The sequence below is a fragment of the Canis aureus genome, chromosome 1, assembly GCF_053574225.1.
Source record: "Canis aureus isolate CA01 chromosome 1, VMU_Caureus_v.1.0, whole genome shotgun sequence".
Lineage (NCBI taxonomy): Eukaryota > Metazoa > Chordata > Mammalia > Carnivora > Canidae > Canis > Canis aureus.
The window spans coordinates 66,483,063-66,614,710 of NC_135611.1; the positions used below are offsets into that span (position 1 = coordinate 66,483,063).

A 131,648-nucleotide genomic window follows, 5' to 3' on the forward strand; every position below is an offset into this window, starting at 1 on the left:
GGAATTACTTTGCTCCCAAAGGCAATGCCATGTGACCCTCGTGGAATTTGCTGCCAATCTCTTCTGGCACCATCGTTGGGTGCATGTGTTTGACAATCCTGTACTATTTAGTGTAAGAGACCCTTCCTGCACCAACAGGGTGAGTAGGAGTTCATCAGAACAGTGCCTAAAGCAACTCACAGTCTAGTGATAATGTAATTCCATGAAGATAATACTCTTTTTTCTTTTTTATAATAAATTTATTTTTTATTGGTGTTCAATTTGCCAACATACAGAATAACACCCAGTGCTCATCCCATCAAGTGCCCCCCTCAGTGCCCGTCACCCATTCACCCCCAACCCCCGCCCTCCTCCCTCTCCACCACCCCTAGGAAGATAATACTCTTGAGAATTCTATCAGATGAGCCTTGTATTATATGATCTTCACACATTTTCAGGTAGGAACATGAACAATTTCCAAACCTGCGTGATTTCTAGGAATTATTCTTCTCCTCCTTCATGGTGGTGCTTTATGTGATCCTCAGGGAGTTTTCAAAACCTCTTCCTTATTATATGTAGATGACTTTTCAGCTAAAGACTCAAAAGAAAAAAAAAAAGACTCAAAAGATTCCTCTAAAAATCTCTGGAACTCTTTCTGTGCAGTTCTTTCCTCTCCAGTAATCTCAATAGCAAATTTTAGCCAACTTAGCCTCCCTAAATTTTGACTTTTTACTCTTCAACTTAGTAAGACTCTTGGGTTCTGTTTGGGTTCCTATAACTTTACTGTGGCATGAAAACTCTCTCCAAGCTACTAGAAAATATTAGGGCACATACTATTTAGTTGTCTTCTCTCAGGAGTCACAATTCTGTGCTGTTTGTTATCCATTATCTGACAACTTTTACTTCCTTTTTTTTTTTTTTGACAACTTTTACTTCTTACATGTTCTCTTTTTAAAATTGTTTAAGGCAATGGATGTGGGTAAAATCTGACCCCTATTAGATTCATCTTGACTGGAAGGGAAAGTTCTCATCTAAAATTTTAAAGTGTATTTTTAAACAAATAATTATGTGCTCAAAAATGGAAAAAAATGTTTGTTTATGTATACAATGGAATATTACTCAGCCATTAGAAATGACAAATACCCACCATTTGCTTCAACGTGGATGGAACTGGAGGGTATTATGCCGAGTGAAGTAAGTCAATTGGAGAAGGACAAACAGTGTATGTTCTCATTCATTTGGGGAATATAAATAATAGTGAAAGGGAATATAAGGGAAGGGAGAAGAAATGTGTGGGAAATATCAGAAAGGGAGACAGAACATAAAGACTCCTAACTCTGGGAAACGAACTAGGGGTGGTGGAAGGGGAGGAGGGCGGGGGTTGGGTGTGAGTATTTTTCAAATAGAAGTAGAAGCTAAATTCCCCTTTAAAAATTCTGAGAATTTATAGATGTGCGAAAGACTTTGTTTTTAAAGATTTACTTTGAAACCCTGGAGACTGTTGATTTTCACCAAGATGTATGTTATTCTTTGGCAAGTTTCCTATTTTTTCTCAATGCTGTCTCTCAGATCTCTTGCCATCATATATCTCTAGATTAAAATAAACTCCTATCTGATCTTTCTGGCTCCACTCTCAACCTCGTGTTGGATCTCTTGCCCATCAATGCAGAATAGATTTTTCCTTACAACTCTCTTCATCATAATATCCCACTCAAACTTGAAAGATATTTTTCTAATGCTTACATAATTAAATAAAAACTTTCAAGATTTGGACTACTTTATAAACTAAACCACAGAACAAATGTTATTTATTAATAGAATTATGCTCTGCCTAAATTTAAAAAGCCCTAACTTATTTCCATTAACAATGTGAGTCACAGAGTCAATGGTATTAAACTGCAATATGTTTAGCTTCCCTCCCAACTTTTTTTTTTTTTTTTTTAGTTTATTTGCCAGGATTTGAATGCTGCTTGAGGGATAATTCTCTTCATTTCTTGATCTAACATTTATTGAATGTTCACTATTTTCCAAGTGCTATGATATATATGTTAGATATATAGATGACAGTTATTATAAGCTTATATATAATATAGTGATTATGCTTTACATATGATAATCATATAATGACATAATACTTAATTTTAATACAATCTTATGAAGTAAGATTCCACACCTATTTTCATTTAACAGTTGAGGAAATATTCAATTAGAGAGATACACAGTGATTGTATCACAGATATGAGATGTATATATGATCTTTCTGTTTCCAGAATAGAAAGATCTTAACAATTATATATAAATGAGCAATGTATGATGCAATATTCTATTTGTTGAGGGAATCCTGAAATAACAAATTACAATTCAAGCAAAAAAATTATAAGAAAAAAGTAATATATGATAATAAAGTATAAAAGCCACAATGGTTATTTAACAATCATGTAATGTTAGAGGCTCCTGGGTGGCTCAGTTGGTTAAGTGTCTACGTTCAGCTCAGGTCATGATCCCGGGCTCCTGGGATTAAGCCTGCTTCTCCCTCTCCCTCTGCCACTTCCCCTGCTTGTACACTCTTTCACTGTCAAATAAATAAAATCTTTAAAAAAAAAAAAAGTCATGTAACTCTACATACCATTGCAAGCTCTTATATATCACACCACTTTTTTAAACCTATTTAACTACCATTTGAATAAATACCATTTGAATAAATACCATTAAGAATATAGCACAAAATATTTAAGAAAAATTTTCAGAGGCATAAAAGGAGTAAATAAATGTGCCATGTATTCTCAGTTCATTATGGTCAATTAGATGAAAAACTAAACCAAATATTCTCTTTAATAAGATTATACATAATAGCTATCTGTTGACTAAATTCTACAGCAGTTGCATGGTCTCTCCAAGCATACTTCTACATAGGAAGATTTTCAAGCATACTTATACAGAAAAATTTTGCACAAGCAAAATTTCAGTAAATTTTCTTAAAAGCTGCAGAAGAAAAAAGGACAATGCTACAAATGTAGACTAAGAAAATTATATACAAAACATATACCTCTCCTTTAAAAAGTTCTCCACTGAGAAATCAAGTCTTAACTGCTTTTATAAAATTTAAGTACAAAACAATGACAAGAAAATGAGGGGGTGAATCCAAGAGATTAGAATAAAATAACAAATGAAAAATAAGAAAGCTATAGAAGAAAAGAATCAATGAGGCCAAAAGTTGGAACTTTCATCTCAGTTAAAAGAAATTAATGTTAGAAGGGCAGCGCAGAAGAAAGGGAGGAGCTGGTATAAACGGCTTCCCTTGAACTATCGTGAAAATCCTGGATAAGGGACGCCAGGGTGGCTCAGCAGTTGAGCGCCTGCCTTCGGCCCAGGGCGTGATCCTGGAGTTCCAGGATCGAGTCCCTCATAGGGCTCCCTGCATGGAGCCTGCTTCTCTCTCTGCCTGTGTCTCTGCCTCTCTGTGTGTCTCTCATAAATAAATAAATAAAATATTTTTAAAAAGAAAAAAAGAAAATCCTGGATGATATCTTTTTTTTTCCCTCATTTGGATGAAATTGTTTTTAAATGGCATAGTACAACTCTTAGCTTGAAAGAAAAGCAAGAAAACTCTAGGAGCCATAAACATAGAAATCAAGCAATTAATAGAGAGGGGAAGGTGAAGCTGATGTCCTGGCCTACAGAGCAGTCAGTCAGAACCACGTGTAGGTGCTGGGCCTCCCAGGCAAGCAGGCAGATTGAGGTGGGACCAAGACTCTACATAATGGAAAGTGTTAACATGCTTCTCTCAGAAACTGGTAGTTAAAGCATAGTAATTGACAGTTAATATTTAAAAATATTTTTAAAGCAATGAACAACAAATTAATAATTTAGAGGTCAGGGAATGCACATTCCTTTCAAGCTCAAAGAAGATTTTCAGAGGTGGATCAGGTTCTGGACCGCAAAGTATTCTCCATAAATGCCAAACAATCAATAACATATGCCACATTCCATAACTACTCTGCTACTAGGATGAAATAACAAACCAATAATTTACAGCCTAATAAATAAATCAATCCAAATTATTGTAACAAATATCTGGACATTTAAAAGAGGTCCACAATTCTAGGTAAGTCATGAGCCAAAGAAGAAATCCTAATAGAGTTTATTATGAAACATTAAGTCATGAATTATAACTAAAACCCCAATAGAATAAGGCTTGTGCAATAGAATTAAAGGTTTCTAGAGGAAAATGTGTAGTCTTAAAATGCAAATATTACAAAAACTAAGAATTAATGAGCTAATCAACCAAGAACTTAGAAAAATAATAACAGGAGGGACACGTGGGTGGCTCAGTGGGTTGAGCGTCTGCCTTCAGCTTGGGTCATAATCCCAGGGTCCTGGGATCAAGCCCCACATTGGGCTCCCTGCTCCTTGGGAAGTTTTCTTCTCCCTCTACCTCTCCTCCCTGCTTGTAACCAAAAATATTTTCTTGAAAAGGACTAATAAAATAGAAAAATATGTAACAAGATTGATGGGAGAGACAGAGGGAGAGGGAAAGAGGCAGAGGAAGATGGGAAGAGAAAGAGTGTTGAGTTAAAGCAGCTCTCTCTGGGGTGCGAGTATGCTCCCATTTCTGACATTTCTGATTTCCAAAGGTAAATATCACCACTTTTGCTGATTTTAATCTACCAAAACGATGTCACGGTACACAGATTGGGAAGAGATGCACAGAGTTGGCTCTCAGCGGCCAGTACAAGCCAGCTCTACGGTACCACTGGGGAGAAGTCACAAACAGATAATATTAGAGCTGCAAAAGAGTACACAGTGCAGTAGAAATTTAAAACATTATAAGAGAATATCTTGAATAATTCTGTGAACATAAGTGAAAACATGGGAGAACTAGACAATTTCTCAGAGAACTATATGTTACCAAATAGACCGAAAAGCAAACTAGACTAGAACTACATCATTAAGACAGTGAATTAATAGTTTAAAAGTTATCAATTATTTAAGAACACAAAACAATCAACTTGGCTCTTCAGGTTTTATAAGTGAGATTTATAAAGCAATGGTTCTTAAAATCCAGCCCTCAGACCAAAAGTGTCAGCAACGTCCGAGAATGTGTCAGAAATGCCGATTCTCAAGCTCTCCTTCATACTTCCTAAATTAGAGATTCTACGTTTGATATCACTGAATCCGTGCAGTGATGTGCGCTGAAGTTTGAGAATGATTGTTTCAAGGAAAAGCCCAACCTAAAGTTACACAAACTATTTTAGAGGCTAGAAAAAGAAGAAATTCCCCTATGAGGCCATTATAGCCTTCTGTTCAGAATCAGACATAAATACTGTAAGAAACATTATAGGCTGATGTCACGTGGAATATAAGTAAACCTTTGAGCTAAGGTGTTAATTTGCAATGGAATCCAAAAATGCCTGTGTGTGTTTGCCTCGTCGGTGTGGGCCATGACTAAGTCGGGAATATCCCAGGAACCAAAAGATGTTTTTATAAATGGAAATCAATTACTAAATTTGCCACAGTAAAAAAGGAGAAAAGCCATGTGATGATTTCTATAGGTACAGAAGGTAATTTGGGTAGGTTTAAATATCCACTTGTGACAATATTTCACTATTACTATTAACTGTTTGCCAACTAGACATAGAAAAGTTTTAACCTAATCAAAACTATCTTTAAACATTTAAAACCAATAATACTCTGATAAAATTCTAGATCTATTCCTTTTAAATTAGGAACTACACAAAGATACCTGCTATTACCACCTCTCTTCAGCATTGTACTGGGGGGTCCCCGTCTGTGTAGTGAAAAATAAAAGAAATAAAAGGTTATCAACCAGAAAGAAAGCTCATTCTTTCTTGGTGATTCTATTGTGAATACAAAAATTCAAGACACTTTACAGACAAGTTAATAAAGTTCAAGAAGATTGTTCAATATGAGATCACCATCTGCTTACATACAAGCATTAACAGGATTCCTCTGCAATAACCTTTGATGCACAATAACTTTAAAATTTTTAAGTCACTTAGGAATAAATCTAACAAACTTAGCAAAATATACGACCCTAGTTATTTAGTGATATAAACACGAAATAGATGGAGAGTATAGAGTGTTTGTGAAAAGGATGACTCAATATCTTAAAGATGTTATTTCTTCCCAAGTTAGGGTTGCCAGATTTAACAAACAAAAAAATAGAGAATACTCAATTAAACTTCAATTTCAAATAAATGATGAATAACTCTTTTATAGAACTATCTCCCAAATATTGTATGGGACATATTTATGTTAAAAAATTATTGCATGGATACCTCTATCTACCTATCTATCTAAACATATACACATATATAGGCATTTACTTACTTATATTTATATAATTTATTATTTATCTGAACTTCAAATTTAACTGGGCATCTTGTATTTTACTGGGCAACCCTACACTAAATTAATCTAATGAATCAGTATTATCCAATATAATCTCAACAGGATTTTTCGTGGAATTTAGAAATAATCCTAAAATACATATGGAAGAGAAAAGCATGTAACATAGCAACATGAAAATGGCTTTTCCAAGAATAATGGGTAAGGAAAATCTGCACTCCTCCTGGGTCTCTCCTTTACTCTCACATGACGACTACCACACTAACAACACTCTGACACCAGCTGTGGGGGCAATTCTGTGACAGCAGCTGGGTGACCTACAATTTAACTTAATTCTGACAGTATCTACCTGGAGAAAGCATTAGATCCTTCAGGCTAGGGCTGTGTCTCAAGATGTACTTCAGGCCAATCAGCTATGACCCGGAGGTTCCCATGTGTTAGAAGGTGGAGGGGAAACAGTCAAGTATCCCCCAGACTGAAAAGGCACTTTGAGACCAGAAACGAAGCAGGCCACTCCCTACAAGGTGACTTGCTTACTGACAGCGAGGAGTGGGGAGAGAATGATGCGTGGCGGCTGCATAGTTTTTCCCTGCAAAAGTCGGGACGTAGTCCACAGATGTTATAGAGTGAGGGGCCACGCAGAAGGATGTTGTAGTGAGATCAAAGGGTTTGCACACACCTAAGGGGGGGTGCATGCATCTGACCAACAGCTACTCTTCAGTTAGATCTTGCAGCACCACCTGTGAGTCAGGAAGGGCAAGACCATGTTATCCCTAACAGACTCCTGGGAGGCCAAGACAAGTCTCCCTCCACTCCCATCCTGGCCTTGGTGGGCATTTCTGAAGTATGTATATTAATCTCCAGGGGCCCAGAACAAATAGCCCCAAGGGATGTCACTGAGCAAACATGAACAAGGTGGAGAGCCAAAGATGGAGTCAGTCATTGTCAGCACTCCTACACCATTATACCCTCCTCAGGTTCAATTAATTTGCTAGAACAGCTCACAGAACTCAGGAAAACAGTCTACTTACTGTTGACCAGTTTGTTATAAAAGGATATGATAAAGAATGAGCACCCAGAGGGAAGAGATGCATAGGGAAAGTCATGTGGGAGGGGGCACAGAGAGTCCGTGCCCTCTCGGGGCATACCACCTTCCCAACACTTCCATGTGTTCAGGGACCTGGAAGCTCCCCGAACCTGATAGTTTTGGGATTCTTAAGAAGGCTCCATCATGTAGGCGAGATCATAATTTACTCAATTTCCAGCTCCTTCCTCCCTTCCTGAAGGATAGGGGACTGGGCCAAAAGCTCCAAGCTTCTCCTCATGTCTTGATCTTTCTGGTGACCATTCCCCATCCTGGAGCCCATAGAGAGTCACCCCATTAGAATAAAAAACACCACTGTCACCAAGGAAATTCCAAGGGATTTAGGAAGTCTGTCAGACACAGGGGTTTAAACATCAAATATTAGAACAAAAGACGTTCCTAGTGTTCTTGTCACCTCGGGAATTATAGGGATTTTAGGAGCATTGTACAGGAACCAGGGCCAGAGACCTATATATATCTTTTTTCTATCGATTCACAGGGAGGTTTTTGCCTTAGACCTGGATGATTAAAGAGACATTTTTAAGAAGACTAATACAAAGCAAGGGAATGCCTTCCTCAAAGACTAGCTCAGAAACCTCAGCCCTGGTTACACCTGCATTGGCCTATTCACTCCTGCCAGGTGGCGACAAGAGGGAAAGGCACACCTCCACATCACAGTCCTTGCTTTCATCTGTTTTCTTCTCTTCCCATCAGGGACTCAAAGAGTGCTTTTGATTTGTGGCAATAAAAAGCAAAAAATGAAAGTATGAGAATTTGAAAATGAGTCATGACAGTCATTTGACCTTAATAACCATATTCCAGGCATGATCTGATCTTAGCCCCGGCCTGCGAATAGGTCCAGCGTCTAAGAGAAAAGTAGACCAGATGGGAGGACGGTGTCTGTAAGATCAGTCTGGAATCCTCCTCGTAGATAGATGCAGCTGAGGAACAGGAAATCTGGAGAAAAATCATACTTACATAAAAATGCAGTCATGAGTAGAACTTGTGTCAGTCGGGATTCTTTTAGGAGCAAGAAACAAAAATCAACCCAACCTAACAAGCACAGAGGAATATGTTGGAGGACTGGAGGATATGGGACATCTTTACACAATCTCAGAGTCAGTCTTGGAAAAGCAAGGAGCCAAAGCATCTATGGGGAAAATGGAAAGGAATAAGTCACAGCCAGATGGGATTGATCAGCTCCAATTGCTTTTTCCACCTTTCTTCACATTCCATGTGAGCTTCAAATTCCAAGGAGAGAGAAGCATCTGATTGGTATAACTTGGGCCACATGCAGATCCCCTGGCCGGGGGAAATGGGGACATCTTGATTGATAGTTCCTTGGTTGTATCCAATAGTGAAGAAGTAGTTTTCCCCCCGAAAGTTCAGGGGACCATTTCAAAAGAAGAGGAAATGGATTTTTGGCAGCCACAAACAACAGATGTCCACTGCACGACCAAATAACACAGGTTTTGGGAAATGTACCAACGTAACACAATCACATTGTGATTATCAGTTGAACCTTGGAGCAAGACTCTGATTTTTTATACATGACAGGAAAGATTTTCTCAAGATGAGTTATTCCAGGAAAAGGTTACTACTCGGGCAGAAAAAGGAGTAGGGTTGGAGGTATTATGCTGACACCAGGGTGTTATTCTAGAACTACTCCTGCTTACGGTGGCTGCTGGGAATTCGGTTTGTTGTGGGAGGTGCAGCCAGCAACAACCATGAGGAAAGATAAGCCACGTTCTTGAGCTTCAGTACCCAGGACAGCAGTTGAGCGTCCTCCCAGGTCAAGGCAGGCACCTCCGGAGGGAGTGGCGGGGAACTGATGCGCGCCAAGGACAAAGCAGAACAAAATGAAACAAAGCAAAACCCAAAAAACCTCCCTCCCTGATAACAAAACAAAACAGTGCAGTTACTTGGGCTGCATGAGAGTTTTCTCTGGCTGAGGTGAGGATGGGGTTTCTTCAGTGGTGATGGGTAGACGGTCCGTGGCCAGCGGAGAAGCACTCGAATCATCAGCGGCGGCAGCAGCAGCAGCAGCCCGGAGATGAGCATGCAGAGGGCATGATCTGCTGCCTGCGGAGTAAGCACGTGCACCTGCACCCCTCGGGAGGACCGTGGGATCACTCTCGCGTCATGAGGTAGCCCACAAAGACAAAGAAGAGAAGAGAAACACGTATGTGTGTAATCTGTGAATGGGCACACATATGCACCTGTGTGTGTATAATGAACATAATGTCCATTTCACGTAGGAAATAGTTGATACTTGTATTTCCAACAGTTTTTCGTCTCCCACTTACAATATTTTGGCTGTACAGAAGCTTTCCGTCCTGGTGGTCCCCAATATTGTCCTCTCCTCTGCAGTGCTTTCCATTTCTTTCATGGTTGGGAGGTGCATGTCTACAAAGGACAGTATTATGTCAGTCATTCACGTTAAAAGATGTTGGCGTGGGCAGTGGGCTGTCAGTGGGTGCTCCTCGGGGTAGGCCCCGTGCTCCGTGTGGTCCCTGCTGTAACCAGGACCCTCCCCCCCGCAAACGGTGAGCAGCTTCCAGCCTGAAGGGCCACACTCCAAAGAGGACAGAGGAGCGCTTCGGCTAGTCCCTCTCTGCTCACCACCAGATGTTCTGCTAGTCAATAAATAAATGGTAGAAAAGGCTTCGTGTTGGTGAGATGGATTCTTGTTGGTGGAACTAAATGACATGGGGTAAAATTTTCAGAGATGCCTTCTGCTCTTGCTCGAACAGTACCCCAGAATCGAGGGACCCCTGAGTCCTATTTGCCCAGGGGTGGCACCAAGATTTGATCTCTGGTGAAGTGTTTTGCCTACTACTGATAATTTGATAAATGGTTGCACGTGCAGAGGAATTTGTTCTGAAAATGGCTTTCTTTATAACCTGATAGGGGTGTGGGGAAGTCGTTAATCCTCACCCACTTCCGGCTCTTGGAGACTACTATTAATTAACAAAACAGCTCAAGAGTTGCCCCAAATAAGATTGGCTCAGGCCAATTCATAAGAACCAGTTCAACATTCACCGGTGTTTTCTTCTCATTTATTTCGTGATTTTATCTTTTATATCTAACTCTTGATCCATCTGGAGGTTTTAATTTCAAATGCCTACAGGACTGGAGCCATTCATATAAATGCATGAGACAAGCTGGCATAGAACAGGAGGTAGGAAGAATCGTGCCAAACTGCAGAGCACCAGGGGGCCACCACTCCTCTATTCACGCCAACTGTGGCCATCTGGGGATGAGCGTCCAGTATTGCTATATTTTCTGATTTACTTTTTCTTCACAGTTTTCTGAAACATTTGTATTTTGTCTAAAATTTCTCTGATTTTTAGAATACCAGGCAACAAACAGTATATATTTGTGGCCCAGCTACGGTACAAGGGTGGCCAGTCTGTAACATTTGCTTTACCGTATAAGAGGTGGATGCGACATACTTTTTCCCTCCAAACAGGCAATTTCCCCCCAAAATGTTGAAAACATAGCCTTTAGTTTTAAATTCATCTTCTTCCTTTATCAAGTACTGTACACTTGTATACCAGCAGCTATTATTTCCCACACGCTTGGATAAATTTGAGAATAACTTCTCCATCTCCAACAACATTTAGATTTTGACTTGGAATTTTTTTTAAAAGACTTCATTTATTTATTCATGAGAGACACAGAGAGAGAGAGAGAGAGAGAGAGGCAGAGACACAGACAGAGGGAGAAGCAGGCTCCATGCAGGGAGCCCCATGTGGGACTCAATCCCAGGTCTCCAGGTTCACGCCCTGGGCCAAAGGCGGCGCTAAACCATTGAGTCATCTGGGCTGCCCTTGACTTGGAATTTTTTTTTTCCTTGACTTGGATTTTCGATCGCATATTAAGTCCTTAATACTTCGGATAATTTTTAAAACAAAAAACCACAATTTTTAAAACAACATTAATTTTTAACACAGTAAATAATTAATGTTATTGAAGTCTTATTTAAATTTTTGTATATTTGTTTTATTTCTAAGTATTTGAGTTAAGTTTTTTTTTCTAGTTATAAGAATCTTAAAGTTTATTCTTTTAGGTGTTCTAAATATATATATTCAAATATATAATTGAATAATTGGTCACTTTCTGAGCTAGCAAACATTTTATGTAACATGCAGAGTTTTTATTTGTTGAAAGCTTGCAAGGGCTCAACAGTAAAACTGTCATGCCTTGGAGCTGTTTATTTTTTAAAGGTTTTATTTATTTTAGAGAGAGAGAGAGAGAGAGAGAGAGCATGACACAGCGGATAAGGGCAGAGGGAAAGAGAGAAGCAGATTCCCCACTGAGCAGGGACCCGGCCACGGGGCTTGAATCCAAGACCCTGGGAATCACAACCTGAGTTGAAGGCAGCCACTAAACCAACTGAGCCACCCAGGTGACCCTGGAACTATTTTTTGAAGTAATTCCATTATTGGATATATGTCTTGTGATTCTAGTTATTTTTATTTTCCTAAAAAAAATATTTTATTTACTTATCAAAAGTTTTCTATGGAGCTATTTTTGCTCTTTTAGTAAAGTGATTTTTATTCAGATAATTCATAACACCAAGTTTTCATAACACCAAGTGGAGAATAAATAACATTTATTGATGCCAACGATGTGCCTCTGTTCTATGAGCACTGGGGAGTAGACATTCAAGGCCCCGCTTTTCAAGAAACTTAGATTCTCAGAAGCAAAGACAGATAATAAACCAAGAAATAATGTTTTACAATATCAAGTAATGAAAAATACTCTGGTGAGATTAAGAGTGTGGTATGAGGGGACTCCAGGTGGCTCAGTTGGTTAAGTGGCCATTCTTGGTTTGGGCTCAGGTCGGGATCTTGAGGTCATGAAATCGAGCCCCACCTTGGTCTCTGAGCTCCACAGGCCCAGAATCTGCTTGGGGTTCTCTCTCTCCCTCTGCCTCTTCTCTTGCTCTCTCAAATAAATAAATATATCTTTTTTTTTTTTAAGTGATGTGATAGGAAGTGACAGGCTGAGGAATGTGGAGGAATTATGAGTAGTCAAGAAAAAAGAAGAAACCACCTCTCTGAGGAAGTGACATTGAAGACATCGTTGACAAAATGTCAATATTGATTTCCTAAATCCTAGCTATTTTGAGGAAAATGTGATAATGCAAAACATATTTGCTGCCTGTGTGACTGCAAACTTAGGGTGTACTGTTTAAGTTTCAGTTTTATCAAAATAATAATCAAGCTTTAAAACAACAAATGATTCTGTCAAAAAAAAATGAAATAGAGCACTTATCTGTCAATACTCCGTGAGTGGTCATGTCATCCAACAAAACAGGCATGGATTTGGGAGATAATAGATAATACTGTCAATATAAGACATCTAAAAATCAATACATATGCATCATATGTTCATACATCGAGTTAGGAAAGGCACGCTTGACTGTGAAATTCTGACTCATTGACTGTTTTGTGTTGTATTATTTTCCAGGAATACAATTGTCAGAATTCGGCTGTAACTTCTGGGGCTGCAGTAGGAACACTGAGAACTAGTCAAAGAGACAGCAAGGATTGCCACAGTAGGTAAAGGAAAGACGCAAGTAAAAGCTACGAATCAGCTCTTGGGAAAAAAAAATCTTTGAGATGGAAAAATTTGCATTTCAAAACTTCCCCTTGGCTTTATTTATATTCATCTGCTAGCTATAATGACCAGTGCATTTCTGAATCTGGTTTCTCCTGTTTCCAGACGTACGAGATTTGCATCCACACAACTGATAACAACGCTTATCAGATGGTTGCTGGCACACAGGCAGAAATCTAGCTTAGAGGCGGTACATGAAATTGCCCAGAGCCAGTGTTCTCAAACTTTTTGGTCCTAGAAAATGATAGAAGACTCAAAATTAACTGCTATTTATATATGTTCATTAGAAAGTAAAACTGACAACTATCTAAAATATTAACCCCTTTAAAAATAAGAACCCCATTGGGGTGCCTGGGCGGCTCAGTCAATTAAGCATCCAACCCTTGATTTCAGTTCTGGGCATGATGACTGAGCTCTGCATCACACTGAGCTCCGCACTCGGCAGGAAGTAAGCCTCTCTCTCTCTCTCTTTCTCAGCCTCTCCCTGCACTCATGCTCTCTAGAATTAAAAAAAAAATGTTCAAAAATTAACCCCATTAAGTATAAACATAGTACCTAAATATTTTCTGGGAAAAAAAAAAAACACACACACCCTGTATTTTCCAAGAAAAAGCTTACTTAGTGAGAAGAATGGCATTATCTTATGTTTTGTAAATGTCTTTCAGCCTGGCTTAATCGATATAGTCAAATTCTAATATCTCCTTCTACATTCAGTCTGTTGGTACATCACACAACATGTAACCTCTGGAAAACGTCACTATACAAAGGGGCAGAGGGGAAGGTGACTGAGTGAACCAGGGAGCTAGTGTCTTAGTATTAATATCAAAATAATTTTCACCCCTGGAACCCTCTGAGATCTCAAGGACGCCCCCACCCCACCCCCAGGGAATAGAAAACACTTTGAAAATCATTGCCCTAAACTAGCTACATCAGTGGTTTTCAACAAACTTTTCACTGTAACACATCATAATCTCATGTGTGTTTTCATGGATGTCTTCGGATATTCACTAAACAAAATGAGTATTTTCATTATTAAGCAAAACAAATAGCATCAAACAACTTGGGGTGCTGGGAGGATAGTAGGGGGAAGTGAGGGTGCCCAGAGAGATACCTAGTATTCACATATACTTTATGTGCTTGTGGAAAATAGAAAGTGGGTTAGGAATACTCAGCACATCCTAGCAGTCTATGACAACTCCTTTATCTTTGCTTCAAGGAAGCAAAATAGAATATGCCAGTGACAGTAACGTTATTACAGAGATACCTTGAATCAGATAGGCTCTGATTTATTTCTTTAAATCACTTGAAAGTTTGAGCATTTTAACAAATACTGGAAACCAATCACTCTTTTTTTAAGCTTATTTATTTATTTATTTGAGAGAGGGAGAGGGCACAAGTGGGAGGGGCAGGAGAGGGAGAGAGAATGGGAAGCAGGCTCCACGATGTGGGGCTCAATCTCACCACCCTGAGATCCCGCCCAAGAGTCGGATGCTCAACCAACTGCACCACCCAGGCGCCCTGGAAACAAATCACTTTTAAAACACTTTGGACAGTGTTGAAAGGTGCTGAACTGTCTGTATTATTTATACGTAGAAACTGCCCAATATCTTCCAGGTGGCTGGTGGAAATGGGGTGCATACTATTTCATATGGCCAGTTCTCCTCTTTATATGCGTTTGCTGACAAATAACAAGCTTTTATTCATTTATATGTTATTTGGGATATAAATAAATGTGCACATATTCATTCATTCTTTCAACGTGTATTTATAGTTTCTCGGATATGTCAGGTACTATTTTTGGCAGTCAGAATAGAAAAGAGAACACAAATTCCTGTCCTGGAGAAATTTATGTTCTAGTGTGGAGAGACACACAATAAAGAAAAATACACCAACTAAATCATACCTTACTTTGTGATAAGCTTTAGAGAAAAAGAAGTAAAAGGAGGGGAATAAGAAATACTGGGACTAGGGGATGCCAGGATTTAAAATAGGGGGGCAAGAAGAGGACTGCCTCAAAGCATGGCTCTTGGGAACAGTCAGAGGAAGGAAACCATGATGGGGGAGGGTGTTCTAAGCACAGAAAACAGCAACTGCAAAGACTGAGGTTGAGAGCTTCTGTAGAGTCTTGTTGGATCACAAAGCTGAGCGAGCAGTTTGTGAGGCTAGGGAGACAATGAGGGGAGAGTCCTAGAGCCACGGTTAAGGACTTTGATTTTTACTTTGTTTTGGGGAGGCCGTGGGAGACTCTGAACAGAGGAGAAGTACGATCCGACCGTCTTTTAATACGTTTGCTTTGGCCTCTGTGTTGAGAACAGACTCAAAGGGAAAGCGAAGCAAAGACAGAAGCAAGAAAACTAGTCCCTGGGCTATCGCAATACTCCAAATAAAAGATGATGTGGGTTGTAGCAGAAGGGGTAGGTAGCCGTTTTCTGAATGTGTTTTGAAGAAAAAACCAACAGATTATTTGCAAAGCAGATAGGGGACATAGGAGAAAGAGGGATTAAAGATGAGTTGGGATACGGAAAGATGCAGCTTTTCACTGAAATGATTTAAGATTATAGGTGTGGCTGAAAGACCATCTGAAGCCTGAAAGGGCATTGTAGTGAGACTCTTGTTGATTAATTCCTTTCTTGTGTGCAGACACACAGATAGGGTATTGGTTACAATATGTGTGTATTTACAGAAACTGTTCAAAATATACACCCAGAGCCACAGAAGAATCCTGAATGACTTCTCCTAAATTAAAAGTCTTTATGGATCAGCAAACTTACTTGTGTTCTGATCCCCATCTTACCTTGAATAAGAAAGTCTCTAACATCGTTAGAGCTATTTCTTGGGTCGATAAAATAAGCATTGGATTCGGTGAGCTCTTACAGTCCCTGCCTGGGTTCAGATCCGTTTGTGTAAAATGGGAATGACCATAGTACCTGCCTCACTATTTATTGGGAGCTGATATGTGCACGACGCCGTTCATTGTATTATATCTTTTTTTTCAGGATTTTATTTTTTTAATAAATTTATTTTTTATTGGTGTTCAATTTGCCAACATATAGTATTATATCTTAAAGCTGGAATCTTTGAGTACGGATCAAATTTTTGGCCTTATTTTTTTCGTGGGGTGTGTAGGTCAGAGGAGTAAAACCGGTGGCTAAGGAGAACACAAAGACAGGATGAAGCTTAGAGCTGGAGAACGTACTCCTGGATATTATTACACTAGCAGAACTTATTTTTTAAAAAAATACTGCTTTTGTTTACATCATTTAGCATCACTGAGCCAGGCGGCCCTCTTCCAGAACTAGCTGTATCCTGATATATATATATATATATATATCTTGAAATATTATTTCAGAAGAATAAAAAAATGTGGCCTCTCTCCATATACAGGGACCCTAAAAATTTGCAACCTTCAAATGCAACAGCACTGCAAGTAAGAAACATGGAGTGTTGGAATATATATATATATACACTGTTTCAATGCATGCTATTCCCCCTTCCTCATTTTACTATAAATCGAGAAAAAAAACATAGGATTCCGAGGAAGACAAGGCATAGGCCACCGTGCAGCGGGGGCTACTGCCCAGGTTCTGACATTCACAACCGCACCGGTGCAGCCAGAAAAGCCCTTTCTTTAGTCCCAGACCCTCCTGCTCATCAATCCCTTCCTCCAGCTTCCTAAGCTCCAGTCGAAGGAAAACAGGTGCAAAAGGAAATGAAGTTTTGTTTTGTCTTTTTTCCGATCCAATCGCTCGGCCGCCAACAGCGAACGCGGCAGGTGTCAAATGCCCCCGCGTCCAGCGAGGCGCCCCGCGGCGGCGTCGGAGCAGCGCACCTGCCGGCGCAGGCGCGCGGGGAGGGCGGGGCGGGGCCTGGGCGGGGCCTGGGCGGGACCCGGGCTCCACTTCCGGCCCCCGCGGCCCCGCCCCCCGCGGCGCGACGGCGGGTCACGTGACGGCCGCGCGCGTTCCCGGCCGCTGCGGGCTCCGGGGCCGGAGAGGGAGGCCTGCGCGGCGGCGGCCGCCCGAGAGGTGGGAGTCGGGGCGCGGCGCTCGCGGGGCGGGGGGCCGGCCGCTGCGGGCTGCTGGCGGGGCCGAGGCGCGGCGGCGCGCGGTGTCACGGCGGACGGGCCGCGCTGCGGTGGGCCGTGCGCTGCGGGCCTGCGAGGGGCGGCGGCGGCGGCGGGGTCAGGGCCGGGACGTAGGTGGACGCCCTTGGGCCGGCGGGCCGCGGCTCGGGCGCCGGAGGGCCGGGGCCGGGGCCGGCGGAAAGGCTGCGACGGGCGCCGTGGCCCCTGCCCTTGCCCCTGTCCCGGGCGCCGGCCCCGCGCTGCCCCCGGCCGGGGTGCGAGAGGCGGCGCCGCGGCCATTACTGCGCAGCCGCTTCCGCCGGGGCCGCCGGAGCCGCCGGAGCCTCCCCTCCCTCCCCTCCCCTCCCGTCGGCGGCGGGGTCGGGCCTCCACCCGGGGCGTCCTGCTGCTCCCGCGGGGCGGCCTCCCGGACCTCGGGACGCCGCGCAGCCGGGGCATGCGGTCCCTCGTGTCTGTCTCCGGAGCGTTTTTGGCTGCTTCCTCTCCCCCTCTCCCCTTTCCATCCTCCCCCTTCCTCCCCCATCCTTCCCCCTCCCATCCTCCCCTCTTCCCCATCCTCCCCCCCTCTGTCTCTCCCTCCCCATCTCCTCATCATCCTCCTCCTCCCCATCCTCCCCCCATCCTCCCCTCTTCGCCATCCTCCCCATCCACCCCCCGTCCTTCCCATCGTCCCCCCTCCCCTCCTCCCCCCATCCCCCCCATCCTCCCGAGTGTCCGGGTCTTGCCCAACACCCAGAGCAGCCCCTCAGCCTTGCCCTCCGTGAGACCGCCGCGTCTTCGTGTCTTGGTCCTTGTTTGGGTGATGATGAGCAAAGCTCCGGAGCAGTGGACGCGCCTGCAGCCCCGTGAGCCCCCCCCCGCCCCCACCCCCCGGGAGGGCGTCCTGGAGGCGGAGGCCGCCGCTTTGTTCTCGGTTGCCGGGGTCGCCCCGCGCCCCCCCCCGCCCCCCCCCGCCCGTCTGAGCGCGGCTCTGGGGCGGTCGCCCGTGTCCCCGCGGGGTCACGCCCCGTCGGGCCCCCACAGCGTTCCCCGGGCCCCACTTGGTCTGTGCCGCTGTTTCTCTGTCCCCAAGCGCCGGTTCAGGGACGCTTTTCAAGTTTCACAAGTACTTAGGTTCTGTTTCAGGGAGATTTTCTGTGATGTTGGAGCAGTGATGAGTCGGGGGAGGAAGCCAGCCAAGAAATGATGGGAAAAGCCTTGTCTTCAGAGCCTGACGTCTCAGGTGCCCCGGGCACCACCACCCACCCCCACCTCCGGTGTGTGTACTTTTCAGATGGGATGTGAAAGCGTAACACTGGCGTTGAAAGCGCTGTAGGATTACAGACACCGGAGGGCTTAAGACTTTTTGTCTTTTTAGCAAATGACAAGTCTGTGTTTGGACTCCTAAAAAGACCTGAAGTGTGGGACACACGAAGATGACCCCCAGGAGTAACAGGATTTATGATGCTGGCTCTGCCGTTTCCATGACCAACAAATACTGTTTGTCTTGAGTATCCGAGTGCCCTAAAAACACATGAAAATAGGTCAAATAAATCTTTTTTAAAAATATTTTATTTATTCCTGAGAGACACACAGGCAGAGACACAGGCAGAGGGAGAAGCAGACCCCATGCAGGGAGCCCGACGTGGGACTCCATCCCTGAGCCCTGAGCCAGGCCCTGAGCCCCAGGCAGGCGCGAACCGCTGAGCCACACGGGGCTGCCCCAATAAATCTCTTTTTAAAGAGAAAACCAGAAAAGCAAAAGCCAGACTAGAAATAGGCTTTGGATGTGTTTGCTTTAGCCTCGTGTATCTTAAATTGGAACATTTTGTTAAGCCGGCTCTTTGATTTAGAATTTATGTTTCAGATGGGCTGATGTAAGTTGCAGGGAAAATAAAAATCACGGTAAATATTTGAGGGTTTTGTTATTTCCTGGATTTTAAAGACTTGATAGAGTTATAACATCAGGGACACTAGTTTTCCAAATAGCTGGTCTTCAGAAGGAAGAAAAAGGAAATGGCGTTTTTTCTTTTAGGAGACACGTGTCAACGGGTGAAGCATCTTGTTTTCTGTTTCCACCAATTTGAATTGTTAAAAGAATAGGACAGGTTTTTGTTTTTTTTGTTTTGTTTTTTAAAGAATCCAGAAATGTTTTGACTTGGTATAGAAGAAAAAGAATAGTATTGGATCTTTTCTTTTCAAAACATTAGTCTGTTTAGAGAATATTGTTTTCTTTTCACAGTACTAGCCTGTTTAGACAATAGTATTTTATGTATTAGGCATTTACTGGCATGAAATGCCTGATACATTGTCAGCTGGATATTTGAATTTTTTTCCCCCCAGTGTCAGTAACAGAGGGTGCTGACCCCTTTTTTCCATTCCCTCACTTGGTTCCTGATTGCGTCTAAGGAATCTGAGTTTGTGAAACATCAGGTTGGATTAGGAGTAATCTTTGTGGGTATGGAAACCATTTTATTAATATTCTCCTATAGCCACTTGTGCTTATTTATGGAATATTTAGTGTTTATGGCTTATTACCTTTTGGATTGATTAAAACATGTTAAATGCCTGTTAATTAAACTATTTAGAATTACAGAAATACAGAATAGGGTGAAATAACTAAGACACGGGAGTTATGACTTGACCAAGGTCACACATATAATTAGCAACTAAGCCTTTCTCATTTACAGTATGGCTACAGTCTATGAAATTTCTGCTTAATCTTATCAGATTAAAAGAGTATTTGTTCACATTCACATTTCATATTTTTTTAAAATAAACTTTTTAAAAAATAAATTGCAAAGGCCACATTTGGTGGTGGGGATGTAAAGGTTTAATGCTTGGATATGAAGATTGTGAAGGTCATAGATTGCCATGCAGTAATTTTTTTTTTTTAAGGAAAGTACTAAATAAGGGAAATAATTCTTTAAGATAGTGTAGTTTTGGGGCGCCTTTGCGGCTCAGTCAATTAAGTGTCTGGCTCTTGATCTCAGGTCAGGTGTTGATCTTAGGGTCTTAAGTTAAAGCTCCTACTTAAAAATAAAAATAGTGTGATGTCAGGTATTGGCTCCCATTTAGTTGAAATGAGTTTTAACTGAAAACTTTTCCCAGTGTGACCTGGCTTTCTGTAAGCTGAGTTTTAGCAGGGGATGAGAGGGAAAGCTAAAAATGGAAACATTAGGGCATTTAGTTACCTCTCTCAATTTGTGACTCTTTCTTTAAAAATACTAAGATGTATCTGCTAAATTACACCCCATCTCTCTGTTCCTCCTTTCACTGGTCTTTGCTCTTTCTTCCTTCCTTCCTTCCTTTTTGGTTTTTTTTTTTTTGAGTTTGTATACCAAAAGTTGGAAAGTTTGAAGTATTTTTGTCACTGCCAGCTTTTATATAGAATATTTCCTGTTTTGTGTATTTTTGAATTTAAAAAGAGTAAAACTATTTTATTAAACATTAGCTGTCAGTAGTTGGATAAATACAGGAAGTCTTCAAATCTTTGTAATGTGATACTTTATTTTATACTTCTCTCTTTAATTAGTTCTTTTAAAAAGAAAATCATTTATCTGAATCTGTCATGTGGGAAAAAAACGATGTTTTTTTTTTATTTGTGACTGACTAGAAAAGTGAAATTGGGGGATCCCTGGGTGGCGCAGCGGTTTGGCGCCTGCCTTTGGCCCAGGGCGCGATCCTGGAGACCCGGGATCGAATCCCACATTGGGCTCCCGGTGCATGGAGCCTGCTTCTCCCTCTGCCTGTGTCTCTGCCTCTCTCTCTCTGTGACTATCATAAATAAAAAAAATTAAAAAAAAAAAAGAAAAGTGAAATTGTAATTAATCCTAGATATTTTCAGAGAAGATAACAGCATATGCAAATAATAGGAGTGTGAATTTGTTGAGTGGTCACAAATTATAAATAGTACAGTATTACTTCATTTTCAGTTATACTTTTACTAATTGGTTGAGTGGGTAAATGATTTAAATTCACTGACAGTCTCTAAACTCTTTTATATATTTTTAAATTTAGTCTGTCACCCTTTTCCCCCAGAATTAAGAGGCAGAAATATGTAATGTGGTTTTAAATCTTTTCTGTTTTTATGTTACCTTCCTAATAGTCCTTTTCTGTACGAATTTTCACCTAAAGAATCTTAACCCATTCACTAATTGGTATTTGCATATCAAAATATTGTGATAAATTTTACTATAGTAATTCATAAATTATATTGAGTTTGGTATGTAATTTACAAATCATTCATTGCAGTGGGAAGTGTATGTTTTAATTACTTATGTTTGCCAAATTAATTCTGGCTTAGAGTTAGAATTATACTATTCTATCCTAACATCTTTGGTTGAAAGGTGATTCTTTTACCTTCCCCCCATTAAAAAAAATCTGGTTCCAAATGTAGAAGTTTTCTGAGGACTACTACCCATCACCATTCTGAATATTAGGTGCTATTCCTTGTGTTGTGCCCCCTTGGCCTTAGAATTCTCCGAGATTACAGTGGAGGGATCAGTTTGGCAGAATTGGTATCACTGAAACCAGTCAATTTTGATTAAACACAATATGCACTTTTCTTTTTTATCTGTGCCAGAACAGGTGTGGATAAAGTAACATGGAGTTCATTTTCTTTACTCAGCAATTCTGGTAGTAAGTTATCAGTTTTGTATTTTTAAGAATTGTTAATATGCAAGACATTCTAAACCAGCATTACACAGTATGGTAGCCAGTAGCAACATGGGGCTATTGGGCACTTGATATGTGGCTATTCTGAATTGAGTTGTGCTCTAAATGTAAAAATACACAGTAAGTTTCAAAGTGTACATACGCACGAGAATATAAAATATATTAATAATTTCTTTATATTGAATATTTTGGAAACGGTAATGTTTTAAATACATTGGGTTAAATAACCGTTTTAAATTAATTTTACCTGTTTCCTTTTATTGTTAATGTGGCTAATAGAAAATTTGAAATTATCAATGTGGCTTGCATCATATTTCTGATAAATAATGCTATTCTAGACCTGTTCTCTGAGATACAGTACATTGAAGAAAAGATCTTTTCAAAGGAACACTTGAGTTGGGACACCTGAGTCACTCAGTGGTTGAGCATCTGCCTTCAGCTCAAGGCATGATCCCAGTTCCTGGGATCGAGTCCTGCATCGGGCTCACCACGAGGAGCCCGCTTCTCCCTCTACCTGTGTCTCTGCCTGTCTCTTCTCTGTGTCTCTTATGAATAAATAAAATCTTAAAAAAAAGAAAAGAAAACTTGGGTTTGAATCCCATCTCCCAGTATTGATAGCTTTGTGACATGGGGTTAAATCCTTACGGGTTTGGGTTTCCTCATTTATACAGTGGGTGTAGTCATATCTCACAGGATTGTTTTTGAGGATATCCAGAGCTTCGTGAACTTCTTAGTATGCATATGAACCACCTGGAGATCTGATTCTGTAGGTATGGAATGGGGCTCCAGATTTTTCATTTGTAAGGGACTCCCAGATAAATGCTAATATAGTTGGTTGGGGACACAGTTTACATAGCTAAGATCTAGAATACTGCATACATTTTAGTTTATTTTCCTCCCCCAACCATTATTGCCTATTTAGAATCTACTTTGAAAATTATGCATGGGATATAGGAATTGGAAAAGTCACTGTAGCTTGCAAGATTTATTAAAACTGGTTTTATTCTTGTTTTTTTATCTGTGCATTCTGAGAATTCATTGCCAGTGAACAAAAAAATGATATGCTTGTCAAAATGGCTTGAATCTTATATTTGTAAATGTTATATTTTAAGCTCTTTATTTATTGAGAGAGAGACTCCCAGTGAGTGAATTTGAGCGGAAGGGAGGAGCAGAGGCAGAAGCAAACTCTCCAATAGCAGGGAGCCCAACGAGGGGCTCCATCCCAGGACCCTGAGATCCTGACCTAAGCCTAAGACAGACCCTCAACCAGTTGAGCCACCCAGGCGTCCTTATTTTAAACTCTTTAAAGAAATGATTAAAACGTAGGTATCTTTATATCTTTTGTGACTGGGTGCCTTATTCTCAGAACTCAGATGTTGTGTTATGTTGAATAAATATTTCAATATTTTCTCTCAACAGTTACTTTAGAAAGTTTTCCCTTCAAGAACTATCACTTCAAGTCAACAACTGATTGGCAGTTTACTAGCCACTTAGAGATAAAAGACAATCTTTATCTTTAGGAGGTTCATGGTTTAATGGAACAATAAAAAGCAGACAATTTCAGTGTATGAAGTTCAGCAATAGAAAAATGTACAAAATTGAGTGGAGGGAATGATTTTTGAGAGATAGTCACAGAAAGTGCTAGTACAGTAGCATTCATAAGCTGTAAAAGAGCTAGTTTATACCAGCAGGAGGAAGTTCAGAACTACAGAGGGGGTTAGAGAACTATGAATCATTTGGTATAACTAGATTCTTAATCTGAGAGTGGTGGTGGGAGGTAAGACTAGAGAGAGATTTAGGTTTCAGGTCATTAAAGCCTTCAGATGCTGTCCTTAGGAGCTTCCTTTATTGTATAGGCTGGAGAACCAGTATGGGGCTTTTTGTATGGGAGTCCCGTCTTGCTTTTGTGTTATTCACTCAGGCTCAGTGAATAAATTTGAGGGGTGTTCCTGAGGCAAGATAATCAGACTGAACAGTAGTTCGGGTGGGATGATACATGTCTAAACTAGGACATTCGCCGTGGCTAGCGAGTAGATTCCAAAGATGTTAGGGATAAAAATTGACAGAATTTGATTGGAGAAAGGATGAGAAAAATGATTTTCTGTTTTTCTCCATCTGCATTCCTTGATTAAGCACGGAAGCTGAGATGCCCCTGCAAGATTCACACAGACGTGGGGTTTGTGGAGAACACGTAGATGAGAGACAGATGTGAGAGAGCCAAGTATTCTGTTAAGCAGAAAGTTAAAATGGTGAGCTCCACGTGGAGTAGGAGAAGAAAGGAGACTGGGAACTGGATAAAGAAAAGGAGGCCGTCAAGAAACTGGAGGGCCTCGTAAAACCAAAGAGCAGGTGTGGGAATGAGTAAGTGTGGAAGGACCAGAGCTTGGATCTGAGAGTGAGATTAAAATGACAGAGGCGGCAGTGCAGGTGGCCTCGAGCTGCAAATGTACACATCGTGTTTTGTTGCTGGAGGGACGGGGGTGAAGTTCACTGAATTTAGGATTTTAGGAGTTGAAAACGGGGAACGGTGTTTCTCAAATTAGATTCCGTGAACTACCTGCGTCACTATCACTTGAGGCGCGATTCCTGGGCTTAACGCTCGTCCGTGTCTCCAGCCTCGAAGCTCCAGGATTAGGGCCTGAGAGTGTGTATCTCGGATGAGCAACCTCAGTGGGGCAAGTTTAGGAACCTCTGAGTTAGGAGTCGGGTGGGTCATATTTAAATCGGCTCATGGTGATGTGTCAGGAGTTGGGATGGAGAGGATGATGAACAGTGAAAGTGCAGTGCCTGCCCGACAGGGGTTAAACCAGAAGAGCTGTAGGGGTTCGGTGCGGGCAATGGTGAGCCTTCTAGGAAATACGGGTTAACAGTCATGGTGACCGTAGTGTTTCCTCTTGTCCTGTGTGTGGGGATGGGCAGTTTCTGTTTTGACAGGCCTGCAGGAGAGAAACCAGCCAGTCTCCTGTGCTTTTGTGTAGGCACCTCAAGGGTCAAGTGAAAGGGTTTGGGGGTGTGGGGGTGTAGCCGGACCATGGAATTCACATGATGTGAAGAGTAAGTTTCCAAAGTCTGAATAACAAAAAGGTGATTTAGAAACTTTTTTAGTCAGTTACTTTTGAAAATCCTCTGGTACTGAAACAGGATTTTCTGTTCTGTGAAACACTTAGCGGGATAAGCTGGCTTGTATTCCATCTCACCGGGAAAAGTTTCTATTAAAGATAAATACTTACCGTCAAACACTAACCCCCTGTACCGGGGGAGCACGTGGACCTGGAGGAAGGCACCTTCTGTCTTGCTGTTCCGTGAGGCTTACGGTCTCGGTCTCGAGTCGCCCCGCGTGCTTGGTTCTGAGTTCTGTGCCGGGTGATCCGCTCCTGCGCTGGGCGTCGCCAAGTGGAGGAGAGGAGATCGAGAGAGAAGAAAGAGGATTCATAGCCGAGATGATGTTTTGGTTGGTGCTCCTGGATTCCCCGGATAAGAGGCATCTTGAGAAAAATTTGGCTTAATGATCAAATTTGGCTTAATGATCGTAAACTTAGCTGTACCTGCAAGCAGTAGGAGGCCCTAACCAAGGTGATGGCCTGGTCTCCTCACAAACCAGGCCCCCGTAGAAAGGCAGTGGCTATGGAGTACATTCCGTGTGGGCTGCTGTGTCTGTAGAGAACTTGTTTCACTTTAAAAACATTTTGGGATTGTGGTCAAATTAACATAAAATTCACCATGTTAACCATTTTTAAATGTACAATTCAGTGTCATTAATTACATTTACAGTGTTGTGCAAGCATCATCACTGTATTTCCGCAACTACTACACCATTTTAAACAGAAATTCTGTATCCATTAAGCAATAACTCTGCTCATCTCCCTAGCCCCTGGTAACTTACCAACTTTCCGACTCTGAACTTGCCTATTTTCATTATTTCATATAAGTGGAATCATAACATTTGTCCTTTTGTGTCTGGCTTTTTTTTTTTTTTTTCTGTAATACTTTCAAGGCTCATCCAGGTTGTAGTATGTATTAGAATTTCATTTTTTTTCCTATGGCTGAATAATATCCCATTGTATTTATATTCCACATTTTGTATATCTGTTCTTCTGTTGGTGGGTACTTGGATTGTGTCCACCGTTTGACTTTTGTGAATAATTCTGCACTGAACATTGGTGTACAAGTATCTCTTTCAGTCCTTATTTTCAGTTCTTTTGGGTATATACCCGGAAATGGAATTGCTGGATAATATGGTGTTTTTATTTAGATTTTTTGAGGAACACCAAACTCCACAGTGGCTGCAGTAGTTTTATTAATATCAACAGTGTACAAGAGTTCCAGTTTTTCCACGTTCTTCCCAATGCTTACTATTTTCCTTTTTTTTTTTTTTTTAATTATAACCATCCTAATAGATGTGAAGGGCAATTCTTGTGATTTTGATTTACATTTCCCTAATTACATACAATGTTGAGCATTTTTTTCATGTATTTATTGGCAATTTCTACATCTTCTTTGAAGAAATGTCTACTCAAGTTTTTTGTCCATTAAAATTTTTTTTTTGTCTTTTTGTTGTTGGGTTGTAGGCATTCCTTTATATACTGTGGATATTAAACCCTTCTCAGTATATGATTTGTAAAGATTCTCTCCCGTTGTATAGTTTTTGACTTTTAGCTTGCTTGACAATGTCTTTTGATGCCCAAAAGTTTTACTTTTGATGGAGTCCACAATTTGTTTTTTCTTTTATTACCCATTCTTCTGGTGTCATTCATATCTAGGAATCTATTGCCAAACCCAGCGTCATGTGTTTATAACCCTCTGTTTTCTTCTAAGGATCATATGGCTTTACCTCTTACATTCAGATTGTTGGTCTGTCTTGAGTTAATTTCTGTATATGGTGTGAACTGGAGATCCAACTTCATTCTTTTGCATGTGGCAGTTCACTTGTCCTAGCATTTGTTAAGGAAACTGTTCTTTCTCCCATTGAATGGCACCTCTTTTTAAAAATCAGTTGGCCATACAAGTATAGGTTTATTTCTGGACTGTCTCTTCTATTGGTGTATTTGCCTATTCTTAGGCCAGTACCACGTTGACTTGATTATTGTAGCTTTGTATTAAGTTTTGAAATTGGGATGTATGAGTTCTCCAACTCTGTTCTTTTTCAAGATTGTTTTGGATTATTTTAAGGTCCCACAATTTCAGATGAATTTGAGGATTGGCTTTTCCATTTCTGCAGAAAAGGCTATTGGAATTTTCATAAGAATTATGTTGAATCTATAGATTACTTTGGCTAGTATTGTCATCTTCAGTCTTCCAATCCATGAACAGTTGTTTTTCCATTTAATTGGCTCTCTTGATTTCTTTTTGCAGTGTTTTATAGTTTTCAGTGTGCAAAGTCTTTCCCCTCCTTGGTTAAGTTGATTCCTAAGCATTTTATTCTTTTTTAGATGCTGTTATAAATGGAATTTTTGAGCATTCTCTAAAATGGTTTCTTGATTTCCTTTTTCAATTGTTGACTGCTGGATACAGAAACACGTCTGACTTGTACATTGAATTTGTAACCTACAACTGTGCTGAATTTGTTTACTAACTCTAGTAGTTTTCTTAGGGGTTCTTTAGATTTTATAGAAAATAGAGACAGTTTTACTATCTCTGCAAATAGAGATAATTCTACTTCTTCATTACCTTTTTGTATGCCTTTCATATCTTTTTCTAGTCTAATTACTTCAGCCAGCAATTCCAGTACTGTGTGAAATAGCAGTGGTGAAAGCAGGTATCCTTGTCTTGAAGTTTTGTCATTTTTAAGATTAAAAATTTGCCACTGAATTTCATTAAATGAGAGGATCATACATAATTGACTAACTTTATTGATCTTAAAGTCTATAGAAGTTGATGAAATAATTTCTTTTGCAGCACAGAATGAACCAGCAGTGGAAGACAAAATACTGCACGCTATTTGACTGCTGGTGAAGATGATCTTTTTTTGTGACAGACAACTGTGGGATCTGTAATAGAAATGTAAGTATGGCATCATGATTTGTCCCAAAGAGGCAGCAAATTAAATGGACTAATGAAATGCAGTAAACCAAGTATATGTTATATTTAGTTCTAATTACACAAAATGAGCATTTTTATATTGAGTTTTAGATGTTTATTGAGTTTAATTTTATTCATGTTAAATTATTGTTAATGTAGATATTCAGGAATCTTATCAGGAAAAATTTCTGTAAAAGTGAATGAAACTGAAGACAAAAGAATTTGCTCAGAGAAGGCTAAAAAACTGGAAAGATCTCCAGATCTTCTAGGTTCTTTATCTTTACATAATAATTTACTTAAAAGCCAAACTAGGAAAAAAAAAAAAAAAAAAAGCCAAACTAGGCAGACAATGTCGGCTGTTATAAATAAGAGGGACTTAACGGCTATAAAACACTAGTTATTAAAAGCTTATTTCACTAAATTAAAGTTTTTTTTAAACTTATTGATTTTTTTAAAATAAAGATTTATTTAGAGAGTGCAGGGGAGAAAGGAGCAGAGAGAAGGGGAGAGAGTCTTAAGCAGACTCTGTGCTGCCCACTGCATGCAGAGCCTGATGGGGAGCTTGATCCCACAATCCTAAGATCACAACCTGAGCTGAACCAAGAATCGGACGCTTAACCAACTGCACCACCCACACGTCCCTAAATTAATGGATTTTTTAAGAAAATTTAATATATGATTGCATTTTAATTAATCTGAATTTACTCTAGCCCCCAGTTTTACTGGTTGTGTTTTCCTATCACAAAAATCCTAGTTTTTGTGAAATAAGCTTTAAAATATTGCATTACCTTGATCATGCCCATATTGTATGTCATTCTAGTCTTGAACATTTTTACATGATGAACATCGTATTTCTATCTTCCAAGTTAATATGAATATTATCCAACTTGCTGTCACTCATGAAAAATGCAGTGAACATTTTACTGACTTTCATAGTTTTGGTGATTACCATGTTTGAAATAACTGGACTAGAGAGTGATCCTGTAGATACTATTTTACATATAACTATTGTTATCTACTTTTCAAAATGATGCTTTGCTTATATATTAAAAGTATGGCAATATCATTCTCAGTTTTGAGAATTTGATAAAAGAAAAATGAAACCGATAAGCAGTTTTCTTTAAAATTAGGGTAAATATGTCTTATTTAATCTTGTTCATATATCATTTGTCTATATACATACATATTTTTTAATCCTGTAGCTTAAATATTATAGGTGCTGGCTGTCAAGGAACTAGACTATGGTCTAGGAAGTGGGACATAATTATTAAACAGTGGAAGAAATGTCATATTGAGGTAACCATAAAATGCTTTTGGAACTGAGAGAATTTAGCCCATCTGAAGGGTTCAGAGTGAGAAAAACTTTTAGGTTGGTCTTAAAGAATAAATAGAATTTTAACAAGCTGAGAAAATTAGGAAGTATTTTTCAAGCCAAGGGAATGAGGGAGGGGCACAGTTGTCTAAGTATCAGGGCATCTTAGGGGAGTCAGGGAGCAATCCATGTGGCAAGGAGGGTAGGGAGAAAGAGACTTCAAAGTTAGTGAAGGGAGTGTTTGTTTCGTACCTACTATATTGCTAGGCACTACTAGATATTTGATTTGGATTATTGAATTTAATCACTGAAAAATGGCAATAGCTCATTGACTGGTGAAGAAACAGAATTAAGAGAGATGAAGTCATTTTACTTAGGTCAGTGTTTTCCAAATTTCTCTGAGCATAATTCTCTGGGGCACTTGTTAAAAACACTGATTTTTTAGACTGTAACACAGATGTGTGCAGATTTCCAGGGTAGAACCGACTAGCTAATACTTACTTTTGGAGAAGTTTGGGAAATGCTCTTCTGGGTCAGTGTGGTAAGAATAAATGATGGAGCTAGTATTTTAGCTAAGTCTTGTTTACCCTAAAGGCCAGTCAGTGTAACTGAAAGCCGGTACTTTAGGGATGTGGATTAGATAATGCAGGCAGTAGAAAACTGTTGAAGTTTGGAGAGAAGACTAATTAGACATGATTGAACTGAGAAAAGATGAGGCGGAGAAAGGACTGAAGTCAGGGAGGCCACTTGGGAGGTTAGTATTTGTACAGGAGTATGTCTGAGAAGCCAGAATTGGGGTTACAGGCTTTGCTAATGAAGGGGACATAGTCTAAAGAAGTTTTTGTCAGGGAAAAGAGAAGTGGCCAAGGAATAAGGGATCATCAAGGATGGCTCTAAATTTTATGCAAGATCAAAAACAAAGGAAGAGGATGCAGATTTAGGAGAGCAGAGAATTTTGGCTTTAGTCCTGTTTGATTTCAGGTCCTTGAAAAATATTGAAGTAAATTCTTTGAATACAGATTGGAAATACAGTTCACATGGCTCTGGAGATTAGATTTTGGGAGTCATGGCAGCATGTGTATTATTTTGAAATACTCAGTAGATTGTCTAGACATAGAATGTAGTGTGAAAATAGGGCCACACACAGAGCCTTTGTGAAGAATACTAGTACTTAGCTAGAGAAAAGAGAAAACAATGAAATAGGAGAATTGGGAGAATGTACCATCATAGAAATGAATAGTATAAAGTTTTAGAAAAAGAGTTGGTGATCATAGTATTCAGTACAATGGGATCAAATATATTGAGACTGAAAGAAACCATTAGATTAATTATGGTAGTTGACTTTGTAATTTAAGGGTAGGGAATATTATCCAAAATCTTGAGGGAATTGGAATGGTACTAACACCAAAAATTGAGGGTTTAGCTTTCAAAACAATCTTAGAGTGCCCTGTCCTGAGCGAAGAGGAATAATGATAGGCACAGTGAAGATAAAGATAAATTTCAATGGTTCATTCTTACCTAATTTCTTAATGACAAAGTAGTCCAGGATATCTCTAAACTAAGAAGTTGGAGAAGATGTGTAATAGTCTCTGGGGGAAATACGAAAAGAAAGTTGTCTTGAAAAAAAAAATTGTCTTAACTGGGTAAAAAGTTATCAGTAGGAGGCTTGATAGTCTCTAGCATGTCAAAATAGCTAATTATACGTGGTGCTCACAATTTTTGCACCATACATTTCACTATAAAAGTAGAAATTTTCATGAGTTTAATAGTTAACTTTTGTTAAGTCCTCTCCTTACTTGACTCTTCTTTTTTTGTAAATGTCTCCCTTGCAGCTTTTGTGATGGTGATGGTCTCTTTATTCTCCTTGTCTCTCTGACCACTTCTTAACATCTTTTGTAGGCTCTTTTGCCTCATTAGTAAATATTGGAATAATCCAAGGTTCTGTGGTTTCTGTCTGCTTTCTCTACAGGTTTAATTTCAGTGTTCATTTACTTTCATGTCTCCAAGAACCATATATTGGTGACTCATCAGACTTTTTTCAGCTTAGATTTCTTCAGAATACCAGTCTTCATCTGGAGACTACCTATCTTCATCTGGTGACCTTATAAATATCTCAGTCTTTATGTCTGAAACAGAATGCTCCTCAGATTCTTTTCTTTGTTTTCTTTTTAAGATTTTATTTATTCATTCATGAGAGACACAGAGACACAGGCAGAGGGAGAAGCAGGCTCCTCACAGGGAGCCAGATGTGGGACTTGATCCCGGGACCCCAGGATCACCCCTGAGCCAAAGGCAGATGCTCAGCTGCTGAGCCCCCCCACGTCTCTCAGATTCTGAATCTTGATGGGTGTGCCACCATTGATCAGTAAACAAATGCTTTGTTTCGTTTCCTCAGTATTTCTTATATTCGTTTGTCGAAACCTTACATCTACACCCTCCCTCCCATTGTCTTCTGCCTAGATTACTAGAAGTCCTAGTTTCCTTCCTGCCCCATGCCCTTCTTCCTCCCGACCACTGTCCAAATGATTTTGATAAACTACTAAGCCTAGAATCACTTCACAGCATAAAACCTTTCAGTGAATTCCTGTTGCCTATGTAAGAGTTCATTTGTTGACCAGCTTCATAGAGACCCTGAACCCTTTGAAATTATATGTAACATTTCATCAAATTCTTCTTAATAATGCTGTGATGTAAACATGTTGAAGAACCTTTGGTATTCAGAATAAATGTTTAAGCTTATTAAGATAACGTAATGTACCAGGTCTTCGCAGCACTTCCTCTTGCATGGTATATTTCATCCACTCAAAATACATCTGTCCCCTTTCCTTGTTGGTCACCATTCTTTCCTTTGTGCTGCCTGGTACCTGTTTCCTTATCATAAAACCAGTGAGAAATGCACGTGTCCACTAACTTCTCAGCCCCTGCACTTTGGTAGCAAGTAGTAGTATGCATCTCCTTCCTAGTACCATGGGAGATGCTCAGATAGGTCATCTGTTCAGAATTGAAAGGGAATACACAGAAGGACTGGAAGTGACAGAGAACCCCCGAGGGTCGTGGTAGAAACTCATTCCTTTATCAGTCTGTGAAGTTTCTTAGTAACTTGATGGCGGTGCTTATGTTTGTGTAGCCGTAATTATCTGGGGGCATTCAGTAGCTGCTGAGAGTGCAGACTCTAAAGTCAGACCATCTGGATTTGAAATTTAGATTTGGAGCTGGCTCAGTCACTTATGAACTGTGTGACTTTGGGCCTATCACCTGAGCTTTCTTTACAGTTTTCTAATCTGTAAAACAAGGAAAATTATAGACCCATTTTATAGGGTAATGTGAAGATTAGAAATAAAGTACTTCAGTGCCTGGCACATTTTACACAATAAATGTTGTATTTATAATTAATGTAATAAAAAAAATGCATCAACAAACACCAGTAGAGATTAAATACCCACCATTTGCAAGACAGTGTACAATATGAAAAGCTAAGAATTTTGTCTTAAGGACTTCGGTCATTGTTTAAATTTGAAAGCTGTATTTTTAACTTGTATTAAACTTCAAACTCTTTATATTCCAGCAGAGCTAATAATTTGAGGAATTTTTTTTTTTTAATAGTCAAAGTTTTGAGAAGGAAGATGACATGTTTTTCTGATAGGTCTACACTTAACAAAAAGTGGTGTGTTAACTTATTCTTTGTTCTCTTTTTGATGTTTGTAATTGTATTCTGAGCCCAGAATGTTAAAAACCTGATTTGTGATATCTGGAATTTTTAGCACTGGCTATAAAGTTCTTCAGTACTATGTATGCTAAAGACCTTTTTCATTTATAGTAATTTTATCTTTCTTTTGATAAGATGTCTTCAAGAGTAGTAACAAATCTGAGTACTTAGAGATTGCCACTAACTCTACCCATATAGCTCTATATTTTTGTCTTGAAAAGAAGGCTTATGTATTTGTCTTCCACAAATAATATACAACATACTTTCCTTATGGGAAGAAGAATGGAACTTTTGCTTAGAAGTTATATCACATTAACAATTCAATTAGTAAAAAAAAAAATGTCTGAAATGGAAAGATTTGAAATGAGAAATGTTTACTATGTTCTTCAGAGTTGAGCTAACAAATTTCTACATATGAAATCATTCTTAGTTTATTTAACCAGCAAATAAATTCTGTTTTCCAGAACAACCTCTGGAGTTTCCAGACATTTATTAGTTAGGGAACGCCTCTCTTTGACTGGCATTAACTCTTTTTCTGATCCTTTCTCTACAGAAAGAAGACAGGCATCTCTTATTCATATTGGTATGTTCCTCTGCACACATTTAGCCTCCAACCTACTTGACGGTCATTGAAGCTGCGTGAAACAGACTTTGTAGGGTAGATTAAAATGGCAAGAAATATAATGTTGAAGTGTATCTTATAGGAAGGGTAGTAGTTTGGGTTGCTTTGTGTTTATCTTGTTATATCATCTTAGTTTTGTCCATTGTAGGTGCCTCATCTAGAATTGTGTAAGAAGAATTTACTGAGTTTTACTCCTCATTTCTTGGTTGGTGATAAAGTATACTTGGCAAATAATCAATTTACAATTTGCTATGGCAGATTGATAGTTGAAAGTGCTTCAGAGAAAACAATGAAGCTTTAGCTGTCTGGTGTCTGGTTTTGATGAAGTTTATCCAACTTGTATCCTTCATTTTAATGAGGGAACCGTAATACCTGCCCAGACAGTTGTTTTGACTTTCTGAGTGTGTTGCTTTTCCAGTTCATGCCTTCCTCTGGGATGGTTGTAATTGATTTTTTTTTTTTTTTTTTTTAGTCTAAAGTTATGTTTAGGTTTATTCATTTATGCAAGAGTTGTAAGATATTGATCATATTAAGCAAGGTAGAAATAATGTTTTTAGGTTGAAAACTTTTTTTGTTAGATAAGCTAAATTATCTAATGGAAAATTGACTTTTGGGGTCAGTTTTACCTAAATACAAGGTTTGGGATTATGTTGTTTTCAAGTATGGCATTCATCCAAGTTACACGTTGGATATTTTGTTCACATTTTACAAGGCTTTTATTTTTCTTTTTAAAACTATGGGCCTGTCCTTTACCCAGAAGTTACCTAGATAGTTTAGTGTAAGACGTGTACTTATGTATAAGACATCACTGCGTTTTTTTTCCCCTAAGTAGTGATGAGCATTAGCCCCTCTCCATTTCGTCTTATCAGTAGAATCAGAATAGATGGATGGCTTTCTTATTTTCATCTTCTTAATTAGGACTTTAAATACAGAAATTGAAAAGGATGTAAGAATATTACTTACTACTTGTTCTCCCATTCAATAGCTGATTTTAGTTCTTTCTGTTATCAAAATGTTTAAAGCTATACTGAGGTTTAAAAATGTAGCAATAAAAAAAAAATGTAGCACTAGAACCTGATGAATTAAAAGAGGCTTCCAGGGACCCCTGGGTGGCTCAGCGGTTGAGTGTCTGCCTTCCGCTCAGGGTGTGATCCTGGGGATCTCAGGATCGAGTCCCACGTCAGGCTCCCCGCATGGAGCCTGCTTCTCCCTCTGCCCGTGTCTCTGCCTCTCTCTCTGGGTCTCTCATGAATAAAGAAATAAATTTTTTTTTTAAAGGCCTTCCAATATAGTTTAAATAGGTTGGTGGCGTCATAAATCAGTTGAGAAGCAAGCACTCTCACTTGTAACTTAGGTTTAAGTTACAGAATCTTTGAAGGCAAGGGTTTATTCAAAATACTTTGAAGCTCCTGTAAGTGCCTATCACGTATGAAGAGTTCCTATCTGGTAGAAATTGCCATAAGTTGGGAAAAAGTTGTACTTTACCAGTTTATGTAACCCAGAATTTCTAGTAAAGGAGTTGATTGGAAATGGAATTAAAGGTTGAAAAAAAGAGTTTGGAAATTAAAAATTAAGTATTTGCTAGTGATGAGTTCTTTCCACTGAGACCGTGTGCCGCTTCCTTTTCTAGGTAAGTACTGCCTTTTTAAAACTCTGGCGTCATTTTCAACCTTGCCTGTTGAGGAGCCAAGGACACAGTAAAAGCAGTAAGAGAATAGGTGGTTGGGCTGGGTGTGCTGTGATGAAAGCCTAAGAACATTGTTTTGCAAGTTTTGATGAACATGACTTTTTAACTGACTACCTCTTTTGTCACCACTGTGCCCATGTTTGAATGTTTGAATGTTTGTATTCCTTGTTTAAAACAGTGGAATCAGCTGGTGAGAGAGAGAGATGGTCATTCATTTTAAGCAGCAGTTAATTAAAAAAAGATTAATTAATTAATGGTTGCCAGTCTCTGTGAGACCTTCACCTCTGTTTCTCAGTCATTACTTATCACTGGTGCACTCCCTCTATCATTTTCTCCCCTTTTAATATGTCTGTGGTTACTTAGGGCTATGGGATAAAGTCAAATCAGATGCTGTTTTAGCAGGCCACAGAAAGACTCATTGTTTGGCTTCTGATTCCCTTTATCACTTCGCCTCTTGCTGTTCCATTGCTTATTTGACTCCGTGCCGTGTATATGTCTCTGTCTTCAATCTCTTCCACTCACTCCCCAGGCACCTCTGCACCCTGTACTTTCTAGCCTGTGTCCGTCTTCCCATCTCTCATTATTATTTTTTAATAAGTATCCTAACACAGTAGGGCAGGAATTAGGCCATATTGTGATGATATGCTTGCTTGCCTCTGTGTTTCCTTATTTAACAAAGTAGGTGTGTCTCTTTAGATCCATCAATGCTCAGTGTTGTATGTGGACTATAGTAGTTTTTAAATAAGTGTTCATTCTCAGTAAGGCAGGAGTTAACAAATTTCATGTCAGTGTTTAAGCCCAATACCATCCAGTTTGACAAATCTTGTCCTTGTGCTTCAAGGCATCTTCAGTATTCATGTCATGTTTCTCCTTTGTTTTTACGTGATTGTAACATTGTGGAGAGGTAGTGATTACAAAGTGTTTTCATTTAGTGTTTTTTTGTTTTATTTTGTTTTGCGGGGGGTGGGGTGTGCACTTTGGCTCTTCTCCCCTAAGTTTCATAAACTGATTTGTAGGTAAGGAAATTTAGACTGGGTTTAACGGAGTGCTGAAGAGTAGGGGAGGGAGACTGGGGCTTTTAGGTATCTTCTCTAGTAGCGGTTTCCTTGTGGAATAGCTGCCTTATTTCGCGTGACCCTCTCCCTTGGCCGCCTGCAGTTACCACGCCCGCCCTCACTGTGCCTTCAGGGCCCGTCTCTAAGTGCACAGACAGAAGGCTTAGGCATTCCCAGATAGGTACAAGTAAATGCTTTACAAAAAAGTTTTATCAGACAGTTTAACATTAACATTTAAAGTAAAATAAAACTCAAAACGCCTATTTTATATGATGTATTCTTCGTTGAAAAACATGTTCATTTTCTTAGCCAGTTTTGCGTGTTCCGTCGCTGGCAGTCTTGTACGGGAATACAGAGATGAGCCAAGTGGCCTGTTTCTTGCCTTTACCAGGCTTATGGGGAACACTGGCTTGAACAAAATAAATTCACACATAAATGTAACACTGCGATTCTGATAAGTGCTAGGAGTGAGAAGTACATGATAGGAAGTTTAAAAAAAAAAAAAAAGAGTAATTTGACCTAGTCATGGAGACTTCTCCAGAAGGATATAAAATGGGTAGTCGTTTGTCCATGGGGGATATGGGAGACAGGAAGTGAAGTGTTCATATAGAGAAAACCTATTGGAGGGAGTGGCCAGTGTGGATGGAAGCCTGATCAAGGGAAGGTCTGGTGGGGATGAGGCTGGTATGGGGGCTGAGGAGCGGGACCACTGCAGGACACAAACATCCTGGTCTTTATCCTGAAATCAACTTTTTAAGCAGGAGGTAAGACTGGAACAATTTAAAAGGCATATTCAGGCATTTAATGAACACTGTTTACTGGATGGCTAGGGCAGAGATGGACAGTAGATGGATTCAGGAGAGTGGGATCACATTGGTAAGACCTGCTGATGTTTTGGATGTGAGGAGTAGGGGAAGGGCAGTGTCAGTGATGGATTTCAAATGGCTTGAAAGAGCAGATGGATAATGTTATCCCTGGGGGTGGGGAGCTTTTAGGGAGTAAATAAGGAGGAAACAGATCATGAGTTTATTTTTGGCTTAACATTTGTGCTTCTCATTGCTCCCCACAAGTAAAAATTCATGACAGAAAAAAATCAAAGATTTTTCTGCACAAGTTAAATTCTTTTTCTTTTTTGTTTTCCCATTTTCCAGTGTGTAGCACACATATACAGTAGGTGCTTAATAAGTGTTTTCTGAATTGTTGAATTAAAAAATTGGAAGAGTTGAAACGCAGTTTTAATGTTACGTGTATCTGCTCTCCTTTTCTTAGGATGGCTGGCTGTGGTGAAGTTGATCACTCGATAAACATGCTTCCTACGAACAGGAAAGCGAATGAGTCCTGTTCTAACACTGCGCCTTCGCTCACTGTCCCCGAATGTGCCATTTGCCTGCAGACCTGCGTCCACCCCGTCAGTCTCCCGTGTAAGCATGTGTTCTGCTATCTGTGTGTAAAGGGAGCTTCATGGCTTGGAAAGCGATGTGCCCTGTGTCGACAAGAAATTCCTGAAGATTTCCTTGACAAGCCAACCTTACTGTCCCCAGAAGAACTCAAGGCAGCAAGTCGAGGAAACGGTGAATATGCGTGGTATTACGAAGGAAGAAATGGGTGGTGGCAGTATGACGAGCGCACTAGTAGAGAGTTGGAAGATGCTTTTTCCAAAGGTAAAAAGAGCACTGAAATGTTAATTGCTGGGTTTCTGTATGTTGCTGATCTTGAAAATATGGTTCAATACAGGAGAAATGAGCACGGACGTCGCAGGAAGATTAAGCGGGATATAATAGATATACCAAAGAAGGGAGTAGCTGGACTTAGGCTGGACTGTGACTCCAGCACGGTCAACCTAGCAAGAGAGAGCTCTGCCGACGGAGCGGACAGCGTGCCAGCGCAGAGTGGAGCTTCCGTTCAGCCCCTGGCGTCTTCTGCAAGGCCCCCAGCATCGGTGGATGGTCCCTTAACAAGCCCTGCCACGCCGTCCCCGGATGCGAGCACTTCTCTGGAAGACTCTTTTGCTCATTTGCACCTCGGTGGAGACAGCATAGCTGAAAGGAGTCACAGGGGGGAAGGAGAAGAGGATCACGAGTCGCCGTCCTCAGGCAGGGTCCCCGCACCAGACACCTCCGTGGAGGAGACCGAGTCCGATGCCAGTAGTGAAAGCGAGGAAGTACCTGTGCTTGGTGCACAGCACTCCTTGACCCACCAGAGACTTTTGGTTCCTAGTGTAAACCAGACAGTATCTGATAGATCAGATCGATCGGGGACTGATCGACCAGTCGCAGGGGGTGGAACAGTGAATGCTGGTGTCCGGTCTAGAAGACCTGATGGCCAGTGCACAGTAACTGAAGTTTAAATACGACAGTCTTCAGCTCCAGGCTCAAAGTTAAGGCGGCGCTCTGTAAATTTCTGCCCACGTAACATACTCGTCCCTGGTAGTGCGTTGTTGGGAGCTGGGGGGGGAAGGGGTGTGGGGAGGACAGACCTGTAATTAAAATGTCTAACGTGTCTCTGTTGAGGAATTTATTTAATATAAGGAACTTGGCGTTAATAGTTGAGAGCTGTTTAGTAATAACCCAGTTTTCTTGAGGTCTGTTTATTTTATAGTTTTTAAAAGTTTCTTCAGTTCCTTTGGCCAGCGTGTGTGTATTATCTGTGCATTAACAGTCCTCATCTGACTCTTGCATTGTGTCTTACTTTTCTGCATGGATTGACGTAAAACCATTACTAAAATCTGGCACCTCTGAGGTGTCTGGTATCGGTATGAGCAGGAAGCTTAATGTGAGAATAGATGTGAATTCGGGATTTTAAAATAGATGAATAACAACTATTAAATAGTAAAGTTACCGAAATGGAAGTGTAAAGAAAACAGCTAATAACTCCTGTTTCAGAATCTTGTCTGTAACATACTCCATGGCATTTCCCATAGGCTCTGCTGTCTGGTCCTTGTAGTTTGAGGTTTCTCTTGACCTGCATTTTTCTTTTTGATTACAGAATTTATAATTTAATAAATACTAGAGTTTACCAAAAATAACTTGTCCGTTGTCTGAGTGTGGAAAGAAGATGAAAACATTTTGACATTTGTGGCCAAAGGTCAGTAACCAGGTGGTGATTTGAATCGGTTGTGCTCAGCTTATTCAGCTGCTCAGAAGCTTGGTTTTTTAACCGACTCCACAAGCAATTGCGTGCAATAAATACGTATGGAAGTAAACCTAACACTCGGGGGACCTAGACGTCTGACGTAACTGGTAACAGGCACCATGCACCCTGTAGACTGTCATTGCCAGCCACCATTAGTGGCTTGACGCTAATGAATCCAATGGTAGGTTTATTTATAAACAGCATTAGTAGACACAAACTTAAAACGTAAAATCTGTGGCAAAATAAGAAGTCTTGGATTAACTTGGTGATCCCGTATTTGGTTCCGAAAAATGGTAATGTTTGTCTTAATATAGTTTAACTCAAAACCGTAGGATTGTGTTGAAGCGTATGCAGGTTATTTTTAATGTTTTTCAAATGTGAATTAAATGTTACCATAGCAAATACAAACTGTCACTACTTTGAAACTAGCTTTTATCTCTTGTTGTAATAGGTTAGAGTTGGGAGTTAAGTCTTACTTTGATGTTCTTTAAAGCCTGTATTACAGAGATGATCATAAAAGTGTCAGCTGTGCATTTGTATTAAGTCTGCTTTCAAAATATAGCTAGTTCTAAAAAAGAAAGCTGTTTTTCAGAAAAAAAAATAGAAATCTATATAATGCAAATGTATGTTCTAGGATGCTTCAGGAGTGCCTTTAAAATCTGAGGAAGTTTTGATGTAAAGCTAAATTGTTACTACATAAGCAGTAGTATTTTTACTAGTAGTTTGGAAATCCCAGGGCATATACATCCTGGCAAATTTTATAGTCCGTAGACTTCCCACAAGATGGATATTGTTTAGTAGGTGATTATTTTTAATTTTATTTATTCGTGAGACACACAGAGAGGCAGAGACACAGGCAGAGGGAGAAGCAGGCTCCATGCAGGGAGCCTGATACGGGACTCGATCCAGGGACTCCAGGATCACGCCCTGAGCCAAGGGCAGACACTCAACCGCTGAGCCACCCAGGGGCCCCTAGTAGGTAATTTAAAGTAGAAAACTAATTATTAAAACACCAAATAAGACTCCCAAGTTCGGGGGGGAGAGGGAGTAGCATTTTTATTGAAGGAGGGGCCATTAGAAAATTAAAAGACGAGCCATTCCCCAATTCTTTCTTTATAAAGATTTTATTTTTTTTGTTTTTAAATGATTTCTACACCCAGTGTGTGGGGGTCAAACTCAACAACCCCATGATCAAGAGTCACATGCCCCAATGACTGGCCCAGCCAGGTGCCCCTCCCCAAATCTTCATTACCTCCCAGCTAGTTAGAGCTGAAGAAAATGGTTGATCATACCTTTTTTTTTTTTTTTTTTAAGATTTTATTTATTTATTCATGAGAGACACAGGCAGAGGGAGAAGCAGGCTCCCTCCAGGGAGCCCAACGTGGAACTCGATCCCAGGACCCTGGGGTCACGGCCTGGGCCGAAGGTGGTGCTAAACCGCTGAGCCCCCCAGGGGTCCCCAATCATACCTCTTCTTACTGTCCCTGACTCCTCTCCACTTTTGTTCTTTAGTGCAAATCTCAGTACGTTATTTTTGTAAATTATTTCCCCAGGTAAAACAGAAAAAGTAGTACGAAAAATAACCCAGGGATAGGTTTGTGGAAAGGTGTTTCCTTTTAAAAACTGGTCTTTGGTTACAGTGTAAGAATTACTGTGGCAACTTATGATAATTTTTAGGCCAAAAGTGTTATATATTCTAGCGAAATGTTTCAGATTACTTGATGATTACCCAGATATACGGAAAACTAGATCAGTAAGTCAGTGATTGAAAAAAAATACAAAAAATCAAACACTAGCGTAGCCTTTAAAGTAATTCTGGTTGAACGCCTGTGAGTGTCCAGCACTGGAGCTCCCCTGGAGCCCGGTATTTCGTCCCCCTACTTATTAAATTTTCCTTTCCTAGCAATGGCCTCTCTGTTTGCAGGTCCGCCCCACACCGTTCCTACAAGCTCCTTTTCCATCTGTAAGGCCTCCTCCAAACAGAGCTCTCTGCCGGAAGACACCGACCTTTTCAAGGCTCTGATGACTTGGGGAGGCCCCTGGGTGAACTGCCCGAGCCAGGCTCGCGCCTCCTGCAGACAGCTGGCCTCGTCCGAGGCACGCAGCACCTCCTCCACCATGCCCAGGCTCAGGGCCCTGGCGGCGTCCAGGGGGAGGGCGCCGCTTAGCACCTTGAGGGCCTGCCGGGCGCCCAGCAGCTCCACGAGGCGGGTGCCGCCGCCCCAGCTCGGCACGATGCCCATCTCCCTGTGGACGAACCTGATCTCGCCGTCCGCGGTCATGAGCCTGCAAGACAAGGGCGAACCTCCGTGAGTGAGTCCGCACCGCGGCCGGGCCTGGGGGGCGGCCTCGCTCCTAAACGCCCGCCCGCTCTAAACGCCCGCCAGACCGCCCCCAGAGTGCAGGCCCATGGCTCTCAAGAACTGGCTCTAGGCCCGGCGTCTACACGGTGCTCGCGCGAGCCCGCGGGGAGCCCACAGGGAGTACAGGGAGCCCGCGGGGAGCGCGGGGAGCACGAGGAGCACCACCTACGGGGCCGACCGGCTGGGGGCCGCGGGCCCAGCCAGCAAGCCCTGCGCTCCCTTCACAGTCCTTTGGGACCCAGGAAAGGGCCGTGGGCCACGGGGTCAAGACGCCACCAGCGCTCCAGCCAGCCCGGGAGGCCACCCTGGGGAGGCGACCCTGGGGCGCGCACCGATGTCCCCAGCCTGCAGGGGAACAAGACCCAGACACCCCCGCGAGGCCCCACCCTGGACCCCGGCAGGGCAGCGACTGCGTGTGCCGGAGCCTCCCTGGGACGTGGGGAGAGGACACGGGGGCCGGTGCCCCTCCTTGGCCCTGGGGAAGACCGCAGAGCAGTCGCAGCCCGACGCCACAGACCCCACGTGGGGCCCGGCCGGTAGGTGGGTGACCGCGCACCCCGAGCAATCACCGTGCAAACCTCCAGTGTGGACCCAAGGTCATGTCTGAGCTTTAAAAAATATTTTTTTAAGGTTTTATTTATTTATTCCTGAGAGACACACAGAGAGAGGCAGAGACACAGGCAGAGGGAGAAGCAGGCTCCTCTCAGGAAGCCCGGCGTGGGACTTGACCCAGGGGTCAGGACCTGGGTCAAAGGTGAACCTCGCCACTGGGACCCCCAGGCGCCCGTGAACTCTTGTAAGTAATTGTGTTGGGAGACCACAAGCCTTTGATGCAAAGTGCATAGCTTAACGGAGACTGCCGGGCTCTGAGGACAGATGGGCTGCATACGACACCCCGAACGAAATACAGCAAAGAAAAAGACTCATGATATAAAGATGATGAGAAAGACTAAACTACTTACCTCTGGGCTTCAGTGTGCTTGTTTATAAAATAGAATAATAGTACTTATGCCATACAATTAGGAATATTAAGTGAGTTAATATATAAAGGTGCTTAGAATCTATTTGCCAGAATTCATCTAAACAGAAGGAATCCTGGATTGCATTTGTGTGTTTAAAAAACCGTCACTGTGAAATCTGCCTCAGTCCCATCCACGGGGCAGTATTACACTTTTATTTGGAATATAGATGTGTATATTTTGTGGCCTCGCAGGGCCCGACATACTGTAAGCTATGGGTACTGGCTTCTAGGAAGGTGTCTGCGTTGACAGCAGGGTCACTACGAGTAACGGCAATGTTTCTGCTACAAGATGAGTATAAAGTGGTTTCCTGTAGTTATTAAAAGGGCTTGATCCCTAAAGTACTGAAAGTGAAAGAACTATACTTACACGGGGAATACCGACAAATGATGGTTGTACTGTCCTGCCTCAGAGACATACACACCATGTTTATAGATAAGCCTAAAGTAAATATTGCCAAGTTGATTTAAAAAAATTGAGAGGAAGTCAAACTGTAAGAGACTCCTAACTCTGGGAAACACAGAAAGGGTTACAGAAGGGGAGGAGGAAGGGAATGAGGTGACTGGGTGACAGGCACTGAGGAGGGTACCTGATGGGATGAGCACTGGGTGTTAGACTTAATGTTGGCAAACTGAGTTTAAATAAATTTTAAAAAACACCAGAAAACACAGACACATCTAAGATTAACCTAAGGAATACTATGTAATACAAGTAAAAGCACAAATATTTTCAAATTTTAAGGAAGGCCTGTCACCAATACAGTAACAGTAATACAATGTCATAAATCTAAAGTTTGGAAACATTGATTTTATTGCTACATTTTTTTTTTTTAACTTGAAGTTCGATTTCCCAACATATAGTGTAACGCCTGTGCTCATCCCGCCAAGCGACCCCTCAGTGCAGAAACAGTCATTTCCATCAACTGTAGTCTGGGCGCAGAAACTGCTCGGTCCTTTTACAGGGCGGTAAGCACCCGGAGGACAAGCCCACGGCGATGTGAGCTAACAGTCCCTGCGGGGTCCACCTGGGCGGGGGCGCCTGCACGGCGGCCTCGGCCCAGCTTCCTCCCCGACCTCACGTCCCGGCAAGTCCTGACAAAGCGGCCCCAGGAGCCCAAGGTCCCTCCCGGGAGCACACCGGCGGAGCTCACCTCTAAGGGGCCTGCGGCGGGGGCGGGGGCGGGGGAAGCTTCACCGCCCCTGCTCGCCCTCAAGCGGTCCCGCGGGGGCAGCGGCGACACGCACAGTCCTACCCGACCCGTGCCGACCGCGGTCAGGGCTCTGGAAGGACCCCAGGCTGTCCCCGCGTCCCAGAGCGGGCACTCGGCACTGTATGGACTCAGCTAGTATTTTTGGGGCGGGGCGACCCCGGGTAGCTCGCCCGCCCTTCCCACGGGCCTTCCCACGCTCCTTCCCACGCCAGGCCGGGCCGGGGCTCACCACTGCTGCGCACAGAGACAGGCAGGTTTCATCCCGCATAGCACAGCTAAACCCTTGATCTTCCAAAGAAACACAGGAAACAAAACTACAGACAATTCCCACGCGCACACCAATGAACATGAACATTTCTGCATTACCAAAAACCTCTTAAAAATGCAAATTAAAACTTGATTTTTCATTATCAAAATGAGAAAAGCGGTTTTAAAAAATTATACCCCTGATAAGACAGGGTGCTCTCGCACAGATGCTCCTCGGCTGCTGGCACTAGGATAAAGGGGCCGAATCTTTCCTGAAGGATAACGTGGCACTAACGTATGAAAGATTCTGGACATTTTCTTACCCTTGATGAAGTACTTGAACTGCTCACGGGATTCATTCTAAGGGGATAATCTGAAATGTGGCAAAGCCTTGCGTATAAGGCAGTTGTCGCGACATTAATCATAACAAGGAAAAACGGGAAAGCACCAGAAGAGGATACGTTAGTGTATCCGTATCGATGGAATATCTTGTACTTGGTAGACTCATGGTTTCGGGTATATTCAATGCTAGAACGCCATCATTTTATAAACTATACACCATATGATCCTAGTTTTTTAAAATAAAAAAGTATCTATTTAAAAAAAAACCTGAAGAGAGCACGCCCAGCGCTGGCAGGTGCCTCGGGAAGGGGGCTGCAGCTCCTGTCCCGCACAGCCCCGGACTGGACAGGCGCCGAGGGGTGCTCGGGGCGCGGGGGCCTGCCACCCTCCGGCCCGCCCCGACCGACCCTAACCCGCGGTCAGCACGGCCCCCGGGGGCGTGGTTACTAGAACGAGCAATGTCCCTTTACAATTAGAAAATGCAAGAAACATTTTAAAAATCTCGCCGCCTGTGTCGTTGGTTCCTGGGGCTGCCGGAGGAGCTCAGCGGGTCCCCGCGGGGCCGCGCACCCTGGGGGCTCTTCCCCCTACGGGCCTCCCCGGCCGGGCCCCACGCCCCTCCTCGCTCACTTCCCAGCCCGCCTCACGTCTTCACTGCCTGAAGGTCCCCCGCAATCCAGGGTAACGTCCCGCCGCCAACCCCGGGCCCTCACGGCACTGGCGAGGGCCCTCGGGCCAACCGGCAGCAGGCAGGGCACGGGCCGCGCGCCCACGAGTCCTCGCTGCCCCCTCCCCGAGGCCGACTGCCAAGGGCCGGCCCGCCGTGGGGCCAGGCCTCACTGAGCAGTGCGCGACGGGCACGTACGGTGGATGCCCCGCACCATATTAAAAACAAACAAAAAAGGAAGCTGGAGACAAGAAATTAAGAGGACCATGAGGGAGGCCAACACACTGACAGCCCGTGCCCGTCCGCGGCACACGAACCGGGCCAGCTTCCAGGGAGCGCGCGCAACGGCGTGGGCCGGCACCCCGGGGCCTGGCGCCAAGGGCAGGGGCGCCCACGGGCAGGGGCACCCACGGGCAGGGGCACCCACGGGCAGGGGCGCCCAGGGGCAGGGGCGCCCACGGGCAGGGGCGCCCAGGGGCCCAGCCGACCTCCATTCGCTCCACCAGGCCGAGCCGAGCCGCCAAGCTCCGGCCTCCCGCCCGCCCTCCAGCGCCGCCAGCGAGGCCCACTGCGGCGGCCGCCCTCCAGTCACCCCGTGGCTTCCCACCACGGACCCCTGCACCCCCCGTGCGAGCCGCCAGTAGGTAGAGGCTCCGCAGAGGAAACCATCCCAGCAGGACGGAGCAGGAGGCTCCGCCGGGCCCAGCGCCTCCCACCCCAGGGGGCTGTCAGGAGCGCCGCCTAGGGGCTAGCCTGTCGGGGATCCAGAGCTCGGGAGCGCAGACACCGGACCCGCACTCCAGAACCGGACGCGGTTGCTGTTTCCTCCAATATCCACGCGGTAAAACCAGGATATGAAGGCACGACTGGCTCCCTGCTGAGCCGCCACTTCAAAGAAGCCACCCGCACAGAAACCGAGTCAAGGCCTGACTGCGGAAGCAGGTGTGTATTACAGTTGGCGGGATTCGTGTATGCTGTTAAGAACTTTTTCCGAATTACAAAATATTTCAAATACACAGAAAATAATAAACTCATGTACCCGCTCCCCAGATTTTGCAGATGATAACACTTTGCCACATTGATTTCTGAACTCTTTTCTGTCATCCTTTTCTCTTCTCTTCCTGGCTTCTTTCTCTCTCCAGCGGCAGCCAATATCCTGAAGTTGGTGAGAATCCTTTCCGTGCATGATTTAACTTTTTTTTTTTTTTTTTTTTTTTTATGATAGTCACAGAGAGAGAGAGAGAGGCAGAGACACAGGCAGAGAGAGAAGCAGGCTCCATGCACCAGGAGCCCGACGTGGGATTCGATCCCGGGTCTCCGGGATCGCGCCCTGGGCCAAAGGCAGGCGCTAAGGGATCCCTGATTTAACTTTTAATAAATACTCAATATGTTGATCCAACAGTAAGCTTCTGCATGAAGTAGTATTTCAGTTTTATGTCCAGTACCACAAAGTCCACCTGACTGCCAGCACCACGCTTAAACTGTTCAGTATTTGGCAGGTAATTTCTATATTGAAAATGAGTCCATCCAACTATCCTAGTGTGATGACATGAGCCATTAAGATAGTTCAATTAGCCCTGTCTACTCTGGGGGATCCCTGCGTGGCACAGCGGTTTAGTGCCTGCCTTTGGCCCAGGGCGTGATCCTGGAGTCCCGGGATCGAGCCCCACGTTGGGCTCCCTGCATGGGGCCTGCTTCTCCCTCTGCCTCTGCCTCTGTCTCTCTCTGTCTCTCATGAATTAATAAATAAAATCTTAAAAAAAATAAAAATAAAAAAAATAAAAAAACTTGTCTACTCTGATTTATCATTTCCACTGCTGAAGGACCTTTAGAGTTGTTTCCTGTTTTTAGCTACTATGAATGTATGAATGGTGCTATGAACATTCTAGAACCTGTCTGTAGATAACATTTGTATATATTTCTATTGGATTTATATTAGGGTTTTTTTTTATTATTTAAATTCAATCTAGTTAACATAGTGTGTTATTAGTTTCTGGGGCAGAATTTAGTGATTCATCCATTGCATAGAACACCCAGTGGTCATGACATCAGGTGCCCTCCTTAATGCCCATCACCCTATTACCCTATCCCCCACCCCCCTCCCCTCCAGTAGCCCTCAGTTTGTTTTCTACTGTTAAAAGTCTCTTATGGGTGCCTCCCTTTGTTTTTATCTTATTTTTCCTTCCCTTCCCCTGTGTTCATCTATTTTGTTTCTTAAAAGACGTATGAATGAAAGCTTACGGTATCTGTCTCTCTCGGACTTAACTGCACTTAGCATAATCCCCCCTAGTTCCATCCACGTCATGGCAAATGGTAAGATTTCATTCTTTTTGATGGCCCAGTAACATTCCATCGTATTAGGATATATACACATCTTTATCCATCCATCCGCCAATGGACATCTGGGGTCTTTCATAGTTTGGCTACTGTGGACTTTGCTGTTATAAACACTGGGGTGCAGGTGCTCGCTCAGATCACTACATCTGTATCTTTGGGGTAAATCCCCAGTAGTGCAATTGCTGGGTCGTAGGGCAGCTCTATTTTTAACTTCTTGAGGACCCTCCACACTGTTTTCCAGAGTGGCTGCACCAGCTTTCAAGCCCACCAACACTGTAATAGGGCTCCTCTGTCTCCACAGCCTCTCCAACATCTAACATTTCCTGACGTGTTAATTTTAGCTCTTCTGAGAGGTGTGAGGTGGTTTCTCATTGTGGTTTTGATTTGTATTTCCCTGATGCCGAGTGATGCAGAGCATTTTTCACGTCTGTTGGCCACTTGTAGGTCTTTTTTGGAGAAATATCTGTTCATGTCTTCTGCCCATTTCTTGACTAGATTGTTTTGTTTTGTTTTTTGGGGTGATGTATTTGATAAGTTCTTTATAGATTTTGGACACCAGCCCTTTATCTGTTATGTCATTTGCGAATACCTTCTCCTATCCCTTTTAGTTTTATTATTTCCTTTGCTGTGCAAAAGCTTTTTATCCGATGAAGTCCCAATAGTTCATTTTTGCTTTTGTTTCCCTTGCCTTTGGAGATGGGCCTAGCAAGAAGCTGCTGTAGCCGAGGTGAAAGAGGTTGCTGCCTGTGTTCTCCTCTAGGATTTTGATGGATTCCTGTCTCACATTTAAGTCTTCCATCCATTTTGAATTTGTCTTTGTGTGTGGTGTAAGGAAGTGGTCCAGTTTAATTCTTCTGCCCATGGCTGTCCAATTCTCCCAGCCCCATTTATTGAAGAGACTGTCCTTTTTCCATTGGATAGTCTTTCCTGCTTTGTCAAAGATGAGTTGATGACAGAACCATTTCTGGGTTCTCTAGTCTATTCCATTGATCTCTGTGTCTGTTTTTGTGCCAGTACCACACTGTCATGAGGATCACAGCTTTGTAATACAGCTTGAAGTCCAGAATTCTGATGCCTCCAGCTTTCTATTATAGTTTTGTAGGTTAAAAGTTCAACAAAAGACTAATTTAAAATCAAGAACTCAGTAGGGCTGCATTCTGTTCTGGAGGCTCCAGGAGAGTCCACTTGCTTGCCTTTCCCAGCTTCTAGAGCCTGCCCACAATTCTTGGCTCATGGCCACACTCCTCCATCTCCAAAGCCTGCACCGATGGGTTACATCCTCCTCACACTGCATAAACTCTGTCACTAACCCTCATTTTCTGACACTGAACTTTTCAGCATCCTTCTATAGCATTTTTAGGACCCTTGTAGTTACACTGGGCCCACCCACCAGGATAATCCCTCTGCTTTAAAGTCAGCTGAGTATCAACCTTATATTCACCTACAACCTAACTCTCCCTGACCATACGATGTAACATACTCACAGGTTCCACGGCTTAGGATACAGATATTTTTGGAAGGCCATTATTCTGTCAACCACAGACACACAGGAATAGAATTACTATGTCACACTATGTGACATTCTGTGTTAGCAGATACTGGGCATTTTCCATTGTGCCACCTTATATTCCCATTAGTACTCTTCTGAGAGCTACAGTTGCTTCACACCCTTGATAACACTTGACATATTCTATCTTTTTCATCTTAGTTTTTCTTGTGGGACTGTAATAAAAAGGCGTCATTTCAATTTGCATTTCCTTAATGGCTAAAAAGTTTCAGTGCTTTTCAACCATATTTTTTGGGCCACTCAAATATCCTCGGAAAAGTCAGTTTGAGTTTTCTGCCCATTTATTTTAACTGGGTTGTCTGTCTTACAGCTTTGGAAGAGTTCTTTATATATTCTAACTATGTCTTTTGTCAAGATATAAATATTGAGATAATCTCTCCCTCTGCAGGCTGCATTTTCATTATTTTAGTTATATGTTGATAGAAGTTATTACTACAGTCCAATTTATCAATTTCTTTATTTATGGTTAGTGATCATTGTGTCCTGTTTTAGAAATCCTTGAATACTTCAAGACCATATATTCTCCTGTTTTTTTCAAACAGTTCCACTGTGTTACCTTTAACTTTTATATCTGGAATTCATCTTGAATTGACTTTACACATATACATATACTTACTAAAGAGACCATTCTTTCCTAATGCACTAAAAGCGTCACGTTTGTCTTAAATAACCCTACATTTTGGATGTTTCTGAACTCTATTGGTCAGTTTCTCTATCCTTGTATGTACAAAAAGCATCTGTTTAAATTAGTTTTATAACAGGTTTTATGGTAGGTATAAGCCAACTTTGTTCTTTGTGACTACAGTAGTTCTTCCTGGTACTCTGCATTCCCATATGAATTTTAAAGACTGTCGATACATACACACACACACACACACACACACACACACACACACCAACTTGCTGAGATTTCTTTTGGAACTACATTGAATCTGTGGATTATTTGGGGGGAGAGGTGAATCTTTACAATATTGAGTCTTTTATTCCATGGACATGGTATATTTCTATTTCACCATTTATTTAGGTCTTCTTTAATTTCTCTCAGTATTGGAGGCACCTGTGTGGCTCAGTGGTTGAATGTCTGCCTTCAGATCAGGTCATGACCCTGGGGTCCTGGGATCGAGTCCCACACTGGGCTCCCTGCATGGGAGCCTGCTTCTCCCTCTGCCTGTGTCTCTGCCTCTCTCTGTGTGTCTCTCATGAATAAATAAATAAAATATTTTAAAACAAATTCTCTCAGTGTTGTTTTCTAGCTTTCAATGTAGAATCCTGACATGCCTTTTGATTTGTTCCTAGCTTTTTTTTTTTTTTTTTTTTTTCTAAAGCTACTCTGAGGGACACCTGGGTGGCTCAGCAGTTGAGCATCTGCCTTCAGGGCATGATCCTTGGATCCTGGGATCGAGTCCCACATCGGGCTTCCTGCATGGAGCCCACTTTTCCCTCTGCCTGTGTCTCTGCCTCTCTCTTGCTGTCTTTCCTGAATAAATAAATAAAATTAAAAAAAAAAAAGCTACTCTGAATGTTATTGTTCTTTAAATTTTGTTATTTATTTGTTTGCTGCTGGAATATAGAAATGTTTAATTTTTATTAACCTTGCAGCCAGAAAACTTACAAAATTCACTTATTAATTCTAAAAGATTAGCTATATATATATATATATATTTGGATCACAATGTTGTCATATGTGAATAGTAGGCTTTCTTAAAATCCAATCCTTATAATTTCCTTAATCTTGTTTTACTGAACTGACTAGGATATCTAGTATAGTGACAGTACTCTCCTTGTTCCTGATGTCAGAGGGAAAGCTTTCAATGAGATATTTGCTGTAGGATTTTTGTAAATGTTCTTTATAAGATTAAGACAGTTCTTTCCTGGTGTGCTAAGAGTTTCTATCATGTATGGATGTTGAATTCTATCAAATGCTTTTGCATCTATCAGATTGTAACGATCTATCTCCCTTTTTTGTTAATATGGTATATTATACTAATTGGTTTCAAGGTTAAACCAATCTTGAATTTCTAGAATAAGCCCTTCGATTAAATTTGGTAATACTCTGTAAAGGATTTTTATATTTATGTTTATGGGACTAGCCTATAATTGGCTTTCTTATAATTTCATTTCTAGGTTTTGGAATAAATACTGTACTCATTAAAAGAGTGGGGAAAAAAAGAGCTGGGAAGTATAACTTCCTTTTCTATTCAATGAACAGTGTGTGTAAGATTGATGTTCTTTCTTTCTTAAATGTTTGGAAAACCTGACTGATAAATCTAAGTTTTAAAAACTAAGATTTCAGGGATTGGTCTGGAAGCTTGCTGCTGATTTGAGTCCTAATCTTTCCACACATCGTCCCCCAAATTACAAAATTAACAAGGAGTGAAAGAAAACCACACCAATGGGATTACTCAGAGACACAGAATACTGTATCCTTGAAATTGCCTTTAAGTACAGAAATAAACATCAAATTAAAAAATTATTTCCTGCTGCTGTTGTAAGCCAATAGGCACAAACTGATAAAGAGGAGGCTTAGGACATCTGTATAAAACAGGACAGGAAAATGGAAGACTGAGGAAGTACAGTCAAAATCACCCCCAGAAGAGAAAATCCAACACTATGTTCTAAAAACTTAAGTGCAAATTGGGGATTTGGTAGTCCATAGTACTGGCTATAGAAAAGGAGCTTGAAAATAAAGGGTAAAACTGATAGTTTGAGTAAGCACAGCTTCTGAAGAAAGACCCAGATTAAGTAGAGAAGGGGAGGTTCCCTTGGAGAAATAAAAGAAAAAAATTAGAGAATAAAAATAAGGATTCTGTAGAAACAAAAGGACTCCTCTCCTATTTGGAAATCCACTGTGTGACTAATGCATCCATTCAAAAACTAAACTGTGAGAAGTTGGCACTCTCAAATTAGGAATCCTAGCCACAAAATACTCAGAAAATATCAAGCTAATCCTATAAAAAGCTACTGTAAGAATAAAGCAGAACACGTAAATTCAAACATTTCAGCTGATGAAAAGTACTCCCTCCCCAGGAAAAAAAAACACGAAATAGAAGAAAAACTGGTCATGATCATTCCAAAATTAATTCAACATCTTCAAATAGCATAGTTATGAAAAAATTTTTAAAAAAATCTTGAGTCAGAAATTTAAGCATATTTTTGAGAGAGCACACATATGAGAGAGAGGAGTGGGGATGGGAGTAGGGGGAGAATCTTAAGCAGGCTCTATGCCTAGCACAGAACCTAGCACACACATGGGGCTTGGTCTCACAACCCTGAGATCATGACCTGAACCGAAATCAAGAGTAAGATGCTTAACCATCTGAGCCAGGCACCCTGTGAACCAGGAATTTAAAAACCTGGAGTGGAAATCAACCCCTAGACACACACATAAACACACACACACGAATAGGGGCTGGGAGATAAAACTGAACTCAAGAAAAATAAAAGAAAAAGAGGAGAATACGTTTGAATAAAAATTTAATATATATATTTTTAAGATTTTTTATTTATTCATGAGAGACAGAGAGAGAGGCAGAGGGAGAAGCAGGCTCCATGCAGGGAGCCGACGTGGGACTCGATCCCAGGCCTCCAGGATCACACCCTGGGCTGAAGGCGGCGCTAAACCGCTGAGCCACCCAGGCTGTAGGGCATTTTTAAAAAGCAGGAAAATGACCAAGAGAATGAGAATTGGTTAAAAAAAAAAAGAAGAAGAAGAAAAAGGAGTTAGAGAAATAAGCAAGAAGTCCTATATGAATAACTGAAACTGATAAAACAAATATTGAAAGCATTCACTGGATACCTGGGAAAATGGACTCTAAAGAATCACCTCAGACATATCCTAATAAAGTATTAGACTTTACATATAGAGAAACCTCGGGACCTCTAAGCAAAAAACAATAAAAAACTTGTAAGTCAAAATAATTATAATGCCACTGGACTTATCAAAAGCAAAAAGGTACCAGACCCAGATGGTTTCACAGGGTTTACCAAATCTTTACAGACTATGTAGTTCTGATGCCATCTGAGATAGAAAATGAAAGAAACATTCCAATTTTTTTAATGAAGCGTAACATTAATACCTAAGTCTGCTACATATAACACAAAAAATTAAATTAGACCAATATTTGTCTATTCAAGTGTGCAGTCTCCAAGATGACACCCAATGATCACTGCCCCTGGTATTTACATCCTTGTGTATGTCATCTTTTCCCCTTGAATGTGGACTGGACCTAGTGACCCCTAGTGACCCTGATCTAATAAACAACATAGGAAAAGAAATGGGATGCCCCTTCCAAGATTGTGGGTTTCCGTCTTTCTATTCTCTTTCTCTTAGAACCTCCTCAATTTGGGGGAAGCAAGCTTCTAGATTGTGAATAGCCCTGTGGCAAGCCCAGGCAAGCCCAAGAAACTCCTATCTCAGCAATAGTCAGTGAGGACCTGCCCACAGCCTCTCGAGTGAGTTTCGACACAATCTTCCCTCAGTTGAGTCCTGGCTGACACCTTGATTACAGCCTCATGACAGACCTGAGCCAGAGGCACCCAGCCAAGCCACATGCAAATTCCTGACCCCTGGAAATAATAAATGTTTATGTTTTAAGCTGTAAGTTTTGAGGTGATTTATTACCCAGCAATTGATAATTAACACAAATATCAAAACAAAAATCCTAAATATTATCAAATACATTTCAACACCATATTAAGGAAATCACACACCCTGAGTAAAAGGGATTTATACTTTAATTGACGTTAGAAATCAATTATTATAATCATATTAATAGGTCTAAGAAGAAAAATCATTTATCTTTATAGTTGGTAAAAAGTATTTAGATGAAATTCAGTACCTCAAAACTCTTAAAAGAATAGGAATGGAAGGATATTCTTTAGCATTAATCTATATACAAATATATACAAATACGAACCTTAATCCTACAGCTAGGATCTTACTTTAAGTATCCAACTCTTCATTTTGTCATGTGTCATGATCTCAAAGTCATAATGATCTCAAGCCTCATGCCAGGCTCCACATTCAGTGGGGAGTCTGCTTTAGATTGTCTGTCTCCATCTCCCTCTACCCCTTGCTCCCCCACCCACTTACAAACTCTCTCTCTCTCTAAAATAAATAAATCTTGGGCAGCCCTGGTGGCTTAGCGGTTTAGCACTGCCTTCGGCCCGGGGCATGATCCTGGAGACCCAGGATCAAGTCCCACGTTGGACTCCCTGCATGGAGCCTGCTTCTCCCTCTACCCATGTCTCCGCCTCTCTCTCTCTCTCTCTCTCTCTCTAATAAATAAATAAAATCTTTAAAAAAATAAAATAAAATAAAATAAAATAAAATAAAATAAAATAATCTTAAAAAAAAAAAAAAGATAGGTGGTGAGAAACACTAGATGTATGTCCACAAAGATCAGGAACAAGAAAGCAAGGAGGAAAAAAAAAAAAGAAAGCAAAGATGGCAAATCTCTCTACTACTGTTTAACATTATACTGCACGTATTCACTGAAACAGTAAAAACAGGAAACTATCAGAGAAATAATAATTGGGACAAAATGAAACTATCTCTATTGTATAATTGGAAGACTAAAGAATCAATGATAAAACCAATTCAAGCAACAGAAAAATTCAGGAAGGTAGCAGCATATAAAATTGCCATAAAATAACCTTCATCCTATACACAAAAAAGAAATTAGATGACATAATGGAAGAGAAAACTCAGTTTTCAACAGCAACAAGAGCAAAATACTTTGAAAAAAACCTTCCAATTACATATTTTTTTTTAGGATTTTATTTGAGAGAGAGCTAGATCTATTACATGGTAAGATCTAGTATCTAGCATAAGATACATCAAGTATCTGATAAGTTTGTGATATGATAGTGATATCCACAGAGGAACCTTCTTAAAGAAATAGTATTGAAACAAAAGGATAGCCATTTGGGAAAAAGAGAAAATAACATTCATTACTCCATAAAAATAAACTCAAGAATGGATTAGGTATATAAATAAAACACAAGACTATCCACAAGTACTAGAAAAAAACATAACTGAATTCCTCTATAATCTGGACATATGGAAGACTTTTTAAAAAGAACTCAAATCCAAATGCAATAGAAGAAAGAATGGATAAATAGAACTACAATAAAACAAATGCTCGCATGGGAAAAACAAATAAAACATAAGCAAAGACAAAAGACACAATGAGAAGCTGGACAAAAAAAAGCTGAATACATAAAAAATTTATCATCAAAAATGGCAAATATCCCTAATATTTAAAGAACTTATAAAAAATTAAGGGGAAAAAATCCAAATATTCTGTAGAGAAATAAGCAAAACATGAATAGGTATTTCACAAAAAAATATATAAATGTTTCTTAACCACATGTAAATATGATCAACCTAACTTACTTTAAGAGAAATGCATGTAAAAACTATACAGAAACACTATCCTCACCTGTTAGACCGACAAACATTCAAAAGCTTAACAGTAGCCTTTGCTGGCAAGGCCGAGTCAAACAGATTATAGAAAATTTTAAGAATGGTGTATTCCCTATGGAAGAGAATTTGGCAATATCTAATGAAACTAAACATTCATTTCACCTTTGATTCAGCCATTCTCCTAGAACTGATCCTTAAGATACACCGTTAATAATACCAAAAAATACACACAGCTATTCATTACAACAGTGTACATATTAAAAACAAAATTCAATCAACAGGGATGGGAAGAAAGAAAAAAATTAAAAATGAATACAAAAACTAAATGAGCTAAACAAGTATTTCAAATGAATAACAACCACACTGAAGGAGGAAAAGCAACAGGGAACTAATTCAAGTTACTTTCGAATATGATGCAATACTTTATTTACCCTTAGTCTAGGAGACAAAGAAACAAAGAACAATGGGCAAATCTTGAACTCTTTTCAAATGGTGATGTTACTGTAAATATGGTGAAGTAAAGCCAGGGGCGCTGTGTTGCAGGAGGTACAGTAGGGAATGGGAGGAGAGAATAAATTTGTGAGAATAGACTGGATTGGGAGATACCAAGTAGAAATTCACGATCTCTAATGAACAAATGGATTAAATGAATGCATGCTGTAGCTTTGTTTGCTAAAAGAGTCCAGAAACCACGATACCAGTAGCAATGAGAGCACCACCAGGCATCCAGGTCTTGGTTTTTAAAAATATTATTTCCTAGTTAAAAGAACCAGCACTCAACCCCCCCCCCCCTTCCCCAAGGGGGGAAAAAAAAAAAAACAGCAGTGCTCCTATGAGGTATGTCTAAATCTACGGTCAGAAAGAGGAAGGTATAAGATGCCTAGAGTATCTTGTACTCAGAAACTTAAGGAGGCATTTGAATGAATGGATGGATGGATGGATGGATGGATGGATGGATGAATGAATGAATGAATGATAGGGCATATCAAAAGGATACAAAAGCCAGTGTGAAAGGCTTCCCACTGGCCAAATCTGGGACAACTGAAGCATCAGAACAATCAAGGACAGTAATGAACCATAAACCACTGAAAACAAGCATTTATTTATTAGTCCACACTGATGATAAATATACACATACATACACACACATGCAGGGAAAGGGGCAAAGAGGACTTTTCTTTAGAATACCATGACAAGTGATACACATGGATGAATGAAGTTAGAGAAACACAAACACACAACCATCATAGTAAAGATGGTTTCAGAAAGAATCATCAAGGAATGCTAAATCCAGTGGAGAAAGTTTGGCAAAAAACAGAGTATTAGACTTGCCTGCAAGCATCTCTCAAGTATTATTTATTATCGCAAAGGGGAAATACTCTAGTGTTTGGAGTGGGTAATCAAAATTAGCATCACCAACAAGAGGCAGAAGAAACACCTGGTTGCATCCAGATGTGATACCTCAGGAACAGTATCATTTTTGCATGGATGTTATCCAGACATATAACCTGAATCCAATAATGAGAAAATACCAGAAATCCTCAAAATGAAGACTAATTTATTAAAACACAAAAAGCAAAACCTAGTCTGTTTTCTTTAAAACGTCAATGTCATGAAAGACAAAGGCAAGCTGAAGAACTCTTCCAGATGGAAAGAGAGTGAAGAAACCTCGACAGCTAAATGCAATACATGATCCTGCAAGAGAGGAAAGCAGCACTGTCCTGGACACCATTGTCTAACTGACAAAACTGGCGCACACACAGTATACCAGATAAAAGTTCTGCATTGGTGTTAAATTTCCTGCATCTGACAACAGTACTGAGGTTATGTAAGACAATACTCATTCTCCTACATATATGTGTATATGCGTGTATAAAACATTAAAGGGCAAGATGTTTGCAACCTACTCTAAAATTTCTCAGAAAAAATATATACACTTACATATATAGATGTATGTACACATATATGAGAGACAAAATTAAAACGAAATATCAAAATGTTAAAAATGTAAAAACTAAGTGAATAGTATAGGGAAATTCTTTATATCATTCCTGAACGTTTTCTACAAGTTTCTAATTATTTCCAAACGAAAAAATGCAGTTCTACTTTGTCTTGCACCAAATTCAGTAACAAAAAATTAAATATTAGATATGTTATTAAAGTATCTACATGGTTTTGCTTGCCAAAAATTGATGCTAAAAGCCAAGTAGTCTGAGTCTGTCATTTTCTCTTTTCTAGGGTAGTTTTGAGATTTTTCTTTTCTCTCTGTCCTTCCTCACTCCCCTCTTTGAATGATGTCGAATCAGAAAGTGGAATAAAGGAATGAGTGTTCTAAGTACCTCCTAAAGCACATTCCAGAATTTTGAGCTTAAAACCAATCTAAGAAACCATATTATGATTACTCTTAAAATATGAGGCACCTGGGTGGCTCTGTCAGTTAAGCATCTGCCTTCCATTCAGGTCATGGTCTTAGGGTCCTGGGGTCGAATCCCACGTGGGCTCCCTGCTCAGCGACTTCTCCTTCCCCCTCTGCCCCTCCCCAGCCCCTGCTCATGTGCTCTCACTCTGCTCTCTCAAATACATAAAATCTTAAAAAAAAAAAAAAAAGTATGAGTGAGCCTTTATCAATTTGACATACATAGCGACTATTATTGATGTTTTCCAAAAAGAATCTAAATAAAATTTAAAGAAAAATTTACAAAGGTGACTTTAGAGTAATAAAGTTACCAATTTTCATTTAGTGCCCAAATGGGTGAAAGGTGACAACTATATTCTCTGTGCCAAGCCCACATGTCGTAGGCAGAATGCTCCCACGAAGATGGCCGTGCCCTAGTCCCCGGAACCCCTGCACCTGCACTTCGCATAAGCAAAGAAGCTCTGCAGATGGAATTTTAGGATTACAATACACTAAAAAAGGGAGGTTATCTGAGTGAGCCCAATTTACCCACATGAGTTCTTAAAAGCACAGAACTTTCTCCAGCTGGAGTTACAGAGATGCAGCAGAAAGGTGAATGACAAAAACTCAAAGTATGAGAGAAACTCAACTCCCCACTGCCATAGGGGGCCACATGGAAAACTCGAGAAGGAATGCAGACATCCCCTAGGTGCAGAGAATGGTTCGCAGCTGATAGTCAGTCCTCATGGAGAACACGTGCAGAGAACTGAAATGTCCTACACGTGCAGAGAACTGAAATCTGCGGGGTGGAATCAGGATGAGCCTGGCCCTGGTTTCTCCCTGAGTCTCCAGAACCCAGTGCTGCCAACATACTGATTTTGGCCTTTTGTGACCAGGTTTAGAGAAACCAGTTGAGCCCAGCCAGACTTCAGACTATACACTGGTGAGAGAAATTATGTTGTTTTAAGCCACTAAATTTGTGGTAATTTGTTATGGCTGCAGTAGAAAACTAAAACTCAAATAAGTATTTTTATTTCTTAATTTTTATTCCATTCTAAATATTTTAATTAGGGTTAAAAATTAGAAGCAAATTATCACAGTTCTAGCTTTTTGTTTCCTCATATCAATTTTGTCACTAAAAGGGAAACATAATGTTTGAATGACTAGATTCTGAGCACTAAGGAATATCAATTTTTTACTTGATAAGTTAGTGTTTTGCTTTTAAAAATGTTTTTAAAAGGGCAGCCCCGGTGGCTCAGCGGTTTAGCACCACCTTTGGCCTGGAGCCTGATCCTGGAGACCTGGGATCGAGTCCCATGTTAGGCTCCTGGCATGGAGCCTGCTTCTCCCTCTGCCTGTGTCTCTGCCTGCCTCTCTCTCTCTCTCTCTCTCTCTCCCTCTGTGTGTGTGTGTGTGTGTCTCTCATGAATAAATAAAATCTTTAAAAAAAAAAAAGGTTTTAAAATGCCATTTTCTCTAAGAACATTTTATATGAAAACTGACTCAACTGAATGCAATTTAATATAGGGGTCTGTAGGTACCAAGTAGACTTGATGGTTCCTGAACTCTGAAATATTAATTCATTACACATATGATCAGCTGGTGCCTAGAGGGTTTCGAGATAGCCAGAACGCTGCATGAGCTCATTTCTTTGGAATATTCATAATCAGTGTACCTCTCATCTTCTGAAATATTTCCTATGGGTAATGGAAGAGGAGCAGGGATGAAAATCCTAGTTGAGTGAATTCCAGGCAATTCTCCAAGGTAAGAAAGTTAAACAAGCTAAAAAAGGCTAACATATAACCCTTGAGGAAGGAACTTATCTTTTCAGTAGGATGCTATGAAAGCTTTTGGTGTTCTTTCCAAGCAAGCAGATATTTTTAGAATAACAAAGCAATTTGTCATAGAAGATAACCAACAATGTTGGAGGAAAGACCAGCTAGAGTACCTCCGTTGACCTACCACCTCCTTGTACCTGTGGCTAGTAAGGTACGTCAGTGTGCAGTCCTCTGTTTCGGCATCTAACTTCTAAGAACTTTTCTGGGGAGTATGTAGGTTAAAAATGCCTGAAGAGTTGAAGATAGTGCTCTTCAAAGTTCTATTATAAAGGATCAGTTTCTACCATTTGTTCGCAACTTCTCATGGATGGTGAAATCAATAATTTTGTAAAATGCAGTAAAACTATATAACTATAAAAATGAAACAAAATCCCAAGACATGTAAGTTTCTTGAATGGCAGTGTCTAGTACATATGGGAGCTAAACATATGTTTAATGAGTGACTCAGCTGAATGTACTTTAACATGAGGGCCTATCCATACCAAGTAGTGGAGCCACAAATGAGCATGTCTTCACTGGTAAGGTGGACGTATCTGGTATATTACTAGCTCTAGCTGATGAGGGCAAGCACCCTCAGATATCTCATAACCAAGAAAGTACATATTTTATGAGACCCCAGGACACACGAGACCAAGGAGTCTCTGACTATCTTTTCCTGTGATTTTGCCTTTTGTCCTAAAACCCCAACTATCCAAACACAGATCAGGAATGACTATGAAGGATAATGCTAAAGTCTAATAAGTCTAATACATGCTTACAGACGAACACCGGCCTCTACGTTAAGATATCCAGAAGAGGGGGATCCCTGGGTGGCTCAGCGGTTAAGCACCTGCCTTCGGCCCGGGGTGTATCCTGGGGTTCTGGGATCGAGCCCCATGTCAGGCTCCCTGCATGGAGCCTGCTTCTCCCTCTGCCTGTGTCTATGTCTCTCTCTCTCCCTGTGTCTCTCATGAATAAATAAAATCTTTTAAAAAATAAAATAAAAAGATATCCAGGAGATACCTGTAAGGCTTAATTTGTATTTACTTTTATGCAGAGGATTTTTGAATGTAAAAATGCATGTTCACATACAGCTTAGAATTCCTTAAATATATCAGACATTTAAATATACATTTTTAATATATTACATATATTATAAAAAATTATTTAAATTACATGTTAAAAACTGCCTGTATTTCAGCATAAAGTGAGAAAAGTAATCCTTTCACACACAGATCATTTTAAATTTAGCCTCGCATCATCCATAAAGCCAACGACCACTTCCTCTTCACAGAATCCAATGTAGTATCGTAATGCAACCTGCAGTGACGACGGCAGAGGGCACTGTCACAGAAAGGAGTGCTTTCTGCTGTGTTCAAGATTCCTCCCTAGGTCAGAGTACAAAGAGGCTAAGATCTTCATAAACTGTCTTATACACTAAAACTATTTTAATATATCTACTTATGTGAATACAAAGTGATATATTTCAACTGATAAATTGGAACCTGAGTCATAAATCATAATAAAGAAAAAGAATACTTTGTATACATAAACGTGATGAATCTTTCCTCATACTATTTCTAGTACTATGTGATGCCATTTATAGAGTTCAAAAAGAAAAACAGAACATATCAGTTATAGAATAGTTAATTTCCTTTTTTTAAAAGACTTTTTCAGATTTTTTTTTAAGATTTAATTTATTTCTTTGACAGAGAAAGAGAGAGCGCAGAAGCAGGCAGACTGACAAGCAGAGGGAGAAACAGAGCCCCTGCTGAGCAGGGAGCCCAATGAGGGGCTCGATACCAGGACCCCGGCCAGAATCATGACCTGAGCTGAAAAGGCAGACGCTTACCTGACTGAGTCCCCCAGGTGCCCCAGTTAATTTTATTTTCTTAGGAAATAAGGAAACAAGTACTTTCATAATAAAAGAAATTAATTATCATAGAATTTAGGGTAGTAGTTTCCCTTAGATGGAAATAAGGGGGCTGTGACTTAGGAGGGGCTTGTAGGAGACTTCAGGAGTGCTGACAATGTTCCCATTCTTAACCTGTATTATGGTAACACAGGTTCCCATTTTGTCTTGGAAGCAGCTGCAGTGGTCTGTGTGTGATACAATGAGAACCCAAATTGCTTTATAGTCATCTCAGACATCTTAAGACTAAAATGTCACAAAAAAGACATGGGCCTAACATCTAAAATGTGGAATTTCAAGAAAGTATAAATAAAGAGCTCCTATGTGCTTTCTGCTCTCAAATGTCCCCCTCTTTATATCATCATAGCTTAAAAAACAAGCTTTTTAGGCTAACAGAGAAATACACAACTTTGAGGAAGGCCTTTTTGAATAATTAGGGTTCCTTTGGATCATACAGTGAATGCAGTCCATAAATCTCTCTCCTCTCTTCTGTTCTCTCCCTCTAACTCTAACCCTAAAATACAAACATATCTCAATCCAGATCGCCCTTGACCGAGAGTTCCCGATCAGCGTCTGGACTCTGGAATCAACATCCAGAGGATCTGGGTAAACGGTGGGGGTACAGAAGAGCTGACGGAGGAGACGCCCCAGGTCTCCAAATTCAATGGATGTCACATACCAGTGGTTTGGTTTGCATTTCGTACTTCAGGACATAGTGGGTTTGCTTCTGTTTCCCAAGCAACAATTTTTTAACCCAAATAAACTGGCATTGAGTAATTAAAAATAAAATTGGGAGGACAGAAAGTAGGCTGCCCACAGATGCTGTCAACAGTCAGGGGCTCCTCAGCCGCTGTCATCTCATCATCCCCTTCTCTGTAGTCGAGGAAGACATTTCCTCACTTCCTGTGTAAGGGCTGCTGCTCCCTTGGGGCTTCCGTGCAGACGCCCCTGCTTCCTGCCTCTTCAACACTGGCAGGATGTAGGCCTCATTGTATTCCTGGCAATCTAGAAGCAGACTAGTAACACTCATGATGCTAAATGCAGCGCTCACACACTTTTAAGTAAAACCTAAACATATTGTTTAGAGTTGGATGGTCGCAACGAGGGGACTGTATTATAATCCTATAGGAGTCAGACAGGATTTGAAAAGGGGGCTTTTAGGGGAATCCCTGGGTGGCTCAGCGATTTAGCGCCTGCATTCGGCCCAGGGCATGATCCTGGGAGGAGTCCCGGGATCGAGTCCCGCATCAGGTTCCCTGCATGGATGCATGGAGCCTGCTTCTCCCTCTGCCTGTGTCTCTGCCTCTCTCTCTGTGTGTGTCTCTCATAAATAAATAAATAAAATCTTTAAAAAAAAAAAATGAAAATCTGTGAATCAAAGAAACAGAGTTGAAAGGGAATGAAAAAGCTGAATTAGTCACCATCTTTTTTCTTCTAGCCTACTGCCCTACATGCCAGAGAGGAACAGCTTTCGCTTTAAGTCTCAAAGGGAGAGTCAAAAATTTAAACATGGAAAGTCTCTAAGTGATCCTTCCAGGATCAATAAGGAATAGGAAAGGAGCAGCGAGACCAAGATTAGCCTTAAGGTTGAAAATCATCCCCAGTGAAAGGAGAATTAATAAGTTTAAAATCATGCCAGGGCACCTGGGTGACTCAGTTGTTTAACATACAACTCTTGGTTTTGGCTCAGATCATGATCTCAGGGTCATGAGATTGAGCCCTGAGTCAGGCTCCTTGCTGGGCATGAAGCCTCCTGTGGTTCTCTCTCTCCCTCTCCCTCTGCCCTCCCCAACTGTGTGCTCTCTCTCTAAAACATAAAATAAATAAATAATAATTTTAAAACTATGCTGAAATATTACCATACTGGCATTTATGTAGAAGTATGAGAGTAGTAAGGTCATCAATATCATGTGTATATCAGTGTGTACCTAGGTTAAGTGTTATGCCAAACATCTACATATTCATTAAATCATTTAAATCTATAAGCATTTAGCAGAGATTATTTTTATTTTACGAAGAAATGAGACTCAGATAAAATACTTATTTAAAGTCAAATACAGAATAGATAGATAGATAGATAGATAGATAGATAGATAGATAGATAGATAGTCAAATACAGTTGACCCTTGAACAATGTGGGGTTTAGGGGCACTTACCCCCTCCCATGCAGTCAAAAATCTGTATAGAACTTTTGACTCTCCCAAAACTTAACCACTAATAGCCTACTGTTGACCGAAACCCTTACTGATAACATAAACAGTTGATTAACATATATTTTGTATGTTATATGTATTATGTACTATATTCTTACAATGAAGTAAGCCAGAGGGGAAAAAAATGTTATTAAGAAAACCATAAGGAAGAGGGGTGCCTGGGTGGCTCAGTCAATTAAGCATCTGACTCTTGACCTCAGCCCAAGTCATGAACTCTAGGTCCTGGGATCAAGCCCTGCTTCGGGCTCTGAGCTCAGCATGGAGTCTTGGGATTCTCTTGTTCCCTCTCCTTCTGCCCCTACCCCCATTCATGCTCTCTAGCTCTCTCTAAAATAAATTTTTAAAATCTTGAAAAAAAAAAAAAAACAGAAAAGAAAACCATAGAAGAGAAAATACACTTACAATAATGTTCTGTATTTATTAAGAAAAATCCATGTATAAGTGGACCTGCACAGCCAAAGTAGGGTTATTCAAGGATTGACTGTAGATAAAATGGCAAATTGGGATTGAACCTAAATGTATCTTAACTCCAGTGCTCAGACTCTTTACTATTTTGTGATTTTATCTCCAATTATGTGATATATACTACCTTCTGTATTAGAGAGGCTGAAGTGTGTCAGTCTGAGCTCAGCACAGAGTCTACTTGGGATTTTCTGTTTTTCCTCTCCTTCTGTTCCTACTCTCCTCACTCATGCTCTCTATTTCTAATTTTCTCTAATTTTTCTCCCCTAATCCGCCCAAAAGCTCCACAGTAGTACTACCAATCACAGTAAAGATAAAAAATGGACCTCAGAGAGCCTACATTTATTGGTAGGAGGACAATTACAGCAGTGCCTCTTTCTTCATTCTCTCTTTTTTTTTTTTTCTTCTCTGTATAGTTCTTTTGAATCTTAAAGTTTCATATATTTCCTTGATTTCCTTCTCCAGGAATTTTGCTAACTTGGGTTTAACTTGTTCAAAATCATTTTCCCTTACTAACTTTTTAAAAATGCACAGTAACAAAGTAATGATAGAACTATACTAGATTGAATAAAATTATCTACTTTAATAAACTGACAAGAAGAAAATGAAAATGCTCATGAACTGATCATCCTGTTTAAGAATATAAATAACATTTATATTTGCACAAAAAATAAGTTTGAGTTTCTTGATTTTATTTGTGGAGGGAGTAAAGCAATTTTCATCTTACCTGAAATCACATGCTGTAGTAACCTCTGCTCCTCCACCTAATGCCCGACCTTGAATCAGTGCAACACTTATTAAAGGGAGTCTGTTTAATGAAGAAAAAATGGAACTACTTTTCATTTCAATTTTAATTTACAAATATTACTTTAAAAAAACTTGAGATGCAGTAGAAACAAAATTATTGAACTATGTTTATAATGACAAACACACCTCCAAGGAGGGTGGAACCCTGAGTGTGCACATCATGAGGAATAAAATAGTATAATTCTTAAGATATAATGATTAATACTAAATGCTATGTCAGTTTATCAAACTACCTCCCTGAATCTAGTTTTAAACTATGAACTATATTTTTATATGTAAGTAATAAATATAAAATATACCAAGTATATATTATAAATACTATATTTGATATATATGTCTTACATATATTTTTATGTTACTATATTTTTAAACTATATATTGTAACTTTCTTCCAAATAAATAAATGTTTTTAACATAGTATACACCTCCTATAACTTTTCAGCAACTGGAAATCAGGAATAATTCAATGTGATCTTACCTACTCTATTTTTATTGATGTCAAGTTAGATGGCAAAATTAAAGCTATATCCAAAGGGATGAAATGTGGTAGAGAAGACTAAGTTCCAAAACTGTGTCATTATAAAGATTCCTATCAAAAGTCTTTTTTATTATCTATTGAAATGATTGGTAAACTAATTCTATATAAATGAATGGGCCTGTGGTAAAAATAAATTTCTTCACCTTTCCTGTCCTTGCAAAGACCCACTTTGGAGGAGTATGTATTACAACTTAAATCCAAAATACTTTGAAAGTATGGAATATTTTGTAGGTTGTAGGTTCTAACCAAATGCAAAACTGCATGTCTAGGGACACCTGGGTGACTCAATGGTTGAGCGTCTGCTTTTGGCTCAGGGCAAGATCCAGGAGTCCTGGGATCAAGTCCCACATCGGGCTCCCTGCATGGAGCCTGCTTCTCCCTCTGCCTGTGTCTCTGCCTCTCTCTCTGTGTCTCTCATGAATAAATGAAATCTTAAAAACAAAAACAAAAACAAACTGTTTGACTAAAGTAATAGAAAATTTATTAATACATTCTGTTTCCAAACTAAAAGGATTTTTTAAATCTTTTATGATTTATCTAAGAAAATGTCAAGTGTAACAGGGAAAGAAAGGTGAAGAGGAACAATGCAAAAAAGTATTTTAGAATAATGCTTTGATTTCATTATTCTTTCTAGGCTCTCACATATGAAGAGCAACAAAAAAATGTGATGTCAACTAGTAGGTATGCTAAATAATATGAATCCTTAGTTTTTATAATTTTTAAATTATTTTAATTTGGAATACTGAAGTAGAAAGCTAATTAGCCAAAACATGTCAAAGTTTGTAACCAGAAATGCACAGTGACAGGCCAAGAAGAATTTTCTTCCTTTTCTCCATCATCTAGATGCAAATTGAATCCATTTTCCTCAGAAACTTAAATTTGTACAGGCCTTCACCAATCCATAGTTCTTTTTCTCTCTCCTTAGATACAGATCACTTCACTCTGAACTCTACTAATTTTGAGTATGAGATAAACTTTATGTGCCATCTCTTGACCAGGGTCTTTATTCTGATCTAAAAGCACTATATAGGGATCCCTGGGTGGCGCAGCGGTTTGGCGCCTGCCTTTGGCCCAGGGGCGCGATCCTGGAGACCCGGGATCGAATCCCACATTGGGCTCCCGGTGCATGGAGCCTGCTTCTCCCTCTGCCTGTGTCTCTGCCTCTCTCTCTCTCTGTAACTATCATAAATAAAAATAAAAATTAAAAAAAATAAAAAATAAAAAAAATAAAAGCACTATATAATTTTTTCATGTCTTCATGTCTATACCTAAATAAAGCTATTACTATAAGCTCTTTATGAAATGTGTGCTATATCTTAAAATTCTTATTATCCCTTGTCTTATTTTGTATACCTGTGCATTCTTCACTAACATTTAATTAAACGACTGTCCTTGATAGCACAGATTAATACTTCATCATTAAAATAAATGTAATTTGAAAATCAGGTATTTTTTAATTGGTCCAAAACACAGAACATTAAAGAACTGTTTTTGTTTTTTAAGAAATAATATTTTAAAAAGAAAGGTACATTACCTCATAAGTCTTGTTAAGGTGTTTTGCATGAACATACATAAGGCCATTCCATCCTTTAAAGAAGAATAAGCATAAATAAACACAAAGGTATAATGTAAATATATAAAAAAATTTTTTTTATTTTTTTCAGGATTTAGAAAGCAATGAAGCCAAAAATATACCCAATCTTTTTTAAAGGTTTTTCACTTAAAACTCTTTAATGCTGTCAGAAAGGCAAATGATGCAGTATTTGATTTTGCTGGCCTCTTAGATCTCTTTGAGCTTAGCTCTACATGAGATATTAGCAAAGACTTAGGCCTAAGAGTCCAATCACACACCCCAAAAAAGTGTGAAGTTCTACTCAGGGTACTTTGGGAGAAAGAGGCATAAGATGCACCCATCTATTAGCCCAAATTCTCATCCCCTTAAAAATCTAAACGTATAAAAAAAAAAAAAAAAAAAACAAATTTCTTAAAAGTACAGTTGACCCTTGAACAACACAGGTTTGAATGGCATGGGTCCACTTACATGTGGATTTCTTAGAGCACAGGACTATGAATGTGTATTCTCTTCCTTATGGTTTTCTTAAAAACATTTTTTCTATAGTTTTCTTTATTGTAAGAATACAGTATATAATACATATAACATACAAAATATGTGTTAATCAACTGTTATCAGTAAGGCTTCCACTCAACAGTAAACTATTAGAAGTTAAGTAACTGGGGAGTTAAAAGTTATATAAAGATTTTCAACTGCACAGGGGTCGATGCACGCCTGCATCGCATCGTCCAGGCGTCAACTGTAGTCTAAACTCACTGCCTCCTCTTTTTCAAGTCACATATTTCCTTCAATTTAGTTTAATCTATTCAGTCTTCTCTCAAAAGACTTCCCTCAAAGGTTTCTAATAATCTTCTATTTGTTAAATGGCTTTTCCTTATCCTTGTCTTCCTGTCTCCATAACACAGGTATCTTACTTTGACCAGTTTCTGTATTTTAAAATCCTCTGATGGTTTCTAGTAATACTTTCTACTCTTGATCCTCTTCCTGTTCTTTGATTGTTCAAGTTTTCTTCATTGTCTCTTCTTATTCAGCTACACAGGTAATGTAATACATGTAAATGCATGCATTCCTCAAAATCCAATCCATGATTCTCTTTCTTTTCTTTGTCTACAATTTCTTCCTTGGAAATCTCATCCATCCCCATTGCTTCAACTCTTGTTTTCATGTAGACTCCCAAAACCTCCTAGGAATTTAACATTCTGCCAAGATTTCAAATTCAGCGTGGCAAAACCAACTGGGAGTGGAAAGAGCTGAGTTTCAATCCTAGTGCTACCGCTTAATAATAACATGAACTAGAGCGAGTCTTAACTGAATGGAGTTTGCTCATCCGTAAGGAAGGAATGAGGAATAAAAAATACCTACTGCTCTATGTGACTTAAAAGATGGTTGGAAAAATGAAAATCTATAAAAGATCATATAAACAATAGGATACTACTCTATAAAGGGATCACATAAATGTGAGTTCTGACTTAAAAAGGTCTTCTGATCAATAAGGCTCAGAATTTTGTTATTATCTTTGATTCTTCCAATTCATAGTTCACCCACAATCAGTTACCAAGAATGTCCTTTGAAATATTATAATATAAATCCCTTCTTTCTCTATTTGCACTGCTCCTACACTAGCTCAGACTGGTGTTACTCATACTTAGATTATTAGACAGTCTTGTTTCCTTACTAGTCTCTCTGTATTTAATTTCTTTTTCCTCTGTAATATAGCTTGTATCCTGATGCCTGATAAACTTTCCTACAGAATGGTGATTTCATATCGCCAAGAGAACAAAGTCTAAATTCCTTGGGAGGAATTGATCTCACCTGATTCCAAAATAATTTTACTAACTTTATTGACTACCATACTCCTCATCCCAGTATCCTAATTTCAGCCATAACAAACTATTTGCCATTCCTTTAACACTTTATACTTTACTCTTGGTCCTCTATCTTTGCTCAAACCATTCCCATTATTTGGAATAGCCTATTCTTGTCTCTACCTATTTCAAGGAATGCCTAGTTCAAATAATTTTTCCATCAAGATTAGTTTTCTCACCTGTGTTCCTGTGGTATTTTTATTTTTGTAATTTAGCTATAGTACTCACAGATTGTTTTGTACGCATTGCATTTGTATCCATTATTTGACACATTATCTATACAAGATAGGGACTAGAGAACATAAGTGGAATGTGGTCCCAGTTCCTAGTCCTCAAAAATCTTATAAGAAATAAATGCAACATGCATCAAGGTACATTATATCATATGAAGTATTTTAGGAAATGCTTGAACAAACTGAGAAGAGTGCTGAATAAGAAGCGATTCATTTCAATTGGGGTAGGGTAGTTGGGAAGGCTTTATAGAGGAAAAGGGAAGATGGCATTTGCTAGGCCTACACAATTACCCTTTTGAGGCTGACAAAAATGCCCTTTTATTCCTCAGAAGTTAATACAATGTTTTACATATAACATATGCTTTTGAAGTTAACTGAATCAGATGAATTTTAGATGGAGAACTATGTTATTCTAAAACAAATGCTGTCAATGAAAGGTAAAAACCAACATAAATTAAATATAAATTTCCTAACTGGAAGCCTTTATAACAAAGGTCATTCTATATTATAAACACATGAGAAAATTAACACAAGTACAAAGAGCTAAAAGGTTTAAAACTAGACTGATTTGTATTCCATTACAATCTATGCAATACGGGTAGCACCTCGGTGGCTCAGTCAGTTGAGCGGCCAACCTGTGATCTTGACTCAGATCATGGTCTCACAGGTCATGATATAGAGCCCCACATCAGGCCCCTTGCTCAGCAGAGTCTCCTTGAGATTCTCACTCCTCTCCTTATGCCCCTCCCCTGCTCATGCGCATGTGCTCTCTCTCTCTAAAATAAATAAAATCTTTAAAAACAAAATTCTGTGGAATAAAGCCTGTTAAATTATATCAATAAATTAATTTTAATAGCCCTATTTTCCATTATACTAGATCTAGAGTACTTAAAATTCTAACAGAAGCATCTAGAATTGGTAGAAATGAAAGTGAAGCAGGTATTATACTGTATACTGCCATAATTCTCATTCAAAAGATAAGTCACACTAAAAATGTTTCAAGGCAGTATAGAACAATGGTTAACAACACAGACTGTAGAGCTAACATGCCTAGGTTGAATCTAGGCTCTATTATTTCCTAGCTGTTTTGGCTTTGGACATACCTAACCTCTCTGTGCTTCAGTCTCCTCACCTAGAATAGTAGCAGCTATCTCATTAGGGGATATTTAATCATTCAGTAATGACCAAATAAATCTGACATGTAAAAAACTTAGTGCCTGATACATAGTAGGAGAACAGGAAATGTTATCTAGCACTGCTATTATTAACATTAGTAACAGCACTGGCAATCAGATAATGAGTATGCTTCCGCTTTAAATGTATCATAAAGTAGAGATCACACTGTACTAGCCAACATGACCTAGGGAGAAAAAAGATTACATATGTCCCCCAAAACCATTGGGCCCAAAATGGTAACATACTCAGGCCCTTTCCTGGGCTGTAGGAAGAAAATAAACCAATGAGAGACAAACGTCAGCTTGTGAGAGTATAAACTAAGAAAAAAGAACCAATGAGAAGCTAAACTTACTCTGATGAATGAAGGCTAGAAGCTGGAAAGTAACAAAAAAAAAAAAAAAAAAAAGTGTTAAGAGCTGCTGCACCCAGTGATACTTATATCCTAGACAAATGATACCCTGAGGCCCAAACCTACTCCAGGAGCTCTTACTTGTAAAACAACTATGGGAAGCACACTGCTCAGACCAAGTGTCAAAAGCAACTATTAATGTCGTATTTACTCCAAGTCACATTTATCCCGAGTAGAAAAATGCCAGCCTGTAAAAGTATCTTCCTAGAACCATAAATGAGCCTCTCTTTTTCCCCTAAGTTCTTGTGGTATGGATTTATTAATTTCCTCCGAGTACATGGGATGGTTTAGAGACAATTAGAATAATTGGTCTCTAAATTAATGATGCTAAAATGAAACTGTACAAAAGTAGTAACAAAAGCAAAAAAGTCAGATGAGAACTTTGAGGTCACTGCAGGAATTTAAGCAAGAGAAAAATAATGGACAACAGATTGGCAGAAAAGCACCAAGAAAGGTCAGGGAGGCAAGGAAAATTATTGCCTTCAAGCTAGATTAAGAGTATAAAGGTTTCTAAAATGCCAGACTTTTCCGCGGGGCCTTATGCCCATTCATTGCAGAATAAGTAGGTTTATTTCCCCATATCTTAAAGGTTATAATTGGATCCGGCTGATTTCTGCCTTCTGAAAAAAGGCTTCTGATAGTCTACAGAACACCCGGTGGTGTCAAATCCAACTCTTATAAATGGGCTAGTACTTAACGGTAGATTTTTTCATATTTTATTATTTTCTTTGTCCCATAACTTTTCAGGCTAATATGTGTGTTATGCTAATCTATCTCCCTGCCGCAACCTTTTCAACCAAGGATTAACTGCCTAATAGGGACAGCTGGAGCTCGTTTTCTACTCATTAAACAAAAAACACCAAAATGAAATCAACTTCTTAAGATACCAGCTACATTTTTTAAAAAGTAAACTGATAAATAAATATAATAAAATGTTGATGGCTATTAATGCTATTATGAGTACATGAGGGTTTCACTGTATTAGTCTACTTCTATTTAAATTTGGTAATTTTCACTAATAAAATATTTTTGAACTTTGAAAAAATACAGTGGCAAAAACATCAACATAATTATCTCTTTTAAAAAAGTCATTTATTAATCATTTTCAAGTATCTTGTTATAATCAGAAGGGACTGTATCCAATTACTAAAATCATCATCTATTCTAGTTTTCTCATCATCCTCAGAAAAGCAAATTTACCACATAAATAAACACCAGTGATACATCTGCAACAACAAAGAGTAAGTATATTAGATAGAGAAGAGCTTCACTTAGAGAAAGGCTGTTCACAACGGAATGTTAAGAGTTCTCAGACTGTCTCAGCTGTGAAGGGCAGATGCATTTATATGTGCAGGTGCAACTCATACAGATGTGTGAGCCTCAAAAGTCCTGAGGCCATTTTATATTTTTTTTATTTAAATTCAATTAGCCAACATACAGAACACCATTAGTTTCAGATGTAGAGTTCAATAATTCATCAGTTGCATATAACATTCAATGCTCATCACAGCCCATGCCCTCCTTAATGCCCATCATCTAACTACCCCATCTCCTGACCTACCTCCCCTCCAGCAACCCTCACTTTGTTTCCCATAGTTGAGAATCTCTCATGGTTTGTGTCTCCCTCTCTGATGACTTCCCTTTTAGTTTTCCCTCCCTTCCCCTATGATCTTCTCTGTGCTTCTCATGTTCCACATATGAGTGAAACCATTCTCAATGGGGAAAAACTGAGAGCTTTTCCCCTAAGATCAGGAACATGACAGGGATACCCACTCTCACCACTGAAGTTCAACACAGGACTAGAAGTCCTAGCTTCAGCAATCGGACAATAAAAAGATATAAAGGGATTCAAACTGACAAGAAATCAAACTCTCACTCTTCACAGATGACATGATACTTTATGTAGAAAACCCAGAGGACTCCACCCCAAGATTCCTAGAACTCATACAGGAATTCAGCAACACGGCAGGATACAAAATCAATGCACAGAAATCAGTTGCATATCTATACACTAACAATGAGACAGAAGAAAGAGAAATTAAGGAATCAATCCCATTTACAACTGTACCAAAAACTATAAGCTACCCAGGAATAAACCTAACCAGAGGTAAAGGATCTGTACTCTAAAAACGACAGAACACAGTCAGCAGTGGATCATCTGCCTTCAGCCCAGGGCGTGATCCCGGGGTCCAGGGATCAAGTCCCACATCGGGCTGCCTGCATGGAGCCTGCTTCTCCCTCTGCCTGTGTCTCTGCCTCTATCTCTCTCTGTGTCTCTCATGAATAAATAAAAATCTTAAAAAAAATGATGTTGGGAAAATTGGGACAGTGCTGAGGCCATTTTAAATCTTGGTTTTATAAATATTCATAGTTCTTTTTTCTCAGGCATATAGAAATTAGGATGATTCTACTTTCAGCTTTTACATGTATGCAAAATAAAAAATCCTGACCATGTGATTTAAAGAGACAGAGAAACACGTTTTAACTAGAAGAAAGGAAAATAATCTTTCACCTTTTCAGGGATCTTTTCCTACCCAACTTACATCAGACCCAAAATAATCTATTATTGCATTTTATGTATCCAGTGTCTTTTATGAACAAAGTGAAGTGCCTAGGATTTCAATCATTCCAGAGATGAAAAATTATAATCAAATAAATCGCAGGCCATATAGCTAATGATTAGATGACCCAGGGCAAGAATCCTTATATTTGAATCTACAGCTTAGTGCTCTAATCATTTGAACACACAGCAAACTTAAGCCTAGTGGTGCTACAAATAATAGATCATCTCAAAGATAATAACATTTATCAATATTGAGATCTTTGATATAAAAATAATAGCTACCTTTTTCAGGCACTATCCTAGCAGGCACACTATATACATTATCTTGAATCCTCATAATAGCTATGTGAAATACGGAATTCTCATTTCTAGATTAGGAAAATAAGACTGAAAAAGACTAAGTGATTTGTTCATTTACCCAGGTGTTGAAATCAGCATTCAATCTAAGTCTATCAAACGAGAGCTCTTGCCTAACAATGTGATGCAAATATAGATCATATACTACAGAGAGCTGTTTGAGTTGTGGAATACTATTAAAACATTATTACCTACATACAACTCACACTTATAATTAAATGGCAAGGACTACTTATATATTTCCCTTCCTTTTTTTTTTTTTTTTTTTTGCCTAGGGGATACAGGTGGAAGCCTAGCCTAGGTAGGCTTCCTTGGCGGCCTAGGTTCCTTGGAGGATATAGCCCAGGTTCCCTGGAGGATAATGGAAGATGACTAATAGTGGAAGATGATTAGGATACCTCTTCTATCAGGGTAATTCAGACATGAATGTTTTAATTTTTATCATCTGTTGAAGCCTACCATGTGCCAAGGCTTTGCTGGGTACTTTATATATGTACCTCATATAAAATTCCTCGTCATGAGATGTTAAGAGTCTTCCACTTAAAAGACCTAAAACTCTTTAATTAAAAAAAAAAAAAAAAAAAGACTTAAAACTCTTGCTGGTTTTAATGGGCTTTCCTTCCTTCCCTTCTCCCCCATTCCCACTATGTCACACTACTTACGACTTGAATTTAAGAAGAAAACCAAAACCTCTGATCTTTGGAAATCTCTTGTCTTAAAGAGCAACTATCATAATAACTATATGTAAAATATAAATATCTTAGCCATAGATATCTGATAAGTATGTGGTATCTAGTGCATATTTCATATAATACTTGCCTCTGGAGTCGCTAGTGCTTTCACAGCATTCAGATCGGATCCTGAGGAGAAGGTATTTTTTGCCCCACGAACAATGAGACCTTTCCCCTCTGTCCAATTTTCCAATTCAATCACTTTTTCCAGAAGTTGTAGCATCATAACACCTGCCAGAGAGAAGAGGGGGAATCAAAGTAATTTGATACTAGAAAGAGAAATAATTTAGAAACCATCAACTGTCACATAGGACTCTTAGATCCTACGTTTTACAATATTAACTGAATATTTATCAAATGTCTTTTGTGTTGGTATCATGGGATATATACAAAAGAGGTGTATTTGACAGTCCCTGCTTTAGAAGTTTATAATACGTTAGTAATCTCTCTCCTTTTCTCTCTGTCTTAATTAATAAATCACACAAATACATGGTTAGATAGAAAATGAGAATATATGATACACTTCCTAGAAATAGGAAAATTAGAATGAATAAAACACATGGTGGTAAAAAAATATATATATTTCTTAAGGTAAAAGTCAAATATAGATCTGACTTCACAGTAGTACACACTGTTACAGTCAACAAGCTCAACAAGGATTATAAAATCAACAAGCTCCTAACAAAAATTATGCCAGTATTCCTAACTCAAATACAGTATTGCCCCAGAAGACGGAGATCTCATAATCTATCGGGTATATGGTACACAAAACAAAGGTAAGATTCCTATGCTATTCACATGAAAACTATTATAACAGGATGTTAGTTTAGGAAAGGGATAGTACTTATCATCTTGTTCCACAGTTGACAAACTATGCTCTAACCCAAGGCATACTATAAAAGGTTGCCAATAAGATAACTACCAACCATCAATTCTATGATTTATAAATTAAATTTTTACCTTAGTATTATTCCAAAATTCTTTGGAGCCTCTTTATAATGGACAAATTTAAAATGGGAACAGCAGGGACTATAATTCTTATCTGCAGTGATCACACAGTTGCATAAAGTTCATAATGCTATTAATGATTAAGCTTACTCTTGCCTCTGCTTAAGAAAATGATTTCCAAGCCAATATAAAGAGGATTAAAACTGGCAAAGATTCTGTATTACAAGGTTCCAAAACCTATAATATAGTCCCCATTAAATTAGGGACACTACTCTGGAATATAAACCCCATGATGTCAAGAACTATTAATTCTCTTTGCTGTTTTCTGAAGTAGCCAATAATGAAGTGGTTTCACAATGATGCTAATTGTTAAATATTATTGATTCATAAGTATCTAATGCAGCTATCCTTTCTAATTGCGAATTATGACCTAATTAAGATTGTAGCCCTATCCAAAGATGTCCTAGATGTTTCAGAAATATAGTTCTTGTTCTCAAAAGACTTATAGTCTAATAGCTTTTTACGAAAAAAAAAAAAAAAACCACTTATTAGAGTAAGAATAAATCTATATAAGTAAATATGGACTTTCAGTCATCCCTAAGATTTAAGCTTCTAAAAAAAAGTAATGCTGGTTTTGAGTATGATACATCTATACTAGAAGTTAATCTTGACTCATCTTTTTGACTTTGTAAATTAAGGGTTAAGATTTGGAAGGAAGGGGATCCCTGGGTGGCTTAGCGGTTGAGAGCCTGCTTTCAGCCCAGGGCGTGATCCCCTGAGATCCCGGGGTCTGGGCACCCACAGGGAGCCTGCTTCTCTCTCTGTCTGTGTCTCTATCTCTCTCTCTCTGTGTCTCTCATGAATAAATAAATAAAATCTTAAAAAAAAAAAAAAAAGAAAAAATAGATTTGAAAGGAACCTTAAAGGAGTGCCTAGGCTGGGTAATTTTCAAACCAGGGTATTGGGGTTGTGCGATGTGGCTCACTTATCTTCTCCTAGACCAAATCAAAGCACCTCTGCTCATATTCACTTTAAATATTAGCCATGAAATGAATATTGGTTTCCATTTGAATAATAATCTTTATTAATATAAATTCTTTGTAGCTATTCAATAGTAATTTAAAACAATTAATCTAGTCTAATTCTCTAGAACAGTCTTACTTTTCTAATGTTACTTATCCTAAACTAATATTAAAATTTGTTTTTGGGATGTCTGAGTGACTCAGTGGTTAAGGATCTGCCTTTGGCATGGGTCATGATCCTGTAGTCCAAGGATCAAGTCCCACATTGGGCTCCCCGCAGGGAGCCTGCTTCTCCCTCTCTGCTTCTCTTCTCTCTGTGTCACTCATGAATAAATAAAATCTTTAAAAAATGATTAAATAATTTGCTATTATTCTCTGAACCAATTAAAGGTATGGAGATGTACTGTCCAGTAAAGTAGCCACCATCCTCATCTAGCTTTTGAGCACCAGAAACGTGCCTAGTCCAAACTGAGCTGTGCAATTAAGTGTAAAATACCAGATTTCAAAGACTTGGTATGATAAAAGGAAAACACATTATAAATAAGTTTTCATATGAGTCACATGTTGAAATATTTTTGAATATACTGGATTAAATAAAGTATGTTAAAATTAATTCCACCTGTTTCCTTCTACTTTTTATTTTTTTATTTTACTTTTTAAAAACATGGCTACTAGAAATTTGTATTTACATATGTGGCTCACATTTGCGTTTGCATTATACTTCTATTGGATAACACTAATAGAGACATCTCTGAACTATGCTGAGAGGAAAGAAAAGTCATCTTGTGTTTTAAAGATCCACCACTAATAATTTACAAAGTTTACAGTCTACCAAATTATGTATATGGGTATGAAAATTTATTGAGACATTTTTTAGCACAGTATTTCAAGTATTATAAAACATAATTTATCCCCATGAAGTGCATAATGGACACTCCGAGCGTTCAAACATCGCCAAAGTCATCCTTACTGGGTAGTCAGCAAATGTTAATCATTTGCTCTTACATAGTATCATCAACCACCAGTGAGTTACATCACTGACAAACAGAAATTGCTAAAATCACCCTGAAATATGTAGGAGTGCTAGATACTCAGCAGTGTTACTCATTAGCTCTTGCATGACGTCATAGTAGTATAATTCAAATTTGCACTTTGGCACAAAATTACAAATGACCACTATCCTAGACTTTTGGGTCCCTCAAATGTGAAATTTTTACATGCTCCTTCTATTTGCTAGGCAGCAAATCCAAGTGTCAGGGAAGGAGCAACACATAGGCAGGACAGTGTTTTCACTGATTACTGGAATTACACGGTTAAATGACAGTCTTATTTCAATACATAGGGAAAAAAAATTAAGTAATTTTTTTTCATTTATAAGTTTTTCTCTTTAGTTTTCAAATATTTTTGAAAGCTCCTTCCCTTTGTCTCCCAGTGACATCAGCTCAACAAATGAAGTCATTACGGAGTTAGTAACTGTCAATGGAAAAAATAATCAAGGTTAATTTGAAAGTTTCCTTTCTATCAACAACCATATTTACGGATTTTAAAAAATTTAAATATTCAGAATTAGTTTTAAAAAAGTGTTCCTGGTAAAGTGATGGTTTTGAGTGTTCTCTGTATGTATGTTCTAAGAATACCACAACTTTCAAGAATTCCATCACCAGAGTAGAGATAAAAATGTGATAGCAGCTTAGAGTTAGTGTCATTATTTAGCAAAAGAAAGACCTCTATACCTGAGAAAGCATTCATTTTACTTGGGTTGTTCAGGGTAAGAATACCAATGCCACTGTCTTCCTTCTGAAGGTCAACGGATCCACCAGGAAACTGTTGAAGTTTTTTTTTTAAATCTTCCTCATGGAAGCCATGAGATGTATTATAAAGAGATAATCCTGTTTGATGTAGTAATTTTGTCCTTACAGACAAAGATGATGTCTTCAGAAGATTTCCTGCCATTTCTGGAAAATAGAGAGAAATATGCAGTAGTCCAGATGAATGCTTTTCTAATATTATATGTTAATAGACTTTTTTTGTTTAATTGGGACCACTTCCCACTTCTAAAGGCACTCTGAGGAGACAGTGGGTATGGAAATCCTTTCCTTTTCCCTTTCTCAAACCAAATAATTCACAAAGTATACCATTTCAGTACATCGCTGAGAGAAGATGATGTATTACAGTACATTTACTGGTATCCAATACACCCAGATGGTTGACAAAAATGTTGCTGTTTTGTGTTTAGCACCATCTCTGGCCTCCTGGTAAGTCTTTCTCATGATAGGAGTTCTTCCTCCAACTCTTTAACTTTTGCAAAATCTAAGAATAAATTCAGTCCAATGTCCCCTTGGAAACAGTCTCTATGCAGAAATGTTACAAAAGTAATCTTATTCTCTAATAGAAATTTCATTCTTAGCATTATTCTTCCTTATGCAGTGCTTTCATAGAAAAAGCTGAGGAATATGGGGAAAGAAATAGGAATGTGTGCATGGCATGCTTAAAAATGCAGAGAGTAATGCTGAACTTAAGGGTTTAGATGTAGATTCTCTGGTCATTGAGCACATCCAGGTGAACAAAGCCCCCAAGATGGGACGTAGGACTTACAGGGCTCATGGCCAGATTAACCCATACATGAGCTCTCCCTGCCACATCGAGATGATTCTTACTGAAAAAGAGCAGATTGTTCCTAAACCGGGAGAGGAGGTTGCACAGAAGAAAAAGATATCCCAGAAGAAACTGAAGAAACAAAAACTTATGGCCTGGGAGTAAATACTGTACAGAATGAATATAAATAATTTTTTTTAATTAAAAAAAAAAAAAAAGGAATGTGTGTATGGTTTCCTGTGCTCCCCAGAATTTTGTTACTCTTCTCACTTTATATATACATCCTGGATAATGTCATTTCTGCCATAATGGTTTTTGCCGTATGTAAGCATTTTTTGTTGACATAAAACATTCAGAAGAGTATACAAATCACAAATTATAGCTCAATGAATTTCACAAGATAAATACATTCAAGTCAATGACACCCAGATTAAGAAACAGAATGTGATAAAAACCAAAAACCAAAAAAAAAAAAAAAAAAAACCATGAAGCTCAGAAGGTCTATTGTGTCCTTTCAATCACAACTCCAAATAAGAATGATAATTACCCTGACTGGGACGCCTGGGTAGCTCAGCAATTGAGTGGCTGCCTTTGGCTGCTGGTGCGATCCTAGAGTCCCGGGATCGAGTCCCACATCAGGCTCCCCAAGGAGCCTGCTTCTCCCTCTGCCTATGTCTCTGCCTCTGTGTGTGTCTCTGATAAATAAATAAATCTTCAAAAAAAAAAATAATTACTCTGACTTCTAATACCCTAGATTAGTTTTTTGTTTTGTTTTGTTTTTTAATTTTATACGAATAGTATAGATTCTTCTGTCCCTGGTTTCAACCTTTTGTGACATCACATTAGTGTCTAAATGGCCCATTCCTCCCACTGCTGTATTTTATTTTATGAATACACTAAATATTTTATTTATTTATTCATGAGAGACACAGAGAGAAAGAGAGAGAGAGAGAGGCAGAGACACAGGCAGAGGGAGAAGCAGGCTCCCTGTGGGGAGCCTGATGTGGGACTTGATCCCAGGACTCCAAGATCATGGCCTGAGCCAAAGGCAGACGCTCAACTGCTGAGCCACCCAGGTGTAGCAAGGTTTTTGTTTTGTTTTTCAATAGCTTCTACTAATAAAAAGATCAAGTCCAATGCTCATTTTCATTGGGCCCTTATTGATATCTTGAGTCTCTCATAACATCTCTACCCACAGTATACATCGACACCAAACAACTAGAATTCCACAAATTTACCTTGCCATTTTACATTACGACATCCCCAAAATAATGTCTTTCCTTCTTCACTGACCTAGTAAGTACCTAATCATCTTTAAAAACTAAATTCCTGGGATCCCTGGGTGGCGCAGCAGTTTGGCGCCTGCCTTTGGCCCAGGGCGCGATCCTGGAGACCCGGGATCGAATCCCACGTCGGGCTCCCGGTGCATGGAGCCTGCTTCTCCCTCTGCCTGTGTCTCTGCCTCATTCTCTCTCTCTCTCTCTGTGACTATCACAAATAAATAAAAATTAAAAAAAAAATTAAGAAAAACAAACTAAATTCCTAAATTTCCTCCTTAAGTGATTTCCTAAGCAGAGATAATTATAATTAATCCTTTTACTTATCCCATCCCAAGATAGCATATGATTACATTTCAACATACTTTACACATCATTTTAATGTTATTTTTCATTTGCCTTTCTCACCAGACGGAAGCTTTCTGAGAGTAGTTCTCTAAGGCACATACCCTCTGTCACTAGTGCCTAGTATTAGTGCTCAACACAGGTACTTGAATGCTTAATGAAAATAAATCATCAGGTTGGCAAACGGAATGCCGCAAGCTTGTTTTATACCTTTAGAAATATCTCTACTACGTGAGTTATAAAATGGTCTCAAAAGCAGATGGAGAACAAGTCATCTAAAAAAGATTACAATATGATCTCTCTTCCACTTTAAATTGTTTCACCTTCAAAGGACACTTCAAAGACACTGTTAAAGTGTCTCAGCAGAACACTTGCAACTGTGTATCTAAAAATATTTTTAAAAAAAATAAAATAAAATAAAATAAAAATATTACACAGTGGAAAGCAATCCCCTACACAGATATACTTTAGAAACTTGGTGTTGAACAGTGTTTCAAAATTTCTTCAATAAGATAACTTTGAATACCAGTATCAAGGAGACCAAAATGTTCCTTAAATCTCCTCTAAAAGACTAAAATGTAATTCATATTAGATACAATATGACCTAATGTGCTGTGATACATGGTAGAGAGTTTAACAAAAAGAATGATAGTGAGTGAGGTGCTAGTTGTCTTTGAAAACACCACCCAAGAATAAGACCTTGATGCCATTTTTCCAATAAAAAAGGTGTCCTAACTTGCTATCCTAAGTGCTGCGGCTCTCAACCGCCACAACTTTACTGTTACTGTAAAGTTCCTTATGGTCTTACTCTCTACTCCACAATTTATCCTCTTTCTTCCCTACTGGAAGGGCACTAACTAGTAAATATCAAGGCTAACAAACTGACATTTCTTCCATGTTTTAGGAGCTTAGTTTATCAAAACACAGTCTCTTGGGACGCCTGGGTGGCTCAGGGGTTGAGCGTCTGCCTTCAGCTCAGATCGTGACCCAGGGGCCCTGGGATCAAGTCCTGCATCAGGCTCCCCACAGAGCACCTGCTTCTCCCTCTGCCTGTGTCTCTTCCTCTCCCTCTCTGTGTCTCTCATGAATAAATAAAATCTTTGGGAAAAAAAGTCTGTTGTGTTTTTTTTTGAAAAAAAAAACTTTCATTTCTGAAATGAAATGGTACAATCTACCAGACTTGCCTCTATCAATAAGACAGACGCCCAGGCGCTCAGGAGCATCGATGAGCACCAACAACCGAGGCCACCTTTAAACATTCCTGGTGGTTAAGCAGTGTCGTCTCTGCCTTTACCATTAATCTCTCCCAATTTTCCATATGGTCAATTTCAAAATTAGTTTCATAAACACTCTATTTCTTTACATAGAAGATTATTAAACAAAGAAATAGTGTAGTGGCTACATAGGCGTCTGAAGTCCGGCAGGTCTGACAACTACTAAAGAGTCCTTATTAGAGGTAGGGCTATTTCTTAAAAATCAGTGTACAATCAGAAACTAGACAATAGAGAATTAGAAATGAAGCTCCTGCCTCCAGTAAGTTAAAAAACTCTTACAGGCAGGACTGCGTCTTATTCACAGCCTTTAGCATACAGTTTCACATTTAATATTTGTGCAACTAAATGACCTCCAGTGTGGTTATTACTGTCTAGAGATTACAGTACCTACCCATTAATTTTTAAACTAAATATAAAATCTCTATTTGCAAAATAGAAAAAGTTTATCTCACTGTTGGGTTTCTAGGAAATGCAAGCCCAGGATATGTAGCTACAGCCGTGCAGGGGTATGATTTCCTTTTCACATTTACAAAGTGGCTTTGCATACAACATAATCTCTATTGTTTCACTAATAAAAATATTAATACTTTTTAAGAAATGAAGTGACAAATAATAAGACATCACTCTATCTACAATACGTATAGCTGGCAATATATATTTTACAAGGATCTGATCAGTAATGTTCTTTGTCCTTTAACTAGTTAACAAGACTTTTCTCACAAGAGCAATCGTAGGTCAGGTCTAGCCTATCACGTTCGCTAACTTTCTCAGGATGAGAGGTAATTTACCCTGTGATACTGAGGTTAATACGAGTGACTGTCAGTGGCAAACTTAGAGAACCCGAGATCTGACCTATTTTTGCCTCACCTTCACCTTCCAAAGGAGGACGCTGGTTTTGAGCCAAAGTCCAGTAATGCAGTGCAGAGCTTTGTGTACTAGACAGAAAAGTGAAACAACTTGCCCTGGAACTGCTGTTATTTTGGTTTTTCTTAGTTCTGTTCTCCCTCTTTCACTCTAAGAGGCTTATGTAGTAAAAAGAACCTGGGGCTGCCTTTACCTCGTACCATCTGAAGATCAACTAGAGCAGGGCTCAGGGTTCCTTAGGCCTGTTTCTAGTCTAGGGAAAATAAGCTCTCAAGACCACTCATCAGGTCAGTTCATGAAACTGAAAGGTGCATACACAAAGTCAGAGCCAATGGCAATATGCCCAAACTTGCTTTGCCTGGATTTGCTCTGTGCATGTCGTGCCCCTGGAGACGTCAGACATAGAATGGAAAAGCAATGGAAACTCAGCTGAAGCTGAGGTCCTGATCTTTTCCATATTTACCACGACTTCAACATTCAAACAAGTACCAAAAAAAAAGTGATAAGAACTTCAATGGCTATTTTGTAAAACTAAATTTGCCTGTTCTCCACAATATTCTGTTTAGGGAAAAGAACAAAGAGTTAAACTAGAAAATAAGGAATAAGGCTTACAAAATGATTGGCCTTTTTAAATTATTTTTGTGGGATAACAAAATGAATGAACAATATGCCCTCTCTTCTGTAAGGAGCCTGTCCCGTACTCATACGTCACCTCTCCAATATCCAACAGCAAAAGGGCAAATTGTGTGGACGCCAGCAGATCTATGATCACCTGACCTTTAAGTCCTTACAAAATTAAATATACACATAACTAATACTTTTGCCTCATTCGACATCTTTGATATGATTTTTCCAAGGAAATCTTATAATAAACACTGCAAGCATCCTTCTATGAGTTCCAATTCTTCTCTCCTTTCCCATTCCTATTCCCCTTGCACTACGAAGTCTCCCTTCTGCTCTCCTCTCCTTTTGTTCCTTTGTACCATGGAGGAGCAGCACAAAAACTCAAGGGCATTGCTTAGGCCGACTAGGTTTGCCGACCTCAGGTTTACAGACCCAATTCTGGAAAGTTGGTAAAAGCCTAGTAAGTACACTCTCACGCCAATTCTAAACCCAAAGAGCAAATTAGACAAGAGTCCAGTGCTAAGGAGATGGCCAAGCATCGGCCACTCTTAAACCATGATGGTATCTGATGGTACCAAAGGGCTGAGGTTCAAATTCCAGGTAAGCACGGGGTTAAACAATCAGCATGTTGCGTTTCTTCCAGAACCACATGGCAACGAGGAAGTTCTGATGAAATCCCGAGTTTGCAAACTTTCCTCGAGATAAAACATACGTCTAAAATCCGCCGTGCATGATGCTTTGCTGCCCTGTCACAGACGGTCCCCGTCAGCTCAAAGAGCTGTCCTCCAAGCCACTGGAGGAGGGTGAGAGAGGAGGGCCTTGTGGACACCTGAGACCACCTGTGCTACTCTCTCCCGTTTTGGTTCAAGCTCTGCAAAGGTTTTCAAACACTCTTCCCCTCCTTGCATGAGGAATAAGCTAGCTTTTCTCTTAAAAGCCACATACAGAGGGGATCCCTGGGTTTAGCACCTGCCTTCGGCTCAGAGCGAGATCCTGGAGTCCCAGGATCGAGTCCCACGTGGGGCTCCTTGCATGGAGCCTGCTTCTTCCTCTGTCTTCCTGTGTCTCTGCCTCTCTCTCTCTCTCTCTCCTGAATAAATAAATAAAATCTTAAAAAAAAAAGCGGCATGCAGGGCTGCCTGGGTGGCCTAGCAGGTTGAGCACCTACCCCGGGGCCCAGGCTGTGACCCTGGGGGAGGGGGTGGGGGGTGGTCCTGGGACTGAGCCCAGCCTCAGACCCCTACTCACTGCGGGGTCAGCTTCTCCCTCTCCCTCCGCCTCTCCGTCCTGCTCCTGCTCTCTCTTGCTCTCTTTTCTCAAAATAAATAAATAAATAAATAAATAAATAAATAAATAAAATAAAACCTTTAAACGAACAAATCTTTCCCCCCCTCCCTGGAAAGCCACACATAAGCGGTTGTACCATCTGCCTGAATCACGGAATCCACAAGTGAACACGAATGCATATACTCCCACAGCCGGAGGAGCAGGTCCTAAACAACAACAACAACAGAAAGCCGCCACGATTCCAGACCGCCTCCACGCGACCTGTCTTTCAAGTTCCCATTTCCCTTTCCACCTACTCCTACCGCCTGCTTGCACACTATTTTCATTAAGGCTCACATAATCGGTTTAAATTTTTTTTTTCTTTTTTTAAGATTTTATTGGATTTATTCACGGGAGCCACAGAGGGGGAGAGAGAGACAGAGAGGCCCAGGCAGGGCGCCCGCCGGGGCTCGACCCCGGGACCGCGGGGTCACGGCCCGGGCCGCCCCTCCCCTCCCCTCCCCCCCACGGGGGGACCCGTCGCCCCTCCGGCCGCGGCCGCAGCCTCCTCCCACCGCATCTCGCCAGGCGAGGCCCCCACCGCGGGGGGGGGGGGGGCGGGGGCGGGGGCGGGGGGGGGGCGGGGGCGGGGGCGGGGGGGGGGGGACCGCGGGGCCCGGCCGCAGCATCACTCACCGGGCCGCGGCTCCATCCGCCCGCCTCTCCCGCAGGTCAGGCAGTGGCAGGTCCAGGCCGGAGCAGCTCTTTTAAGCGGTCCTCCCGCCCCCCGCGGGTTTCACAACCGCGCTCCCCGGGCCGCCCCTCCGACCGAGGCCCCGGGCTGCCCCCGCGCGACCTGCCGGGTCCGCGCCTCCGGCATCTGCAGCGCCCGCGGCTGCTCGGGGCCGAGGTAGGAACACGCGACGGGGCGGGACCGGGGGGGGGGGTCATTACGCAATCAGCAACTTTTTTTTTTCTTTTTTTCCCTCCCTCCTCGAGGCCCCGCTGAGCTCTCTCACCACGCAACGAATTTAAGTGACACTCTGGGATCTCACGTCCTCCCCGCGCCGCCCGGCAGAGGGCACTGGGCCTCCGCGGCCACCGCCGCACACAGCGCCCCCGCCCGCCCCCCCCCACTACCGCTCTGCGCGCCCTCCTTCCGCTCCCCTCCGCCCGGCTGCGCGCGGCCGCCACCGCCCGTCCGTTCCGCCCGCGTGTCCGGCTCCGGGCCGCCGGCACCTCCGACGCCGGAAGTCCCGCCCAGGCGCGCTTCCCCCCGTTCGGGGGGCGGGCCTGGGGGGGGTCTGCGGAGGGCACCGGATGGAAGGACCGACCGCGCTGACTTCCGGGGCGCGGGGCTCGGGGCGCGGCGGAGCGTCGGCCTTCGGCTCCGGGCGGGACCCCGGCCACGCGGAATCGAGTCCCGCGTCGGGGTCCCCGCGGGGCGTCCGTCTCTGGGTGTCTCGAGAATAAATAAGATCTTAATTCAAATAAATAAATAAATACGGGGACCCCTGGGTGGCTCCGAGGTTTAGCGCCGCCTTCAGCCCAGGGCGTGACCCCGGGGTCCCAGGTTCTAGTACCGCGTCGGGCTCCCTGCATGGAGCCTGCTTCTCCCTCTGCTGTGTGTCTGCCTCGCTCTCTCTCTCTCTTATGAATAAATAAATAAAAATTTTGAAAAATAATAATCAGGGACGCCTGGGAGGCTCAGCGGTTGGGCACCTGCCTTGGGCTCAGGTCGTGACCCCGGGGCCCCGGAATCGAGTCCACGTTGCGCTCCCTGCGTGGAGCCTGCTTCTCCCATTGCCTGTGTCTCTCTCTCATGAATAAATAAATAAAATCTTTAAAAAATAATAATAAAGGACGCCCGGGTGGCTCAGCAGTTGAGCATCTGCCCTCGGCCCAGGGCGTGACCCCAGGTCCTGGGATCGAGTCCCACGTCCAGCTCCTTGCACGGAGCCTGCTTCTCTCTCTCTCTCTCTCTCTCTCTCTCTGTCTCTCATGAGTAAATAAATACAATCTTAAAAAAACAATCAGGGCGGCCACGGGTGGCTCTGCGGTTGAGCACCTGCCTTGGGCCCAGGTCATGACCCCGGGGTCCCGGGATCGAGTCCCGCATCGGGCTCCCTGCATGGAGCCTGAATCTCCCTCTGCCTGTGTCTCTGCCTCTCTCTCTCTCTTATGAATAAATAAATAAGATTTTTTAAAAACAATGATAAGGCGCACCTGGGTGCTCTGCGGTTGAGCACCTGCCTTGGGCCCAGGTCGTGACCCCGGGGTCCCGGGATCGAGTCCCACGTCGGGCTCCCTGCACGGAGCCTGCTTCTCCCTCTGCCTGTGTCTCTCTCATGAATAAATCAATAAAATCTAAAAAAAAAAAATATATAAGCAGTTAGTTCTTGAACATGTTTTTCTGCGTTATTGAGCGGGAAAAGTATTGGTGGCAGGACCCGCGGGGGCGCAGCGAGCGCAGCTACCGCGCCGGGACGGGCTGCGGGCCTTGCCGGGACGGGATCGGGTGGGGACGGCGGGTCACGCGGGAGGACCGCGGCCGCAGAGGCCGAGCCCGCGGGGGGCGGGAGGCGCGCGGAGGCGGGGTGCGCAGGCGCCGCAGGGGTGCAGGCGCGGGGCCGGCAGGGCGGGAGCTACCTGCGCTGCGCTGAGCCGGGGCTGCAGGGGCGGCAGGCTGGGCGGGGCGGGGGCCTGGTGCTGTCGGGGTGCAACCCAATGTGCCTTTGCGGACTGAGGCGTGCAGACCAACTATTCAGGCCTTATCTTTTTTTTTTTTTTTTTTTTTTTAGGCCTTATCTTTTTAACAAGCATTTAGTCACTTGCGAGTTCTCAGAATTTTTTTTAAAGATTTTATGTATTTATTTATAAGAGACCCAGAGAGAGAGAGAGAGGGAGGGAGGGAGGGGCAGAGACCCAGGCGGAGGGAGAAGCCGGCTCCATGCGGGGAGCCCGATGGGGGACTCGATTCCGGGACTCCAGGGTCATGACCCGAGCCCAAGGCAGATGCTCAACGGCTGAGCCACCTGGGCTGCCCCTTATCATTATTTTTCAAAAAGTTTATTTATTTATTCATAAGAGAGAGAGAGAGAGAGGCAGAGACACAGGCAGAGGGAGAAGCAGGCTCCCCGCAGGGAATTCGGTATGAGACTCAGTCCGGATTCTGGGATCACGCCTTGAACTGAAGGTAGACACTCAACTGCTGAGAATTAATTTCAGAATATTTAAAATACATGAAATTTTTGAACTCCATCAAAGTGGCATTACCGATATATGATTTGGTTACCTTTTTGAAATCAATTTTGATCTCCAACAATGTACATTACAAATGATCGGAAAACAAAGAACATTTTGACTGAGTTGTATTTACCCTTTAGCAGATAGTGTTTGTGTGGTAGGCACTCAAATCTGTTCATGTTCTAATCTCTAGAAACTGTGAATAAATTACCTTAACAGGCAAAACAGACTTTGCATATGTAGCTAAGTTTAGAATCTTGAGATAGATTACCCTGGATGATCTGCATAGTTCTTGGCCCAGGACTGTCTAATAAGACACGGCCAAAGTGAAGCTCATGGCCTCTAGACACAACAAGACTACCCAACTAGACGATTCCTGGAGACAAAAGTAGCAAGTCACTTTGTTCTTGGAACTTAGTAGTCAGGACCCAGAAAGTGTACCAACCAACTAAATCATTATGCATGAACTTATGCAGGCTCTTGGTTGAAGGCTCTTAGTTGTTTCTCAGCTGTTGTGGAAGAGGCACTTTTCCACAAAGTATGGTTTCACTGCTAGATTCACTTAGATCTGGAGTAGGATATTGGAGAGTCGTATGCTTTTAAGATACTTCAGCTAAAGTGCAGATATTTCTTTTTGAGTAGATGTTCAACCAAAGAAGCTTAATACAATTTTACTAAGTATTTTGGACACCTCTCCTAATAAGATGTCAATATATGGCATCCCTAAAACTCTCCTCTAAGGCTAACAGGAATGATGCTACTATACTCTGCTCATTTCTTGGTGGTTATGTGGTCTTCTCAGTTGCCCATTTTTATCCACTTTGGGGTGGACAAATGAGCCAGGCTTTGTGGAGTCTTTTGTGTAAAAAAACTTACAGACAAGGAAAGCCAATAAGCTACTGACCAATGGTTTAATACCAGAAAAAGACAGACTTGGAGCTAGAAGAAGGGTGTTGCAGACTGGGGATAACACAGTAAGAGCAAAATAGGTGAATGCAAGAAACTTGCATCCTATTTTCTGTTAGGAATCAGCCCATAAGAGAACTTATAGGGAAAATTTTCCCTTGCTTTCTAATGGATAGCGTGTGTACCAAAGAAGCAGGGGACAGAGAAAGAATGCTGCTAACTTTAACTGATTTTGTAGTGGGAGTGGAGGGCTGAGCAACAAATCTGATTAGGGATTCCAGTGGTTGTTTCCTACAATGCCGAGAAGAACTGATTTTGTCAGTGGTTGCTCATCATCCAGCTCCAGACTTAACCATCTGGCAAAACTGTTAGATCTAATGAATGACTTCAGCAAAGCTGCAGTACATGAAATTAGCATACAAAAATCAGTACCATTTCTATACATCAAAAACAAATTTTCTGAAAAAGAAATAATTCTATATCCTGTAGCATCGAAAATAATAAAATATTTAGGAATAAATTTAATGACGTGAAAGATCTCTACTCTAAAAACTGCAAGACATTGATGAAAGAGATTAAAGAAGTCACAGATAAATGAACAGTATCCTCTGTTCATGGACTGATGGAATTAATAATTCTTAAAGTATCAACACTCCCAAAGCCATCTATAGATTTAATGCAGTCCCTATCAAGACTCTAATGGCATTTTTTTAGAGAAGTAAAAAAAAAAAGAAAGAAAGAAAGAAAGAAAACTCCTAAAATTTACATAGAACCACAAAAGACCCCAAATAGCCAAAGAAATCTTGGCAAAGAACAAAGCAGGAGTCATCACACTTCCTGATTTAACCCTGTACTGTAATGTTACAGCCAGCAAAATAGTATGACACTGGCATAAAAAGACAAGGATCTTCATAGTAATTTTTTTAATATGAGACCTAAAGCAGAGCAACAAAATAAAAAATAAAGTGGAACTACATCAAACTGAAAAACCTCTGCACACAAAAGAAGCCATCAAAAAAATGAAAAGACAACCTGAAAAGGAGAAAAAAAAAAAATATACACACCCTATGTATCTGGGAAAGGGTCAATACCCCAAATATATAAAGAACTTATGCCACTCAGTAGCAAAAACAGAAACAAAAACAAAAAGAAATCCAGATAAGACCAAAAATGAGCAGAATGCCTGAAGAGATATTTCTCCAAAGAAGATATTCAAAAGACCAATAGGCACATGAAAAGATATGCAACATCACTAGGCACTAGGAGAGTGCAAATTAGGGACGCCTGGGTGGCTCAGTGGTTGAGTGTCTGCCTTTGGCTCAGGGTGTGATCCTTGTCCAGGCATTGAGTCCCACATCAGGCTCCCTGCATGGAGCTTGCTTCTCCCTCTGTCTATCTCTCTGCCTCTCTCTCTGTGTCTCTCATGAGTAAATAAAATCTTTTTTTTTTTTTTTTAAAGAGTGCAAATTAAAACCACAGTGAGCTATCACTTCATGCCTATAAGGTTAGAATAGCCATCATCCAAAAGGCCAGAGACAGCCTGCTGGCATGACCTTGGGCACTGTTGGTGGACCTGTAAATAGGTAAATGGAAAACATTGTACCACTATGGAAAACAGTGTGGAGGGTCCTCAAAAAATTAAAAATAAAAATAAAAAATATAACTGCCATTTGATTCAGCAATTTCACTTCTAGAAATACATCCAAAGGAAACAAAAACATTATATATGTATGTATATATATGTGTGTCTCTTATGGTTTGTTCCCTTTTCTCTCTTTTTCTTCCCCCCTCCCATATGTTCATCTGTTTTGCTTCTTAAATTCCACATATGAGTGAAATCATAAGGTATTTGTCTTTCTCTGACTGACGTATCTTGCATAGCATAATACACTTCAGCTCCAAAAACATGATTACAAATGGTAAGATGTCATTCTTTCTGATGGCTGAGCAATATCCCCATATATATATATATATATATATATATATATATATATATATATGTATGTATATCTTCTTTTTTTTTTAATACTACATCTTCTTTGTTCAGTTGATGGACATTCGAGCTCTTTCTATAGTTTGGCCATTGTTCATAATGCTGCTATAGACATTGGAGCATGTGTATCCCTTTGAATCTGTATTTTTGTGTCCTTTGGGGTAAATACCCAGTAGTGCAATTGCTGGGTCCTAGGGTAGCTCTATTTTTAATTCTTTGAGGACCCTCCACTCTGTCTTCCACAGTGGCTGCACCAGCTTGCATTCCCACCAGCAGTGTAAGAGGGTTCCCACATCCTCAGTAGTTTTTTGGGTTGTTTAATCTACCAACTTTTCTTTTATGTTTGCTGATTCTTTCTTCCACAAGTTCAGATCTATGGTTGAGCTCTGTAGTGATATATATATATATATATATATATATATATATATATATATATATATTTGGTTATTGTGCTTGCAACTTTATAATTTCCATCTTTATTTTTAGAATGTCTTTTTCCTTTTTTTTTCAAGACTTTATTTATTTATTCATGAGAGACACAGAGACAGAGACAGAGACACAGGCAGAGGGAGAACCAGGCTCCCTGCAGGGCACCTGATGTGGGACTCGATCCTAGGACCCTGGGATCACGCCCTGAGCAGAAGGCAGGCACTCAACTGCCGAGCCACCCAGGCATTCCTCTTTGTCCTTTTTGATAATGTCTATTTGAAGAGACATTATCATGCCTTCCTATAGATTTTTAAACATAATTTCCTTCAATTCTTCAAAGATATGATAGCTGCTTTGAAGTCTTTGCTATAGTCAACATCTGGACCCTCAAAGTTTCTGTTGCTTTCTTTTTTTTTTTTTTAACTGTACATGGGCCACTTTTTTTTAAAGATGTATTTATTCATAAGAGACACAGAAGCAGAGACACAGGCAGAGGGAGAAGCAGGCTCCATGAGGGGAGCCCAATGTGGGACTCGATCCCGGGTCCGTAGGATCAGGCCCTGGACTGAAGGTGGCACTAAACCGCTGAGCCACCCGCGCTGCCCCATGGGCCACTTTCTTATGTCTTTGTATATCATATCTATTTATATTTCTTTGACTTTAAATTTTAGATAACATATTGTAGTAACTCTTGATATGATTCTCTCTCACCCATTTGGTGCATAGTATTGTAGTTTGCTTGTTTATTTAATTACTAGTGGTAGTATTTTAGTTTGAAGTCTCTGATGTTGCTCCTGAGAGGGCACATCTTTGTGCTTGCAAATAGTTACCTGGGACGATAATGGTTTAGGAGGACGCTCTTTAACTGCCTCTTTCCCTGATCATACCCAGATGTTAGACTCCTTTAATTGCTGGTTGATCTACTTTTTTGTTTTTACCATTCCCTTGAACTTAAATTGGTACACACTTTGGCAGTTAAAGTTGGGCCTCATTTTAGAGGTGGTTCTGAAGCCAGTGTATGATGATTGCTCTGACCCCACGGTGATTTTCTTAGGTGTCTCTTTCTCTGTTTCTGTCTGGTAAACTTACTGGCAAACTTTTTGATTTGTCACTCTCACCCCCAACACACCTCAATTGTTTTTAAGAGCACCCTTAGCTTTCCCACGCTGTGCTTTACATAGAATTAGTTCATTCCGGAGACCTACAGAATTCTCTGTTGTAAAGACCTATCTTTTTCTTCTATGAAAAAAAAAATCTCTGAACTGTGGAACTGGAAGTCGAGATTTCTCTAAGTATGGTACCCTTCTTTTAGGAAGAGGGTACTGATGAGAGGCGGTAGCCTCTGGCCCTCTTGGCTGCCTCTCCCATAGTGGAATTTCCACCCTCCAGATGACCTGATAGAAGAGAAATCAAAGTCTCAGTCTCTCGACCCCAACATTCCTATTCTGTCCTATGAATAGGGGCTAGGTGGGAAGGGAGGCTTTGACTTCTCATGAAGTCACCTGGAATTTAGGCCCTATAAAATGTAGCTATTGTATTTGATAATTGCTGGCAGGCTGTCCCTTGCACAACAGTTAAGCCACAAGGGAGCCCTATGTTCTTGGCTGCTCTTGTCTGGAGTGAAGTTTCTTTCATGCTAAGTATCAACAAAGAGGGGAGGGAGGAGATTGTGATTCAGATGCTCCAGATTCTCATTCTTCTTACTGAGTCTTAGTAGATTTTCTTGAATAAATGTGTATTTATTTATTATATGCCCTTATGCCAAATGCCATATACATTAATAGTTGTAGCTTTTGGGGGGGCACCTGGGTGACTCAGTTGGTAAAGGGTTTGCCTTCAGCTCAGGTCATGATCTCCGGGTTTGGGGATGGAGCCCCGCATCAGGCTCCCTGCTCAATAGGGGGTCTGCTTCTCCCTCTCCCTCTGCTTCTGTGTATGCATTCTCTCTCTCTCTCTCTCTCTCTCTCTCTCTCTCTCGAATAAATGGATAAAATCTTTAAAAATAAATAAATAAACAGTTGTGGCTTTTTAAAACAACTGTTACCAATTATGCTTATTTGGCTGGAGATGGATCCATAAACTCCTGGTGCGGCCATACTAGAAATGAGACTCCTGAAACTGATTACTTTTGAGACAGTAACTTTAATTAAATCGGGAAGAAAGAATAAAAATGATTAAAAACCCAAAGGGTGGTGATGAAGTGAAGGCAAAGGCTATAGACCACTCTTCTAGCTGTGTTGATGCAAGGTAGGGTAGCTAAAAGAGCTCGGACAAGAAGTATGGGGCAGAGGGTTGTTTTTTGGTTTATTTTGTAATGAAGGCAATCTCTTTGAATCTCTATGTATTTTGGTGTTGAAAGTAATAAAGAAGTAAGAAGGCTTGACAAGGGGGGAAACAGCAGTTTTTCCCCAAGTAGAAAAGGATGGAAACATTAATTGGAAAAGCCACTGTGTGTCTTTTGATGAAAGGAAGGCATTACAGTATATTTTGAGATGGAAGACAGGACAGATAAAGTACATTCTGAAATATGGCTCTGATCTTGCTAAAGCATTGATTCTCATGTGTACAAGGGGATTGCACATTAGTATTTTCCAGGGCCTTTTGTTTGTTTGTTTGTTTTGTTTTGTTTCCTCAGAAGCAGGCCTTAGTCTGAGGATTCAATGCAAGCAGATTTTTGAAAGTCACCAGGAACAAGATGAGGTGGAGGGAAGCGCACGAGGTGTCAGTAAGCACGCTACCACAGAAGGAAAGTAGAGCCTAATCCCCAGGAAAGCTCTGGAAAACAGTGCAAAAGCCATACTACAAGAAGTCTCCCTTCTAAGAAAGGAGGAGAGCTGGAGTATGTACAGTCCCACACCAGTGACTCAGTGATAGGTGACCCTGGGGATGTCCGTCTCCTACCGTCTTGACCTGATGTCAGCTTCAACAAAGTGAGTTTTGGCAGCCTGAGGGGAGCTCTTTGACAAAGATTCAAAAACCAAGTATGGCAAATTGTGCTGGCGTGTGTGGAAATTAGAGACAGTACACCGACAGTGCCTATTACTTTTTCATGCCAACTCACCTCTACTCTTCTCTTTCCTTAGCTACTGCCCCAGATTCTGCTCACCCTCGTATACGGCAGTACTGAGAAAAGGTGTGTCTAGCCATGCCAGGGAGATGCCTCAGGATTAATAGCCTCAGAATATTGGTTAAAGACCACGGAAGTCAAATGAGACAGTTTCCACTGAGACTGAATGGAGCCCTTGTGGGACTGGGAGACTAGGGAGGGAGAGAAAAACATTTCTTAAGATTTCTTTTTTTTTTTTTTTTAAGATTTTATTTATTTATTCATGAGAGACACAGAGAGAGAGGCAGAGACAGGCAGATGGAGAAGCAGGCTCCCTTTGGGGAGCCCGATGTGGGGCTGGATCCCAGGACCCTGGGGTCAGGACCTGAGCCGAAGGCAGACACTCTACCGCTGAGCCACCCAGGTGTCCCACTTCTTAAGATTTCTTCAGAGAATATGATTATGAGTCTGCATGAAAAGAATTACGTTTCCTGAAATTGAGGTGAAAAGATTGCAAGAATTTCATGATATTCAGTCAGCACTATCTTGACGTACAGTAACATCAGATATTCTAAGGAATAGAAGTGAAGAGTGTGGGTGTGATAATAATCAGTTTATGGACTGGTTTTGTAAGTTAGTGGAAGGTTAAAGAGCCTAGGGACTCAAAAGTCCTAGAAAAAAAGAGCAAAGGTGAAGTGTGAGCATGGAATTAGGCTAAATAGAGAGGGAAGAGAAGCCAAAAGACACCCTCATGTACTGAAAGATTCCAGAAGGGGAAAGGAAACCAGAGGCTATCTGATGGCTAAGCTTAAGTGCAAGAAATAGAGGAGGAAAACCGATGTGGAAGAAAGAATCTAGATAAAGGTAGAGACTTGGGATTGAATCTTCAAAGTGGAGCAGTTCAGGCTTGTCAGACTGAAGTGAAGTGAAGATGAAAGGTTTTGGAAATAGGGAGCTTGAGAAATTATGAGACCAGGCTTTCTGATGAGTCATTTATGTACCTAATGGCAAGGAGTCAAAAGCAGAAGAAAGCCCTTACCTTAGTATCAAAGTCATAAAAAGAGAGGACATGGGATGTTTTATAACCAGGAGATATTACAGTAAAGATCTGGAAAGGATGGCATAATTTTCAAAATTACGAAAAAAAAATTTCAAAATTATACATCGTGTGTCAAAATTATTTTGATATTTGACACAGATATAATGTTTACAACTTTAGTCTTTCTGATTCACGCAGAGGAAACTCAATCAGGACGAAATTCTTCTTTGGTTTCAACCATTATTTTAAGATTCGCCTACTGGCATGATAACATTTTAAATGTTATACTAAGGTTCTATTCAGTAGAATTAGACTGTCACCTGAGAAACTTAGTTGAGAGCTGACTGCTCACCCAGTGAACAAGGCGTGACACTGATTTCATTTATAGATGAGGAAATTGGGATCAAGTAGTTAAATAAATTGCCAAAGACCTCCCAGCTTCTAAATGCAAAAGTTATCATTGGAGCCCAAATCTTGTGGGTTATTATTTTTTTATAGTGCTTCAATGATTGCTATGTTTCTCTTTTGTATCTGTACTGCATACTGAGCTATATATTTTTTAAATGTTCCCTCCATTTGGTTTCTTATACCATTTTTAGAGCTTCTTCTACCTCATTTTTTCTTTTTTTTTTTTTTAAGATTTTATTTATTTATTCATGAGAGACGTAGAGAGAGGGAGAGAGGCAGAGACACAGCAGTGGGAGAGGAGCCCGATGTGGGATTGGATCCCAGAACCCTGGGATCATGACCTGAGGTGAGGGCAGATGCTCCACCCCTGAGCCACTCAGAAGTCCCACTTTTTTTTTCTTTTACTCAGATTTATGTCTGAGTGAAAGAAGAAAGGGCATTTTAAGTCTGCCAACAAATATTTCTGCCTGTGTGGCAACACAACCAGGTCCATGTAGAGGAAGGGAGTGAGCAGGGGATCCTTGGGTGGCTCACTGGTTGAGCATCTGTCTTTGGCCCAGGGCGTGATCTGGAGTCCTGGGACCGAGCCCCACATTGGGCTCCCTGCATGGAGCCTGCTTCTCCCTCTGCCTGTGTCTCTGCCTCTCTCTCTCTGTCTCTCATGAATAAATAAATAAAATCTAAAAACAAAAAAAAAAAGAAAGGGAGTTAGAGGGTTCAAGGTTTATATTCCCAGGGTTGGGTTCAGTATTCTTAATTCCTGTGCAGGTCCTGAGTCAATTTGCCCTCAAATTCCTTTCTAGGTCTGGCTCTATTGTGCAAAAGAATGAACTCCACTGCCAGTTGGTTTAGGGCCAATGTGGAATAGCAGGGAGAAACTGAATGGTGAGGGGAAGAGGGTTGACATGCTCTGTTCTATCTCCTTGACAGCTGTGCCCTGAGCGGCAGCAGTTGTGTTTCCTAATGTGACTCCAGCTCCCGAGGGGTGATGGCCCCCTGTGCTCAGATAGTGCAGCCTCTACCTTTTGTCCCTTCAGGCTGAGACAGGGGGGAAACACTGGTTCGCCAGTGTTGCTTGCCTCTGGATGGCCTGGATGGTCTGTTGGGCTTCTTAGTTTTTCATCTCCTTTTTTTTTTTAAAAAAAAGATTTTATTTACTTATTCATGACAGACACAGAAAGAGAGAGGCAGAGACATAGGCAGAGAGAGAAGCAGGCTCCATGCAGGGAGCCGGATCAACCACTGAGCCACCCAGGCACCCCAGTTTTTCATCTCCTGTGTAACCATCCTCCAGCAATAAAGTCCTGCTGTTTTACAAACTCAGGTCATTTTTCATATAATAGAATTTTTATGTGGAACTTAAAAAAACAGAACAAACAAATGAATAAACAAACAAAAAGCAGAAACACAGTCATAAATACAGAGACCCACTGATGGTGGCCGGAGGGTTAGACAATGGGTGGGGGATGGACAAAATAGGTGAAGGCGCGTGGGGGATATAGGCTTCCCGTTTGTGAATGAGTAAGGCAAGAGGATAAAATGCATAGCATAGTCCGTGGTTCTATAATATAGTCCATGGTATTATAACATAGTTGGATAATGTCGTATAATAGAGCCCATGGGTTTATAACAGTGCGGTCTGGCAACCGACAGTAGCTCCTACACTGTGGAGAGCATAGCATGTTGTACACCTGAAGCTGATGCATCATCATGTGTCAACTATATTTCAATTTAAAAAGATGCATTCGGGTAGTTTTTGTTTTCCTGATTGGCTCCCGATACCCAATGTACTTTATACGTCATTATAAAGCTCAGTGCACTTGTGATTGGATAGTTAATAGATACACATTTAATAAACACACTCCATGCACTTGTGAGTGTATATTTAATACACACAGGTCTTCTTAGCCAAACTCTACATTTCATGAGGGCAGAGACCATGCCTGTATTTGAGTAATTGCTGGATGAGAGGTGTTTAGTTATTATTTATTGAATAAATGAATGGATGAATAAGATGTGCCATAAGGTCTTTTTTTTCTCTCCTCAAAGCACCTGTCATCTCTTGCTCTGGAATAAGAAGGTAAAATAACAACAACAAAAAAAGAAGTTGCTCTTATCAACGCATCCTCCTGTCATCCAGGAAAAGTCAACTCACACACAAAAATCGAGTAACATCTGCCCAAATGGTTAAAATAAAAGTGGAACATATGTAAAAGACTGTGCGAAACCAACTTGAGAAGCTGACAATGGGGAGGTTAAACCTGTTGCGGCTTCATAGAACCAGAGTAAACCAGTGAGCGCTGAAGCAGTTTTATTTTAACTGGAGGGCAGCCCTGGTGGCCCAGCAGTTTAGCTCCGCCTTCGGCCCGGCCCGGGGTGTGATCCTGGAGACCCAGGATCGCCTCGGGCTCCCTGCATGGAGCCTGCTTCTCCCTCTGCCTGTGTCTCTGCCTCTTTCTCTGTGTGTGTGTCTCATAAATAAATAAAATCTTTAAAAAATATATTTGAACTGGAAACTTGTTCCTTCCTGTCATCTTTTTCTGCCAAATGGTTTGTATTTGAATGAATCAGACCAATGGCTCAAACGTATTTGGAAGGCACGATCAAAGTCAGTAGGAAAGAAGGGAGGATGCATCTTGAAATTTCAGAAATCTTAAAAGATGCATTAATTTGTAAGGGGACAGAGTCATGTGTGCGCTCTCTAGAAGTCACAATCTGAGCAGCTCCTGGAGGTTTTTCAGATCTGTTTTCACCACCGAGGCAGAGCTGGCTGTAGATCTCCCTGACTTTTATGGACCACCTTCTAGCCTCCTTTATGAGGGTAGCAGGAAGGCAGCAGGGTAGGGAGAAAGGGAGCTAGGAGTTCAATCTTTTGCTTGCCATGGTCTTGAGAAAATAACCATTTGAGTTCCTACAAAAAGAGAATGGAAGAAAGTGAAACAATACTTGAAGTAGGAAAAATAATCTGGCCAGCACCGAAAAACAATGAGCTGGAAACGATCTCTGTGTGTAAAAAAGTTGCACAATGTAAAATATTTCTCTGGAACCCAAATTCTTTTAGGTAATATATTTTAAATGCTACTCTGGAATGTTCTTACCATCCACTTAAGGGGCAGAGAACTTCCAGCTCTTTCAATTAATTTATTTATTCATTTTTAAAGATATTTATGTATTTATTCATGAGAGAGGCAGAGACGCAGCAGAGGAAGAAGCAGGCTCCACGCAGGGAGCCCGACGTGGGACTCGATCCTGGGTCTCCAGGATCACACCTTGGGCTGAAGGCAGGCGCTCAACTGCTGAGCCATCCAGGGATCCCCCCTATTTTTTCCAGCTCTTGTAATTTAAACAAGAATATAAACTAGGTGCGCTACGTACAACCCAGAGGCTAGCACACCTGCAGCACGGCGTCTACACACAGCTTCAGTGCGCGGCTGCACTGGACACACTTAAAACAGGAGCCTGGAGGCAATTGAGGGACACACACACACACACACACACACACAAAGGCATTTAGTAGTTTGTTGTTTACATTTCTAATTTTAAAGCATTTCCACTTTGGCTTATCCTAAAACTCAACCAGACAAATCAAAGTCCTATAATGACTGCTGGCTCTGCTTGGACTTGCAAAGCAATTCGAAACACCTTCCGAGTCTCTAGAGGAGAGTAGGCAATGGCCATTCAACCTCCTTGTGGCATATATATATATATGTATATATATGTATATATATACACACATACCACACATCGGAGAGGGTAAAAAAATAGAGGTACCTTGCAGGTAAGGCATGCTCGGTGTGTTCCAGGAGGATTCCTCATCAGCGAGTTCCTTAAGGTGCACGACGGGATGAGGGGTGGGGGATAAGGTGGGTCTAATTGCCTGGGGAACTGGAAGCATCTTCCCAGGTCTCATAAAGGACTCGGAGGAGAGGGGAGGGAGGGAGGCCGCCCCGGCCTCCAGGAGGGCATCCCTTGCACCCAGGCCTTGGAGTCCTTGCAGCTGCTTCCCCTGTGGTGTGGCTGAGCCCATCTGCCTGCTGCCTGCATCTCAGGCCTGGTCCCGGGGCTCTGGGACGCCAGGAGGGGAGTTGTGCAACATGGTGGGTGAGAGGTGGCGGTGGAGCGAGAGGAGGAGGGGAAAGGACAAAGATCTCCTGTCTACACAGTGGCTCATCTTCCTCCCCTGCCCCACCAAGCAGTCGGGTATCACCCCCCGAAGCTTAGGCAGCCCCCCATGTGTGCACAGTGTCCCCAGGGCCATCTCTCCCTGAGTCGGAGCTCAGCATCTTCAGGGCTGAGTAAATATTTGTCGCATGGATAAAACACCTGTTCCAAAATTCACTAGTTTCCAGACTAACCAACCGTGATGCCCACAGCTATTTCAGAAACTCTTGGCTACGTATTTTGTCTTCTTTTCTTTTCTTTTTTTTTTTTAAAGATTGTTATTTACTCATTCATGAGAGGCACACACAGAGAGAGGCAGAGACACAGGCCGAGGATGGGCAGACGTGGGACTCGATCCCGGGACTCCAGGATCAGGCCCTGAGCCAGAGGCAGATGCTCAACCACTGAGCCCCGCGGGCGCCCCTGTTTTCTTTTAAAAACTCACTATGCTACCTACAAGCAAACACAAGAGTCATTTGTACAGCCCTTGGCCTGGAGGAACTAGAAATGGAAAGGAATTAGATCTATAATTATAAATTATCCCAAGGTAGGAAATCATGGGACCCTTAAAACTGGGGTATCATGCGAGTCTCAGTGTTGACGAGTAGTGGCATCTTACCGGGCTAAAGCGGGGGAAAAAGACGCTTCAGGTAAGGCAGAGGAGGTGCGCAGGTATGGAAGGATCCAGCAGCATGCTTCTTGCAGAGAATTGGAAATCAAGCTCTCTAGCTAATGTAGGGAGAATTACAGGAGCCCTCAACATCTCCTGAACTACGTGCATTTCTTAATTCTTGATTGCAATTGTTGAGGATTTGGGGCAAGGGTGAGGTAGGTTCAACAACTGGCCCTCTTTATTTCTCCCTCTACCCACCCCCTTTGCTATTTGCTTTTAAAAACCTTCTTCAAAAGCAATGCCTTTCCCAGCTCCCTTACCTTGGTCAAGGCGGTAGGAGTAGATGTAAAATGGGCAGGAACTTGAAATACACTTGAAAAGGAGGGCTTGCCTTTTGGGTTTGGTTTGGTTTGTTTTCATTGTACAGTTTCCTAAATTTAAGTTCAATTTGCCAACAGATAGCATAACACGCAGGGCCCATCTCATCACAGGCCCCCCTCCTTGATGCCTGTCATCCCCCATCCACCGTCCCTCCTGGGACCCTTGGTTGGCTTCCCAGAGTCAGGGGGGTCTTGGTTTGTCCTCCTGTTTGAATCTCTGCTCCCCCACTCTTACTCCGGCCAGAGCTTCCTGTGGTGCCCGCGGCCTCTTTTGCCTAGATTTCAAAATGAACACACAGCAGAGCCACAGCATCTGACCAGCGGGTCCAGGACTCACATAAGTGCCCAGTGCTGTGCAGCACTGACAGCTGTGGTTCTTTTCTAGGCAACGTTGCAATCGCTATCTGGTGCAGAGCAAGCAACCCATGGCACCTTTTTTTTTTTTTCAGCCTAATTTCAGAATCAACTGAGAGAGAAGGAGAGCAGGAGAGAGAGTGGGTGAGAGACAGGGAGGGAGAGAGGGAGGGGGGCAGGGAAAGAGCAACCCGGCCCATAGGGAGCAAACATCTCTTTTATTATGAAAGTCCTACTTGGAGGAGGAGGCTGCGGGGTCCTTGAACGCCAGCTCCAGGAGAGAGACCCTAGAAGCTAGGGTACCCCGGATCCAGCTGCCGCACGTTTTGCACACATAGGCCAAGTGGAGAAAAGCAGAAGGGCTGCATTTGCTAGCCGACCCCCAGGGCAGAAGGGGGAGGGGGCGGGTGAAGTAGCCACATCTAGCCGGAAGGCAATTTCTCTCTATAAAAATGCATGATTAATGTCAATTCTCAGGGTTCCAGGCGAGTTAAATTAAAACAAAAAGGGGCCAAAAGAGTGGCTGAGTTAGATGGCTCAGCAAATACTCGCTGCGTTCTTTCCCTGCCCTCTCTTGCCTGATTATGTCTTTATCTATTTTCTCCCTTTCTTTTTTCTCTCTTCCTTTTGATTTGCTTCCTGCCCTTCCTCCGTGCTTCCAATTCCACCCTATGTGAATGATAATGCATCCTGTACTGTAGGATACCACGTCCTGTGCCTTAGGCTGCAAATCAATGTATGAAACATTGATTTCCTCCTAGAAACATAGGCCAAACGGAATGCGATCCCTTTCAAAAATTGGTTTGGGGAGCTCCTGGGTGGCTCAGCGGTTGAGCGTCTGCCTTCAGCTCAAGGTGTGATCCTGGGGACCTGGGATGGAGTCCTCGTCGGGCTCCTTGCAGGGAGCCTGCTTCTCCCTCTGCCTGTGTCTCTGCCTCTCCCTGTGTGTCTCTCATGAATAAATAAATAAAATCTTTAAAAAATAAAAATTGGTTTGGGTATAGAATTGATCTTCGTTTATGGGGTCATTTGGTCTTAACTATTAAAAACTTCCAGCCCCTCAGTATGTTAATGTCAAATTTCTTAGAGGTTTTCTATTTCCCACTTATGGTTAGGGTTTTTTTTTTTTTTTTTCCTATTTTTTAAGATTTTATTTTGGGTAGGTTTTATTTTTTTTTAAGATTTTATTTATTTATTCACAAGAGACACACAGAGAGAGGCAGAGACAGAGGCAGAGACACAGGCAGAGGGAGAAGCAGGCTCCCTGCAAGGAGCCTGCGATGTGGGACTCCATCCCAAGTCCTGAGCCGAAGGCAGAGGCTCAATCACTGAGCCACCCAGCCGTCCCCTTTGGGTAGGTTTTATAAAGAACAACACACTTTTCCTAATTTAATATGAGCTGAGCTTATCATGCTTTCAATTTCAAATCTTTTCAGATTACATGTAGGTCACGAAACAACACCGTTGTGTCTCCATTTTCAACACCATCATCATCTTTTTGATGGAATTTAAACATTGATGTTGAGGGATTGACACCAGAGAAAAATTTAAAAGCTCAGCCCTGGACTTAGTGATGTATTTAGTGGCAGGAAGGAAGGATGGAAGGATGGCAGGAAGGGAGGAAATAGGGAAGGAAAGGAACGGAGGGAGAGAAAGAAGGGAGGAGGGAAGGAGAAAAAAAGGCATAAATTTAAAAGCTGTTACTTGGCAGCTTGGTGATGTAAACATGAGAGAAGTGAATGAAGACTGCCATGAGGAAACTGAGGCACCAGTCCCATTCGCCTCAGAACCAGGAGAGAGAAGCAGCAGCACAGGGAAGGACGGCCTACAACGACCACGATGGGGGCAGAGGGACAAATGGCACTTGGGTCCACCAACTAGACAGTCTGGGTCACGATGCCAAATATTAGACTTCTGAATCCACTTACACCTGTCATTTCCAACGTATTTATGGCTTTTGGACATGAAAGGCAATGATGTGAGCAGAAACATAAATAACTTAAAGACTTTACATACCAACATAGTTTGGGAAGACAGAAGAGAGCTCAACAGTATGAGGATGTCGGTCTACCATCAACACAGATTTCGAGAGCTCTTTATTAGGGCCAGATATTTCGTAAGATTTGGGGAAAGTACATTTCTGTTCTATAGATTGGTGGTTTTTTTGAACATTCAATAGACCTAGCTTTTTTTTTTTTTTTTTTCTTTTGCACATACTCTCCTGCGGAAGGCGTGCAGCACCCGGAGCATTAGAAAAGGGAAAAGGGAAAAGCAGAGCTGTTCCTCCTTCAACAGCAATAACATTTGCTTCTTTTAAGGACCTGCTTCTCTGGTCTTCCCATATTTAGTAAAGCGAGGAACGGAGGGAGATGCATTAATAACACTGGCAGGTTTATGTAGCAAGGCCTGGAGGTAAGAAAAAAGAAATCGGGATACAGTATGCGTTTAAGCCAGATCAGAGGGGACTTTCCAGGTGGTTTTTTTCTGGAATATTTAGGAAATTAAAAAAAAAAAAAAATGTGCTCCTGACAGTAGTGAGTATTCATTTCCCTCATATGGAACTTGTGACTTGATCTGGCTCTGATCTGTGCGGCAGGCTTGGTTGGGGCATCCTGGCATTCCCCAAAGGCTTCAGATGATGGGGTCAACATTCTTCTTGCCCCTCTCGCGAGCACGGTGGATGGAGGGAAGGAAGGGTGCACCGCTCTAGTTCAAGGAAGTGCATGCCTTAGGTTTTCTCTCGTTTGAGGAGAAAGACTTGGAACCATCCTGCAGGAGGCCACGGTGGGATTCAGAAGGGAACTCAGGGGACCTGGCCTCCCAGCCCCAGGGAAATGACTCAGCCCCGATGTTGTAGGGCTTATCTGATGCACCGTGGAAGTTTAGCCAGCTTTTCTAGCTGTTCTTGGTAAGAGGGCTAGTCTACAATAAAATACCTTGCTTATACCAGAAATAGGAATACTGTATGGAGAGGAGGAAATATGGACAGAAAATAACTTTTTATTCTATTGTGAAGAGTCTTTCAGCAGAAGTGGGTTTTGGACTTTATTGAATTTTGTTTTGGTTTCTAGAGAAATAATTATATATTTTTGGCTTTGACTTACTGATTGAATTGATTATATGAATACGTACTCTAATATTAAACTATTCTAGTATTCCTTGATTAGAGCCACGTAAAATAAGTGTATTACTTTTGGCGTATGACCGAATTAATTTTGTTGGATTTTATTTAGGGGTTTAAGAAAGTATGTTTATAAAGATTCGCTGCTTTAATTTTTAAGTGCAAGTTTGACTTTTTGGATGAAAATGTTATGAAACCCCTGAGTTCTTAAATTTTTAAGTGTTTTTTTATCTTTATTATTACATGAGTTTTATTGCATTATATTTAGAGAATATGGCCTATGCCATTTCTGTTTTTTGTTTTGTTTTTAAAGATTTTATATATGTATTCATGAGAGACACAGAGAGAGAGAGAGAGAGAGAGAGAGAGGCAGAGACACAGGCAGAGGGAGAAGCAGGCTCCATGCTGGGAGCCAGATGCGGGACTTGATCCTGGGACTCTAGGATCACGCCCTGGGCCGAAGGCAGGCGTTCAACCGCTGAGCCACTCAGGCATCCCCATTTGTGTTTTTTTGTAATTTGGAACTTCCTTTGTGGCCCAATAATCAAGTTTTGTGAATTTTCCATGGTTATTAAGAAGTAAGTTGTATTGTTTATATGGCACAGATTTGGGGAAATTAATAAATTTTATTAGTTATATTATCAGATTATCTAGGTATCATTTCTGCCTACTTTATCTATCAAGGACTGAAAGGTATGTTTATATTTTCTATTAGCATTGTGTTTTGGGTGGTTTTCCTTTCAGTTAAAATAGTTTTGATATCATATATTTTAATGCAGTATTTTTTAATACATACAGATTACTCCATAACTGATAAACACACACGCTGTTCCTTGTGAATTTTATCAATAAAAAATTACTGCCTTCATCCCATTAAATGCACTTTCCTTGAATTCCTTCCTCCTTGGTTATGTATCATCAGTTATATCATCAGTTCGATTTTAAAAATTATATTCATCTAGTATATTGTTTATGAAAAACCTGTTTGAGGTGCTTATTAAAAAATTGGAAAGATTATGATATAGATTCTTTATGGCTCAAACTTCCTTCTATTCAATAGGGATTAAAGTTTTTTTTATTAGATTTGTAATGCTCGCTCCTACTCTTTAAAAACTGGAACACCAGAAATGAGATTATATATTGATGAACAAATTTGAAACCCATATATAAGAAGTGTCTCTTTATGATGAATTAAGTAGACTAACGGTGACTTCAAACATGTAGATGATTATAGGATGGCCTCTGTTAAAAGATAAAGAATTCTGAGCAATAGTTTTAGTTTACTTTAAAATTCAACAAAATATAAACAAATCTCTGATTATCTCTCCTTAGATTTAAACCATATTAGCCATAGTAACATTAATTGGGTTTTCTAACAAAGTAAACTGATGACCATGATGCCTTAAGTGGAAAAGAGAAAAGAAAATAAAACCTAAACAAAGAGGGACAAGATTTCCTGGCAACACAAGCCCAGCATTTATGATGCTTTCTTTTATTTAATCATAAATGACTCCTTCAAATTACCATGTAACTGAGAGTGCACTGTTTACAAAATTCATGGTGTTGGTTGGTGCTTATGTTGTACCTCAAAACAGTTAGGATTCTTGTTCTCCAAAGTCATAGCACATATTTGCACTTCTACCAATAGCATATTGGGGCTCCTATTTATCCACGTCCTTGCCAACTCTTTATATCATCAAATTTTAACTTTTGTCTGTCTCATTGGTGTGAAAAGTTTAAGCATCTTTGATGGGTTTACTGCCCTTTCTTTTCCTCTCTGTGACCTGTCTGTTCGTATTCTTTCCCTATTTCCCAATTTTTTTTCTTTTCGTGATTTGTAGGAAAACATTTTATGTTCTGGGTATTAGCCATTGGTCAATTATGTATTGTCAGGGGCTCGACAGAGCTAGAAGAGTGTGCCTAGCTATTGTGCATCAGAGTAGCCAATTAAAACAAGAACCCCAAAATGAGAAAGGTGGGCACTTAATGAGCTACTTTAAAAAGAAAAAGATTTTATTTATTTATTCATGAGAGACACACAGAGAGAGGCAGAGACACAGGCAGAGGGAGAAGCAGGCTCCATGCAGGGAGCCCGATGTGGGACTCGATCCCAGGACCCCAGGGTCACACCCTGAGCCAAAGGCAGACACTCAACCACTGAACCACCTGGGTACCCCATTTGTTTATTTTTTATTTATTTATTTTTTACTTAATGACTTACTGCCATGGTATGAGTGAGAGGCTACAACTGGAGAAAGAAAGCGCTGACTTCTCACCTCCCTTCTATTTTTCCCCGTGGGAAGGTACATCCATCCGTTAAGGGTCAGGAAGGTCGGCCTAGACATGGGCCTTGTCTTCCTGTGGAAGGAGAAGCAAACAAAATGCTCCAACAGGTTTTATGAAACTTGGGTGGGCAGAGGCTTAGGGGGAGGAAAGTACAGGGCAGAGTAGAGACAGGTGTCTTCTGGGCTTACCCCTTCCCCCGACAAGGTGGTCTCTGCCGACGTACCTGAAGAACACCTCCACCCTAGTCCTCAGATCAGAGACCTAGGAACGAAGGCACAGGTTCAGAGAGCCCCACCCAGCGGGGTCTCAGCCCTTGACTGCAGCTCCCTTCGGGGGCCAGGAGGCCACCGTGCGCAGGATGCACACCTCTGATATGGGGAAGGCAGTTTTCTCCAGGAGGCCTGTTGGGAAAGCTTTTGTAATTGCCTGTGGTCAGGCCTGAAAAACCACATGTAGGGTTTGAACCAGGAGCTGGACTCCTGTTCTGCTGCAAATGTCTTGTCCCTGTATGTGATTTTTTTAACTACTTCAATAAGTCAGACTACTTTTTTTTATTCTTTTTGGTCCTCAGGTCATAACTCCTATGCATTTCCTTATCATATTTAAGAGTTTTAATATGATACTGACTTTTGTGTATGGTATGACATATGGATATAGTTTATTTTTCTGTATTTATAACCAATTATATAGCACCACTTATTAAATCAGCCATATTCTCTCTGTCAGTTAGCAATGCCATTTGCCATATAAGAAGTTTCTGTTTATTTGTGGTTCTGCTTCTGGGCTTATTCTATTCCTTGGTCTTTTGTCTCTTTCTGAGCCCACACAATGTTTTAATTATTATTGCTTTATAATAATATTATATAATATGTATAACGATAATATAGTAGTATTCCTTTGTTGTGGGCAAATCCTTCCATCCTATTCTTTTTCAAACTCGTCTTGGCTGTTCTTGGCTATTAGCTGCTGTATATAAATTTTCAAACCACTTTGTCAAGTTGCAGAAAAATCTTGGACATGATTTGGAAAGGAGATCACATTAAATATTTAGGTTAGACATGATGATAAACATCTTTCCTGAAACACCTGGCAGGCTCAGTCAGTAGGGCATGTGACTCTTGATCTCAGGGTTGTGAATTCAAGGTTCAAGCCCCATGTTGGGAGTAGAGTTCACTTAAAAATAAACATTTTTACTATGTCAGAAAATCTTCTGCATGTGCTTGATTTATTTCTTTAATATCTTCCAATAAAGTGTTCTTATTGTCTCCACTAAGATTATATTATTAGTTTTTTTTAAATTCATTTTATTTCTCTTTGGTATTTTTATTTTTTCAGTCAATGTTATGAATGCTATGTTTAAAGTCATCATTTGCAATTGTATTTTTTTTTAAGATTTTATTTATTTTATTCCTGAGAGACACAGAGATAGAGAGACACAGACACAGGGAGAAGCAGGTTCCCTGCGGGGAGCCCAATGTGGGACTCGATCCCAGGACCCAAAGGTCATGCCCTGAGCTGAAGGCAGACGCTCAACCACTGAGCCACCCGGCGCCCCTGTTTTCCCTTTTTTGAAATATACTTTGGAATTTCCTTTATTGAGGGTTTATTAGAGGAGAATAAATCTGGTTTTGGTTGCTGTTCTTATGTTTTAATTTTGCTCACATTCCTGAATGATAGTTTATCTGTGTATAATGACAGGTTGACATTAATCTATACCAGTACTTTGAAAATGTTCTGGTTTCCCTCGTTGAGATTGAGAAGTCTGCAGTGAATCTTATTATTTCTTTGTAATCTTTTGTTCTGACTGCTCTTAATATCATCTCCTGGGACACCTGAGTGGCTCAGCGGTTGAGTGTCTCCCTTTGGCTCAGACTGTGACCCGGGGGTCCCGGGATTGAGTCCCACATCAGGCTCCCTGCATGGAGCCTGCTTCTCCCTCTGCCTGGGTCTCTGCCTCTCTCTCTGTGTTTCTCATGAATAAATAAAATCTTTAAAAAAATCAACTCCTTATCTTTGCTTTTCTTTATTTTTACTATTATATGTTGTGGATGAATTTTCCTTTATATATTCTGATTATGAGGATTTGCCCTTTATTAAATATAAACATTTATTAACTATTATCTCTTTAAATATTGCCTGTTCCTTTTTCTTTTTGCTTCTTTCTTATGGAACACCACACACACACACACACACACACACACACACACATATAATATACACATATAGGTACAGGTATATACATATAGACATTTTTTAAACATATTTTTTCTCGTTTTATCCTTCATGTCTTATTCTCTCTCATATTTGTTCTTTACATTTGTGTGCAATTTTTTAGAAAAATAATTTACATCTGTCCTGTCCCCCAGTGTTTCTTATGAGCTACATGTCGTCTGTGATTTAAAGCACATTGAATGTTTAAATTCAATAATCATGTTTTTTTTTCTACAACTTCAGTTGTTTACTTTTCAAGTCTGGCCAATATGTGGAGGCAACATATCTGGTTAATTGCTTCATTTTTGGTTCTTTCTCCTTCTTCAAGCACTTAAAGGCTTTAATTTTGTGAGTTTCCCAATTCTGAGATATCAGGTCATCTGTGGCCTGATTTTATCTGCTTGACTTTTGGACTTGTGAAAGCTTGGGTGAAATGTAAGCCCTGTAAAGAGAAGGTTTTGCCAGCAGCCCAGAACTCTGCCAGTGAGGACGGCAGCAAATTTATTTCTCAGCTTGGCAATTCCCGTGCCACACAAGTAGCATAAATTAAATCCCTCAGACTGCCCGAATCACACCTGAGTTTACAAATTCTCAAGGGAGAATTTTTCCTCACCTACAGCACAAACTAAGACAGAAGTTCAGACTGTCCAGATTTTTGTCTCATTGAACATTTCACAGAAAGCATCCAAAGCCCACAGCTCTGTACGGGACGGGGAAAGCAGGGCTGTTTTCTAACTCTGTACCTGGAGTGATCCCAAGCCTGATTTGTTTTTTCCGTCCTTGTTCTTAAAATCTGAACCTCTAGATAACTCAGATCGGCAGATCGCCTGAGGACTAGGTCATCTCGCCTTTGTAAAGCACCAAGGGCAGTGATCTGTGGATAGTAAACATTATGTATAAATACACATTAAATAAATAATAGGAAAGGTCACATGAGAAATGGTTAGTGGGACCAAGAATGTTTAAGTTGGACAAGTGGTGACATTTTGTTAGGGTTGAGGATGAGTGTGCAGACCATCTGGTAGCTCTCACTACTCGTTTCAAATGTTTGAATGGTAGAGAAGTTGAGATAGATTTGCTCTGTATGACCTAAAAGAACAGTATTAAGATTGATCCATCAATAAACACAGCACCCATTGTTGTCTGGCGCTGGAAACTATAAAGAACTGAAATACCATCATTTGATTTGTTTTCTTACTTTTCAAAAATTTCACATTAAATCATCAAGTTTTAAAAAAAACATTTGAAAGTTTTCAAAGCACGATTATTGGCTCCACAATCTCTTGTAATGTGGAAATGATATGATTTGTGTAACCATTCTTTTGTAGACTTAGTTTTTGCTCTCAAGAGTACCGTAAAAAACATCCATACCATCTTTTTAAAACATCTCTGATAAATTCCCTAGGCTGCTAAAAGTGTCCAAAGGTCATGAATAAATTTTAAAGGCATTTGGCATTTTTTAAAAGATTTTATTTATTTATTCATGAGACACACACACACACACACACACACAGAGGCAGAGATACAGGCAGAGGGAGAAGCAGACTCCCGATGTGGGACTCAATCCCGTGACCCCGGGATCATGTCCTAGGCCCAAGGCAAGCACTAAATCACTGAGCCACCCAGGGATCCCAGTTTTAAAGACATTTGATATTTGTTTTCCAACTTGTTTTCTGGAAGGGTTGAACCAGTGTATACTCTAGCAGCAGTATTTGATGGTGTTTGTCTCATTTCTGTCATTTCTTTTCTGGGTGTATTTACTATAATTTTAAAACCAGGATCTCAAGTTTACATATATAATAGTACAAGTGTTGCTCATAAATTATACACCATATTTGTCTGATAATGATACGCAGTTGCCAAATTGATGGCTATATAGGTATTATAGTTATAATAACTTGTCATGGCTTGTCATAACTTCCACTGCTTCTGTTGAACAGTCCCCTTGTGTCTTTTGCCTAAAGGAGTCGTCTACTGATGGTTCCATATGGGATGTTTGAGACCTGCATGGTTTTAGATGTCAACCATAACTACCTATTGTAGTGATAGACATAGAATCTAAGAGTAAATCCATTTTAGCTTCCTTCTCCTATGACATTTTCTCTTCCCACAGTAGCATGAAGTCCTTGAGAGCTAACAAATGATGTTTATTAAATATCAGAAACTATCATCTTTAGAATTTAAATGTTTTCCTTTTTAAATTTTATTTTATTTTTAAAGATTTTACTTATTTATTCATGAGAGACACAGAGAGAAAGAGAGGCAGAGACACAGGCAGAGGGAGAAGCAGGCTCCATGCAGGGAGCCCGACGTGGGATTCGATCCCAGGTCTCCAGGATCACGCCCTAGGCCAAAGGCAGGCACTAAACCACTGAGCCACCCAAGGTTCCCCCTAAATGTTTTTCTTAAACTTTGAAGGTATTGAGGTTGCAATGTAAATTTTACTCAATACAAAATTATATTGTTATGGGTGGTGGGAAGATTGAAGCTACATTTGCTAATGTATTTTAGTAAGTTATTTAAATCAGTAAATCAGTGATCCAGAATATTTATTGCTATTCCACACTGAGCTATATCTTGCAAACTTTCCCTGGGAAAAGAGAGTTGTGATTATATGATTAAATTATTGCATTAGATCAAAAGTGAGTATCTCTACTTGCATGACTGAATCAACTTCATTCATTTAAATCCTAAAGTTGGGGATCCCTGGGTGGCTCAGCGGTTTAGCACCTGCCTCCAGCCCAGGGCGTGATCCTGGAGGCCCAGGATCAAGTCCCACGTTGGGCTCCCTGCATGGAGCCTGCTTTTCTGTCTGCCTGTGTCTCTGCCTCTCTCTCTCTCTCTGTGTCTCTCATGAATAAATAAAATCTTTAAAATAAAAAAAAAAAAAAACCTGAAGTAAACTTACACCAACTCCTTATGTTCACAAGATATCTTCATTTAAAATTCTTTATTTCTGGGATCCCTGGGTGGCGCAGCGGTTTAGCGCCTGCCTTTGGCCCAGGGCACGATCCTGGAGACCCGGGATCGAATCCCACGTCAGGCTCCCGGTGCATGGAGCCTGCTTCTCCCTCTGCCTATGTCTCTGCCTCTCTCTCTCTCTCTCTGTGTGACTATCATAAATAAATAAAAAAAATAAAAAATAAAATAAAATAAAATTCTTTATTTCTTCTTTTTATTTATTTATTCTTTTAGAATGAAAGGCTTCTTCCTCTGTAAATGTGTCAGGAGTCAGTCCATAGACAAGGCTGTTGATTGGGGTGGCAGGCAGCCTTCCTGTTACCCTGAAGAAACGTTGTATAAGCAACCATCAATGCCTTAGACAGGTATCTCAAGGCCTCTTGATCTTGTGGCTCTATCATATTTGGACACACAACCATGTGCAACTGGAACTCGTTTCCTTTACAGTAGAGTTCAGAAATCAATCTGATGAAACGTGGGTGCTTTTTTTTCCTCTACAGCAGCCATCATTTCTATTTCAGAAATGCTTCTTGTGAAATCTCTAAAAATTTAACTTTAGAAAAGGAAAATACCATAACTGGAAAGTAAAAAATCCATACTTGTAGAGAAAATGTATCTGTGCCATGTGCCTTTGAATTGATCACCAACTGTTTTTGTCTAAGTGAATGTGGCAACTTATATTTGAAAAGACAGCAAGACACAAATAAAATATAACTGCCAGCTACTTTGAAAATTGAGTGAAATGTTATCCTTTGTGATCTTTCAGAAGCTTGACATTTATGGCCTTCTGTTCATCAGCCCCCAAGACTTTAACGCAAGTTACAGGGATGCAGAACTGGGGCTGTTAATCAGTGTGTAAAGCCACTGCCCATGCTGCCGCCCTCCTGCCTGGTTTATGATGGTTTCTGATTCCTTATTCCATTACACGCTTCTCCGGGCCACCACTCTCTTTACTTCCCCCTGTACGATCTCTGCTCAACCAGTTCACCTACAGGGAGAAGTCTCCTATCTTTTCACTATCAATTGAAATGCCACACAGTCTGACTAATCCAAATTGCACACTCAAATTTTACTTAATATGTATATAGAAACCTACCTATCGGGGATCCCTGGGTGGCTCAGTGGTTTAGTGCCTGCCTTTGGCCCAGGGTGTGATCCTGGAGACCCCAGATTGAGTCCCACATCGGGCCCCCTGCATGGAGCCTGCTTCTCCCTCTGCCTCTGTCTCTGCTTCTCTCTCTTTCTCTCTCTATGTCTCTCAGGAATAAATAAAAAATCTTAAAAAAAAATAAAATAAAGTAAGCTCTTAAAAAAAAAAAAAAGAAACCTACCTATCTTGCCGATATCACATAACTTTACCTTTAGAATTATATTCAGGCTGTTAATTTTGTTGACTTTCTGTTTTTATTGTTTTGAACTTATTTATTAATCGCTTTATTAAATTTCATACCGTCTAATATAATAAATCTGGACATAACAGGCCCTTAATAAATACTTGTCGCCTATGTTTTTCCCATTGCATATTCTTTCCTGCTTTGTTGAAGACTAATTAACTGTATAATTGTAGGTTCAGTTCTAAGGTTTCTATTCTGTTCTGTTGATCTATGTGTATATCTTTTGTGCCAACACCATAATGTTTTGACTACTACAGCTTTATAATACAACTTGAAGTCCAGAATCGTGATGCCTCCAGCTTTGGTTTTCTTTTTCAGGGTTATTTTGGCTACTCAGGGTCTTTTGTGGTTCCATATAAAATTTAAGATTGTTTGTTCTAGTTCTGTGAAAAATGCTGTTGGTATTTTGATAGGTATTGCATTAAATCTGTAGACTGCTTTAAGTAGCATAGGCCTTTTAACAATATTTATCCTTCCAAACCATGAGCATGGAATGTCTTTCCATTTCTTTGTGCCCTCTTCGTTTTTTTTCATCAGTGTTTTATAGTTTTTAGTGTTATCTGTCTTTTACCTCTTTCATTAAGTTTATTCCTTAGTAGCTTACTGTTTTTTGATGCAATTGTAAGTGGGATTATATTCTTAATTTTTCTCTCTGCTGGTTCATTATTAGTGTATAGAAATGCAACAGATTTTTAGTGGACTCTTGGGTTTTCTATATAGAGTTTCAGATCATTTGCAAATAGGGAAAGTTTTACTTCTCCCTTGCCAATTTGGATGACTTGGAAAAAAGACGGCCTCTTTAACAGACAGTGTTGGGAAAACTGGACAGCGACATGCAAAAGAATGAAACTGGATGGCTTTCTTACACCACATACAAAAATAAATTCAAAATGTACTAGAGACCTAAATGTGAGATGTGAAACCATAAAAATCCTAGAAAAGAACACAGGCAGCAACTTCTTTGACATCAACCATATCAATTTATTACTGGATATGTTGCCTGAAGCAAGAGAAAGAAAATAAAAAATAAACTATCAGGACTACAACAAAAGAAAAAGCTTCTACACGGAGAAGGAAACAATCAATAAAACAGGCAGCCTATGGAATGGGAGCCAATATTTGCAAATTATATATATATATATATAATCATGGAAATGCAAATTAAAACTACAATGAAATATTGCCTCACACCTGTCAGAATGGCTAAAATCAAAAACACAAGAAAAAGTGTTGGTGAGGATGTGGAAAGTATCCCTCACGCAGTCTTGGGGGAAATGCAAACTGGTGCATCCTCTGTGAAAAGCAGTATGGAAGCTCCTTAAAAAATTAAAAATGTAATTACCATATGATCCAGTATTTCTGCAACTGGGTATTTATCCAAAGAATATGAAAATACTAATCTGAAAATATATATGCACCCCCATGTTTTTAGCAGCATTATCTATAATAGCCAAATTATGGAAGCAACCAAGAGTCCATGGATTGATGAATGGATGAAGAAGGTGTGATATATGTATATATATAATGGAATATTACTCAGCCATAAAAAAGAATGAAAGCGGGCAGCCTGGGTGGCTCAGTGGTTTAGCGCTGCCTTCAGCCCAAGGTGTGATCCTGGAAACCCAGGATCGAGTCCCATGTCAGGTTCCCTGCATGGAGCCTGCTTCTCCCTCTGCCTGTGTCTCTGCCTCTCTCTCTCTCTGTCTCTCATGAATAAATAAATAAAATCTTAAAAAAAGAAAAAAAAAGAAAAATCTTTCCATTTGCAGTGGATGGAGCTAGAGAGCATAATGCTAACTGAAATAAGTCAGTAAGAGAAATACTGTTTCACTCATATTCACTCAAACAATCACATTGTTTGACTCATACATGGAATTTAAGAAGCAAAACAAGTGAACAAAGGAAAAAAGAGACAAACAAAACCCCCAAACTCTTAACTATAGAGAACAAAGTGGTGGTCACCAGATAGGAGATGGGGGGATGGGTGAAACAGGTGAAGGAGATTAAGAGTATATTTATTGTGAAGAGCACTGGGTAATGTATAGAATTATTGAATCACTATATTATACACCTAAAACTAGTATACCATTATATGTTAATTATACTGGAGTTAAACACACAGACACATACACAGACCCACAAAAATGTGTCTCTGTTAGACTATTAATCCTTAGAGGGTAAGGTTAATCTTTTTGTGTCCATTCCTATCACAAGATACTTCATAAATGTTAGTTTTGTAAATCAGTGTAGGTATGCATGTGTTGGTAATTTAAACCAAACTTGGTAACGGGCTGAGATACACAATGAACATCCTGCATGAAGGATAATCCGTGGTGTTCTGGAGTTTATTTACGAGACACAATTGATACATAATCAGCCATTTTGTGAGCTAGTTGATATTGATATCTGGAAAATGTCCATGATAGAAAAAATGTACTGGGATCCCTGGGTGGCGCAGCGGTTTGGCGCCTACCTTTGGCCCAGGGCGCGATCCTGGAGACCCGGGATCGAATCCCACGTCGGGCTCCCGGTACATGGAGCCTGCTTCTCCCTCTGCCTGTGTCTCTGCCTCTCTCTCTCTGTGACTATCATAAATAAATAAAAATTAAAAAAAAAAGAAAAAATGTACAAACTGGAAATCATCAAATATTACAATCAGGGTGTTCTTTTTTGTCTCTTCCCCCACCAACCAAAAACCAGTTGTAAACACTTACCAGGAAGTCACATTCAGAACCTGTCAGGGTGGTGGGTGACACAGGTGGTGAAGAATTGCACCAAGCATAGAACAACAAGCAGGACAGAGGTTATTCACTTTCCAAGGTTGGAGAGGGACCAGACATCCAGACCTCAAGAGAGATGTTGGCCCCGTGAGAACTCTGATTCTAATGCTTTGCAAACTGCATGAGCTACACTAACTGCCTTTCAACAGAAGACTGATTTTCCACTGACCAAGAGGTTCAGATGGAGAAGGTTCTCTCCTCTTTTTTATGTGGAGAAATGGACCAGAAGGAATAATCTGTTGGGTTGGCTGTTTGTAGTTCTTTTCAAGTTACATTGCTTGTTTGTTTTGTTAGTCTACACTTTATTTTCTTCATTTTTCATGTTTAAACTCAGCCTCTGAGTAAAACCATTATCTTATATTTACAACAGGAGTTCAGGATGAATTTAGCTTTAGAAAATAAAGGAATTGACTTAGGTTTAAGGTTTATTAGAAGAGATTTGTTAAGACAATATAAATGGAGGCCCTGTGATAAATAAAGATAAAATAGTAGTTATAGGGTAGTAATACAAAATGGACTTGGCTAGAATTGCCAAACATAACGTGGTAAGGATGACAAGGTGTCCATCTCATTAAGTGCTCTACTCAACAATATGGGCACAACTACTAAATGTCAGGCCTTGTGCTAAGTACATGGGATTCATTAGTGTTCAAACCAGTAATGTTCCATTTCTTCATGAAGCTCACGGTCTAGTGGGGCATCTGATAATGAAAGAGTTAAAATCTCATGTGTGGTTAGGTGCTCTGAGGGAATAGTGCACGATGACTGGCTCAAGCTTTCACCGAAACACAGAGAATGCTCTCATTCTTCCATGCAACCTCCAAGGAACGTGCTTTTCTTTAACATCCAATTCTCCCAATTATAACATTATTCATAAACTTCTTTTGGTGGGGAGCAGTAGGAACCAATTCTGACCAGCATAAGCAAACCAGGGAATCGGTTGGAAGACAATGAACATATCTTAGAAAATCAAAAGAAAAAATCAGAATATGGGAAAGGAGGGAAGAAGGCAGATCCAGGAATCCAGTAGCAGGAAACCAGATCTTTCCTGCCATTTAGAGCGTTCAGCTGAACTAACTCCCAGGCTTGACTCCCCTCTTCTGCTTGACCAATTGTCTTGTGCCAGTCTCAGCCTATCAACAACCACTGTGGCTGGATTGGCCTAGTATTTCTTGCTATGATTGCAAGATGCCCTTCAACAATAACCATTAGGAAACTTTGGGGAAACAAAAGTTTATTACTTATGAGTCCTGGAAAGCACATGGCATATCAGGGTCCACACAGAGAGGTTTGCAGGAGAGAGAGAGGGAGAGACAGAATGCACAGGCCTAGGATTCTGGTTTTACTCTGATCAAGGGTGGAGGACTAGGGTTTCACTAGCTCACTCTTTAGTGGTGAAAACAGAATTTAAGAGTGGAGAATTTACAGCATGGGAAGAGAAAAAAAAAAAGGCCTAGATGGCCAGTTATTGAAATCAACCAAGATCTCTAAAACAAAGGAGTTTCCGTGGGGTTAGGTAGCCTGATTCATTATCTCGTTGTGTAGCTGGTGCTATGTTTATTTGAGATAGCCCTCTTTGAGATGGATGCCTCTCTGAAGTGGATGCTTCAACAAACAAAGCTTAAATCAGGCACTTGCATTACAAATAAACAAACAAACAAACAAAAACAATAACCGTCAAGGTTTACACTACAGTCCATCCTGTGCTTGCCACAGCATGAGAGTTTAAGCTAAGGACACAAACTGCCTGAGTAGCTGATACACTTCAAGCCAGGGGTAGGGCTCAGTGGTAACCCAGACATTGCACATCTAAACAGGATCAGAGTAGCAAATCCTGTAATAATTCTTTAGGCAATAGGCTGAAGTCCAGTCCATTGTCATTGTCCAAATGTAAAGGCCCAGACATAAAAAGGAGTGATTTCTGGGTCCTGGGAATGTTCAAGGATTTGAGTAACATTGGGAAATATTTTAGCACTTTGGGTCAAAGGTGTAAGTAATATAAGTATACCTTATACCAAAATATAAGTTTGAACCTGTTCTGAGTTGGTAGATTACTCAGCCAAGGAGCAACTAAGGGAACCAGCCTCTTAATCCTGAGAATAGGTGTGTTCAGTTAAAGGATCGTTTCTCATTTTAGGAGGTGACAATACAGGTGACTTTCCCAAGTTAGACCTATATGGTGCAAGGGTTTGCATCAGACATTTACCTTGGGGATTCTTGGGTGGCTCAGTGGTTGAGCACCGCCTTTGGCCCAGGTCATGATCCTGGAGTCCCGGGATCGAGTCCCACATCGGGCTCCCTGCACGGAGCCTGCTTCTCCCTCTGCCTGTGTCTCTGCCTCTCGCTGTGTGTCTCTCATAAATAAATAAATAAAATCTTTAAAAAAAAGACATTTAATAAGAGGCACTAGGTATTTAATAAGAATTTTTATGGAAACAAACAAAAAACAAAGGTTGATGATTGGAGCACATTATAATCCCAGTTTCTACATTCTGAAGGCAGCCTGTTGATAAGACTTCTGGATGTTGGGCTCAAAGCACCTTCAGATGGGGTGACAATGGCAATTAATAGACTTTCTTGGCTTGCAGTTTGAATGGCTCTGGTGATCTTTCTGAGTAGTCCATACAGCAGCAGGTGTGAAGATATGTCCACATATGAGCTGTTCTGGTGATTTCTCTGAAGTTTATATTAATTTGTTCCACCTTAGCTTGCATGGCTTCAGGAAAAGGGAAGCTCTGGCTCTCAATGATTCTAAGTCAGAAGGTGGGAGATAAGAATGGAAACAGTAGTTCGGAAAGTTATAGCCAGATATTGGAGGAAATGAGAAGAATTCACCACTCAGTTTAGTTTACAAGTAGAAAATAAGACCTCAAAGACAATTAAGAGGACTAGAATCTGATATGCACAGGGCGTACTATAGTTTCCACTGGAACATGATTTTTTTTTTTCTCTCTGTAGTCATCCCTACTTCTATCTATCAAAGAAGCCACACCAAGGACTGGCCATCAGACTCTACCTGCAGTACCTAAAGATTTGGGTGAATTCTTCTCTTTTTGAGGTCTCCAATATATTCTGAGTTTCCTGGGCCTGCCAGAAATGACCTTTCTTACTCATCTGGTAAGGCTGCCAGGAACCCTGTAACTAAGGTCCCAGGCTGATTTTCCCAACAGACTTTACTGGCTCCATGAAGTCAACCTTAGGTCCTTAAAGCTGTCTGGTCATATCTGAATCTATGCACATTTTTCTGCAAAGCCTTGTAAATGTAACCAACGTTTCCGACTGTGTCCTGTTACAAAGAGAACAGATTGTTATTGAACTTCTGCAGATAACTGTACTGTCATTAAAATAAGAACACCTGTTGAGAGTTTTTGAATTCTGGAGGGATCAAGTGGGATCAGTTTAGAGAGGATGCCTTTACAGGGGAGATATATTTCCTGCATTCAGGAAGACAAAGGAAGGTCTCAGTGGCCTCTTGCATAGGTTGTGTCTCAAGGAGCTTTTATTTAAAATAATTGTTGGGAGGCCTGGGTGGCTCAGTTGAGCATCTGAGCGTCTGCCCTCCACTCAGGTCGTGACCCCGGGGTCCCGGGATTGAGTCCCACATCGGGCTCCCTGCATGGAGCCTGCTTCTCCCCCTGCCTGTGTCTCTGCCTCTCTCTGTGTCTTTCATGAATAAATAAATACAATCTTTAAAAAATAAAGTAAAATAATTATTGAAGAGGAAGACTTCCCACTGCTGTTCAAAGTCCTCCTAGCTGGCCTGTGAGTCCAACTGACACGAGACAGATTAACAGGAGAAAATCAGAGGTAGTAGTGCACATATGGGGATTCCACAAACTCTGGAGATTCCAAAGACAGGGGGCAAGATGACCCCCTACGGTGGGGGGTAGGCGTCCAAGGACACAAAAGAGAGCAAGACCACTGGTAAGAAGGCGAAAGATGTTTGGAAAGCCAAGGTTGTCCTACTATGGCAGATGAGCTTCTTGGGTAAAGGGGAGTCTCTGTTAATAGCTTTTTTCTTGGCATAAGCAGGCAGTGGGTGGGGAGATTCACTCTCTGTGAATCTGCTAGTTTTGGATGGCTTTTAACTCAAAATAATTTTCTGGTCCAAGTGGCCTATCTTGGAGCAGCCCAATCTTGGCCACCGCATCCAGCAACTGTGAACTATTACACCAGCACTCTTTTAGATTGGCGAATTTCTGAACCATTTCACAATTTCCAGAAATGTTGCATTTCCTCTAGCTCAGTTTGTCCATGTGGCATAGACATTTTTCCTGAGAGATGCAAATATGTGTATTTCCTCAGTTACAAGTGGTCAACTCAGACGTGTTTGGCAATCACTGTTTCAGTATTTTATCTCATTTAGAGATGATCTAGGTAGTGACTTTGTACAATTTAACTTAACCTAGCAGAACTCTAAGGCTGTAAATGACCAAAGCGATTTGGGAAACAATTTAAAGTAGATGTATCAAAAAAAGAAAATTAAAAAAAAATAAAGTAGATGTATCATGAAATATAATTGTTGAAAATTTCACTGAAAAACATTTATCACAATTACATTTATTTTCTTGTTCCTAAAACTCTCTCTAGATAATTTATGAAACTTGTATGAGACATTAAAAGAGCTAGCCAGAATTTTATCACAGAGATCACATGAATTTCTTTGCCTAACACACCCAAGTTAAATGAAGGTTGTATGAGATGGGGGACCGCAGGGACAGCTGAGGTCAAGGCCCCAGCTGTGGGGGCACCCTGACGTGTCCTGGAAGCAGGTGGAGGGACCTTCCTCGGGGGCTCCCCTGCCTGGCTGCTCAGACTGTGCTCAGGGCCCAAGGCCAGCTTAGCCCACCCCCCAGGAGCCTGGGAGTCTACTTTAACACATAAAAATTCCTTTAGGAATTTCCCTTGGTCTCTAAACCCCCACGGTACACGTTGGCCATCACCCCCCAGCACATGGCCCACGATACACATCTGGAGGGGCTCATGACTCAGGTTTTACTAGACGGTACTAAGTGGCCTGTTCCCAACCAGAGCCAGCCCCCTCGAGGTCCTAGAAAGCTCACCTACAAAATGCCTTAGAGACTTACCCTATCCCCTAACCCCTCCCAACTCCCAGGGACAAAACCAGCCACACCTCCCAGGCCCGGGGCAGCCGCTCTTCCTGCTTTAATAAAACCCCCCATTGTGCACCAAAGTCACCTCAAGAACTCCTTCCTGGTGGTCGGCTCCGGACCTCACCTGTATCACCTGAACGTCATCATACTTAATGCTGATAACTCTGAAGACAACACGCTTACTTTAATTACATCAACAAACTTGTACTAGCTTTTATTTACCAAAGATGATCTCAGATCACATGAGCATGAAACACATTTGGGTCAGTTTCTTTTTTTTTTTTTTTTTGGGTCAGTTTCTATTATATTTCTGAGAGTTTGGAAATATTTAATTTGATAAGCACTCATTTCTCTTTAAGCCAATTAAGCCGATTAAATAGAGCTTTTTCCTCAATTAGTTTTGGCAATACCACCCGGAGGGAGAGAAGGGGGAAAAAAAAAGGCACGTCCACATAACATACATCAACACACAGGTGGGCACAGGGGCTCTATAGCTTTCACCTCCAAAATTTTAGCCAGAAATCAATATAATGATATAAGCCTCACTGGTTTATAAATAACAGTTGAATTCAAATGTTGTCTCCGGCAAGATGAATAAATTAAGGTTACCTGCTCCAGGGGCTAGAGCTTTTAGGAAGTATCTGTGGAGAAGACTTTTGTGATGGGGGAACAGGGCTAGCAGAGGACAAAGCACAGCTGAGATCCCACAAGCGACCCCCACCCAGGGTGGGAGATGTGTTACATTCCTTGGGAGGCTTCCAGTAGTCCTCATGCTGGTGCCTGGCTACCGGGAGAAGCAATCTTCACCTTGACAATGGCAAGGCCCCCACATCTCCTTAGCATATGAAAATCCTCTTGCAATCTCCCTTTTCCCTCCCTCCCCCAACTCCCAGGGATATAACCCGTCACAGGCCCGGGGCAGCCGCTCTTCCTGCCCTCGGGGGCCCATCCCCGGGCTTTATAAAACCCCCATTGTGCACCAAAGAGGTCTCAAGGGTTCTGTCTTGGTCATTGGCTCCGGACCTCACCTGTATTCCAGAACTTCATCATTTTGTATCTGTCCTTGACAAGTCATCTTTTTTTTTTTTTTTTTTTAGATTTGATTTATTTATCTGAGAGAATGAGGATGGGTGGTGAGGCCAGAGGGAGAGGCAGAAGCAGATGAGCAGGGAGCCCACCTCTGTCCCAGGAGCCTGAGATCATGAGCTGAACCGAAGGCAGATGCTTACCCCATGGAGCCACCCAGGCACCCCTGTCCAAGACAAATAATCCTTAGGAGTCCGAGGACTAGATTTTGGGCAATAGCTTTTATAGCACTTCGTATTTTAACAGCCGCCTTCCCAGCCCTTCCCACTCCCACTTCTCTATCTTTAGTCTCTGGAGACTGAGGGCCGCGCCTGAGTATGCTCCTGGGACGTTTGCATTTCAAAGTCTTGGTGTGATTTACATATTCAAGAGACAGAAAAACGAAGTGAGTTTTCTGCAGGGAGTTGTGGTGCCTCTTGGTTGGTTCCATCAGCCCTATAATTAGGAGGAAGGACTTGTAAAAAGAGTTTTCTGGACTCAGGGCCAGATGGGGCCTCTTCAGGGTTGGAAAGGAAGCATGTGTTATTTGGGTCGCCATGGTCATGGCGATCATAAACCCATTGGCCTGTGGGTCTTAATGTCTTCCATGTATCATGAGCCTTTGCAGTGACTGTGATGGAGGGATGGGCACAGGGCCAGGCATGAAATACCCAAGTGAGGAAAGTCGGGTGGGGGTGGGGGGTGGCCTGGTACAAATATTGCCCTAGGGCCCTTTGCTTTTCCCTTGGTGGCTGGGACCCTCTTGAGGCATATTTCTTAGCTCTGCCCCTTTCAGAGGAGAGTGGAGGGGATGGAGGAGCTCTGGTATCTTGGAGGAGGCGAGCATATAGCCTGGGTGGACCTTTAAGAAAGTCATGGATTTTAGAGTCTTTCGAGAGACTGGCCGGTAGACACATGTTGGCAGCCACGCGCAACAGTTTAGAGCCTGTTCTAAACCAATCAAGCAAAATCCCACAAAAAACTCAATTAGCTCTCCACCTCCTTCCTGCTGCATAAAATCTTTAAGACAAATTTGAATTTCAGTTAAGATGTACTTTCTGATCTCACTTTCTACTCCTTGATTTTCTCCTGTTGCCTTAACCCTACTTACGGTTACTAGACAATTTTGACCGATGCCACTGTGAGCCTCTTCGCAGGCGACCACTTCCTTCCCGGGGTGTCCCGGGCCAGCCTCTCTAGAATTGGGGTCTGCCTCTGCTCTTGGGATACACATAGGGTCTTTGGGCAAAGCCCCAAGGCTTCCAGAATACGATACCAGAGTTTTGGCACTGCGACACCCAGGAAGCTTCCATGGGTTATGTCTTTTGTTTTATTAAGCAGTTGGTTCACCTCCTCAGGGGTCTTAGAAGGCACTAGCTTCCGATGTTCAGGACATTTATGTTTGTCCATTAACTTTCTCTTAGCAAAACTGTGCCAGGGATTAGACCACAACATTCCATTGGGTCAAGGGACAAAGAGTGACAGTGTGGAGCGAAATGGTGATGCTGAGACCGGAAGCCTTTGTTGTATTTTTCCTTGGGTGGTGCCAGTGGTTTCCAGTTGCAAGATTATTTTCACTCTTGTGGTCAGGGCACACAGCCTGGGAACAATTCACTGACTCAGTCTTCACAGAGAAAGGTCTCCCATCCTCCTTCCCCAAGAGAATGCTTTCCCTGTGCCTTTAGCCCAGTCTTCCCTAAAGTGGTGACAATGGGCTAGCAATCCAGTCTACCCTCCTCAGCTTTCCTTGGCCTTCAGGTGTGGAAGGCTCTCGTGCATATTAATCAACAATTAAAGTTAGTGGTCTAATATTTCTAATATTCTCATTAGACCATGTGACCTTGATCACACCGCTCTGAGGGAGACCGTTGGACTATTATGGCCATCAACCTTTTGGGCAGACAATACATAAGGTGGAGGCCGAGAAAAATTAAGACCATTGCCTTTGTCAACAGGGGCCCAGGACCCATGATTGGGTCCTGCAAAGGATCCTCTGAAAAAGGGGGGAATGTGGGACCCAGGAAATCTAACAAAAATCCCCTACCCCTGGACAAGCAGAGCAGGACTAACTCCATTCTGTGCTATCCCCGCCACCTCATGTAAAACCCCCCACACGACCTGCCTGTTTTTTAAGGTACTCCCTCACCCTAGTTCAGCTATTAAGCACACCCTTATCAGAAACCAGCACACTTAGGAATGCGGGACCTCTGACCTTTAACCAGCCGAGGAATGAAAACCCCTCTTTTGCCCGCCAAACCTGTGCGCCAATTCGAACCAGAATAATAAGCTAGTTCAAATGGTCACTATAGGGTGAATCGTGATTCAATTGGCCACCTGTGTGTGGACCGACATGACTGTGCAACTTTCTACAGGGCCACTGGCCCCTGGAACACTGCTGTGCTTCTTAGTGTCGGGGTCCAAGCCCCTGCTCTGCTGTATGGAGTATACTTGGACCCAAGCTCCAGCTTGTAAATAAACCCTCATGTACTTGCATCGGTGTCGGCTCCTTGGTGGTTTCTCGGCTCCTTGGTGGTTTCTCGGATTCACAATCTTGGGCACAACAATGACAGAGGCAATATGCCAGAGGCAATACGTGGGTCCTTCTTCCCCAGAGGATGGTACCCACTTGAGTTAGGTGGTTAGTAGGCAAGCTGCAGGTAAAGGGTATTCCCCCCAGTTAACTGCAAGGGCAATCATGCCGTCCTACTGGCGGTGCCAATTGTCTTGGGCCAGTCTCAGCCTGGTAATAAGCAATGTGCTGGCTGGACCAGCCGCATGGTTCTCTTTCGACTGAAAAACCCCTTCAGCAATAACCATCAGGAGACTTTGAAAAAAGAAAAGAAAAAATTATGACTTGCAAGTCCTGAAAAATGCGTGGCATACCTGGAGTCACACAGTGAGGTGAGAGAGAGAGAGAATACGCATGTGATGGGCCTGGGGTTCTGGTTTTATTGGGGTTGAGGATGAAAGCCTACAGTTTCACAAGCCCACTCTTTATTTGGGGGATTTAAAACACAAGAGTGGACATTTAAAGCATGAAAAGAGAAAAAAAAATGGCCCAAATGGTTAGTTGTTGAAATCAACCAAGATCGGGGGCTCACCGCGGGTAGGGGGCCTACCTCCTTCCTCCTTGTAGGGCTAGCAGTCCGTTTCTTGCAGATAGGCTTTGAAGCGCATGCTTCAGCTAACAAAGCTAAAATCAGGCACTTGCATTACAAAAAGAAAGAAAACTTTGCAACCAGCAGGGTTTACATGGCCCGGGTTCGGCTCCAGAATGCGTCCTTAGAGATATCCCCATGGATGATCTTTCCTGCAGGGAGGGCCCTCATGAGGCCTGCCTTCCCCAGGCGGAAATGGCAAAACTCACACCCACAGACTTCTTTGTACCTGCAATACAGGCATGAGAACTAGGGGCGACCAGTTAGGTTTATGCCTTATATATAATAATAACAGAAACTTTAGAAACTTCCACAGCACCAATTATTCCCCGTTGACATAGTCAGATGTCAGATCGATACTGTGTCATTTATTTAGGTCTCCGAGGGCTCTCCATCCCCTTCAAAGTGTCATCTTCACGGCCCTCTAGTCTAGGGCTGCCAGCCTGTCCAGCTTGGTCCCGCATCACTTCTTTACCTAACAGAAAGGTGTTATTAGCTCGCATATGATTTATTTTATTTTATTTTATTTTATTTTATTTTATTTTATTTATCTTATCTTATCTTATTTTATTTTATTTTATTTTATTTTATTTTATTTTATTTTATTTTAAATTTTAAATATTTAATTTCTTGATTTGAGAAAGAGAGAGAACACGCAAGGACGAGCCAGGGAGGGCAGAGGGAGAAGGGGAAGCAGCCTGAGCATGGAGCCCGGCATAGGCCTCCGCAGAGCGCGACCCCAGGACCTCAACCGCCAGGTGCCCCTGTGACGCCCCCACGTCAAACAACATCTCAGGATATAACCTTCAAAGGCAAACACCATTTTCAACATTTTTACCCTTATTAAATTAAATAGAAATGATTACCGTGGCTCGTTAGCAGGCCCTGTGCGGTGGGTACAAAGCAGCTATGATTTGGCACAAAACTGTGATATGATCACGTTTCCCTACATGTTTTATATCACGTACAGATATCTTTGGATTTATAGATGTTCATCTTCTATGCCCCTTCAATGCATATAAATACATTTTATTTTATTATTATTTTATTTTTTTAAATATTTATTTATTCATGAGAGTCATAGAGAAGCCCCATGTGGGACCTGATCCCCAGACCCCAGGATCACACCCTGGGCCTAAGGGAGGGGCTCAACCGCTGAGCCACCCAGGGATCCCCTATAAATACATTTTAAAGAGAATTTAGTGAAGCGTGAGTGAGAGCTCCCCCTGTTGTTCCCGGGGCCATCAGAGAGCTGAGGAGTGGATGGCCTAGTGCTACACAGAGGCCTTGCCCCTGGCACCCCCACCACGGACCACCTGTCAGCCAGGCCTGTCTTGTTCTCCGAGTTGCATCAGGAACAGTGGTTGCTTGCAGGAGTCGTGTTCGTCCCTCTTCCTACAGATACTTCCCCACGCTGTTGGGATGCTCGCTACTACTCTTTCCCTGTAGAGCCAAGTGTATCCGTTCGGACAAACAACATGTGTTTCGTGTTCCATCTTCTCCAGGTCAGAGGCAAATAGAGGGCAAATTCATGCAAAAAACATTTCGAATGGAAGGCTGAATCAATGGCTTTTGAAATACGTCCTCACTTAATAAGTTACTGGGCTGTTAAGGAATTGGCTTTCCTGAGCTCTTGGCCAGAAACCAGAAGAACAACTTTCTTCTTCTTATTTTTATTTTTTCAGTAAGCTCTGCATCCAACGGGGGGCTTGAACTCATAACCCCCTGATCAAGAGTCACATGCTCTGAGGACTGAGCTCCATCCAGGAGCCCTGCTTTTGGTGTCTTTTTAAAACTTAAAAAACTCACTTAAAATTAATCCTTGAGTTTTGTTAACCACCTACGAATTTCCCATGTGAAGCGAGTGAAGAACAAAATAATATTTATAGGAGCTACAGTCTAGTGTCATCCGTGGCACACATTATTGAAAATGGAGGGGAAAGTGCAACCTATCATTTTTTTTTTTTTAAGATGTTGGAGAAAGACCTCTACGGCAAAACATACTCCTAACTTATCGCATATTTCCATTATATAAAAATGTACCAACGACACCTCTCTTATAATTTAATCCAATACATCTGACAGATTTTGATATTCTGTTCTCCACTAGAACAAGTAAGATAAATTGCTTGAAATACCTTTGGCAAGAAGAGGACAGAGCCAAGCCAGGGATTGTCTGTGAATGAGAACACCCACTTTTCTAGGGCCAAGAAATCTCTGGACACTCTAATGTGACTCAATAAGGAATACAAGGCACTAACTGTAGTGTGGGGCAGAGGGTCACACATTTTTGCAATGCTGTAGCTATTTCCATGTCTCGGAGCCATCACGCAGCCAGGAGCCCCTGGGGTACCGACTACTCGCAGGACGAGTGGGCATCACATGCATCCCAGGGACAGCGTGCCAACAAGCATGAGGTGGAAACTTCCTCGCAGGAGGGTAAGGACAATGCAGGCCCTCTCACAGACAACCCATCTGCCCACCCCGACTCCCAGAGCTCATTACTGCCTATGTGGGGTTCTCTCTGACCAAGCCTGAAGCCACGTCTGTGGAACGTCGGGGACGCTCCACGTCAGTGGGCAATGTTCTGTCCAATATGCAGAGATTCTGCCTGTGCAACATCAAGCCAATTGGCGTTCATTCATCCTCCCATTCATCTGTCCCATAAAGTTTTCTTTTCTCCTTTGGCTGCTTGATATCATGTAAGTGTGATCCAGAACTTACTCAGAAATGAAAAGCACTCCTTTTGCTTTACAGCTCAAATTATCAGCATGATATCCTGGCCACCTGGCTACGGATCCTGGGCCTGTCAATTATCCTGATGCCTCCCTCACACCAGGCGGATGACAAACTCCTACCCCTTTTCTCCGGAGGAAGCTCCTGTCTTGTGATGCCCAGTTTGTGGTTTGTAGGAGATCTAATCCACAATGTTCTATTTTTATATCTACAAAAACTGAGTCTAGGAGACATAGGGGCTATTTGGGATATTTTAGTTCTCCTGGCCACGTTCACTTGAGGACGTTTGAGAGGACCGGTCTCCAGCATCAAGCTGGGCCCACTGCTTGTTTCTCACACAGTTGCCTGCTTAAGCCGAGCGGCTCACCCACCGTAAAAGTCATCTTGAGTTGTTGTGTTGCTGTCAACCTGAGAGGCCTTCATCCACGTACAGACTGGTGATTTTTAGCTGGCAACTCACTAGCTGTCCTCTGTCTTCGGTATAGCCTGAGATTACCATTATGAACATTAGAATCACAGACTTCAAGGGTTAGAAGGAACTTCAGGACCATTGGGGTTCCTCTCCCTTATATTAGGTAGGAGGGAAAAGATGAGGTGCTGGTGGAGATAACAGGGCTCTCCTGTGAACCAAGGTGAGGCTGTAGGGCTTTATGCAGAATAAGGCCATGCAATTCTTAGGTAGATGATTCAGAGTCGTAGGCAAGAAATGATAGAAGACAGAGAGAAAAAAAAAAAAAAGACAGATACAGGTGGCCTGGACCATAAAAATGTATGAAAACTAAGAATTGTCATTGGTCAAGAGGCAGCTCGCAGTGAGTTGCTGAACAAGAGGGGTGTCATCTTTGTGAGGAAGCCCTTTCCTGCCAGGACCCATCGCGACAGCGTTGCCTGGTAAACCAGGACTCTCAGGTCTTCTTTCTGCCATTGATTTGAGTCATTCCTAAGTTTGATCTAAGAACTCTTCTTCTAGACCCCAGAGAACTTCTATGCAAAAACAAGAACAGTACACACACACGCACACACATATATATTTTGTAAATTTGAAAGAGACCAAGATTCTTAGCTCTTTTTTTTTTTTTAAGATTTTTATTTATTTATTTATGAGAAACATAGAGAGAGAGGCAGAGACACAGGCAGAGGGAGAAGCAGGCTCCATGCAGGGAGCTTGATGTGGGACTCGATCCCGGGTCTCCAGGATCACGCCCTGGGCTGAAGGCGGCACTAAACCGCTGAGCCACTGGGGCTGCCCTTAGCTCTTATTTCCTAAAATTCTTACCTCCTCCCTTCTTCCCCTACGGAATTAAATTTCATCCTGTTATTCATTCATTCATTTGTTTGTGCTTCTTCTTACATTCGTTCATTCCACATTTATTAAATACGTGCCTTGTATGGTGCCCATTGCACATCCTGGCTGAGATATAAAGATGTATAAGTTATGTTTTCTGTTCTGAGGGATTTCACAGTCTCTTGTGTCACACAGATGTGTCAACAGATAAATTACAAAACCAGAACACCACAACAGTGACAGGATTGCTGTGGGAGCATAGAATATAGGGTCACCGACTATTCAGGGAACCTCTAAGACAGAACCTGAGAGACGAGAGAAGTTGTCATTGTGGGACGGAGAGAAGGGAAATCCTTCTTCTAAGTAACGGCAGGCCCGAGAGCACAAAGTTATACAAGGAACTTGTGAAGTTTGTGACTTAATGAGTAGTTTCATGGGGGCAGGATAAAGAGAAGATCTGATGTAATATTGACAGAAGTTGTTGAGTGCCTGGATGTTGGAAAGAAGAAGTGCCAAGGTTGCTAGCTTAGGAAACAGAATAAATAGTGCATATGGTGGAAACATCTCTGTGCGAGTCCAAGAATATGGCACAGAGTTCAGTTTGGGACCCTTGAGGATGGCCATTTGTAAAACAATTATGATTTTGCCTGTTGGGTAGTTTAAAAAAAATCGGTTTTCACCAACACGGATGGTCTTGTTTTGTTCTCAGTAATCAGGAGATAAAGAATAGCTAAATATGGTGGCAAATACTAACTTAAAAAGAAAAGACTTTATTTCCTACTATGGATAAGAATCCTGAAGAAGTGGACCACATTTTATTGCAGTTAATTTATTAACACTAGAGATTTAATGAGAAGTATGGCCCTTCTTTCTAGTATTATCCATTTTTTAATTGATTGAAATGGTTGCACACATACCTTGCAGTATTAGGCTTTTTTTTTTTTTTTAAGGTTTTTTTATTTATTTATTCCTGAGAGACACAGAGAGAGAGGCAGAGGGAGAAGCAGGCTCCCTGTGGGGAGCCCGATGTGGGACTTGATCCCAGGACCCCGGGGTCATGACCTGAGCCAAATGCAAACGCTCAACTGCTGAGCCACCCAGGTGTCCCACAATGCTACTTTTTAAAATAATTGAAATTAGAATGGAAGTAAATGCATCAGACCTGAAGAAAGTAGGAAAATACATCTCACAAATACATTAAATCATGATGGAGGAAATAAAGCCAATATATTTTTTAAAAAGTAACTTTTATGTTAGTAAGTGATTTGGTTTTCTGTTATTTTGGTTCAAATATTTATTGTTCTATGAATGTAGCTGTAGATTATCTACATACTCTATAATAAAGTGCTGTGAATTATTGGAATAGATTAGTATATTTCTTATGTTTTCTTTTTTAAATGAAATTCTATTTATTTATTTATTTACTTACTTACTTATTTATTTATTTACTTTACTTATTAAATACTTAACGACTGTATTTATTTATTCATAAGAGACACAGAGACAGAGGCAGGTACACAGGCAGAGGGAGAAGGATGTGGGACTTGATCCCAGGACCCCGGGGTCACGCCTTGGGTTGAAGGCAGATGCTCAAACACTGAGCCACTCAGGTGTCCCTAAATTTTTATTTTAAAATATTTTCAAATTTGGGGTGCCTGTGTGGCTCAGGCAGTTGGAGTTTTTTTTTTGTTGTTGTTTTGTTTTGTTTTGTTTTGTTTTGTTTTGGCAGTTGGAGTTTGACTCTTGATTTCAGCCTAGGTCATGAGCTCAGGTGGTGGGATCAAGCCCTGCATCAGGGTCCATGCTCAGTGGGGAGTCTGCTTTTCTTTCTCCCTCTCCTTCTGCCCCATGCGTGTTCTCTCTCCAAAATAAATGGGTGGATCTTTAAAAAGTAACAAATTAAAATAAAATATTTTCAAAAGTATACAAAAGCTATAAGAAAAATTTAAATAACTTACATTAGCACAGTATAGTTCACAAATTCAGTAAATTTTGCTTTGATACAATAGTTTTATCAAATCCACAATCTGTATTACAATATTGACAATTTTCTCATAAAGTTCAGAGTATTTTTCCCTTTACTACAAGACCAGTCTAGGAACACACATTGCAGGAAATTGTCGTGTCTCTGTATTTTATCCTCTGGAACAGTTCTCTAGTCAATGACATTGATATTTTGAAGAGTA

At 41.0% G+C, this 131,648-nt stretch overlaps 2 protein-coding genes and 3 long non-coding RNA genes across 19 annotated transcripts; 2 read left to right on the forward strand and 3 right to left on the reverse strand.

Moving 5' to 3' along the window:
* Positions 1-376: 376 nt before the first annotated feature.
* On the reverse strand, positions 377-11,365 carry LOC144316619 (uncharacterized). The gene is made up of 5 exons (XR_013382564.1): positions 9,355-11,365; positions 9,109-9,260; positions 6,698-8,389; positions 5,723-5,767; positions 377-577 (listed from the first exon to the last, which is right to left on the reverse strand). It is a non-coding gene; the product is annotated as an uncharacterized LOC144316619 (long non-coding RNA).
* A 5,606-nt stretch (positions 11,366-16,971) lies between these two features.
* Positions 16,972-39,225, forward strand: RNF146 (ring finger protein 146). 10 transcript variants are annotated; one of them, XM_077902599.1, is made up of 5 exons: positions 16,975-17,085; positions 18,270-18,400; positions 27,696-27,800; positions 33,390-33,419; positions 37,470-39,225. In XM_077902599.1, exon 5 carries the CDS (start codon positions 37,471-37,473, stop codon positions 38,545-38,547), a length of 1,077 nt encoding a protein of 358 aa, XP_077758725.1. In that variant the 5' UTR covers positions 16,975-17,085; positions 18,270-18,400; positions 27,696-27,800; positions 33,390-33,419; position 37,470; the 3' UTR covers positions 38,548-39,225. The 10 variants fall into 10 exon arrangements, with proteins under 10 accessions (XP_077758721.1, XP_077758714.1, XP_077758725.1 ...); XM_077902604.1 differs by having other exon boundaries at positions 27,701-27,800; XM_077902595.1 differs by lacking the exon at positions 18,270-18,400 and having other exon boundaries at positions 16,972-17,085.
* Positions 23,310-27,788, reverse strand: LOC144316753 (uncharacterized). Of its 2 annotated transcripts, none has more exons than XR_013382609.1 (2): positions 25,031-27,788; positions 23,310-23,952 (listed from the first exon to the last, which is right to left on the reverse strand). It is a non-coding gene; the product is annotated as an uncharacterized LOC144316753 (long non-coding RNA). The 2 variants fall into 2 exon arrangements; XR_013382611.1 differs by having other exon boundaries at positions 23,310-24,026.
* A 1,656-nt stretch (positions 39,226-40,881) lies between the features above and the next one.
* ECHDC1 (ethylmalonyl-CoA decarboxylase 1) lies at positions 40,882-99,637 on the reverse strand. Of its 5 annotated transcripts, none has more exons than XM_077902615.1 (7): positions 85,469-85,711; positions 84,484-84,600; positions 78,265-78,486; positions 74,650-74,792; positions 67,189-67,241; positions 65,037-65,117; positions 40,882-41,618 (listed from the first exon to the last, which is right to left on the reverse strand). In XM_077902615.1, exons 3-7 carry the CDS (start codon positions 78,482-78,484, stop codon positions 41,210-41,212), a joined length of 906 nt encoding a protein of 301 aa, XP_077758741.1. In that variant the 5' UTR covers positions 78,485-78,486; positions 84,484-84,600; positions 85,469-85,711; the 3' UTR covers positions 40,882-41,209. The 5 variants fall into 5 exon arrangements, with proteins under 5 accessions (XP_077758741.1, XP_077758746.1, XP_077758745.1 ...); XM_077902620.1 differs by having other exon boundaries at positions 84,480-84,600; XM_077902619.1 differs by lacking the exons at positions 84,484-84,600; positions 85,469-85,711 and adding an exon at positions 85,796-85,949.
* Positions 85,450-98,344, forward strand: LOC144316764 (uncharacterized). Its single transcript, XR_013382619.1, has 2 exons — positions 85,450-85,686; positions 97,893-98,344. It is a non-coding gene; the product is annotated as an uncharacterized LOC144316764 (long non-coding RNA).
* Positions 99,638-131,648: the final 32,011 nt, after the last annotated feature.

Bases quoted from the DNA above. Each gene is read 5' to 3' on its own strand.
- ECHDC1 (XM_077902611.1), bottom strand. The intron at 74,793-78,264 runs GTATAGAGGTCT...TCTCTCTGGCAG, and splicing joins TAAAATGAATGCTTTCTCAG to GTGTTATGATGCTACAACTT. The intron at 65,118-67,188 runs GTAATGTACCTT...TTCATTAAACAG, and splicing joins ACCTTAACAAGACTTATGAG to ACTCCCTTTAATAAGTGTTG.